Genomic DNA, 142,083 nt, shown 5'->3' on the forward strand with positions numbered 1-142,083 from the left:
CACGGGCAGGGACACTTCTCGCTAGCGCAGGTCGCTCCAGGCGCCGTTGTTACCGAAGTAGTTGCATTTATTTAAAGAAGAGTCTCTGCAGCCGTGGGGGAAATGTTGGGAAAATGTTTAATTGTAACAAACAGTGTTTGGTGATATGTAAGAACAAAAGAAAAAAAAAAAAACCCAAACCAAATAAACTTAATTAAAAAAGGATGTTCTTTAATGTTTGATCTTTGTAACTTTCAAGCCTAATCAACAAGAAGGGATATTTAATCCATGAAACAGATAGCAGCTAACAAGCAAGCTCTAAGTCATGTCCATGAGTTAGAAAAAACATGATTCAGTGATCTAAGACCTGAGGGAGGAGGTTAACATAGCTTGGGAAGAAGGATGTATCACTAATAATGGACACAAAGAGTGCAGAATTTATGGGCCACAAGGACATTTGGCAGGACTCCCAGGATAAGGAATAACTAATAAAACCAGCTCAGTGACTGTGCTGAAATCAGCTCCAAATGGGTAAAAGGTAATTCTGGCAGGGGGGATCTGTGGCCATCAACCCACAGACCACTGATGCAAGAAACTAACTAACCCAAAAGAAGAGAAAGACTAATTAGCACGAGAAGTGAGAGTATCATTAACCAACAGAAGAGAGAATACTAATTAATAAGAGAACTATGTAACTTCTAGCCAATGAACACTAATTCCATTGTTTGGTAAAATATATAAATTGTTAAAAGTTTTGATAATTGCCATACATGTTAGGTGGAACAATCCCACACGTACCCAGTGCTGAATAATGTTGACTTTCTAACCAAACAAACTGATTGGAGAATTTATTTCCCGTTTCTTGGTGTCACCGTCCAATCTGGCCTTGGGCACTGCCAGGGATCCAGGGGCAGCCACAGCTTCTCTGGGCAACCTGTGCCAGGGCCTCCCCACCCTCACAGGGAAGAATCTTCCCAATATCCCATCTAACTGTGCCCTCTGGCAGCGGGAAGCCATTCCCCCTTGTCCTGGCGCTCCAGATTCTGATAATGATCCTCCCCATCTACCTGCAGGCCCCCTGTAAGGACTGCAGGTCACTCTGAGGATTCCCCGGAGCTGTGGAAGAGCTCTGGGGGGGTGAGGTAGGAGCCAGTCCTGGGATGGAGGCAGAGATGCTTATGGTTTGTGGCTGGAGGTTCTGAGCTCTGGGGTAGGACAGTACAACCCTCTGCAGATTTCAATCTCTTTATTAAGAAAAAGGCATATTACAACAGCTTCTAAAGTACAGCTCCATACTCTAGTCTCTGGGTGTTAACACATTTTGAAAAGCACTTGGTTAAAAAGCAAAGTCAACATGAATATCACCCTGGCAAATAATGGTGACGTAGCAAAATGAACATTCAAATAAAGCAGAGCAGTGTCAAACCTTTGGCATCTGTCCCTCTGCGGCGGCGCTCCCCAGCACGAGGCACAGGCGTTTATTGTTCTCACTGAGCTTCTCACACTCAGCCAAGGACAATATTTTTGCTCCAACAAAACCGCAGCTGCTCTGGGACCAGGGGAGCTGAGACCAGAAGTGCTACCCTCCTCATCCCTCTGCCAGAGCCCTCCCAGGGGTCCCAGCACAGCTCTGGCCAGACAGAGGTGATGTTCTCAGCCCACTGGGGTGACCCTGACCTTGAAACATACAGACAGTGCTTGTCCCTGCAGGGCCAAGGGGCTGCAGCTCAGCGCCATACCCACAGCCCCTGGGCAGAAAGAGTTTGCTGCTTCAGACATGCAAAGATTTGAGGGATTCCCAGGGCCTGATAATCTAATCCCTGCGATAATTGCAACAACAGGAAAGGGGAGCTTTTTTGGAAGCTGCAAGATCACTGAAATCTATCGGGAAGAGCCAGGAGGCATAACCACACCCTGGCCAGGGAGGACCAGGCACCACTTGGGTGTGGGTTGGGTGCTCCTCTCTCACACCGGCAGCTTTGCTGCCCTGTTCCTGCCCGAAGGTGTGAGGAGAGAGAGGGTGAGATGAAGGGATCAGATGTGGTGGCAGTACGAGTGTCACCCTCCGTGTCCTCCTGCCCAGAGGCACCATCCCTTCATGGGGCTGGGACAGCAGCGTCCCTGCAGGGCCAGAGCTGGCAAGGAGGACACAAAGGCAGAAATGGGGGCCTGGGGAGCAAAGGGCAGCTCTGATGGCGAGGGGACACGGTGCTTTGATCCTTGTGCTTTAACAGGCCGCGGTGTCTGGTGGCTCCTCCACTGCCGCTGTGCTCATCGATCCTGAGCTCCTCCTGCTCACCCAGCCCGGCACTCCGGCACTGCTGATCTTATCCGCAGATCTCAGATGCCTGCATGAGGCAACCCACAGGCGTAAGGGAGTTCTCTCCCCTCCTGTTGCATTCCCTGTAGGACTTGGCAGCCAGGCGCCGACAGTGCAAGAGGGTGACAAGAACAGGCGTGCACCGAGGCGGCTGCGGCATCACTACAGCTAGACTGGCTCATCAGGGCTGCTGGGATGTGAGGGCTGGTGTTCTAGGAAAACAGCAGGGTGGTGTGGCTTCACTGGGGCAGCAGGAGCCAGTTCACAAGGCGGTGCACAAGGACTCCGAGAGGTTCACCTAAGCCCCAAAAATCAAAGTCCCTCGTTGTGCTGCTGATTTACCTTCCCGGTGTGGAGAGCTTGGGGAGAACTTGGGAAAAGCAGAGCAATCCCTTCACACTGCTGGCTCCAGCTGCTTCAGGCAGGATGTCTCGTGCTGTGTCACTGCCACCTCTCCTGGGCACCCAGGAAAGAGCACCCCTCAGTCCCTCCAGAGCACCCACCAGCTGGGCCATGAACCTGGCTTTGCTTGCTGTAAGGTGATTCACAGAAAGCTTCCCCCTGAGAAGCCAGCAGGGCCTGGCCCCAGTTCAAACTGTCTCAGCACACAGCCATGCAGCAGTGGGAGGGCTGGGAGCCTAGTGGGGATGGGAAGGACATGGCTGGGAGCATGTAGATTAGCCCCAGCAAACACATTCAGAAAATATGGCTTTTTAGTTAACAGGGTCAAGAAGAAGAACCTCCTGACCAATCTGCCCAGGGTTAAAGGAAGTCCAGGGGAGTGTGCACCCCATCGCCAGGACTGGCTCTGCTGCAGCGAGTGCAGCAGGTGCATCTTTCCCATCCACTGCTCACCCCACACCTGCTGCAAGGTGCATTTGAGACATCACTTTCTCAGACAGCATTAGGAAAAATAATAATAGTAATAGTAATATAATAATAATAATGAAAAGATTAGCAAACCAAACACATCAAATCCATAAGCCTCTGCAGAGCTACAGAGTGAAAGGGGGTGCAGAGGAGAGGAGCCCGGCTATTAGTCTGTAGACAGCTCTCAGCATGTGGGGGTTTACACACACAAGACGTTGTTTAACAACCGAGCGTTATTGCTATGCTTCCATTTCCAGTCTAATCATTAAGCTTTACAAGTCAACATCAAACACTGCCCGTTCCACACAGAGCACGTCGCTGTCGGCGGTTGCGCTCCTCAGCCTGTGCTTTCAGGTGCACGGTGCAGGTCGAAGCTGTGTGCGCCCTTTGGACCCCTGAGGAGTGCAGAGCACAGACTGAATGCACCTACAGGTCCCTGTTACACCTTACAGGCTAAGGGCTAACTTACAGTGCGATGGGGGGAGTCTGTGAGAGCTCCCCACCCGAGGAGGGGAGGACAGGCCCTGCCTGGGCCCCAGTGGCTCTCAGGCTCCTGGTGGCTCCAGCAGCCTTCTCAGTAAAAAATAGGAGTACTGTCTTTTTGATTTTTTTTTTTTTTTATCATTTTGATCTCTTTGATAATTTTATATAAATACAAAGATTAAAATAATTTATCTCATCATTATTTCTATTACAATCATACAGCGTTTTCCCTTCAAAACAAGTGCATGTATGTGTGTGTGTATATATATATATATATATATATGTAAGTGTATATATAGTATCTCTAGAGCTTCCCTCCCCCCCAAGAAAAGCAGCAGTGACTGAAGCAGGTACAGCACGCAGGAGCTGATCCTTCCTGCTCCAAGGCAAATGTGCCCAAGGAAAAGCGCAGGGCTCACCCTGACACCTCATTCCCAAGCACATTACATTGGCTTGAAGGGGGGAACTGGGGAGCTCCCTCTCCGTCCCTTTGGGAGCCCCCCTGGCTGCAGGCACTCTGCCTGCCCGGCTGCAGGGCTCCAGACCTGCCCAGCACCGGGGAGCACCGCGGGGAGGGGGAGGCATGGGGGACTAGGAATGAGATCAACTCCTTGAGCAAGCTGCTAATTACTGGTGGAGAGGAAAGGACCCTGCAGCTCCGACAGGGTTGCTTCGTTTACATACTAGGCACTACGGATGATGATTGCTAGGAAGGTATTTACACAGGAGAAGGATCATAACTCTCCCTCCACTTTTCAATGCTCCGGTCAGTCATAAACACCATGATCTCATGAAGGAGTTTGTAATAAAAATGCGACATACTGTGTCTATCAGGATTGTCTAGGAAGGATGGGAAACAGCCGTGCACACCACAGCTGCGGGAACAGCCAAGCACGCAGGGACAGGCATTGCCTCTTTCACCCTAACAGAGGAGAGACAAATCCGCAGCAGAACCTCTCAGAACCTGAGAGAAACAGCGATTTCCAGAGGCCAACAGACACTCCCGGAACTGCGCCGCTGAAGCCCTGGGGCTGCTCGTGCAACACCGGACAAAGTTTCCCTCACTGCCCCCGTGGGTGAGTGACAGCAGGGCCCCAGCACACCCAGCTCACCCCAGAGCTGGGGCCTGGCAGAGCCTGCCTGGATCACTGTGCAGGGGGAACAGGCGGGAAGCATTCTGCAGCCTTGCCGGGAGCTCAGGGCTTTTCTCCCTCATGCAGCTGTTCCCGGTGCTCAGAGCCCAGCGGGGCATTACCAGAGCCCCTCGTGCTGCCCTGCACCCATCGAACCTGCACGGGCACCCTGGGCATGTGGGGCTCTGCAGCCACGGCCTGTGAGCACCTGCCCGGGCTCCCTGCAGCCTCCCACGGCAGTGACAGTCTGGGAGGACAGCTGGGGGCTTGTGGGGGCTCTGCGCTCCTGAGGCAGCAGCTCCAGATACTTCAGAGGCTTCAAAAATTTCCCATTAGAGCTTTCGTGCCCCAGGAGCTGCACACCTCAGCCTGACTTCAAGCCAGGCTGCTGCCTGAGAGTTGTGAGGGGGCCCTGCCCAGCGTGACTTTGCTGGGCTCTTTCCCAAAACCAGGGGTGTGTTAGGGACCATGGGAGCTGCTGGGGAGTCCCAACCCTCACGGGTGCCCTGGGAGAGCAGGAGGGGTCTTGGCCTGCAAAGCCTGACTGTCACACAACAGCAAAGAAAAGATACAAAGGCTGCTAAATTCTGCCCTGCTAGTGCAGCTTGTACACTTTGGGGTTCGTTTTTACCAAAGAGCTGGCTTGGCAACTGCTGCTGTGAATCTCATAAAAGCATTTTAATAGAGTATATAAATATTGAACTACAAAAATAGACAGCTCTGACTGCACGGGCACACTGAGGGTGAGTGCGGGCAGGCCAAGCCACACTAGTCTGTGAGGATGATGTCTTTCAAGAGGTTTCAAACTGAATTGGAAGAAAATAGGGTCTGATCTCACCCTGCAGCTCCCTCCTGCCCACGCCAGCCACGAAGGCAGCGAGGGTCCTGTGGGAGGCTGCTGCCCACCAGCCTGGCAGGTGCTGGCTGCAGGCAGGGGCCGAGTCCCGGCTGGGCCACCCAGGGCTGGCAGCCCACATGCCAGGGTGGAACCGGCCCCTTGGCTTGCCCTGAGCAGCACAGGTCTGGCAGCACTGGAGCAGAGAGACCTTTGCCCTGCCTGGCGGCCAGAGCCCTCCCCTAATGGTGTCCTCTCCTAATGGTGTTTCACAACACCCAGGGAGTGGATTTTAAAGCTGACAGTTTGGTTGGAAATGGGGCAAGGCTGCCCCAGCGGGGCGAAGGCAGCTGTGTATGGCCGCTGTGCTGGGAAGGACGGGAGGTGATGGGGGAGGACCGGGGGGCTGCTCAGCCTTCAGCAGCAAACCCAGACCTGGCTGTGGATGTGACTGAGAACCAAAATGCTGGTGCCAAGGAGAGCCCTGTGCAGGGGGCACAGGGTGCTGCCCTGCTCCAGCAGCACATGGAGCCCGGCTGCAGCGGCCGAGGAGCCACAAGGTGTCCAGCAGGACTGCCAATCTCGGCTCTTGTCCAGCTGCCTTGTCTGAGTCCTGCGTGCAAACGGGACGAGGGGGAAATTCATGTTGGAGACAGCCAAACCACTGCACAGGGGAGAGTGGGGATAGGGCCTGGCCAGCACAGCAGCACTGTCCTTGTGGAAGGGGATCCCTCCGTCACCCACAGGATCGACCTTGTTCAGCTGCCTGTGTTCTGGAGAACCTTCCTGGTGATGTCCTGGGCCCTCTCCAGTGCCCGGTGCTGGTGATGGCCAGGGCTGAAGGCCTGGCTGAGCTCATCCCACGGTGCCAAGCCCTGTGCTGCACAGCCTGCTGCTGCTGCACACCCACCTCCCAACACCCCGGGCCAGGGAAAGCAACCCGGCGCCCACTTTGAGGGCCACAGCAGCAGGAAAATCTCATTCCAGAAATGCTTCTTCTTTCCTTCTCTCTTTCTTTCCTTGGAAGCTCCGGACAGGCGCTCAGACGTGTCCCCTTCACAGCCCGGGTGCTGGATGCTCCCCTGTCCCGCAGCATTGCCGGCAACATCCCTGGCTCAAACCTTTCGGGCAGAGGGGTCCTCCCTGGCTGCCGGTGTGTGGGAGGTGCGTGCAGGGCTCCACTTTCGGTTGCCCCTTCCCCTCCAAGGGGATGGGGGAAAGAACCTCGGCCGGGGCCCGCCCCGCTGCCGCCGGGCTCAGGCCTTTCCGGCCGGTCGGGCCGTGCCGTCCCCCCGCCGCCTACTCCTGGGCCCGGGGGGCACCGTGGGCACCGTGGGCACCGGACCCCTGCCTCTTGCTGGGCTCGCCCTTGGCCGACCTGGCCCTGGCCGCGGGCTCCTGCGGGGGCTGCCGGGGGAGCCTCTGCCCCCGGGGGCCCGCGGCGGCGGCGGCCGAGGCTCGGGGCGGCCCGGGGGGCTCCGGCGGCGGGCGCTGCGGGCCGTGCGGCCGCGCCGTGTACAGGAACAGAGCGGGGTCGGGCATGGCGTCGTGCTCCTCCTGCGCGGGGTCCCTGGGCCGGCCGCCGTCCCCGGGCGGGCGCCGGGCGGGCGCTCTGTGCCCGCGGCGCCGGGGCCGGCCCTCGGCCGGGGGCTGCTCGGGGGGCGGCCGCCCGCCTGCCCGGGGGCCCGGCAGCCGCTGGGCCGTGGCGTGCAGCTGCAGGGAGAGGTAGGCGGCCGCCTCCGTCTGCTTCTGCAGCTCGGTGTCGAGGATGGTGACGCGGTGGCTCCGACGCTTCAGCTCCTCCAAGAACCGGCGCTCCTTGCTGCGGAGGCTGGACCGCAGCGCAGCCACCAGAGTCTCCTTGTGCTGCAGCTCCTTGCGCAGCTCTAGGTTGTCCTTCTCCTTCTCCTGCAGCTGGGCCTCCATCGCCCGGCACTTCTCCTCCAGCTCGCGGTCCAGGACATCTGTGGGTCAAGGCACAGAGGGGTCAGGAGGGGGAGCAGGGGCTCAGCCCCACTGCTCCTGGCAGGTCCCCACGCACTCCCAACGTGAACGTGGCTGCTGACCACTCCATGGTGCCAGCATGTCCCAGCAGTGCCATTGAGGCTGCTCGGGTGCTCCTTGAAGCTGGGATCCAAAACTGCCTGTGAGCTGCCCCAGCATGGGCTCACTGCCAGCGCAGGCACAGGAACCCCAGCACAGGCTCCCGGCTCTGTGCCATGTGTAACACCCAAATGCAGGGTGAAAGCAAAAGGCAGTTTCAGTGGAGGATGTTGTTGCCATGGAACCTGCTGCCTCTACCTTGCTGCAGTTTTAAAATTTCCCTGGGTAACTCGTTTTTCACCCTATAAGTGACTTTGAATGTGTGCAGAGGGTGTGGGGGAGCACATGGGCTGGGAGAGAAAAGGAAATGGTGCAGGGAAGCCATGAGCCCAGCTTTGGATGGACTTCTGGCATCAAGCCCTGGGACTCCAAAGCCTGGTTAGTGAGGATGGAGATGCTAATCCAAGATTATGGAGGAACTGGGCTGCGCTCAGCAGGGAAGGAGCTTCCATCCTGGGAGGGGGGAGCGGGTTCTGGGGAACACTGTCCTGGGGCAGGATGGCCAGGCAGCTCAGGGAATTCGCAGCTTGGGGTTCTGGAGCCAAGCCTGGTGGGCAGCAGGAGGGCTGGGCTGGGGTCAGGAGTCCAGCCTGCTCCGGCACCCAGCCCTTGGCAGGGTGCAGGCTGGCACCTGCCTGCGCTCCCTGGCCTGCCCAGGCCTGCTCCCATCCTCTGCAATAATCTGCTTTTTATGATGTGATTGGCAGCCGCTTACAGCCTCAGCTCCTCAGTGTTTTTGCAGCTTTATAATGAGGTCTTAGGGAGGCAGTTGCAGGCACTAATTATTGCATGAGTGGCATCAGAAGAGCAATCATTTGATGGCATCGTAAATGAGGTGCTGCCCCATAAACGTGGCAAAGTGATTGTGCAGCTCTAAAAGGCTGAAGGATGGGCAGGCACCATGGATGAGACTCATTGCCCTGTGGCTGGTGACATCCCGATGGCACCTGGTGTGTTGGGCACCAGGCCCTCTGCCAGCAAAGCCCCCTGGTGCAGAGAAGGGACCCCTGGCTCCATGGGAGGGTCTGGGAGTTCGAAATTCCCGGGAACCAGCCATGGCACTGCGTGAGGGTGCCAAGGGTGAGGACCCCGCTGGCCCCAGTGAGAGCAGCCCGCACCCACCCTGGGACCGGCTGCCCTGGCACTGAGCACACAGCACAGCCTGGGGCTTGGTGCCAGGGACCGTGCCCAGGCAGCACCAGGGAGGAGTTTCAGTTTCATCTCCGGGACCGAGGAGGGAAAGGAGCCAGGCTGCTCACAGAGCATCCTCTGCCGGCCGCGGGGTTCCCGGCATCACCAGCATTTATGGGCTGCCAGCAGGCTGTGCACGCTGCCTTCCCTGTGCTACCCGCAGCCCCACTGCCCCCTCAGGCAAGGTCCATGTCCCCTCCCTGCAGCCCTGATGGGCCGCCTCTGGCCGCAGGCTCTTGGGGTGGCCTCCGCACACGCTCCCCCTTATCTCGTGCCCAAAGCTGTGCTCTTACCTTGCTGGCGGGCCTCCAGCTCTTTCATTTCCAGGTCATGGGTGAGCTCTGGAAGAGAAATCCAACAGCACTGAGGAGGAGCATCCCACCCGTTCTGTGCTCCCCATGTCTTCCCCTGCTCCCTTTGGGGCACTGGACATCACTGTGGCTGCAGTGCTATCTCTGCCCAGCCCACATGGGAGTGTGGCCATCTCGGAGCACCAGCCACAGGCTGAGCTAAAAATAGGCAATTCTGGCAATTTATATGCTATTAAGCAGCCTCATGGCTCTGCCCCTCTGACAATGCCTTTCCTTTTTCTAAGAGAGTTGCTGAACCATTTTCAGTGCTTTAAACCAGGACAAAGAGCAGAGCAATGGACTGAAAATAGACCAAAGTGTAAGCTGCCACCCAAAGCATTTCATAATTTACTGCTCCAGGCTGATCGCTGCCTCTGCACGTGACGCAAGTGGGGACGGCCTCATCCCAGCACGATGTGCCTGCAGAAGGATGCTGCCCTGCTCCAGGGCAACATGGAGCTTCCAAATCTCAGGGGCTGCAGCACCTGCCTGCCTGCTCAGCCCCAACATGCTACCTCCTCTCTGCTGCTCTTTGGCTGCTCGCTGTCTAGCCCCAGGCTACAGCACCAGCTCACAAAGGGCAGCTCAGGGACCTTCTGGAGGTCACTTTACCCTGCACTCTTACAGACAGTCCCTTTTGAATTAATTATCACAGCCCACCCAACCACTGAGAGCCCTGAGCAGAGGAAGAAAGTGGCAGCAGCAGCATTCAGCTGTTTGGGGGCTATTTTTTCACTGAAAATGAGTTCAAAGGGTTAATCTTTGCCCTACATTTTTGTTTTAATCTGCTTTCATGTTGACTCTAATCCTCATCACTGCCATCCTCCTGAAACTGAACGCTTGGCTCAGCCTGCTCTGCCTGTCTGTCTTGGAAAACAAATCTGTAGTGAGAAGGCAGAAGTACCTGAGAACGTAATGCAGTTTCTGGAAAGCGTTCAGCACTCCTGACTGGCCCGGTGGGAATCAATGGCCATTGTGCTATTTTTCTGAAGCTAAAATAATAGGTTTGGAGTCTCAGATATATTTCAAATAAAATCCAAAGCAGTTGCCTATTTCCAAAGACATCATCCTGCTGAGCAGGTGCAGGGATGACGCACAGTCTGGGGTCCCAGTTTCTGTGCTGGAGCCAGGGGGCTGGTGGGGATCTGCTTCAGTACCATCCCCATGATCCCCGAGGGGCAGCTGAGAACCATCTCTGTGGGGAGGAGAGCCTTTCCCACAGGGATACCTCAGAGAGACCAAGGGGATAGTGAAAAAGTCAGAAACAGCAGTGGCAGGGCAGTAGGCAAGGCTCCACAGGGCCACAGTGGGGAAAAACTGATTTATCGATGCCCCCCAGACAATGACATTCAAATGCCAGATAACGACATTCAAATGTCCTTAAAACTACCCAGGGGTTGCCCCCATCACTGCTGGCAGAACCACACACCTCACCCAGGAGGAAAGGACCCCTTTAGTCAGACAGGGCTGTCCTTGAGTCACACTGGAAAGGGGAGATCACTGATAGCCACCTGTGCAATGGGCTCATTTCAGCCCCTGAGGACAGACCCCCCCCCAGCTTGATTTAGGCAGGAGAACCCCACTGTCTTGCCTGTCTGAAGAGGCATAGATTAAACTGTTAAAACAATGAAACAGAACAGCAAAAGCTCAGAAGGGATGGGGGAAAATCGCCAATTTATCAGTGCAGACATTTCTTTGTTTCCCAGGAATCGGGGAGAATGAGAGGCTGGAAGACAAGGAGTAATTAGCTATGGCTGAATTATTGATGAGAGCAGCAGCACAAGTTGGAATGAGTTCAGTGGTGGCAGAAGGCTGGAGAACTGTCACTCCTGCAGGGGTGGCTCGAGGGGACCGTGACACTGCTGCAGCGGGGCTGTGGGTGGGGGGCTGGCAGCTGGGCACCCCACAGCCACAGCCACAGCCAGGCAGGGCCCCGAGCCTCGCGCTGCAGCCTGGCACTCGCCTCCTCTGCGTCCTGCCGAGCACCAGCGTGAGCACCCTGGGGTGCCAGCAGGAGCTTTCCTGCCCAAGGTGCTCCGTGAGCGGTCAGCTCCCACGCGTTGTGGCTACCCCAATGCTCACCTGAGCAGTGCTTCTGCAAGCGGAGGATCTCCAGGTGCAGGTCATGGAGCAGCTCCATCTGCTCCTTCTTCAGGAAAGCGATGTGTCGCTGCACGCTCTGGATCTGGTGCTCCAGGGACACGGTCTCCATCGCAACCAAATTCACAGTCCAGGCCTGTGGGGAGTGGAGATGGCTGGTGATGAAACGTGCAGCAGTGCGCTGGATTTGCAAGCCCCAGCCCCGGAGCCCTTGTGAGGGGCAGAGCCTGTGATGCAGGGTGGTGCCTGCTCTCCTCGATGCTGTGGGAAAAGCAGCTCTGCTCAGCTGATCCCCAGGGAATGGCCTCAGCCCTCTCACCTTCCTTCCGGCCCCAGAGGCGCTGGCTCCTGTCCTGCCTGCTCAGACACTGCACAGGCAGAAAATCCTGCTGCATGAACCCTGGCAACGTAACATCCATGTCTGTTCTGAAATTGGCCCTAGGAAATATTTTATCACTGAGTAGGATGCATCTGGGACAGGATTGCTCCCCGTTGTCCCCAGGTGGGACGATTTTAGCTCTCACTTGACAAGCTCCACATTACACAGCAGCAACTGCAGCAAGCGATCCAGCACATGAAAAATACAATATGCTCTGTCTAACCCGATCAGCACTGCATGGCAAGGAGAGTCATTTCGTCTTCCAGGAGAAGAAACATCTTCCCTGGTAATTTGCCTGGCAGACAAGAGCTGCTGGCAGGTTGTGCCAGGCAGCGGAGCTGGGCTGGGGGTCCATCACCACATCATCAATGGCCTCGGCAAAGCAGCTGCAAAAGCCACCCACCTGTACTGCACAGGGAGATAAAAATAACCCTGAAAGAACCCTTCATCCCAGGAAATACCATTTTGCAGTGTGTGGAATCTGTCCTCGCTCCCCACACACAGCCCAGAAGGAGGGAAGCTGCAGCAAATTGAGGTAACCTGGAAGTGTTGGGTGAGTGGCTGGACTCAATGACCTGAGAGGTTTTTCCAGCCAAAATGATTTTATGGGGAGATGTTGTGCCACAAGGCTGAGGGATGGAGTGCATCATCCTGTCCCCAGGCAGCTGCTTCCCATATCTGACTCCAGTTTTCTTTCTACAGAAACTGCAGAACCAAACAAGCTCTGTGGCTCACTGTTCTAGAACCCCTGGCATGGTCACAATAGAGCATTTTGCAACTCCTGCAACCAGAATGCATTTAAGCTCAATCCCACAGTAAGGGGTCTTGGCAGTGCCCCAAGGTCAAAGCTTAGTTCCTGCCAAAGGCTCTGCGGGTTTGTGACGACTCTACAGTCAGGTCTCCATGTTCCTGTATTTGATGAGAGGGGGGGTGCAGGCTAGCTGGGGACAGCTGAGCACCCAACCTGCTGGTAAAGAAATGATCCAAAGTGCATTCTCCTGTAGCTGTCCTTATGGAAGGTGTCAAACCCAGCTGTGCCAGGCGGCTGGGGCTGGCCTGGCCATCCTCCTTGGAGGGCCGTATGTCCTGGTGCCAGTGCAAGAGTTATAGGAGTTACCTGGCATCTGCCAGAGACCAGGAATGCAAACCACACCATGGGTACACCCTCCTGCCAGCCCTGGCCATGGTGGGCTGAGCTTCTTGATGGGAGTTGTGGTACCTCATCTCAGGAAACATCAGAAAGTAGGTTGGCCAAAGCTCAGGGGACACGTAGTGCTATTTTCAAGCACTTTGTTCCGTCTAGTTGAAACGTCTTTAGTAGAAATGGCTGCAAATTTTCCATTGAACTTTCCCTTCTCCCCTTAAGTGGGAAATAACTTCTTTTTTTACCAATGAAAATGTTTTCCTTCAAAAATAAATAGTTGATAGATATCAAGCTGCAAAGAAAGTCAAAGGAAAAAAATCTGGAATTGAGATCTATTTGTTGTCTCTGATTTAGAAGCAAAGAGCCTTCATAATTTACCTGTGTATGTGGGAAAAAAAGTCTGTCTCCAGAACTGCAATGGGAAATCCGTAGTGGGTTTGAATCAGCTTTGCCTGTCCAACATGACTTTCATGTTTTCCCTTGAGAAACAGCTCTCAGCTTGTGGCAGGAACATCTGAGGGCCCACATCAGGGAGCGAGCACCTTGTTTTTTTTAGCCATGAACCTCCCACCAGTACTAAGGGCATGGAGGGAGGCAAGGGCAGGACATGGGGGCAGGACACAAAGGCAGACAGGGGAACAACACAGAGGCAAGCAGGGCAGGAGCTGCCTTCATTGGAAATGAGGACAGTGCTCGAAACAGTCGTGCTGTTGCCCAAGAACAATGATGGGAAGAGCTCTCCGGGGATTCCGGGGACCCGAGGCTGCTGCTGTTCACCATTTGCAGCTCCAAGGGTGATGAGAGATCCATGTTGTGCCCTCTGCAGGTCTCACAGCTCTGCCTCACAGGTGATGATGCAAGAGCCAAAGCTGTCAAGGAAGCTGCAATCTCATCCTGAGGCTTCGGTAGCATCAGTGTTGGAGGGTCCCTAACTTGACCAGAGGGCAGCAGATAAGCATTTGTGTCACCAAGGCAGTGTCCACCTGTGACTCCAAAGGGGTTCAGAACCAAACTCAACAGCTGGTATCTTTCTTCCAGGCTTCTGAAGGCAAGTGGGATTGCAGCAGCATCCTGAGCCTTTAGTTTGATGTGTGCCTTCTGTCATTTCACACAGCTCGATCCTTGGGCAGTGTTGGGAGTTAATAAGGATTAGCTGCTGCTGCTGGCTGGTTTAACACTTACAGGGTCACACAGCTCCCAGCTGGTAACACCAAAACTCCCTGTGCCGAGGGCTTCACAACACTCGCAGTGAATCATGGCAGGAACTTTCACCCTGTGCCACAGACATGAGAGCCAAAGCTTGGTGACTGGGGCTGTCCTTCCTCCTGCCTGGCTGGGTGAGTGTGGTTCCCAAAAGGATGGTTGTACTGCAGCAAGTAGGGACAGGCTTGGGTGCCCCCACTCCGATCCCTCCCTTGCTGCTGTAGCTGTTACTTCTCCTTTCCAGACTAGTTCTAAGATGCCAAGGCAGCTGGTGGTGGAAGCTGTCACAGTGACCATGTACTCTGTGATTTTGACGAGTTACCTGTGAGGTTACAACTCTAGAAAACAATGTCATTCATAATAAAAGCCAAGAGTAAGTGATAGTCCTCTTTGGCTTGAAGGATGCTCTGTGCCTTTGTGCTTCTGAGAGTTGTCCATGTGCACACACAGCAGCAAAGGAGGCAGCAATCGGCTGAGCAGTGTGGTTTGCCCCTGTTCAAAGGTGACACCTACAGCCTGAGCTGGCCCCTGCTCCCTGAAGAGCTCTGGCTGAACAGTTCTCTCCAGCTTGGGAGACTGGACATCCACGGGGCTTTCCTCCACCACTGAGAGCTTTCCAGGCACAGGGTTCCCTTGCTGATCCTCCCAGATTTTGAGCACAGAACTGATGAGGCAGCACTGGGCTCAGCCCCTTCCAATTCCCCACATGGAGTGACCATGGGCATGGTCTTGACTGCTGAGCCTTCCTGTGTGCCTGCCTCTAAACCACATCTTTTTCCGCACTCCTTCTCATTTAACTATGCAACCATGGCCTTTGGGACAAGCATATTGGGACTCCTCATCTCAGCTGCTTCTTTCAAAGTACTGTTGGAAAACCCCAGTGAGATTTACAATTTCATCCCAATTTATCAAATTCTTATTTCACAAACCAAAATGACTGAAGCAGCTTCTTGGAGCAGCTACAATGACCAATTCAGTTGCAAGTCTACCAAGAGCTGATTTCCTTTGCATAGACAGATTGGTTGAGAATTTGCTTCCAGGGCAAAACTCTATTAAGTCTGCTGTTCAATGTAAATCAGAATCCCAAAACTTTGACCCAAGAAAAACCCTCCATCCCAGTGATGCACCTGAAAGGGAGATGCAGTATTGCATATCCACGTAGCTCTGTACACACACTGTCACACTGTGGTCCGGCCCTTATCTGTGTGATTATTATTCCCTATAAATGGCATATTAGCTGGGACAAAGAGGGTATGAGGTTTGCAGGAACAGGTCGATAATTTGTCCTGCTGTGGTTGCCAGCAGCCCCTTCTCCATCACATTAAAACATATGCAGGAATAAACACTGATACACATTAGAAATCCATAGTGCTTGGTATTTACAGCTCGAAGAATATAAAGATAAACTTTGCAGCCATGCCACTAAGCCAGTGTATCTTTAAATGTAGGGAAATCAGGCATCAGGAAGCTCAGAAACTTGCAGAAGGTCACAGAGGCAGTGGCAATGCCAGGAATAGAAACCAGAGGTGAAATCCCGGCCTTGGAAAAGTCACTGGGAAACCTTCCCTGATCTCAGCAGAGGCAGAATTACACTTGGAGTGCTGTTTGCTATTCATTATCTGTCAGTATCTATTTAAGATAAAACCAATACAGATGTTGATTGTACATTATTGTGTTTTCGCGCAATTCTCTGAGCACAACCGCCTGAGGAACAGCCCCAGTGAGGCTTGTCAGGGGGCTGCGGATGCTGAAGGCAAGGCCGTGCTTTCTCCTCCCGGCTCCGAGGGAATTCACTATGGATCCAGCTCTGCTCCGAGAGCGGAACCGGGCCCGTCACCGCCGCTCCGGGCCAGTCCTCCTCCCCGGCGGGGGAACCCGCGGTGCCGCTCGCAGGCCGGGGGCTCGGGAGCGACACTGCCCGGTCCCGGCGCCGAGCTCCGCAGCGGCCGGCGCGGGCGGCAGAGCCCGGCAGGGCTCGGGGGGGCAGGGGGACAGACCGTCGGCGGGATGGGCACCGGCGCTGCGGCGGGGGCAGCGACAGCGCCGGCGGGGTCACGTACCGGGAGAAGCAACTTCTAGAACCGGCACAGCGGGGCTGCGGGCAACTTCTGCGGGGCCGCCCCGCAGCCCGGGGACCCCGCCCGCCCCGCAGCCCGGCCCCACGGCCCCGGCCCCGCGCCGCCGGCCCGCCCCGCCCCGCGGCCGGTCCCTTACCTGGGGTGAGCGGCGGGGCCCCAAGGGGCGCCCGCTGGGCGTCATGGGGCGGCGGGGCCGGGGCCGGGGCCGGGGCCGGGGCCGCGCCGGCTCCCGCGCTGCCCGCGCTGCCTGCGGCGGCCCCGCCTCGCCCGGCCCGGCCCCGCCGCCCGTAAACAGGCGGCAACGTGACCGGAACTGGGGAGCTCCGCCGGGGCGGGCGGCGGCGGGCGCGGGGACGGACCCCCGCGCCGGGGACTCTGCCCCGGGGCCGGGCCGCGGCCAGCCGCCGCCGGGGTGGCCGCATCGGGGCCGGGGCGCCGCTCCCCGCGACCCTCGCTGAAGCGGGGGCTCAGCTCCCCGGGACTCTCGGGGTCCCGCTCCCCTAGACCTTCGGTGCGGCCGGGGCTCCGCTCCCCGGGGACCCTCGTGGTCTCGCTCTCCCTCCCCGGGGACTCTCGGGTCGCCGCTCCCCGCCGCTCCCCGCCGCTGTCCGCGGTGCTGAAGCCGCAGCCCCGGGAGGCCCGAGCGGGGGGCTCTGGGTCTGTGGGGGAAGCAGCAGCGCTGTGCTCCTGCGGGGGTTGCAGTGTCACCGCCACTCGGGGGTTTGCGAGGCAAATGCGGGCCGGTACCGGCTGCAGCCCGGGAACCAGTGGGTCAAACCAGCAAAGCTGTGGTCAGAGAGACGGTGAGAAGAATTTGTTTATTCAAGTGCTTACTGATTTTTCATGCCTTTTGTTTGTGGTACCCAGACCAGCTGGGGCCCCTCGTCCAAGGATGACTCAATCCTTTGCGCCTCTGTTCCAGCAGGGAGGCTGGGATGCGGTGGCCTGTTCCATGCTGCACGGCAGTGACGGCACAGGAGAATGGTAGCGTCCTCCCCGTCAGCTGACAGTCTGCTGATTCCCGTTCCCTTAAACCCAAATGTGCCCAGAGAGTGCAGTGTTCTTGCTCTGATGCTCACCTGAATTGTGCTGCCGTCTTCACATTAAAACTGCTGCAATCCTGCATATCCCATTGTACAACCACCACACAGAGGAGTTGTAGGGGAGCCCACAGAGTACGGCTTGTGGTATCATTCTGCCATCCCACATCCTTCCCTCCCCTTGAATGCTTCCAGGCTCTGAGTGAGTGTCTGTGCTCCACAGATCCACCGAGGGTGTGCTGTGGCCGACAGACTGCCCTGTGCCTGCAGCAAAGTGCATGCTCCAGGTGTGATACAGAAAATTTGTGACATCTCTGCACAATAATGGCAAGGACTGGACCCTCACCTGATGCACAGTGGTGGGGTCCAGCCTGGCCTGTTGTTTCCGGTAGCAGAGGAAGGCCGGGCTTGGTGTTATGGCTCATCTATGGAGACTAAGTTTAGTTCACACAAAGGGAGAAATCATTAAATCAGAAGGAAAGATTAGCAGTGTGGTCTGAAGGTCTCTACATGCACACACAAGAAATTTATTTGCAGTAAGTTATTCAGAGAGATCTGCTTGCAGCCCCAGCCAGTGCAACCGTGAGCTTCAGGGCCTCCCAATACTCACCCAGTCATGCCAACCCCTGCGTGGGCCTCCTCTCAACTTGTGTTCTCTGAAAAATAAGTTCTTCTTGAAATGACAAGTTAAGAGGTGACAGATGCCTGTGTGAAGGGGGAGCGTGCAGCCTTTCTTTTTCAGAGCAGCGCTGTCTCATGTGGAGCCCCTCTCACCCATTTGTGACCCTCAGGTCAGCACTTGCCAAGGTGTCACTTGTCCCTCTCAGCGCAGTGTGCCATGTTTGGGGCATGTGGATGTTTTTAATGTTTCCCTGTGTCTTCCCCTAACTCGTGTGCTAACTTGAATAGCAGTGAGCTACAGATGGGAGGTGGGGGGAGGAGAGAGGGCGAACGTCTGAGTGCATCATGTTTCACAAGGTTTGTACAATTTTCATTGATTTTCCACTGGATAAAAGACAAGCCTGCAAACAGTCAAGGTCAGGCACTCAGGGACAGAGAGCTGCTCTGTAAATGAGGTCATCGCTCCGGGATGCAGCCTGCCGGGCGGGACAGCAGCAGAGCGCAGAGCATCCTCTGCACCCAGCATGGCACAGGAAAATGTCGGCTGCCTCCACAGCGATCGCCTGGCAACCTGGGCTCACTCTGGTGCACTCAGGCTGCTCATGTTTCCCATCACCAGTTCCACAATTAACTGGTTTCACTGGCAGCTTTTCTGAGCAGGACATGACCTGGCAGTCCCTTGCTGATGCTTCCAGCCACTGTGATGTCCTGCACTGCAATTATGCTGCAAGTCTTCCCCACTCCCTGCTTGCTCTGAGAGACAGGAGCTGCATCTCTAACAAGTCTGAGATTGCAACATAATGAGGCAAAAATGGCAGGAGTACCAATTCAGGAAGAATTGGGGGGTCCCTGCTGCTGGCTCAGATGCGTGACTGAGCTCCAGAGGCTCTTGGGCAGAGGCAGTCAGCTCCTTGCCTGTTATACCCCATTTGGGAGACATATCAGTGCCATGTGCCTCAGTTAGAGCGCTGGCAGCCCCTGCTCACGGTGACCCTGGTGTGCAGCGGGGTGGCAGTGGGGACAGCAGACATGGGGAGACCCACCAAGTGCCTCATCTCCGGGTTCTACTGCAGCAACGGGGCTTTTCCCCTGGTCCGAGGCTGGTGGAGATTGCGGGGGTGCGGGATGTGGAATGTGGGGATGTGAGGATGTAGGGATGAAGCGTGCGGGATGGGGAGACGCGGGATGAGAGATGTGGACACTGCGGATGGGGCTGCGGGCGGCAGCTCTTCCGAGCGGGGCTGGGCTCCGGCGCTGCCGCTGCTGCTGCTCCGTGCCGGCACTGACCTCTAGTGGCACCGGCACCGGCACCGGCACCGGCAGCGGCACCGGCAGCGGCACCCGTGTGCGCAGCGGTACCGACTGCGGTAAGGATACCGGTACCGGCACCAGCACCGGTATAGGCAGCACCCGTGCGGCCGTGCGTGTCTGTGTGTGTGTGTATGTGTGTGTGCTTTTGTGTGCGTGTGCGTGCTTTTGTATGTGTGTGCATGTGTGCTTGTGTGTGTGCTTGTGTGTATATGTGTGTCTGGACAGGGGTGTGCTTTTGTGTGTGTGTGCTTTTGTGTGTGGGGTGTGTGTGTGTGTATGTATATGTGCTTGCGTGTGTGTTTGTGTGCACGTGTGAGTGTGTGTCTGGGTAGGGGGGGTGTGTGGGTGGCACTGGAGCACGGCCCTGCCAGGCTGCGTTCCCAGCCCTGCCAGGCTGCGTTCCCAGCCCTGCCAGGCGGCATTCCCGCTGTGGCCGAGCTGGACACCCCGCACCCGGTGCGGCTGAGGGAGGGCTGGGCAGGGCCAGGGCCGTGCTGCCCTGCTGCAGGGGGAAGGTGTGCTGTGCACCGCGGCCTCGTTCTGCCCTCAGAGGTCGCCGAGTCTCGCTCTGACGCTCAGGTCTGGTTGATCCCGTCTTAGCCGAGATCCCCGTCCCGGGAGGGCAGGTGAGGACATCCCACACCGTGCCACAGTCAGTGGGCAGAGACAGGCCCCGAGCAGCAGCTGGGGCTGCTTCTGCCCACGCATCCCTCCTTCCTGGGGCTGCCAGAGGAGTGAGGGATGGAGCCTCTGCCTGCAGGTCTGGATGTGGCCAAGGGTCTGTGCTCGGTAAGACCAGATCCCTTCAGTGGTGACAGATTCCTGGACCAAACAGCCGATTCCCAATGGGAGCTGCATCCCATGTGCACTGGAGTTAATCTGAATTCTGTGCCATTCCAGGGTGGCTACGGGAGTGCTTTGAGACCAGAGCTTTCCTCCCCCACCCCCGAGTTAACTATTAGGGGGATTTTTGCATTTAATTTAAAAATGAGTTTAACTTTGCCTCAGATATTATTTTTCATCCTAATTGAAATGTAGTGTATGTGTGTCTTCTAATTGCTTTGAAGAACCTAATAAGAAGCTCCTTAAAGTCTAAAGATTAAAAGCTGGAGGGTTTTAATAAATTTCACATTAGCTTAATATTTCCACTGGGATTGGAAAATATCTACTCATAGGGATATTTGTTTGAGCTAAGCAATGCAACTTGTTCCTCTGCATTAGTGTTTATGTGATATGTGAACAGTCCAATTTTTAATTTTTCTCATGGTTTTAAAACTTTTTTTCAATGAAAGTTGCTTTTTTTTTTTTTTAAATCTCCCAGGTCTGTAAAAATTGTTGTGCTGAAGCAGGAGTGGGTCAGCTCCTGGGCTCCAGGGGAAGGAGGCCGAGTTTTGGCCTCTCCCCTGCCCCCTCCTTGGCCCCTCTTTCATCCCACAAGTCCATCCCATCACTGCTTCCCTGCCCGTGACCTCCTGCAGCAGGTGCAGGGGCTGGAGAGAAGCTAAGGCTGGGGTGAGTGCCAGTGAAGGGTCAGCCACGCTCTGCTCAGGGCAGTGTGAGTGGTGGGAGCAGCGGCACCAGCTCGGCTGTCCCCGTGAGCTCTCTGTCCTTTCATTGCGGCTCTCAGGCTCTGCGGAGCGGGGCCTCTCTGAGCCCGCTGCTGCCTGACCATCCAATACAATGTACCAGGGATTTCCTGGCCACCGTTTCAGCCGACACACCCAGCTGAGGGCCAAGCTGCTGGGCCGCCGTGGGGGGGGTCCCATCTGCCAGCTGCCCACCTGGCACGTGGACAGGTTCTCTCTGGGCAGGTTGTTCTTTCCAGCCTTCAGCCCATAACTTGTAGGAGATGAGCGCTCCTCTGGAGGGCAGGTCACTGCCCAGATTTGGGAGATCCTTGTCTGAATTCCCTTTCTGTGGCCCAGGCAAGGCCCAGCCTCTCCAGCTAGCATGGCTAAGCAACCTCTGCTCCCCAGCTGCGAGGAAGCACCAAAGCCCTTCAGATGTGTTTGCACCCAACAACAGCAGGACTTCAGAATTACCAATAATAGGAATTTACTCGAGTAATTAATGCTATTTGCTTTTAAAAAGTTGTTGGATTGTGGATGCAGAACTTGGGTTTGCTGAGCTGTGAAATTAAGTTCTCAAAGATCAGAGAAGTGAGAATTTAGGGCCAGAACACCACTTTTTGAAAACAGCTTTCAGTATGGTCTAAAGCTCCTTGAAGTAACACCGGGCTGCACGTCTGGTTTGCTTCCTGTGCCCCCTGCAGTGCCCAGGGGCTCTGGGAGGGAAGCTCCGGCTCAGGCAGGTTTTACTGTGAATTTATGGGAGAACAGTTCTGCCAGGTGGGTTGGGTGGATGCTCTTAGAGCGAGCAAGGACCGTGACAGAACCGGGGGGGGGGGGGGGTCCAGCCCCCAGACTGTGCAGGTGTGGCCTCCACTTCACCTCTGTGCACTTGTGAGGAATTGGGTGAGTGGGGGCCTTGGGGGGGCCGGGATGTCAGGGCCCCGTTTCGGGGTTTCTTTCCCCCGGTGGCTGTTCCCGAGGCACTTTGGGATGCTCCGCGCGGACTCGCTCCAAGTGTTTAAAAGCCTGGAAAACGCGCATTTCCCCGGAGCCCGGGATGGGATCCAGCTGGCCGGTGGGAGACTCGGGGTCCGCAGAGGGGTACCGGGGGCGTTGTGTGCCCCTCGGGGCTGCCCCGCTGGGGGCATTGCATAACGCTTTACATAAGCGGGCAGAGCGGTGCGGCCCCCCCGCACCTGCCCGGGCCAGGCCCCCGCCGGGTCCCCCCGGGCGCCGGAGGGGGCGGGGAGCGCAGAACCGGCGCAGCCGCCCCAGCCCCGCGGCCGCAGCCGAGGAGCCGCCGCCGGCTCCGAGCGGGGTCTGCGGCCCCCCCGCCCGGCGGGACCCCCGGGATGGCCTCGGGCAAGGCGGCGGGGGAGCGGCGGTGGGAGCTGGTGCGCTGGTGAGTGCGGCAGGTCCGGCGGGTCCCGGCTTTCTCGGGAAGGGGGACCCGAGCGGGAGACCGGCAGAGGCTCGGCTTGCGAGGGGGTCTGGACTCTGGCATGGGGGATGGTCCCAGCCCGGGAGAGGAGGACAATCCGGGCTGGGGGACCCCGGGTAGGGCTGAGGGGACACGGGAGCTCGCCCTGGATCCGGGACGCTGCGGGGCGCTCCGAGGGGCGCTCCGAGGTCCGGGCTGGAGCGGGGGTTCCGGCTGGGGGCTCCCGGCGCGGCGCGGCTGCTCCAGCCGGGGGGACACACGGGGGTGCAGGAAGGGGGCGGGTCCGTGCTGGGAGGGCGCATCGCTGGCAGAGGTAGAAGAGTCGGATCCCCAAGACTTTTTGCGCTTGGGAAAGGGTCCTGCCCGCTTAGGAGGAAGCGTGGGAGCGGCAGCGTGCCGGGGATGCCGGGGTCCCCTCACTCCGGGGGAGTCCCCGCGACACGCGTGGAGTGCTGAGGCTTCTCCGATCTGTGGCGTGCGGGGACGGGGCTTGGAACAGGCCACTGTCTGTGCCCGGAGCAGCCGGGACGGGCTGACATTGGGAACAAGCTTTGTCTGTGTTCTTTTATGTTGAATTGTGCAGTTTGTGACGTCCGAAGCTTGTGACTTTTGAGCATGGCGCTGCGGCGATGCCAGGCTGTGGCTGGATGACTCCGTGGGGATGCAGATGGAAGCGCTGGGACGGGGCCCGGGCTGGCCCCGGCAGCCCCTGGGCAGGAGCAGAGCCGGAGCCAGGCCGGTGCTGGGTGCCAGAGCCCCAGCTGTGGGAGGGAACCCCACAAACCCGGGCAAGTAGGCAGAGTGGGAGTCACTGAAGCTTTTTCGTTTCCTCTTTCCCTCCCTTTCCCCCCTTCCTTGCAGCCAAGGACACTTTTTTCCCTCACACACTTAGACCCAAACTGTTATAGCTTGGCCTGAACAGCTTGGCCTGGCTGATCTGTGTCCCCACTGGCTCACTCCCCACTTCCCAAGGGTCATGCTGGCTTCCCTGCCTCTGCTCTGTGCAGGGTTATCATATACCAGAGCTGCAGGGAGCATTGGCATTGCACCATGCTTGGTTACTTTTAACTAGAAAATTGGCAGGTCACTCTGTGCTGGGGATGCTCAGGGAGCCTTTCAGGTTTCCTTTAGCTGCAGGCGGAAGTCACAGTTCCTGCACCGCCACTGCCCCCAGCTCCACAGGACCCCACAGTGCTGTGCTGGGCTGAGTGGGTTCTGGCAGGTGGCAGAGCCCAGCAGCAGCAAGCGGGGAGCTCATGGCACTGTGGTACATCCCCTTGGCCCCATCCAGGCAGTGTGGGCAGACCCCTGCAGTTCATGTTGAGAATGAACCTCCTGGAGCATCCATATGCAGAGGAAGGGACATGAGCTCTCCCCAGCCGTGGCTGAGGTTCATGGATGCTGCAGCTGTGTGTGCGTGTGTCTCCAGTACCACAGGGGCTTTAACTTATTAATTACTTGCTGATGAAATTTCATGTTCAGAGGAGTGTGTGTGAAGTGCAGCTGGCTGCTGGGATGGAAGCAGGCAGCAGGATTTTGTTCCAAAAGATGGAAACAACTGCAGTTACCAGAAATTTGCTCACTTAACAAGGAACCCATACTCTTCTAATCAAATTCATAACCATCAATTCACTTGAATATTACTTGATAAGCCTCAACCTCTGGCCTGACATTTGAAGTGATGCTAGAAAGGCATTAGCTTGGCCTTGGAGCCACTGATAGCCTGGGGACAGGGCTGGGATGGGGGTGGGGGGGTGTTGGGGGCAGGCTGTACTCCAAGATGCTGGTGCTGAGCAGGGGCTGCTGTACCTGTGTCCCCTGGGGCTTTGCAGGGAATGTCCTGTGCTGCTTTGGAAACGTTTGTTCTTTGCTTTCCTTCACATGGTGCTCACGGGTGCCCGTGGGTCTGGTCTGAGGGCCCTGCGTGGGCCGGGGGCTGTACGGGGGCTGCAGCTGGCAGTGGCCCCACAGGTACCCATCCGGAGGGTGCAGGGACTGTCTCTGGGGGTCGATCTCAAGGGATGCCCTGTCCCAGGCATGGCCGTGTGCCCGTGGGCTCAGCGGCTGGTGAGCAGTGAGGGACGGGGGTGGCACAGGGATGCAGGCAGATGGGCTGTAAAGTAATTTTCTGCTCCCAGCGAGGAACGTGGTGGTGTAGGATGTGCGGCTCTGAGCGGCACTGCCGAGCCAGCCGCTGCCTGCATCCTGCTGCTCCCTCCCCGCAATCCAGTGCTGATGAATATTTCAGTCTCTCTTGATGTTATTTTTAGGTACGTGCGAGAAGGCCGCTTTCGCATTGAGGAGAGGACACTGACGGCTTTCCAGTGGCTCTACTCGCCCCACCAGCACCGCATCGTCAGCCGTGCAGACCTGGGCTCCCCCAGCAGGTAAGGGGGGCTGCTGGGTGCAGGGCTGGGGACTGTGGGCAGCACTGGCACATCCCCTGCTGCTTGCTCTTTCACAAGCCCTCATGATTTTGACACAGGCCTCCTGAGCCCTAGCCTGTCTGGGAGCTCTGTGATACATGAACATTTTGGGCTTTGCTTTAAAATAAAGTTCCAGGCACAGTGGTTGCACCAGGGGCTGCAAACACCGCATTAAATGCTGTTTAGTTTAAAGCAGTGGAAAGGACAAATTACCGCCTGCCTGCCCAAACTTTTCTTGTAATCCCCCCCATGCTTTTGATTGAGGATCTGCTTTATGTGTGCAGCACGCTTGAGATTTACTTAAAAACCAGATGGGAGCCAGGGGCTGTGTTTCCCCCAGCCATCAGTGATCATTGGAAAATACCTGTTCTGATCCCCCGATTTTGTTCGGTGCTTAAACTCTCCCCTTGGGAGCCACATCCCAGGCATGTGCCGGGGCTCTCCCTGCTGATGCATATGCATTGCTGTCAGTTCCCATCCCGTGTTTGATGATAAAACACCATTAACATGAAAGCCCCGTGGGCCTCCAGACACACAGAGCGCAGCATCTGTTCTCCGGCCTGCGAAGAGCTCTGGAACATGCTGGGTCCCTGAGTGGCTGTGACACTAAAAGCTTTTCCCTCTCCATTTCAGGAGCAGTTTTGCTCCAAGAGCCCTTAAAGCCCCGAAGTATTTACCTGCCTGGAATTGCATGGATGAAAACAGTGGGAGGGTGGCTGCAGAGGAAGGGGGTGCCCAAAAGACTTGGATTTCCAGGGACAGGAAGGGCTGTGGGTACTCTTCATGCAGGGCAAGCAGGGTGGGGATGGAGGGAGGTGACATTCACACCTGGAAGAGATTTCTAGGATTGTGAGGGAGGTGCCAGCTGTTCTCAGCAGGAGCCATGGCATACATGCTTACTGCTGCCATCTGCTTCCTGCGATAGGAATTCCTCTGCCTGCCGCTGGAGAGGCTTTCCAGAAACTGGAATGACTGTGCTGTTTATTGATTTTAACTAATTTTTGCAAATTGCTTTCAGAGGTTGTGTTAGCCTCACCCCTGATGCACATGCTTCATTTGGCACATGCAGCTGAAATGCGTGTAACATCATTTATAATTAATGTTAAGTGCTGTTGGGGTTAATTTCACTAGATTAATTTGATTTCCCGAGGGGGTATTTTCACTGGGTTCGTTTGATTTTCCAGAGGGAAAGTTACCTGGAAGTTTCCCCCTGGGAAGTTACCTGGAGCCGTCTGGAGAGTCTGTGGGACACCAGCGGCCAGTTATGAGCAGTGTCTGTATCGCTCTTATTGGGATGAAATGTTTGTCTCCCAAGGCAGCCCAAGTGCAAACTCTGTCTCTGCAAGAGCAGCCGCGGGGCGCTGCTGAGGGCCGGGCCGCTGCTCCAGCTCCTGCTCGGTGGGACGGGAATGAGGAGAGAGCCATGGCGAGGGCGTGTTACCGCCTTTAGGCCCCTGCAGGCAGGGCACGGCTGCGGGCAGGGCAGGGCGGCAGGAGCCCCCGGGGCCGCGGGACCGGTGCGCACCGCCCCGCACCTCTTCGCACCTCCCCGCACCGCCTCGCACCTCCCCGCACCTCTTCGCACAGCCCCGCACCTCCCCGCACCGCCCCGCACCGCGCCGCACCTCCCCGCACCTCCCTGCACCTCCTCGCACCGCCCCGCACGTCTCCGCACTTTCCCACTCCGCCCCGCACCGCCCCGCGCGGGGCCGGCTCCGCCACCGCGGCGGGATCCGCAGGCGGCGAGCGGCGGGCACGGCGCGGGGCTGCGGCTCCATCCTCGGTACGTACGTGCTCCTGGCTGGGGAGCCCCGCGGGGACTCGGCCGAGCGCGGGCGGACCCGCAGCGGAGGCGCCTCCACGGCTCTCGGCTCCTCCGTCTGCGCTCGGAGCCGCGGTGCCGGGCCAGGGGCTTGGGGCCGGGACCGGGAACCGGGGGCTGTACGGGGGCTTAGGGCGAGGGACCCGTGGATCGGGACCCGTGTATGGGAGGACGGTGAAGAGGTCTCCAGCACCGCTCTTAAATATTGACCATTCACGGAGGCGATTTCCAGCAGTCCGTGCGGGGCTCTGCCTGCTGTTCCCGGGGGTCGGGGTGGTGGGGCCCGGTGGGATGCGAGGGGCTTTGTCCTGCTTGTCCCGGGCACCTCCTTGGCTGGGGAGCCCCAGGTGTTTGCACAGAAAAGGGACGTCTGAGCCTGCCCCATGCCAGTCTGCTGGGGTGATCGTCCCCACCACTGTCCCTGTGCGAGGCTGCAGCTCATCCCTGACAGGGAAGCAGCGCAATGTCTGCTCACCAGGCTGAGCATTTCCCTTCATCCTGCTCGTTCCCACAGGCAGAGCACCGGTGTGTCTGGCGTGGAGCTCCACAGAGCCTGTCAGGGCTGTGTGGAGATGTCGCCTGCATCCCTGGCGAATGCAGGGTGTGAGATGGATCCTGCCAGGTTCTGCCGTTTTCTGCATGCTCTAGGCTCTGCTGTTTTGTTTAAGACTGCTTGTTGTTTTAGTAGCAGAAGAGACATAATACCTGTCCACAAGGCATGATTTACTGAGCGTTGGAATCATGCCAAAGAGTTTAAATTCAGATCCAACACGCAGCGTGATTGCAGGCAGCAGGCTTGCGCTCGCACACACCACGTTTCACAGATACTGCGTTCTCTCTCTGCTGCTGGTTCTTCCCACTAGGGACGATAACCATAGCAGCAAAAATGTCTTTTTCTTTGCTTGCTTGTTTGTTTTATCATCCTTCCTTCCCTTCATCCCTAAGCATATCTGTATGGTAGCAGGGTGCTGAGGGCTGCTCAAAGAGGCCCTCTGCTGCTGCTGCCTGTTGTGTACCTGGTCAGATGCTCTGGTGGTTGTTAGCTGCTGCTGTGGAAACAGGAACAGGACTTCAGCAGCAACAGGAGGAGAGACATTTTTTCCAGGAGCTAAAAACAGCTCGTTCTCCACAGACAGTTTTGCAGTTTTGTGGGGGTAGATGAATCCCTGCTTGGAGTTAACATCTGCCTCCAAGTTGGATGCCAGAAAGACTGTTTCTTGACTCTGATTTGATTTTAGCCCGGCTCTTGCAAAACCCGCCCAAAATGGTTGAAAAATACAGGTGATGCTGGCAAGAGGTAGCAAGATTTGGAAAAGCTCAAGTCCAAGCCCTGTGTGCCTTGTTTGCAGCATTCAGAAGGTCCATGCACAGGTTTGGCTTCAAACCTGAGCCCTGAGGTCTGACCTTGTGCCAGCGCAGCTCAGCCTTGGGCGGCCACCGATTCCCTGTCTGCTGCTGAGGCCGGGCTGCAGGGCAAGGGGTCTGGGAGGAACCAGGGGAAGGGGCAAGGACACCTGCTGGGTCAGCGAGCCCAGCGCCCTGCTGCTGCGGGCATCACAAAATCACAGAACCACAGAATGGTATGGGTTGGAGGGACTGTAAAGGTCATCCAGTTCCAAAGTCCCTCCTATGGACAGGGACACCTTCCACTAGACTTTACCATCTTGTGTAACATCTTCACAAATGTTCTGAGCCTCAGTTAGGGGCTTGGGATTTTTTTGGTTCCTTTATTTCAGTTATTAGGAAACTGTTCCAGAGATTGATTGTATTGAAGATTAGAAACATCCTAATTTCCAGCCAAAGCATGTTCAGGTCTCTCTCATTCCCATGCTTTCATCCCGCCCCCACATTTTCCCAGCCCTGGTTTTTCAGTTTAAGCTGTTCTTTTTCTGTCTCTCCACAATTTCTTCATTGGCTGCAGTCGCCCCCCCCGTGTGTTTGTTGTGTGAATTGGGCCAAGCGCTCTCCAGTTCCTGGCGCAGCTGCCAGTGCCAGCCTGCCACTGGGAACAGGTTTCTGTGGGAGGTTTGCCCCAGTGCATCCTCCCTCCACCAGCCCCTGCATTGCCTGGGCAAACAGGCGATGAGCTCCTGCTTGTCCATGCAGCGGGGACTGGGAACCGCGGTGTGGGATGTGCAGTGGATGAGCAGGTAGCCATGGTGACAGTGCCCAGGGACCTGGTGCTGGCATGGCAGCTGCTCGCCTGCCTGCAGCAGGGATGTCACCAGGCACAGAGGGGAGCACGGTGGGGGCAGAGATGCCTGCCCTGTCTCTGGAGCATCCTGTGCAAGGCACCCACGTGGGCACTGTATGGATGCACAGAGCAACCTTCCTGCTGGATCCTGGGGAGGCAGAGTGCATGTGGATGTGAGCCTCTGCTGCTTCCCTGAAGCATCCTCCCTCAGGCTCCACTTGCACGGGAAGGGGGTGGTTGGAAAAGGTGGAGAAAACAGGCACAGAAAATCTGTGTGCTTGAACAGGCTTTTCCTAGAGAGAGCCTCTTCGGGGAATTTCATGCCCTTGCTAGCAAGGTAGGTCTCTAAAATGTGTGGACTTGAGAAGACAAGCAATTCTGTACCTTAAATTCATAGCTGGCTGAGAAGAATTCAGTGAGCCTGGAAGCCCATGTGATGAGTTTCTGCATACAGGGCTGTGATGAGACATGATCTGTGCTCCCTGCAGCAAAGAGCTGGTTTGTGTGATGGTGGGAGACCAGTGGGGCTTTGGGGGACACAGGCACCTGGCCAGCACGGGGGCCAGGTTGTCAGCCAGCCAGCACCTGTTGGTTTCCTGGGTTTCTCTCCTCTGCGCTGTGGTCTCCAGGGCGTGGGGACCTCCTCTGTGCTGGGTGCTTCCTGGGCTGTTGGGAAAGCTGGTGCTGCCAAATCTGGGTGTAAGTATCCCTCTGTACCACTGCCTGAGAGGTGATGTTTTGCAGGTCGTGTGGTGGCTTCCTCCAGGATCTGTTTTTCAGCCATTTCCACAGAAATGAGCTGGAGTGATCAGAGCACTTTGGACATAGGGATGAGTCCATGAGCCATCAGTGGTTCCTCGACAATGTGGAAGAGGAGCTGCAGCGTGGTTTGCAGCTTGAGCTGTGCATGGCCTTGGTCTCGGGAAGGTCTCTGTCATTGCTGTCCTTTGTCTGAAGCTCTCCTCTTGGGTGACACAGCCTCCCCTCCCCAGCATGGTGGCTGAGGGAGCCCTCTCAGTCCTTCTGGCCTGAGGCTGTTGAGCAGTAAAGAGCCACCCCTGAGAGCAAGCTGGGGTTTGTGGGAAGCTGCATTTAAGACATCGAGTTTCTCTCTTCACTTCAGCAGTACCATAAAGGGGAGAAAACAGTGTTTAAAATATTCCACTAACTGAGTCAGAGGTAATTTGGACACTGTTTTCCTTTGCTCTGTAGGTCAAGCTGATGATGTGCACGGCATGTTCTTCCTGCCAGGACAAAATCTAATATTTCTGTGCCCACAACCTTCTTTAGAATCATAATAGGAAGCTGAATGCCCTCAGTGTGCCGCAGGCAATATTAAAGCACTAATGATGCAATCAGTCTCTTACCCCAGTAAGAAAGGGAAGAATTATGCTGCCCTTGCTGGGCACAATCCTGCTCTGAGGTGTCACCAGCAGTGCGGCTGCTCTGTTCCCAGTAGCAGGGGCTGCTCATCAGGTTGGGTCAGAGCAATGGGATCCTGGTTCTGGCTGAGGCCCCTGGGAGATGTTAATTTAGACTGGTGCAGATGGTACTGAGGAGTCGTCCTCCCCCAGGGTGTTGTTCCCTAATTTTGGCTGCTCAGTTATGATTTGCCTGTGCCTGCTCTGGAAAGAGGAGGGGTTTTTTACCCTTTTGTTTTTGAGCCTATGTGAAATACCTCGGAGGGAAGAGGGGAAGTGAGAAAATGTCATTGCAGAGACTATTTCTGGAGGCACTCCCTTGCGGGTGAGATGGTGCTGGGCAGGCGTGGTGTGGTACGCGGGAGCGAGGGCGGCTGGTGGCCTCGGGGCAGCTGGTGTTGGTCCTTGGTGTATTTTTAACCTTTGCCTGGCTCAAATGCAGTTTGTCACCTGTATCTGTGGTGGCTGGTGTGGCCCTGGGGGGCTGCCAGATGTGTGGGGATGGGGAGCAGGAAGAGCTCCACTTCCACCACTGCCAGCCACGGGTATCCCCAGGTGCTGGTGCAGGGTGAGGTGGGCTTGTGTGGGGGCTGCCCCGCACGCTCTGGGCAGCAGGAAATGGAGATGTTTCCCTATGGCCATCCCAGGGTCCTGCCCTCTTGTGCTCTGAAATCCTGGGGCATGTGTGGGGCTACCCTGTGCTTTAGCACAGACAGGACATGAGGAAGAGCTGCGGGAGTGGTTATGACCTACTGACTGGGGTGACCGCCCAGCAAAGGGCAGTCAAGTCCTGCTGTGCTGTGCGTGTCCCCATCACCCTTCCTGCTCCCGTGTCACCTCCGGCAGCTGCGAGTTCATGCAGGGCCGAAGCAGCAGAACAAGATGCAGTAGATGGTGCTGCAAGGGGAAAGGTCCAAAGCTGGCCATTTCTCTGGGGTCTCCAAGTTTTTCCTGACATAGAACCAGCTAAGGCCAGTGCTTCCCACAGCCACTATCCCTCCCTGTCCCACAGCTCTGCAGGCAGGGCTGTGCAGGAGCAGCCGCACTGGGTCTCATTCCAAATGTGCAGCAGAGCCTGGCCATACCTGAAGCTTTTATTTTCAGACATGTTAATTGTGAGCAGCTCAGCAGAGCTGGGCAGAAATCAGCTGGGAGGAGTGTAAGGAAGACATGGCCTGGGGGAAGATGAAGCGAGAAGATAACGTCACACTGCTGTTGATGCAGAGCTTTGACATGGATCGTGCAGGCCAGAACAAATGTGCTCCAAGCAAATGTCTGCTCCAGATACTTTGTAGCACCTGAATTATGGCTTCAAAGCCTGGAGCATGTGGGGTTTTTTTTTAAATAATGTCCTTAAGAGCTCTAAAATTCAAAGAATTTCCATCGTTTCATCCCTTTAAGGCTGTGGGCAGAAAAGTAGGAGTCGAAATAGCTGGATTTCAGTCCAAGTTTTTTCCCTGGAGTTGGGTGATTTCTGTCTCCAGCTCCCTACACCCTCTCTCCCCCCACCTCTTTCTTTCATGCATCAGATAGAATTAAAATGTCTCTCAATTTAAAGCTTTTGGGTGCTTGGATGAGAACTCTGGGCTAGAGCTGCCTCTGACCCAGGAGCCAGCACTGCCTGGAGTGCCAGGGCGAGGAGATGCTGTGCGTCTGCAGCAGGCATTGGCTTGGATCCCTGGGGTAGGAGGTGAGTGTTCTGTAGCCAATCTGGTCGGACCTTGGCAGTCAGAGGCTTTTTCTGGCCTTTGAACGGCAGTGGCTCTGGGACAGGGGCTCCTGGACCCCGTGGACACGGAAAGGACGCGTGGCTGGGCAGCTCCTCCCGTCCTGGCTGCGGCGCACGGCTCCGCTCTGGTGTCGCGCTGTGGCCCCAGCACAGCACAGCTCCTCCTGCCTCCCCACTGCCGAGAGGTGCTCGGCGTTCCCACCCTTCCTCCTCACTTGGACCGGCAGAGGTGATCCCCTGGTGTAGCCCACCTCTGAGCGGGTACACGTGGGTGCAGGTGGTTGGTGTGGGGAGGTGAAAGGTGTGAGGGTACCTGGGCACCAGGTGCAGCCCCTGGGCACCACACTCAGCCTCTGGGCACCGTGCCCACTCCTGCAACCGGGCTCACCTCCCCACGGCTCTGCTGTGCCCTACAATGCCCAAAGCATGGTGCACGGAACAGCATCTGCTTTCTTGGCATTTGTGATGGATGGGAGCTCATACCCAGCTAGAGGTCAGCATTTCCATTTCCATGGGATTTCTGAAGTCTGGCTGTTAAAGGACGGGGGCGTTTGGGTGGTGGTCAGGCTGCAGATGCATTACAGAGCTTCTGGGGAACCAGAGGATGGAAAACCCGTGTGCCACAGGCAGCTGCATGGGAGCTAGTGGGAGATGCCTTGCTGGGCTCTGGGATGGTGGGATCTGTTTGCCATGAAAGATGAAGTGATGGGGTTTTTGCTTGCTGAGGGTTGATGCCTTTAGTGGGATGTCCCCTGAGGGGCACTGGAGGGGTGGGTGGAAGTTCCCCTACCAGGGGGCCAGCCTGGTGCTGTGGCTGCAGCGCTACCATTTCGGGGACAGAGAAGAAGAAGCAGAGCACCACGCTGCCACCAGTGACCCTCGGGATCGGGCCTTAGTGGCTGGGCAGCCGCAGGCCACGATGTTTGTGGGCAACACCGTGTCCATGGCTCAGCCCCGCTGCCCATGCGGCACTGCCGGTGGTCCTGCCATTAGGAGAAATACGATATTTGCAGCGTGAGGTTGCGAAAAGCCTGTGGCCACGAAAAGAAAAGGAAATGACTTTTTTAGTGGTGTTTGCGTGCACGCGTGTGCATGCGCTGCTGCGCCGGGGGCGGCTGACCGGGAGCTGCTGGGGTCCCCCCGCCCCGGCGCAGCGCCCGACGCCGGCAGGAAGCGCCGCCGTGGCCGTCCCCACACGGCTGCCGCCGTCCCACCGCCGCTGCCCCCTGGCAGCCCCGAGCCACCAACATGTTCCAGAGGAAGCGCAGCGTCTCCTTCGGCGGCTACGGCTGGTGGGTGCCTTCCCCTTCCCTCCCTCCCTCGCTGCCGTGTGAGGAGCTTTCCTTCCCTCCGCGGCTCAGAGCCGGAATCACCCCGCGCTGTGGCGCGGTGCCCTCCCGGCTGAGCCCTTCCCACCGTGCCAGCCGCAGCATGCGCGTGTCGGGAGCGACCTTCTTGCCCCTGTGCCCGCAGGAAGCCTGGCACAACTTCAGCCCAGCGAAACCTCGTGAGCCCCGCAGGTGATGGGCAGCGAGGGGACCTCCCTGGGGGCTACTGGTGGGCTCCTGTGGGCACATTACCTGCGAGAGTGTCTGTCCCTGCCCCTTTCTATCGCTGCTGAGGCCCTGCTGCCTGCTCCTCTTGCACTCAGGCAGCGATGCTTACAGCCACCTTTGGCACCTTGGGGTGCAGCAAGCTCCCTCCTGGTCCAGGGCAGGTTCCCAGCACCACTGGCACCTCCATGAGTCACCCCTGCTTTGTCCTCAGCAGAGCACCATGGCTGCTGCCTGCACCCCGAGTTCAGCGGGACTGTTTGCTCCTGTCCCTTTCCTCTGACAGGTGTTGATCTATAGGGAAACAGCTTAAGAAAACGACACCGTTCTCCCTTTGCCCTCCCCTCAGGTCTCCTCCCCGAGGTGTTTTATACCTGTTCCAAGTCTGTGCTGTAAGGTTGTGATGCCGTGCTGGTGTTGGGTGTTTGGGGCCGAAGGTTGCTCTGCCCCCTCCTCGTTCCACAGTGGCTGTGGGGGCTGGGACTGGACAATGGCAGCCCCCGGGCTTTGAGGGGAATGTGGTGCTGTGGACTTGGAGCTGCTTGAGACTGGCTGGGGGAAATGCTGAGTAACTGTGAGGGCTGTAGGAGGGCAGCTGGCGTGCCGAGGCTTTCGGCAGGGTCCCCTGGGATGGAGCGCACGCCTCGCTAAAGCCAAGAGAGCTGCCTTGGCTGGACTGCGTTCTCTTTACATAGAAAGGGGAAGGGAGCACGTGGATAGACTTCTGTACAAATAAGTTTTATGATATGTGGGCTCATTTTGTGGTGGCCAAATGGCAGCTCTTGGACAGGTCTGCCCCACAGTCGCAGTTGTGAGCAGTGGCTCTGGGGCCCTGACTGCCCGGGGGCATCCCAGGGGCTTCCCGCTGCGGTGGAGCAGAGCCGTGACCCTCCTTGGCAGGGGCACTCAGGGCCAGCTGGGCTTTGCTCTGCTTTTTTCTTGCTGTGCTTTGGCAGTTGCAGGGGAAAGAAAACCACGAGCCGGAGAGTCACTGAGGAAAATGGGGGCTGCACTGGCTGGGGGGGCTGTGCCGGCTGCTGGTGGCTCTGCTGGCTTTTGGGGGGCTGTGCCACCGTTGCAGCTGGGGCTGGGGGAACAAGACATGGGCTTTAGACACCGTGTCAGTATCTGCACGGTGAGAGCTGCGGGGGGAGCCCCGTTCTCCGTGAGCTGTGGGGGTTGCTCCCAAGGGGTCCGTGCACTTTCCCCGGGTCCCTGGGGAAGACGCTGCCTGGAAAGCCCTGCGCGCTGCCGGGAGAACCTGCCCTGGGCGTTTACTGCAAAAGAAGGGACCTGCCACAGCCCCGTACCTGCACCTGCATTTTCTCACGGTCCCGGCCGACCCACCCTTCCTGTGGGGCTGCGTGTGAGGTGCCTGGGCACACCCAGCCGCCTCCTGCTGTGGCTGCACTCGCTATTTCCAGCCTCTGCTGGGCTGGAAATTGCTATTATTTCCCTCTCTACCAGCTGCATCTGCTGCCAGCGAGGTCCCGGAGCAGTGTGTTCACCTTGGGGGCAGATGTGGTGCCCCCAGTTTGGCTGTGGGGATGCACGTGGTGAGTGCTGCCCCCGGAGCTGGTGCTGCCCAGGGCCGGAGAGCCCCAGGGCTGTGGGGTGTTTCATTTTGCCTTCTCCGGAGCAGAGCAGGGCAGGGCCGACAAACGGCTCTCGTAGTCACACTGCAACTGCGGTTTCCCAAACATGGGAGTTCCTTTCCTGTGTGGTTTTTTTCGTTTGTTTCTTTTTTTCCCCTTCTCACTCTAAGAGGCCAAATAACAACAACTGTTTTTTCTTCCCGTGGTTCTGGATGGAGCCACGTGTACAGCCTCTACTCAGGGACAGGTCCCTCGGGAGCTGCCCCAGCCACCCATTGTCCCTGAGCTGCTTTGCCTCTGTCACTGAGTTTGGAAACAACTCTGCTCCCCAGCATGCTCTGATGTTCAACGTGATTTAATGATCAACAAGGTCTGGGCAGGCTTGTAAGGTATTAAGTCACAATAGCAGGTGCCCTAGGTTTATTTTTAGGAGCAGCAGTGGGCTGACTCTCCAGAGCAGAGCATGGAAGCTGATGTTTGAGGAAATGCCTGGAACAGAGCTCCCCTGGCCTTGGGGTTCTATGAGTGTGATGTTGCTGCAAGAGCGGGACCCTGGGGAAGGTAATGGTGCCTCTGCCTCAGGGCCTGCCGGGCTCAGCCCGTGGCACGGAGCGCAGGGGCCCGGCCCCGCTGCAGCGCCCGCGGGTGCGGCCACCCCGCGCCAGCAGAGCCCAGCCGGGGAGTGGAGAAGGTAAAGCTGCAAGTGGGGGGGAAGCTGTACTTCTGTGGCCATGCCGTGTCCTCTGCGATCACAGTGCAAAACAAGAGGGCGTTGGGGGTATTATTCTGCTGTTTGGTCTTTTTTTGAGATGTGAAATTGATTCCATGTGGCAGATAACAGAGCATTTTCTGCCAAAAGATATTGTTTTGCATTTTGAGACATTACTATGATTTTCATTAATTAATATTAATATGACTGTAACCACAATGATTCTGAGGAGATGAACACTCATTATCAGTGCCAGGGAAATGAGTGAAGCAACTGGGGCTGCCGGTCCCACATGAGCCAGCTGGGGCTGGAAGCGACGGGACTGCTCTTTTTGTCTGCCTGGGGCCGGGTTGCATTTGTAGGGTTTGGTGGGATCTTCCCAGCACATCAGGGCTGTCACAGGTCCATTATCTGTAAATGTTTTGTGGAAGCTGTGCTTTGGAGAGAGCTGGGACACAGGTGATGCCCTCCTCTCCTGCCCAGCTCACCTCTGGCATTCCAGATTGGGAGGCAGCAGTTCTGCTCTGGTCACCACCAGGAAAGAACTAGGGGGATTTTTTCTTGCTTGCTGCCAGGCTTCATTTTGGGTTAAATCTTGATTGATTTTGTTTTCCGATGAAGTCTTTCTGTGGAGATTGTCGTGTCAGCTGGAGCGCTGGCACCTCCAGAGGATATACTGAGGTCGTGTTTGGCAGCAGCCCCCAGTACCCAACCCCCTCCGAGCTACATCTGGAGCCCCTGCAGTAACACCCTCCTCTGCTCTCTCCCCAGGATCGACAAGACAATGCTGGCTAGCCTGAAGATCAAGTGAGTACCTGGCTCTTCTCTCATGTAGTGATTTCCCGTGGGCTGCATGGTGCTGGGAGCTGGCTCTGTGTGGGGAGGATGCTTTCCTGGGAGCTGGGCTCCAGCTGGTGCAGTGAAGTGCAGCCATGTCCACCCACTGCAGGACGTGCGTTTGTGCGTGTCCCACAGTCTGTTCTCCTGAAAGCCTAAAGTGAATCAGGCACTGGGAGATCACAACAAACACGGTGACGCGCTCGCTGTGAGATCAGGGGGCTGAGGTGTTCATGGGGCAACTCACAGGGCACCAGCTCTGCCTTGGGGGTAACGGGGGTGGGAATCAGCAGGCCAGGCTGGCGCTGAGATTCTGGGTGTAAATCCAGTGAAGTCTGGAGGTTTTGTATTTTGTTTGTCAGTCTTGCAGTCTGGAGAGGTGGTGAGTGTCAGTGGGACAGTGGGTGCCTGTGACCCAGCTCCTCTCCTGTGCTGCTGAGGGGCCCTGGGCACTGCTCTGGAAGGGGTGAAGATGCTACTGGGGCCCCGGAGGGTCTGTGGACTGGCAGTGTTGCTCGGTGGGTCCATCTTGGATTTGCCACAGACTTGCTGGACACTGCTGGGTGGTGTGGGTTGTGTGGCTCTGGCAAGGTGGTTGCTGGGCCACGTCCCATGCTGTGATGGAGCGAGTTGTGTGAGGACACCACCCCTGCTGGGATATGTCCTTGGCTGATGGGGAAGAGAAGGTGGTGAAGGTCTGTCAGTGGTGGCACCGATGCTCTCTTGCTCCCCCAGCACTCGTGGCTGTCTGGGACCTGCCTCCTGTTCCCACCAGCTTTGTGCTCCTGGCTGGACATCCTGGGTACTGATCTCTTCTCTCCCACTGTGGTGCGTCCTCCCCTCTCCTGCATCCCAGATAAGCTCCCCGAGTCGGGGGTTCCCCATTGTGAGCACACAGCTCCAGCACCATCAGCTACCCCCTGTGCTGATACAGAAATACTCTGGCCAGGCCTTCCCTGGGCTCCAGGCAATGCACAGGGTGATGGCTCATTCGGTTTCCTTCTATAATCGCTGTGCAAATTATTCATTAATGGAAAAGTATCCGGAAAGCCTGGGGGAGCTGCTGCCTGAACGAGCCGGCAAATGCCCGCTGTAAATGGCACAGCACAATCGCCGGTGCTACGCTCATTGCTCAGGTTGTGCTGAACTAATGAGAAGTTTAAATCAATGTTTACCACTTTGGGGAGCGGAGGGAATTCTCTGCAGACTTTCCTTTTCCCGTGAAGCCGAGAAGGACTGAGCTGCTCCTTGTATTCTGCCTACACTGTGCTCTGATGTTTTTCTAAGGCTGGTGCAGCAGTAGTCCCCTGCACCCTCCTCTCTCCCCCGTGCCAGGCAGCTAACGCCGTGCTTGGAGTGCCGTGCCAGTGCTGTGGGCACGCTGCCGTGCTCCTGCCTGGGTAGGGTGAGGGTCTGGGGCCACGTTTCCCCGTCTCTCTCTATCCCCCTCCTGCACTGGCCAGAGGAGGGAGTTTCCTTGGAGCTTTTGACGAACATCCACTGCTGTTTGCAGCTAATGCTTCCCACAGCCCTGTGGTGCTTCTGGTCTGTGGGTAGGCTGCTTCATTAAGTGGTTCTATAATTGGGGCTCAGCCAGACCCACGTTTCGTGTTTGTAAAAGCTTTTAAAATTATAAAAATACGATAAACCCAAACTTTTGGGGTTTTAGCGCCCTCTTGTTACTGCTGCAGCTTCTGAGTGTCCTGGTTTAACCCGTGGCACAGAGGCACCAGGCACTGGAAGCTTTCTTTCCCTGTGTAAGTTATTACCGATAATCTGAGCTGCTCTCCGCATGTCCTGGAGCACCTCAGGGAGCCTCGTGCTGCTGCAGACATCAGCTCTGACTTGCAGAACCCTGGCAGGGGGGCAGCAGCACACGGTGGTGGATGTGGCCCCTCAGAGCTGGCGTTTGGAGGGATGGAGCGTGGCAGTGGGAGGGCTGAGTGATGCAGGGCAATCCCTGCCTGTCCTCCCCGGGGATAAACTCGCCCACACAGGGTCAGGATAAACTCACCCACGCAGGTGGCACTGGGGCATCAAAGCAGTTTTCCCTCTCCCTGTCTCTCCTTTTTCTTCTTCAGTTCGGGTTTCATTAGTTCCTATGGTAACCATGAATGTGTCTGAGGGACTGGAGAGCATGAGGAGGCACTGCAGAGTGGGAATGTTGGGAGACGTGATGGGTGGGGAGCCCTGGCATCACGGGCAGGGCTCAGCTGACCCCTCTGGTGACAGGTGCTGGCAAAGGTGCCAGGGCTGCAGGTGGGCAGGAAAGGTGTTGCACAGGACTCGAGCATTCCCGGGCAGCTGCTGTCAAACAGCCACACTTGCTGCTCGGCCTCTGTGAAGGCCCAGGAAGCTCTGGCGAGTTTGGGAAGACCTGAGCCAGATGGCAGCTAAGCCGCTTCCCAAGTGGGAAGGTCAGCCTGGAGGAAAACATCAGCCTGCAAAAGGTCTTTGCATGTCAAACGGCACACCCACCTGGGTTTATCTGCCTCTCACAGCCCAGCAAACACAGGGGTCCCCAAGAAAACAGGCAGAGACCCTTGAGCCCTCTTGGCCTTGTGAAGTCCTTGTACTGGGGATGCTGGAGGTGGAAAAGTGGGATGGGGACTTTCCTCTCATGAGGATGAATTCATGGGGCCCTTCGTCCTCCTCTCTGGAACAAACTGGTAGGGTGGTGTCCCACGGGGGGTTCACCAGCCCTTTACCTACTGACAGCTCCTCAGCCTTTGTGCTCTGGTTATTTGCTCATTGGTATTGATGGGGTGTACTGAGAAACCACAGAATATTAAACAACAACAACAAAAAAACCAGTAAAAAAAGCTCCTCCTTCAGGCAGAGTCACCTCTTCTTTTAGCCTTATGAAGCAGAAATAGCACCAAAATTATCATGTCTCTGTGGAATGGAGGAGCCATGTACAGCAATTACTGGGAGTCAGTGTGTGTGCAGCCAGAACTCACATGAAAGAGCATGTGATGCTCCTCTGCCGATGGCAGCAGGAGGATGAAGGTGGGAAAAGATGAAAGATTTACTCGACCTTTGTAAAAAGAGCTGTGTCCAGGCTTGAGGCTCTTTAATATTTGATGGGCTGGAGCTGAGTTAATGGGAAGATGTGGGAATGATTTAGTGTCTTGGAGATGGCTGCACTGACTATTGCACTAACCTTGGAGGTTTGTGCTTGGGTTCTGTGAGGACAAGGTTTGTCAAGCAGATTGCATCTAAGTAAATTCCTTTGACTTATTAGCACTTCATAAATGGATAATTGCATGCAAATGTATGTTTTGCAATTATATTTAGCCAGAGAAGCACATGCAAAGGAAGTGCTGTCAAAACTACTGCAAAGCAGCCAGCTGCAGCGCACAGGGAGGCTTCCCATCTCCCGTGCCTTGGAACTGCTCCTCTCCATAGCTGCCGAGCCTGGAGCCTGCCCAGTGTAACCCCAGCAATGACCCCCACCAGCCAACATGCCTGGGATAGTTATCCCGATTCTGGAGCCTGGCAGAATCCCTGGCAGTGATCCCTTTCCACCAATGTGCCTGGGGATGGTTATCCTGGCTCTGGTGCAGAAATGGCTGGGAAGGACTGAGTGTGCAGGGCCAGGGTGCAAGGAATGCCCTGGACTTGCAGAAAACTTTAAATTCAGTTAAAACCAGTGCTGGGCTGGAGGGTCAGAGTGAGGCCAGGCTGAGTCTCTCAGTGGGTCAGTGCTGGATGGGTGTAGTTGTGCACCCAGCGGTGCAGGGCCATGGCAGGTCAGAGAGTCATGGCTGGGCATGGCATGCCAGGCAAAACGAGTCCTTGTGTTGGCAGCGGGTCTTGTGCTGGGTTCCTGCTGGGAGGAAGCCCCTTGCAGTGCCAGGGAACTGCAGGTGTGTGCCCAGGGATGGTGACAGGTCCCTGTTGCTGCTGCGGGTGGTGGCTGCAGCCGTCCCTGCTCGCCATCAGCTGCTTGAGTTGCCTGCCAGGATGGTGGCAGGGCCATGGTCTGTCCTTCCCCAGCCAGCCTGAGGACTGGTGGGAGATTTACAAAATCCAGCCTGTCCCAACGTCTCCCTGCTATCTCTGGCAAGCAGGCAGGAGTGCTTCCCTCTTCGTGGAAGGGCAGTTATCGCCCTGGCCGCCTGCCCACACCCAGCCCTGCACCCACACAGCATCCTCCCAGCACGTCTCACAGCCTGCCTGGGACAGAGGAAGCTTTCACAGGAGGAGGAAGGTGCTGTCAGCTCTGAGGACTTGGAGTGTTTCAGCCATTTAATCTGGTAAGCCTCAGCTATATAAGATTTCAGAGTGGGGGAATGGGTACTGGCACAGCTCCGCTCATGCTCCCCCTCAGTAGTTGACTCTATGCTTTCCTCTTAGTGGCCTGCTGTAGATATTTGGGTTTATGTGAGGGTTTATTGCTGCAGAAAGCCCGGCCATGGAGCGGAAGAGGTGGGCTGGGACCTGGCGGTGACGTTGGAGGTGGCACAGCGGCGCGTCCTCGTGAGTGCCGCCCCGTCCATATGTTAAAATGTTGTTGTTGCTGTCAGACAGCCTTCCCCTATTTAAAGCTAGATTATCCACAATTACATCTGCCCAGAGGACTGAGCAGCCCCACGTGGGTCTATTTTTAGCTCTGTCTCAGAACTAATAAACTGTGCTGGTTTTTCCTCCTGCCATATTTATAGCCTGTCAGGCTGGGGGCTGTTTGCAGTCGGAGGGTGGTTGTTCGGAGAACAGCCACCTTCTGAGAGCAAATATTGTCGTGATGGGTGGAGGGAGCCATGATGGCTGCGGTGATGGAGGCACCATCTGCCTGCGGGTTCGCTCCCTGTCTGCAGGAGTCACAGGGATCACCCAGTCAGGGTCTGGAGGGACTCTTGCCCCACTCGGCATGGCTGCTGGCTTCCCTTCGGCCCTGGCCATGTGCCCACTGGCCTCCCCTCGGCCGTGGACATGTGCCCACTCGCCGCCAGGGTGGGCGTGATTTGGGGACCATGAGCAGCCCCATCTCTGCCAAGCCAAGGAGCCCGGAGCAGGGTAGGCAGTGCCGGCGTGGCAGTGCGGGCATTCTGCCAAAGCCTGTGGTTTGTTCCTGATGATAATTTTGTTAATTACTGTACCGCTCCCGCCGGCTGTTGCCTTTCCTGCGAGCTGGCAGAGTCCTGGCCTCCTGCTGCTGGCCGGCGCCGGCAAGCCCCACGGTCTGGCAGGGATGGGCGGCCACTGGCACCCAGCGGCATTCCCGTGCCATGGGAAGGCTTGATGCTCGCAGGGCCATGGTCCTAGACTGGAAATGGCCCTCTCCATCTCTGCTATTTTATTTCCATTGGGGCTTGTGATGCTGGGTTTGCACTCAGTGACCCATACAATATCCAAGGAACTCACATCTTCCAAAGCCTGTTGTGAAAACATGGCTCATCTCAGGCTCCCACCTGGAAGAGATGTGAAGAGGCTTGACAGGTAGTTGAATAGGTCAGAGCTATATTCTGAGTCTCTGTGAAGTCTCAAAGGTCAGTCCTTTCAGGCACTGTCCTGCCTCGATCCTCTCAAATGGTACTGGTGTCACACGAGGGACCGCAACATCTCCTTTCTCCTACAAGCAGTATAGTGTTAATCCTTTCCAGTTCAGAATGCAGAGTCCGCTTTCTAAAGCCCTGACAAGCTGATCTGGGTCTCTTGTTCCTGATCATTGATGAGGTTGCACAGTGTGAGGTGATTTGAAGAGGAAAATGGTGGATCTGCAACTAAAAGCTGCTTCATTTTCCATCTTTTGTTATTTGGAGCAAGAGGCAAGTTAAAAGCTGTAGAGCAACAGAAACCTCTGGATGTGATTGACTTCAGCATGTTCCCTGTAGTATGGATGTGTCAGAGATAATACCTGTGTTTTAGCTCCACAAATTATATGTCTTTTAATGCTTTCACATCAAACAAGGTGTGTGAGGGAGGTGGGTAATTGAGACGGTGTCATCTCCGGGAGAGCAGCTGGGGCCCAGGCGCTGCTGCTCTGCTGCCACCCCCTGTGGCACCGGGACCTGTTCCATGACCCCCTCGCTGCCCACCGCCGATGAGCACAGCCCTGGGGCAGCGGTCCCTCGGGGGTTTCTGGCGGTAGAAGGTGCTCCATCTGCGGTGGGCTGGGTGTGCCACTGCAGCAGCGGGGGCTCAGGGGAGGGAGCGACAGTGGAGCCACCGGGGAGGGGGCTTAGAGAGGCCCAGGCACGCGCTCCACTTGGCTGAGCTCCTCTGCACATGGGATTAGCGCTTCTCTGGAGCAGGAGCAGCCCTCTGGAGCCAGCTGTGTGTCCAGCATTGCCACCAGGACCTGCCTTTGCAGCCACCAGCTCTCCTGCTTGCTCTGCGCAGGTGAGGACCTGCTCCCAGCCTGGGGCAGCCCACCCGTGCTGGAGCCCTGCGCAGCACCCACCTGCCCCTCAGTGCCACGGCCCCTGGGGCTGGGTTAGCAAAATGCGAGCCTGGGTTTTGGCTGGGCAGTGTGGGACTGCTGCCGCTGTGCTGCATCCAGTGCTGTCACTGAGTGCTTTGGGATGTTTATTCTGAGACTGGCTGCTGCAAAGGTGGGGCTGCAGTGGTGCCTTTCCCCAGCAGTGGGGCTTGGAGACACGGGTCAGCATCTCCTGCAGCTGCTGGCCCTGCCCTGCACCTCTTCTGGCTTTCCCCTGCCCATGGCCAGTAAGAACCTGTGCAGGGTGAGGGGCAGCTCTCCCTGGAACACTGGGCTCAGCAAGCAGTACCTTCTGAGCCTCCTGCCCAGGCACACCCTGCTCCTCCCCGCCTCTGCCTAGGGTCACCCCCTTCTCCCACATCCCTTGCAGCATCCTCAGGAAGGGCATTGCTCCATTGAGGTTAAAGTTTGGGCCTAATCCTGAGCTTCCCAGCTGGATTCCAGTAGTGATTGATTGGCATAATGGCTTCAGGGATGGCCTTTGCTCTATATGGGCAGTGGAGGAAGGACCAGGGGCTGAGCAGGGTGCTGGTGGTGGTGGAAGCGTTGGGCGAGTGACACATGTTAGTGGCTGTACATTCCAAATCTGGCTTTATTAGTGATGTTACTGATGAATGGTGACATTTAGCTCACTGATTTGCTAGTGAAATTCAGAGGATCTGTTCATGCTGTAAAGACTAATTTCCTCTGTTGATTTGATCTAATTTAATTGGATGCTGAAATCTTGGAGCTCATCTCTTCAGGAGGCCTGTGTTCACAGGGAGAAATACCCCAAATTATCAGGAATACAGTTTCCATGTAATTGTGCTGCTGTCGTGGCCACAACTACCTTGTTCTGTGTCAGCCGTGCTGCGGCTGATGCTGCCCCCAATGCCACCACACAGCCACGCTGCTGGGCAGGGAGAGCCCAAAGGTGACTCACTTTGGGCTGCCAATGACAGCATAGTGTTTGGCTCATAGCCAGATGGCACACAATGGATGGGAGAGGTGTGCAAGAGACTCCTTGTACCCAGGGCTTGCTTTGTTCCTTGATAAATGAGTCTTGGAAAACCACTCTCTATTCATGTGTTGATTGCATGGTCAGCATTCCAGGCTCCTGTCACTGATGCTCTTGTGGTGGCCACCGCTCCTTGGTGGCTTTCTTGAAGTTCTTGGCCTGGCTACGGCTCAAGCCTTACCTCCTTTGGAGCTGGTCTGGTTGAGTGTGTCTGTCATGTGTGGTGCTTGGCATCACCTGCACACGCTGCAGCCACGGGCCATTTCACTGGGATGCTCCACAGGCCGTGTGCCCTCGAGCAGGGGCAGCCTGGGCTGCACAGGGAGGAGCTGCTTCCAGCACCTTCCTTAGCTGTGCTCCTCAGCATCTGCTCTGCCCAGGGGAGGGTGACAAGACCCACCTGGCCTCAGCTTCTTTCTGCAGCGAGAGTTCTTTCGTTTTTGTTCTTTCATTGTGGCTTTGACCGCTGTCCCTGCGTATTGCTGGGGAGGGCTGGAAACTGTGCTGGGGAGATGGACCATCACAGGCCCTGCTTGGCCACAGGCAGAAGGTCGATGCTTGGCTGCACTTATCACAGGGATGGGCTCTGGACAGGGCAAGCCTGCAGCCTGTGTGCTCCTGCTTGAGCTCAGCAGGTAAATTGCTCTTTTCTTGCACTTCAACCCTGTTGCTCTGTACCAGAGCCACAGTGCCGGGGCACAGGGAGCCCTCAGGGCTGGGGCACTGCTGTGCTGGGGGAGCCTTGCCAGCGTGTGGGGTGGGAGCTGGGGAGCTGGGGCTGCCCCATGCCCTGGCACACATTGATCCAGTCTCTCAGTACTGACGTGGTGTCGGGGTGGCTGGTGGTGTGTCACACCCGTCTCGCACCATTTCTGGGGAGATAATCTCACTGCGCTCTGTCTCCTACTGCCTGCATGGAATAGCTGGCTCTGTGCTTTCCTGGGATTTCCTTCATGTCTTTCTAACTGAAGCCATAAAATAAATTTTTAATCAGATTACTTGGGGCTGGATGTAATGTAATCTAAAGCCCTATTTCTTGTGATACTTCTCTAAAAGTGGATGCCCTCTTATCCTCTTCCTGCAGCACCAATTGAAATACTGTAATCGCTTTCTCCCTGGTTTGCAAGCTCCCAAATCCGTTTCTGCCATGCCAGGGAAATTGGGATGTGACTGCTCCTTTGCAGGGAAACAGTTACTATTTTTGGGTTTCGGGCCGTGTTGCATTGTCTCCTTTTGTTCCTCTCTGGCTCCCAGTTCCCGGTGCTGGCACAGCTGCCCCATCCCAGCTCTCCCTCCTGGGCAGTGCGGGTGCCTGTGCTCAGGTGGGAAGCAGTGCCCAGAGGGACTCTGGGTGAGTGCCTGGGGCAGTGGTGAAGGGTCCCAAGGTGGTGGGGACGGGCCCCGGGTGGATCTCTGGGCTCCCCGTCAGCTGCTGCAGCCCCGGCACGGTGCTGCAGGGATGGGCTGGCCATGCCTCCAGCCCGGCTGTGGCAAATGCCTGGCATAGCTCGTGTATTTCTGGCGCTGTCCCTCATGAGTGAGGGAACCAGAAATATCTCCTGCCTTGGGAGGCACTGAGGGTGACAGGGACATGTCCTGCACTGCCTGATGCGGCAGCACCACGGCTCTGGCCGGAGAGGCCCTGAGTCACTAGAGCTGGGCTCAGCTGTGCTTGCAGCTCAGGTGTGAGCATGGGGTTGGGTCCTCTGCAGGTGGAAAGGCCCCTGCAGGTGGCTGAGGAAGATTGATGGGCTCTCACCCGTGGGGGGTTTCATCCCATTGCAGCATCAATACAAAAGCCAAAGTTACTACATAAATTAATGGATTCATAATAATATTAATAGTGTCATTTATTCATGGCAGTTTCAGCACTCCTAGGGATAAAGGCTTAGTCTTGTCCCAGTCTGGTGTTTTCAGATCCTCTTTCTTAGCAGAGTGTCCAGACGGCCTCCAGGTGATGTATTGATCACAGCGTGTAATTGTCCTGACCTGTCGTGTGCTCCCTCCAGCCCCTCGGGCTTCCTAGTTCCTTGCCAACTGCTTTCTCTGAAGCAAAAATGTCAGGGCATTTTTCAAGAGATTTATTTCTTCATAAAACAGGGGCAGCCGCTTACCCTGGAGGTAATTTAGTCACTGGAGGGGTGATAGTGAGGTTTTAAAGGAAGGATGGAGACTTGGAGTCTTGAACTGCAGCGTTCTGTCTTAGGAGATGCCCTTTGGGACATCTGGAGAGCTTCTGGGGGTGCTGACCCTGACAGTGCATCCCTATTGCAAACATTCACGAAGGTGATGGGTGCTTTGGTGGCATCACTGCAAGAACAGGAGGTTGGATGGAGCTGGAGGGGGCACAGCATGGGGAAAACAGGCAGGGGCAGGAGCTTTCAGATGCACCAGCCCTGCCACCTTGTTTGCCTCCCTAGGCATCCCTGTCATCCTGCCCTGGTCCATCCTGGAGCAGATACCAGACAGCAGAACCTAAGAAATACAGGGCAGGTTCTGCAGGGCCCGTCACAGCCACAGGTGATGTCCTGTGGAGCAGGAGGTCCTGGTTTCTTTTAGCTGTGTGAGCATCCAGCCCTCCTAGGAGAACCCATAGCCCGCCAGCCCCTCACCATCTGTTATCTTGCCCTCAGCCTATAAATTACAAATCAGTTGCAATGAGTCCAGAAGCAGTTACTTCCATTGTGGGCTGGGCCATGTTTGGGTGGAGAGGGAACCTGACTGAGTTTCTGCTCAAAGTGTTGGTTTATTTCCAAATAGGAGAGAATTGAACATCTTTAAAAATCAATACAAAGCCACTTCAGCATAAACCAAGAGGAGATTAATACTTAACTTGTCTGGAAAAGGGGAGGGGAGATGTGGAAAATGTCTCCAGAGAAGGAGACTCAATGAAATTCGAATCTGCCTGTTTAATGCGAGAGGTAAAAGATTTAAAATTAACTCCCCTCCCCCTCCATTAACTGGAAACTACTGAGGTGCTGGAGAATTAGTGTAATTTGGCACAGAAACAGGATCTAATTTCTTTCTCTTTCTCCTTTTTTGTTTGTTTGTTTGTTTGTTTCCTATGCCTGAGAAATTTGCCAGACTCATAGCTTCAGCTTGAAGGAAAGCAGACAGGTATTTTCTGCAGGAAGAGATCTGTTGATCCACCAAAAACTTTATTGAAAGGCTTGGCAGTGCAGGTAGCACCCAGGTTTTGCAGGATTAGTTCCTCTTACCCACTTACATTCACTCACTACCATTCAGAGTTTGGCATCATCTGATGTTTTGAGGAGGCACAAATGCATTTCAGTATTTTTGGAGAATGAGTTGGGCTTTTTCCTGTGGGGAAGTGGGTACCTCGACACTTGTCTGCTGGAATTGCTGCTGCCTCAGTCTCCCCAGGTACCTCGAGATCTGGCGAAATACAAAAATACTGATCTTGGGTTTAAGTTTGGGTCTTGACTCTCTGGAGTGATCCATGTGCACAGTGTAGGTCGGGATGGGTGCTGTGGTGACACCAAAATGCTGTCTGGTTCATCTGGGGTGAATTCATGTGGTGTGTTGATGAAAGTAACATCACGCCTGGTTTTATCTGACTTACAGTAGGATACAGAAAGAGATTACAGCAATGATAGGGGTTTTGTTGTTGTTGAATTTAAAGAATCCATCTGATTAGAGATTCTGCTGAAACGTTTAGATAGAGAAGGCCAGAACTGAGGTTATGTTGATTTCCTTAAGGATGGTAGACAAGAGGGTGACAGGCAGTGGAAGTGGGTGAAGCAGGAGGGCGACAGGCAGGACGAGGCTGCAGGAGTGGCTGTTCCCTGCCAGATGTGGTCTGTGGCCTCTGCAAGCTGTTTCTCCTGAGCAAACACATTTATTACAGACTTTGCCAGGGGAGCCCCATGCATTGTTAATGATTGACTGCCCCAGCCGGGGGTTTCCAGGCAGCTCTTGTTCCATGCTGGGCTCTTGCTCTGTGGCTGGGGAGCAGGGGGCCTTTCTCTCCACCTTTCCCTGGGAGTTGCTCAGGTCCCACTTGAGTGCACGGTGCATGTGGTTGCCTGCAGCCTGTGTGTGCCCCCCAGCAGATTCCTGTTTGTGGCAGGGTCCCCCCAAAACCCTGACCTGGCTGTGACACTTTGTGGAGCAACTGCTCCAGGGGCCCTGCAACCCACTGCCAGAGGGGTTCTGCCCTCCCTGCTCTAAGGTCAGGCTGGTTAAACCCACCCAGGGCAGTGGGCTTGACCAGATGCAGGAGGATTGTTTCGACTGTTCCTAATGCCTACAGGGATACAGAGAACCAGTAGGCTGTGGGCAGGTGCTGGTGTCCTGTCCTGTGCTGGGTGGATGTTCTCATATATGTTCCCACACCTGCAGGCAGCATGGATGGTGCTTTCATCCCTCGGACTAGGAAGTTGCTCAAAGTGCTGTAGCTTGTCCTGTGTCTAATTCCTGTGAAAATTAAACTGGCAGAGGAGAAGGGTGAGATAAGGGGGGCACAGGGACCTGGGTGTTTTATCACCACGGCAACAAGGATTTCCAGGGAAAGGTGCTGAGGTGAGAAGTAGATAATTTACAGTTTACTTAATAAAAAAAAGTACTCTTATTTCCTGGAGGGAGCTGTGTGTCAGCTCCCGGTGTGAGGGACAGGCTCGAGGCCTCGTGCTGTCCCGCTGCTGCAGCCTGGGCTCAGGGGGGAGGGATGCTCGGGCCTGGCAGAGGGATGGCAGGGCCAGGCTGGGACCAGCTGGGAGGTCCCGCGGGGGTTTGCTGCGGGAAGGAGCCGGTCTGTGGGGCAGGAGCGAGTCCTCCCTCTGCGGGGTTGAAGGGTCTGTGCTGGCACTTCGCCCCTTAAGGAGCCCGGGCCGTGGCTGCCGGGAAAGCCTCCGTACCGGGGTGACCCGGGCTCTCTGCCGCGGACAGTCGGGTCCCCGGGGCCTTGACGTGCTCAGAGCCCCGCCCGCCCGCAGAGCCGGCCCGGGGGTGTTCGGGGGTCTGCGGACACACCCACGCCTCCCCGGCCGGAGGGGAAGGGGGGCAGAGCTGCCGCCATTCCGCGGCCGCTCCCGCGGGACTCCGTTACCGGCCCCGCGCTCGTTACCGGCCCCGCGCTCGTTACCGGCGGCGCGGGGAGCGCGCGGGGCGCGCGCGGGGCGGTGCGGGGCGGGGGCGGTCGCGGCCGTGGACGCGCCGCCGCCCCCGCCGGTGCCGGCGCTCGGTGGCGGCGGCAGCGGCGATGTCCCGGGCGGGCGGCAGGACGCGGTCCCGGCGCGCAGGGGTGCGGGCGGCCGTGGTGCTGATCGGGCTCCTGCACCGCTCCCGGCAGAGCAGCGAGAGAAGGTGACGCCGCGGGGAGCCGGGTAGCGCTCGGTACCGTCGGCCGGGCAGAGCCTGGGGGCTGCGGGGGGACTCGGGGCCAGCGGCGGGAGCGGCGGATGGAATTACTGGGCGGAGGGTGCCGGCGGCGGTAGCGGGAGCTGGAAAATAGGCACCGGGATAATCGTGACCCGCTCTCGGTGCGCGCTGTGTGCCGGCAGCGGTACCGGGGACCAGGCAGCAGGCACCGGCATAACCGTGACCCGCTTGCGCTGAGCGCTGTGCGCTGGCAGCGCTGCCGGGAGCCGGGCACCGGAGTAACCGCGACCGCTCAGAGCGCGTGTCGGTGCCCGTGTGTGCAGGGGCCGCGCTCCCCGGGCCAGGTGAGCCCCGACGCCGCGGCTGCTGCAGAGCCGGCGGGACCAGCGCGATTCTCAGGGCCCCCTCGGGCTCCCGTGCAGGCAGAACCGCTGTAACTTGGCTCCGCAGCTTTGTCTGCGCCGGGAACAGCTGACAAATGGTTTCATCTTTCATTGCCGAAACCACGGGCTGTACTTCATCTTCAACTTTGTGCCGTAGGAAATGGCCTGTTTGCAGTGCTGTGCGAGCTGGCATCTGCTCTCCGGGCGCCGCTCCCCCCGCTCCGCACGGGAGTTGCTCTTGGCTTCAGAGGTTGACCCCGCGCTGATCTATGCGGGCTGCCCCGGGCAGGGAGTTTTCTCCTCCAGAACTCTGCTGGTCTGGCAACTTCGGTGTTAAAAATATTCAGAAATATGCACCCGAACCTCACAGTGTGTGTACCTCTGGTTCAGGGTGGAAGGAATATGGGCACTGCTGCAGACTGAGGGTTTTTTTGTTTCTTTTTTCTTGGTTCAGTTTGTGACTTTGTACCAAACTCAAATGAATGAAGAATTGGTTATTTGGAATCTTTATTGTAAAATATTCTCCCACTCCCTAATCTGTAAGCATGAAAAAATCAGAGTGAGGTGACTGAGAATGAAGCTTTTTGTCCACCACCAGTTGTGGATTGTGGGTTTGTACCCCATTTTTCGGTGCTGCTGGCATAGGGACTTTGCTTTGGACAGCTGGTGCCATTGAGAGCAGGATTTCAGTGGTGCGCTAAAGACTGAACACTGGTGTTCCTGGGGAGTTCATCTGTCACTGTTGTTGTTTTGGGATATTTTCTTCTCCCTTGCTGGGGTATTAGGTAGATCATCAAAGTGGAACAGTTGGAAAAACCAACCCCCAGGTCCCGAATGAGTAACGGATGCTCACCTGAGCTCACCCATGGCTGGGTGCCCTGTACCACATTCCCTGGCTGGAATGCCGGGTGTGGGGTCGGAACTGGGGCTCCCAGGTGGGCTTGGCTGTTCCTGCCCCTGCTGTTGCTCCTTGGGTTTTGTCTTGTTTAGCCCAGGCCCATTCCAGCCATAGCTCTGCCCTTGGACCATGAGCTTCAGATACTGGCTAGCAAGTGTTGGAGGGGCTGGCTGGCTGGGGGGGTGACCTGAAGTTTCTTCTCCTGCTTTCACCTGTGGTAGAGGACCCCCCATGTGTGGGAACTATCCAAGTGCAGAGGGATGCTGGTGGGGGCCCAGGTGATCCTCTGGATGTTGTACCCACTGAAACTCATTGGCCAATCCTGCATTTGCCTCAAGGGCAGGGAGTGCTTTACTAGTCACACCAAGCAAGACTTTGCCAAAGAGTTTTCTTTCCCCCAGGTACCAGGTTTCTATAAGTGAGCCCAGCATGACACTGGAGTGCTTAGAAAAAAACTGGCTCTGAACTTGCACAGGAATCTGCCCCGTGATGTGTGAGTCTGGTTTTATTTTTTTCCCCAGCATCTTGTTGTGCACAAAATGTCTCAGCGTGCCTCTTGCTGCGGGGTTTACTGAGTACAACAAGAGTCACACAGACAGCTCAAGGGGAGAACAAGACCCTGAGGAGGTTTTTTTCTGTCTGCCGTGGACTGAGGAGCCTCCATGGGAGTGATTGCAAGAATTCAAGCAGTGCTTTACGGTGGTTGTTTCATCTTATGCAAGCTGCCAGGGCCATCAAAGTGACATAATCTGCAGGAAAAGGAAGGGACTGCTAGCGGCATCGTCAAAAGGGACTCTGTTCCTCCACCTGCTCCTATTTGCTTTTTTCCCTCCTACATTCGGTCTTTGTTCTGCATTTGCAATTGAATTTTGCTTTCCATGAGCCATATGCAAGCCTGGCAAGATCAGTGGCAGCTGCAGAGTCTGTGGTGGCCCATGTCCCTTCCTTGTTAGCAACGCAGCAAAGTGCAGTGCAACACAGCAGGCTCCCTTGCAGAGCTGGGTGATGCTTACCTGCCCCTCCACCTGCAGCCTTCTCACCTGTGCCTCCCCTGCGCACCTGAGCTGGAGGGGAGGAGCGGGGAGGCCTGGGGGGTGGCTGCTGCTGGGGGCTCCTCCTTGCTCCTGTTTTGCTCTGAAAGCCTGGCATTTGGAGCTGTATTTCTATCTAAATGAATTTTCCTGAATGTCCCACGTGCAAGTGAGGTGATGTGGTGGTGGCTCTCCTCTCACAGGGGAGAGCTGGTGGGTGGGTGCCTTGGTGTGGGGCACCTCTCCACTCACAGCCTCCCCTTGCCCTTTGGCATCAGTCCCGTGGCCTTTGGGGATGCAGGTTTCTGGGAGCTGTTCTCTGCAATTTGCAAATTACTGAATCAGCTCAGAAACGGCTGCCCGAGGCTCCTGGCTCGGGTTTGGCAGGAATAGGATCAGACAAGCCTTCTGGTCTGAAAATGTCTGCAAGTGCCTTGGCTGATTTACCCAGATCTGCAGGAAATTACCACTTTCTCTGTTCCTGCAAGGGAGAGCAGGCAGCACATTTTGTAAAAGATAAAAACTTCTTCTCACCATTACTTGCATATTGAGCCTCACTGTCCCAGCCTGGCCCAGTGGAAAGCCCTTGGCCAGTTGGAAAGATTCCAGCATCTGTAGAGGTGTAGGCAAAGCAGGAGTCAGCTTCTCGCTGGCCTCCCCTCCCCAGGCAGGATGGGCAATGTGTGGCACAGCAGGGACCCCAGGGCCAGCGCAGGCAGCTGGGATCCTGCCTGCTCAAGTGCGGGACGCTCTGAACTGTTCAACAATGGTTATTCCCTGTTCAGAGGGGGAATTAGAGCCAGCCCCACTGGCAGTTAAATGTCACCTTGCTCTGAGCAGGGCTGCGGTCCCGCTCCGAGGACAGTGCGCCGGGGACGCTGTGTGTGTGCAGGTGCAGGCTGGCAGTTTGCAAATACGTAATTTATTGCAAGAAATGTAGATGAGAAAATGCTGCACTTTCTTTTTTGCTGTCTCAGGCAATGTGAGATGTGAGAAGGGTAACATTGCTGGGTAGGGCTAGGCTGAGCCAGGACATAACAAGGTAAATCAGTTTTTAGGGAAGATGTTCCATGGCAGGGGCTCTGCCCAGGGGTCTGGAAGCTCTGCAGTGTTGAATACCTGGGCTGGACCCCATGTCTGGAGGGGATTCTGGAGCCCCACGGCTGTCTGACATCAGTGGGAGCCTGCAGCAGTGCGTGTCCTCTGCTGATGTCCTCCCTGGGATGAGTGATGATGCAGCGAGATCTTGCTTGCCTGGCATCCTGGGATTGGGTGGAGAGCTGCTCAAAGTCAGGGCAAGGTGCTTCATTCAGGCACTCACTGCAGATTTCCAGGTGTAAACTCACAGCAAGGTACCCTTGTCTGTGTTGCAAAAAACCCACACTTTTGGTTGAGGTTTTTTTTTGCAACTTGTGAGCAGCTGCCAAGGGCTCCTGGCCACTGCTGCTCTGCCTGGTGTGTCAGCAGTGCTTGTGTCCCTGGAGCCAGCGGTCAGACCCAGCTGTGTGGGGGATGGAGAGGAGCCCCCCCAGAGGGAGGACGAGCAGCCTGTGCCCCGCTCCCACCACCCGCCATGGCCAGGGCTGAGCCTGGGCAGGGGGAGGATGGAAAGTGATATGAAAGCACAGTCCCCTCTGAAAACTTACGAGACTGGGCATGGCATATTAAACTAAAAAGGAAGCAGCTGGCAAGGTGATGCCCATCACGGATAAAAAATGATGAGTCCAAAAATAGAGGCTGTTAATTTACAGGAGAGTCATTGCTGACCTTCTCAGGGATGCAGCATCTGACAGGCAGAACTTGTTGCTGCAGGAGTTTGGTGCCTCCTTAGGCCAGGTTTGATCTGTGGAGTTAAGCATAGGCATATGGGTAACCTGGGATGCTCCTATCTCATTTGCACATGGTGACAGATGTAGAGCCAACCACGTGTTGTGGAGCACTTCACCGTTTCAGGTAATATGTTGACATCTCCCCTCCCCAGCTGTGATTTATCTGAATGTACTGTGTTGACTTAGAGCCTGTCTGGGAAATAAATCAGATGGAGAAAATGAGGAGGTGCGATGCATTAGGGGTTTTTCTTTAGGCTTTGGGTTGAGAGAGCATGAGAGAAGTGTGCATTCGGAGTCAGGGTCCAGATGGGAACAATTGGGGGGTCCATGCAGCCTTGGCTCTGTGCTGAACAGGACTTTTTAATCAGAATTTCAGTATGTTGGTGGGGTTTACCGAATGCAGGATATGTATTTGAAGGTGCTTTAGGACTGTGATCAGGGACTCTTTAAAGAGAAAGACCTCACCTGCCCTTGCTGTGTTGGGAGCTCACCAGTGCCCATGTACCCAAAATGGGGGGAAAAAAATCCCTATTTTCTCCTCCTTTGGAAGGAGCCACGAGAGCAGCCCTTACTTGGTGGGCTCTGCCTCCCTGGGAGCTGGCAACAGGTGCCCCCGAGCACAGTCCCAGGAGGGAGCTGGGATGGCAGGGGTGATCTCAGTCTCCATTCAGAAACGCTGCAGTCGGCCCTGCCATAACCACATTAAGGTATTTCCTTAATTAGATTTACTAAGTATGCAGGATTCTAATTCTCTCTTTTCTTTCTCTCTTAATTTGCCTAATGAGAAAAACAACAAAATAAAATTACAAAACTGATGCCCGTGTTTCCTTCTGGAGAGGCTGGTGTCTGGCCGCGCAGCTCCGGAGGATGCTCTGGCCCATTCTGTGCGCTGGTGCTTGGCTGTAGCTGTGGCCAGGGTGGGCACACAGGCATTGGGGGCAGACAGACCCCCCTGGCACCTGCCAGGTGCCCCCTCAGGGAGCTAACACAGCACTGGGACCTTTGGTTACGTTGTTGGTGCTGGAGCTGCGCGACTCCTGTGGTGCCAGGGAGAGGCGAGTGCGTGGGGAGCTGCCCAGCATCCCCAGCGCCCATCCTCGCTGGTGTGGGCACTGCCACCTCTGCCGTGCTTTAGGCTCTGCAGAGACTTGTACCCTCAGTGTCAGCTGGGGACTGGGTCACGGTGTTGGGCTGCTGTGAGCCCCCGCAGGCTCTGGGGTCGCTTCAGGGGAATCCCTGAGGGCTGCACCCCAGTGCACAGACAAAGATGTGCTAATCTGCCTCATGGTTCATTTATCATCCCTTGAGGGTCATCAGTTTGGGAAATGGGCCGCTGGCCCTTGACCCCAGCGCTGATGGCGAACTGAATCATTGGCATCTGTGGCTGGACTTCAGCATAACAGATTCCCAACGCAGAGACCCGTTCCAAGCAGTCGTTGGGGATGGGCTTGTTTTGCTCTCCCGGAACTGCAGGAGCAGTTCCAGCAGTTTGGCCCCAAAGAAGCAGCCAGCATGTGACAGAGGAACATGTTGTTAAGTTGGGTGATTTTATAATACTTAGAATATGATGCTATGGCAACCCACTACAAATCCCAGATCAAATCAAATTATTTGTGCGCATCCCTGTAACTTTAATCTTTTCAAAGTCGTATCTGTTTTATGCCTTTGAGGCCACTGTGCAGCTGAGTGCAATCAGGCAGAGCTCAGGGTTCAAAGCAAGGAGAGCAGAGGATGAGTAGTTTGCTCCAGATCAGGCTGTGCTTTAGTGTCCTAGAAAGTCAAAGAGCAAACAAGGAAAATCTGTCATCCTCGGCATTTTTGAGCAGTAGAGACATGGTGAGGTTGTGGAGAGCAGAGAGGGAAGGAGCTTGATAAACAGTATGGGTGGGCAGGACAGGAATTCTGCTATTGCCCCACATTGCTCCAATTCATTTCTTGCATTGAAAAACTGGAAGATACCAGGAGCTCAAATGAGGTGTAACAATGTAAATTTAACCTTGCTCTGATGTGAAAAAGAGAGATTTATTTTGGTTTAATGTAATGTGAAATGTCAGTTCTTGGTCTGGATTAATTTTTGGACACAATGCAATGGGTATTTCCCCCAGTGCCTCTGGCTATGTCCGTGTTGCTGGCACAGCTCAGGTGGTGCCGTGCCTCCCCTGGCTGTGAGTGGGATGATGCTGCTGGTCCCACTTTGCCTTCCCAGCCTCCCTGCTGCCCCCCCGCTGTCTCCTTGGTGCCTCCCACTTCATCCCCTCAGCATCTCCATGGCGCAGGTCCTGCTGAGGAGGGGCTGCAGGCACCGAGCTTTCCCGTGACCGGCAAGTGATTGTCACCTGCTGTCACAAATACTGGGGCTTGGGAGGAGGGGGCAGCGTGGGTGGGAGAGCAGGGCCTGGGGTGGTGGGGCTGTGGTGAGGGCAGGTGTTTCCAGAGGTCAGTGTGCCCCTTCTAGCAGGAGCTGTGTTCTGGAGAGGGCCCCGGCGGCATCGGTGCCCGTTGCCTGCACGCTGCGCTGTGTGGAGCCATCCCGGGGCGCGCTGCCATGGGAACCAAACCTCGTTACGGCGAGATAAACAGTTGGACATTTTGGCCCGGTTTCTGCAGGACTAACCTGGCAGGGACAAGAGGAAACTAAATTAAATCTCAGATTTTCTGACTCCCGGAGGAGCATCTGGCAGTGCTGCTGTGTGACGGCATGGCTGCCTGCCCGGGAACCACCGGGCGAGAGGGATGGGAATTTTGTTCAGTGGAGGGGTGAGGCCGTACTTTTCCAAAGCTTAGGGGACTTTTGTGGGGGGCTGTCTTGGCAGCTCCGTGGTACAGGGGCTGCTTTCTGCTTTCCTGGGGCCCTGCATCTTCATGATGGCTCTTGGTACTTCTAAATCCAGTGCCTGTGCCAGGTGCTGTGTTGGCAAAGGGGCCCTCGGCTGGGTCACTCCAGACCCATGCTGGGGTGTCCCTGGGTGTTCCCGAGCCTCCTTTGCTGCCAGAAGGCTGCTCAGCCGCAGGTCCTGCTCTGGTGAGGAGGATGCCAGAGGGAGGGCACCCATGGGGATGGGCTGTCATAGGAACCCAGCTTTGCTGTCCCTGCAGCACCAACACCACACATGAGGACTCGCAGCCCACACTGGGCACGGGCTCCTCTGATGACTTTTATCACCTACTCACACTGTCTGTTGGGTTTTTTCTCAGATTCCAGATGTTACTGTACAGGCAGCTGCACGCCACGGCTTTGCCTAGGGAGATAACCCTCATCTCCTGCCTCGTGTGCTGGCTCGGGTGGGGGGAGCTGACATGCCTGTGTTTGGTTTTCCAGGAAGCAGGAGCTGCTGAACAGCACGGATGTGACCGTCCCGGAGCGGCCCCTGTCACCCCCCCTCACGGCCCCGCCGACCATGAAGGTGAGTGTGCGGGCACTGGGCCGGGCCAAGGGCCCGGGTTTGGAAAGCCAAGTTGGTGGGAGCGGCACTTCCAACACAGCGGCTGCACGGATCAGGGCTGTTCCCACAGGAGCAGCAGGAGGTGGTTTCTGGAATTCAGCTGGCAGCCTGTTCCAACGCCATCCGTCTCTCCATCCGTGGTGGCGGGGCCTGCGTGCCGGCGGCCTGTCCCGCTCTGGCACTCACATTATGCAATCACGAGCAGTGATGCCAAGCAGGGTGCTGAGTCCCGGTGCTGCTTTCCTTCCAGTAACCCTCCCCCAGCACCGTGGTGGCTCTGTGTCAGCATGAGGCAGACACCGTGTCCCTGGCAGGTGGGCACTGATGCAGGGGCCGACCCACTGTTCCCTCATGCCAGGGAAACTTGGCCACTGCCAGGCTGTGCCAGGCATGGGCAATTCCAGAGGTATCAAACAAAACTAAATCCATGCATCTTCCAGGCTGAAATTTGCCTGTGAGCCTCTGGATTTGTTTGTGTTTCCTTGTTTGGAGGTTCCCAGTGGCCCCACTGCCACTTTGATATTGCTGCCATCGGCTTGGGACAGGTAGAGGCTGGGATGTATCTGCTGACATTGAAGAGATGAACTTCGAACTGCCTGGGACAGGGGATGTCAGGGATCAGGCACGGGCATTGGAACAGACACGGGAGCAAGTCCCTGGCCTGTGCTTCGTCAGAGCTGTGCAGGTGTTCTGGCCAAGGGAGGCGTGTCCTGCCTCCCCCTGGCACTGCTGGGACAGGAAGGCCCTCTTGGTGCTCGTGCCCATTCTGCAGCTCCTGAGCCAGCAGCTTGGGTTGTCCTGAGCATGACTCCAAGAGGATTTACAATTGGGATTTGTTCAGCTTCTTTGGAAGGGCTGTGGCTTTTTTGTGCATACAGATTTCCAGCTGGAGAGGGATTTTCTATCTCCTCCCCAGCACCCAGTTTCTGCTGCAGCTCTCTCAGGAGAATGCCCACCTGAGGGGCACAGTGCACCCCACTGCAGGGGCATGAGTCCTGCCATGGGGCTGGACATCCTGTCGTGAGGCTTTACATCTTGCCCGTGAAGCTGTGCATCCCAGCAGGCGCCTGCCTGTCCCCTGCAAACCCTCACCTGCTTCCTGCCCAACCTGTTCCGGACACTTTGCCTCCCAGGGGAGCCACCCTTTGAAATAACAAGACAGCTGTCCTGCTGTGCCTCTGGCTTGAGGAAACATTGACCAAGGGAGGTGTGGGGCTGGGCAGGGATGGCTGGGCTGGTGCTCAGCTGCTCTTGGTGGGTGCCTGTGAGGAGGTCTGGCTGTGTGGCTGATGCAGGTGGGGGGTGATGCCAAGCAAGTAATGGATTTCTTCTGGGGCTTGCTGGTGAGTGCTGTGACATGTGGGGAAGAGTGCTGGGGAGGGGCGCTGGCACAGCTCTGCTTGCTGCCCTCCATTTGTGGTAGCTCCCGCCTGGTGCAGGGTTTTCTTTCTGGTCAATTCCTTTGTAAACCTCTGAAGCAGGCACTTACTGGCCATGCTGAAACTTCTCCAAGTGCTCCCTGTCCATGGAGACCAGCCACCAAACATACTGCCCAGGACAAGGTTTGTCCTGCAGAGATGGCAGGGCAGTGCTGCCCGCTCTGGGCTGCCTTTGGTGGCGTACCCTGATGCAGATGCCAGTGCAAGTTTGGCTTGGAGCAAAAGCCTGAGCACCCATGAAGTGACTGTCACCCCTCTTGCTGGCCGTGCCCTTGGTGGGTGACACGACTTTCTGCCAGTGTCACGAAGGTGTCATTATACACATACTGTAATTACCAGAATGTTTGTGGCCCAGTAAAGCTGTCTCTGAGTGTGCACAACCCTCTGAAGGGCTCAGGCTGCTGCATGCTTTGTTCGGTACATGTGGGCATTTTCTGTGGGACTCGCTGTATCAGGTGGGTCCCATGCCATGGTGGGGTCAGGTCTTGGCTCTGGCTGCTGGTAGAGCAGGACCTGAAACTATCCAAGAACATTTGTATCTGGAGATAAACAGAATCCAAACCAATCTCAAACTGAGGAAAAGACTTTTTAATGAGTGTCCAGCTGTGGGCATAGAGCTGTCTGAGCCTGGGGTTCTTTTTGACTCCTGCAGGGGTGGTGGGTAAGGACCAGGCATAGTCTAAAGCTGGAAACACAGCCAGGGCTGTGTCCAAGCCACAGCTGCCCCACCTGTGCTGGCAGCCGTAGACTGCTCGTGCTGTAAACCCGACCTTTGAACACCACAGGTATTAAAGGAAAAAAAAAATCTCTCTCAGATTTTCCTTTGTCCTTTGATTTTCATTTCTTCATCCCCTCCTCTGTTTTTTCCTCTATTTTTTTTGTGTTTTGAGAAATTCAGTCTGTTCTAAGAGCTCACTAAAAATCATCCCCCGTGCCCTTCCCCTTGTTACCATGACCCCTTTTTTTGCCCCAAATCACGCATGTCTCTCCCGCAAGCCGTTTCCGACAGGCGGTAGGATGGGAGCTGCTGATCCCGCTTTTCACTCTCCAGCCGGGCTGGCAGCATCTGCCGTGGCCCAGCCGCTCCTCGGTGTGCGCTGGGAGCTGCGGCTGGAGCAAACCTGGGCTCGAGGAAAGGAGGGCTGGGAGAAGGGACGGGGCGGGTGCGCCACGCCTCCAGAAAAGCCACTTACTGGGAGTGCCGCATTTACAGCCGTAGTTTGGCTGGGTAATTTATTTGTGTGTGCCTGACAGCAGGAAAAGCTGGGAGAGGGATCAGGACTGTCCAGCAAGTCCAGCTTCTGCGGGTGCTGTGCTAAAGGGAGCAGCTTCAGAGCAGCTCCACGGAGCACAGGCTGCCACCAGGACCGGGGCTCTGCCGGGCAGCGCAGGTAGATCAGGGTGGGAACAGGGTTACCTGGAGTTCCCGTCGCCGAGGGAGAGCGATCAGCGTGGTCTTGGCAGCTCTCCCGGTGAGGTGATGGTGGCCTGTGCCCGCTCTGGTGGGGGTCTTGTCCCTGAGCCCTCTCACTCTGTGTCGCCGAGGGTGCAGGGCCCCTGTGTGTGCGATGGCTGCAGGTCCTGTCCCGGCACGGGCTGGGCAGGGCGCCCTGGCCCTTGAGCCAGGCAGCAGAAACAGGGTTTCTAATTGGAGCAGCTCAGTAATCTCTTCAGTTCCTTTGGCAAGTGGGGATTAACCCTGCGCTGGGCAGTCCAGCACCACTGGCAGCAGCTTCACCAATGCTGCTGTGGTTAAGAAAAGAAATTACTCAAGACCCCTGATCAAACTCCACACAACGCTGGGCATTTGTGGGGGTCGAGGGCTTCTGGCAAGGAGAGCTGCAGCAGTGATGCTGAGCTCCGAGTTGGGCTGGATGGCAGCTCCTGGTGTCACAGCTGCCTGCTCATATTCAGGGAGCGGGACAAGTGCTCCAGGGTGGGGGTCCAGTGTCCCTGCCATGATGTGGCTTGGACTGGCTTGCCTTGTGTCTGCTTTTATCGAACAGGAGATTTCCTTCTTTTCTTTTCAGTCGGCAGAATTCTTCGAAATGCTGGAAAAAATGCAGGTGAGCAGCAGTGTGCATGCTAGTAACGCGGGATGTTTCCCCCAGCAGAGCCCCTGAGGGCAGAGGCCCCACAGCACCTCCTTCGTTACTGTGCTGGGAAGCCTGTCCCAGGAACAGACCCCACCTTCCAGCCGCTTGGGTTGGAGTGATCTCCATGTAGCAAAATACCCTGGTGTTGGTGGACCGACCCCCTGTGTTGGTGAAAGCATCTACATAATTTGATGCATTCATTTTGTTCCAAACAGGCACCAAAGCTGGAAGAACAGAAGTCTGGAAGCCAAAAGCACAAGGTTGGTTGATTTTTGTTTCTTGAGGGGATCTCTTCAAGTGTCCCACCCTCATCTCAGAGGTTTAATGTGATCGTCATAGTCACTCAAAGGGCTGGAAAGGATTTAGATCTAAAAACAAGGCACTGATTGAATTGCAGAGATGGGAGCATGGTGCCTGTAAATCCCTAATCCAGCTTTATGTCCAGACTGGTGCATTTCAGCTTCCAGCTGTGCAAAAGGGTTGGGGTTTGCCACGGTACTGGGAAGTTGCACCAATAGAGGAACTCCCTTTAGGCAGGACTTAGCCTGCATTGATGCCTTCCTGCAAGGGACCAGCAGGTGTTGGAGGCACTCCCTGGGTTGGGTGTGCAGGGCTGGGGTGTTAAGGGACAGCTGGTGGGGAACAGATGGTCATAGATGGTGTTTTGGTTCCTTTTTCCAGGAAGACTACATCCCATACCCCAGCATCGATGAGGTGGGTGCCCTGAACTCCCCTGAACACCCTCCGGTGAACACGTTTCCAGAATTGCTGATGGCGGGGGAATTGGTGGAGATTCTGAGAGGAGCTGCATAAAGCATGTTCCCCCTCCCTACCTTTGTGGTTTTTGGCTTTTCCTCAGTACCATGTGCCCTCTTATGTGACAGAAGTTTCAGAGAGGGGCTGGACTCATCCTCCCCGGCACCAGGACTGGGGTCTGCTGCAGTAGGGAGGGCAAATCATGGGGCAATGAGCTCTGCATCCCACATCCACACCCCTGGCCTGCCTGACCCCTCATGGCACGTGTCTCTGCAGATCCTAGAGAAGGGTAGCCCATACCCGCTGATCATCCTGCCCCAATTTGGGGGGTACTGGATAGAAGACCCAGAAAACCTTGGCACGCCCACCTCATCTGACAGCAGCATCTGCGAAGAGGAGGAGGAAAACCTCAGCCCCAGCACCTACGGCTACAAGCTGGAGTGCAAGGGAGAGGCCAGAGCCTACCGCAAGCATTTCCTGGGGAAGGTGGGTTCCTCCGCCCCATGGGGCTCAAAGTTGCACACCCTTGCCCAAGAAAAACTCTCCAATTGTGAGCAAAGTGGGCAAATTTTACAATTTCCCTCTTTGCAAGGAATGGAGGCGCTGGTGGGTTCCCAGTGTAGCAGTGAAGGCCACACGTGCAGCCTTTGCCCCAGTCCCACAGCCACAGGTCTCCTGTGGCACCGATGGGGACATCGGCTCTGAGCCTTCTGTCCCTGGGGACCCAGGGCTCATGCCAGGCATGGGGGCCTGCGTGGCAGCCCCTGCCCTCTTGCTCACAGCCCTGTAATCCTCTTTGGCCCTCTGAACACACCGAGACCTGGGTGCTAAAGTCCATGGGCAGAGGGTTTACAGCCCTGGTCCTGGCAAGGGGGTGCAAGTGTGTGAGTAATGGGAGGGTGTTGGGGTGGCAGGTGAGTGTCCAGGCAGTGTCCTTGCCATCGGCAAGTGGCTTCCCGGCTGCTAATGTGCTGTTTTCTATTTTTAGGATCATTTAAATTTTTACTGTACAGCCAGCAGCCTTGGAAATCTGATCCTTTCTGTTAAATGTGAGGAGACAGATGGCACAGAATATTTAAGGGTTATACTCAGGTATGGAAGAAAAAAAGCTTTGTTTAACAAAATATTCTCTCTTTGCGAGTCCCTGGTTCTGTTTCTACAGCAAGTGCTCAAGCTGGACTGGCAGCACGTGGAGGGGGTCTGGGTGGGATGGGAGGCAGTGGCAGCATCCTTGTGTTTCTGTGCTGGGACTGCCTAAACCTGATAATGAATGTGAGACTTTGATCTGTTGCTAAACCCGCTGGAACTGAATGTAAACCTCTGCGTGTTTAATCCTCCCTGGGATAACACCAGTCACTTCTCTCGCCATCCCTCCATAAGCTGACAGGACCCAGCATGTCTGAACCATTGTGTCATCTCCCTCCAAACTATGAATATTTTAAGAGCTGCAGAGATGAGAAGACAAATCGAGCCTTTGCTTGCTAACCAGGCCCAACAAATGCAGCACAACAGTGTTTCCCAACAGAGGGTGCCTCTTTGCTGTAGACACTCTCTGACGTCTGTCTGCTCACTGTTGTTTCTTTGCTAGGTCCAAAGTGAAGACATTGCATGAAAGGATTCCATTGGCAGGATTCAGCAAGCTCCCAAGCATCCCCCAGATTGCAAAGGTGAATTGCCTGGCTTGGCTGGAACACATGCAGCAAAGCCTGTGCCAGTGCACATCAGGCAGTGCTGGGAAGTGTTGGGTGGTGTCAGAATGTGTTGGGCAGTGTTTGGCAGTGCTGGGTGGCATTGGGCATCACTGGGATGTGTTGGGCAGCATTGGACAGTGTTGGGCAGCAGTTTCAATTTTACAATGAGTGCCTGGGCTCTCAGGTCAAGGGGCACTTAGATGGTGCTGTGTGCTGGCCCTGCTTTTGGTTCCCTGCTGATCCCAGGCAGGGAGAGAAAATGGCACTCATTTGACATGGAGAGACCTGGGACTTGGCTTGCTGCATCCTCAGTCGGGTGCCAGCCCGGCCATGGGGCATCCCAATGAGAGGATGCGAAGTGGGAGCTCCTGCAATCAGACGCTGTATTTGGCTTCTTTATAAGACATTCACAAGACATTGAAGTTTTGGCCAAGGACCTGGCACTGACTGCTCTTTCCCCTTGCCCACAGGCCTTCTGTGACGATGCCTCCGGGCTAAAGTTTAACCCGGTTCTCTACCCCAAGGTGAGGTAACCTGCCCAAGTTGGTTGTGTGTTCTGCAGCGATGCTGAGAACCACGCCCAGGGCCACTGTTGAAAACTTTTAGCCTAATTATGTGGAAATTTGGCTTCTTTCCCCCTTCCGCTCCCTTGGTGCTGCCCAGTTGCTGTTACACCCTGCTGCAGCTCCGGTGGGCTCTCCTCACCCCTCACCATGGATCTTTTGGCCATCACATTTTGAACTACCAGATGAAACAATTGGCATTTTGCTTTCCTGCAGGCATCCCAGATGATAGTGTCTTATGATGAACATGAGGTCAACAACACGTTCAAGTTTGGTGTGATCTATCAGAAGTTCAGGCAGGTGAGTTGTCCCCATGCTGCTTTCATGGAGCATGACCCTGTGCACCAGAGATCCACGTTTCATGAGCACAGACTCAACTCTGATGTTAATTTTGCCATGTGCAGCACCTCGTGTCACTGGGTGTCCTCACTGACTGTGTTTCTCATTGCTCAGATGTTTTCCCCACTCATTAAAAAATGATATGACTGAAAAATCTCAGTATGGAAATCAGCCCACAAGCTGCTGTAGGGAAAAGCGGATGTGAAAATGGATTTTAGCAGGCGTGGTATTTTAATCAGATATATGTTTAGACAGCAAAACAGCTACGTTTGTCTGGAGGGACTGTGGGCTCTGAAGACAGGCACTTGCTGAAAATGCTGTCATTAGCCGGGGACTCCGGATGGGGAGTGCAGAGCTCAGCCTCAGAACTCACTGAGAATTATTTTGACAGGCACTTTAATTATCTTACATATTGCATTTTGAGTTGGATTGAGTGACTCATGCAAGGCCGTAATTAGGGTCTCATTGTTTTGAAATACAGAAAGCAGGGGATGATTAGGGCTTGGATTTTCCAATATAGGATTCACTTCTGATTTGGTATTTCCTGGATAATATCCTTAGGCCCTTGCTGGGGCTCAGAAGTGGCTCTCAGCAGCTTTACCCTGGGCTGTCCTGCGGGCTGAGCGGGCTGTGACAGCCCATGGATGGTGCTGGTGGTGGGTGTGGTGGTGCCAGCTGGGGAACAGAGGTGGGGAGCAGCCTGAGGCTGTGCAGGACACCATGGAACAAGGTGCTGGTCAGACCCCAGGGACTCCATGGATGGAGCTGGGGGTGGCAGGGGATTGGACAGGCAGGGAAAATTGGGGCTGTCAGCAGATGCACCCTGTGTTTTGCAGACCCAAGAGGAGGAGCTGTTTGGCAATAATGAAGAGAGCACTGCCTTCAAGAACTTCCTAAGTTTTCTGGGAGACACCATAACTCTCCAGGACTTCAAAGGGTAAGTTAGATAAAAAGGATGATTTTACAAATACATTAACAAGAGACCATGTCATATGTAAAAATATCTACGTGCGAGAACAGAAGTCATCTCGCTCATGAGCGGGATGTGCAGAGCAGAAGCAAATATAGCTTTGGCTTGTTTTTCAAGGCTGGGGGAGTTAAAAAAAAAAAGCAGAGCTGCCAAGAGAGAAAAACTTCTTTTTCTGAAGATTTGAGGTTGTGATAAAATCTGGCTATATTCATCCATAGATGGAAGGAAGTCTGTGGAAATGTGCTGTGCCCGGTGTCGTGGCTCAGCCGCGGGTGCCTCCGGGGTGGTCGCTGCAGTGGCCACAGTGTGGGGGGAGACCCCCACTGCTGGTGAGGGACGATGAGGCCATGGCTAGTGCCCACGGCTGTGGTCAGCCCTGGCTGACCAGCTCTGCTTTATGTGCACCCTATATTTCAGGCTGGTGGCAGCAATGGTTGGTTGCAACACATGACGCATGGTTTGTTCTTTCCCATTTGCTTGCTTCTAGATAAGGATAAATGAACTGGGCTGTTCCATCAGCCTGTCCTCTGACAGCTGCTGGTGCTCTCTGTGAAGCTTTCAATTAATATCTCTTCGTTTCTCTCCGCCTTTCCCTTGATCTCCAGTTTTCGAGGAGGCCTGGATGTCAGCCATGGGCAGACGGGAGCGGAGTCTGTGTACACGGTGTTCAGGGACAGGGAGATAATGTTTCATGTCTCTACAAAGCTGCCTTTTACTGAAGGAGACACACAACAAGTAAGAGAGATGAAGTTGCTTGCACAGAAGGGTCTGAGTGGGGATGCACTGACACTGCCCTGCCTGATGCCATGGGCACTGCCAAGTCCTGGCACCGTGGGAAGTGGCTGCTTGGCTCCCCAGCCTGGGACTGACGCTTGCTGCAGGAGCAGAACTGCCTGGTTTTACTGACCAGTGTTCTCCCTTTCCGCTTAGCTCCAGAGGAAGAGGCACATTGGCAATGACATTGTGGCAATTATCTTCCAAGAGGAGAACACACCATTTGTCCCTGACATGATTGCCTCCAACTTCCTGCATGCCTACATTGTGGTGCAGGTGGAAAACCCCAAGGCAGATAATACAGCGTACAAGGTGAGGGCAGCCCCAATGTGCACGTACCCATTTTTGCTTCAGCATCTTTTGACAAGGGCATGGAGTGGCAGGACAAGGGGAAATGACTTCCCACCAGGAAGGGTTAGAATTAGAGACTAGGAGGAAGTTCTTCCCTGTGAGGGTGGTGAGGCCCTGGCACAGGTTGCCCAGAGAAGCTGTGGCTGCCCCTGGATCCCTGGAAGTGTTCAAGGCCAGGTTGGGCAGGGCTTGGAGCAGTTTGGGATAGTTGGAGGTGTCCCTGCCTATGGCAAGAGTGGTGTGACTGAATGATCCTTAATGTCCCATCCAACCCAAACCATTCCATAATTTGACGATCCCAGACCGAGGTCTGGAGGCAGCTGCCCAGCACCCACCCTGTGCTCAGTGATGCAGTCAGTGTTAGGCCTCGTGGGGACTTGTATCTGAGTGCTGAACACACACACGTGTGCACACAGGTGTATTACGTGTGCACTGTTACATACCTTGTGTGCATACAGACATCAGTGCATAAAGTACATGTTTGTACAACAGCTCATTTGTTAATGAGTTTTGGTGGTCCTCAGTGTTTGAATGTGCCTTGGAACAGTTCACGCCTGTCTGATGTATCACCTGGGTAGCATAAACCCTGTTATCCTGCTGCACCCGTGGGAATAACGTGTCTCTTGACTCCTCAGGTATCAGTCACAGCCCGGGAAGACGTTCCCTCCTTTGGCCCACCCCTGCCGAGCCCACCGGTGTTCCAGAAGGTAGGAGCTGAAGAGGGAGGCATGTTCCAAACTGTAAAAAAAGTAGATGTGCATGTCCGAGATGTTTCCAAGCACACCAGCTTGGGGAAAACAGGACTTCTGGGATTGATCTGCATTGATTTTGGTTTCCAGTGAGGCCCCTGGTGTTTATGGTAGGGTGAGTGGCCATACACCACTGCATGGTATTACTTGTGCCAGGCGGCAGCAGTGGCTCTGGTGCTGAGGCACCTGTGTTGGTGCAGGAGGGCGCCTCAAACCCATCTGGGGTTTTCCACCAATGCTTCCACACCTGTAGGGGCTGCCGGGTGCTGTGAGCTTGGGTTTTGGATTGGTACAGCTGTGGTACCAGAGATACAGCGAGTCTTACAAAAATGGTGTGTTTTCCACCTTGGTTGTCTCCCTGCAGAGCCCTGAGTTCCGGGAGTTCCTGCTGACCAAGCTCATCAATGCTGAGAACGCCTGCTGCAAGTCCGACAAGTTTGCGAAGCTGGAGGTAACGCTGCCCACGTGTCCCTGCCTGGAGCAGCGGCAGGTTTGGGGAGCTCTCCTATTCCTCCTCAAAGCCACCTTTCCCCAGTGCTGGCAGGGACGAGAGAGCATGGTGACCATGGGGCAAGCACTGCCCTCGAGGATGGATGAGCTGGCTGTCACGTGGATCGGTGCCACTGCTCCTCCCTTGGAGCCCCTGGTTGAGTGCCTTGTCTCTCCTGCAGGACCGGACACGGGCAGCCTTGTTGGACAACCTTCATGATGAGCTCCATGGGCACACACAGACCATGCTGGGGCTGGGGCCTGAGGAGGACAAGCTGGAGAATGGGGGTCATGGAGGCTTTCTGGAGTCTTTCAAGGTAAAGCCCTGCCCTTGCCAACAGCAGAGCTAAAATGCACCTGGGGCTGGCAAAGAACATGTTGGGGGACAAGAGGAGTCCCCTGAGGGTAGGGTGGCAAGAGGAGGTGGGGGCTGCTGCCACCACTGCCTGCTCAGCCTGCGACTGTACTGGGACAGCTCCTGCAGTTATTTCAGGCACGGTTATTCCTATAGCATGGAGAAGTGAGCACTGGTGGATGAGTCACCTCATCCTGTACCTGGAGGATGGGGCCATGGAGGAGGGGTGCACAGCTCCCCAGGCCCCGCTGCAGAAGCTCAGATGTGTCCTGTTCCAGTGTGAGACGTGTAGGAATGGAACTGCTGTGCAGTCAGTCATACATCACAGCATTCACCTCAGGGTCTCGACAATGAGGTTAAACAGTCACGTTTTGGCACACTTTGTGTGTGCCAGGAGACAGACTGTGCTCTCTTGGCATTGCAGGCAGTGCTGGGGTGGGAGGTGAGGCCCGTGGTCGGTGTGAGGCTGCGCCTGCCCGGACGCCTGGGGCCCGCGCTGCTGGGCTGCCTGCTGGCTTACATCCTGCACCGTGTGCTGTTGGAGTGACCGGGGGGACAGACAGTAAAGGAGGGCTGGAAGGGCTGAGACCTGGTCCCCATGGTATCTTTTTGCCTGCTGCCTTGCACCTGCGACCCGGCCTACAGACCCAGCCCCTTGGCCAGGTAACCGGGGGACCAGTTCTCAGAGGCGAGCAGAGCTCAGTTCTGCTGGGCTCTGAGTGAGTGACAAACAAAGGCACCTCTCTCTGGGAGGTGGGCTGGGGTGTTGGGGAACCTTTCAGAGTTCCACAGCCCAGGGCAGGAGCCTGCAGAGTGTGAGTGCCTGTGGGTGCTGCTTTGCAGCAAAGCAACTGGTCACTTTTACCTACGAACAACGTCAAATTGTGTATGAATTGCTGCTGACCCCAATAAATCCAGTCTGATGGACTCTTGCTTGATGTTTGTTATTGGATGGGCAGGAGGGGCTGTTGGGGCTGTGGTCTTCAGCACTGGAGGCTTGGTGAGAGCTCAGGGCTGCAGCTTCCTCGTACCCTGGTGTGGGTCCACTTGTGGCTCCATGACCCCGCAGCCAGCAGCAAACAGCCTGTATGCTGCAGATGCAGTGCTGGCACCTCCAGGAATTTGGCCTGCCATGGCTCATTTACTCTTTAGCCTGGGCTGGGATTCAGGGGCTGTAGGAGCAGCAGCCATGGCTGAGGGAATAGCTGAGAAGAGAATGGGGAATGTAGCTGATGTGAGGAGTGAGAGAAGGAGGCTGCTTGACAGGGAGAAATGAAGATTGAAGGGAGCAAGGAGAGTCCGCGCCTGTCATGGGGCCGGTGCTGCACAGCTCACTTCCAGTCCCTTCCAGAAGTGGATTGACCAAACCAGAAGCAGCAGTTCAGGCTAAATGTATTCTCAAGCAGTAGTTTGCTGAAGAACAGAAGCACTTTTATGTGGCTGTGAAGCCTCCAGCTCAGGGGCTGTTTTGGGGCAGGCTGGAGAGGTGCAGTAGAGGTGCAAGAAAGGCAGGAGGCTGCACATGATCTGTCCTCCCTGAGTCCAGGGAGAATTATGGAAGGTGTGCCATGTCTTATGGCATGGCTGTGGTCCCCACTCCTGCCGAGGGGTCTGTGAGGTTGGCCAGGGAGGAGGCAGGGCTTGGGGCTCGTGTCTGTATCTCCTGGTCCTGTAGCTGTAGTCCTCGATATCACAGACCAGTGGGGGGAAAATCTGATCCTGTGGTGGCTGTGGGGCTCCCCAAGGACAGCCCATGCTCAGCTACACCTGCCAGGGCTGATGTCACCAGTCGTGCTGTTATTGGGGTGTGCTTGCTCTTGGGGAGGCATAGGCAGGTTGCTCTCCCATGTGCCTGGGAAAGACCTGAAGCTGGGGAGAAGTTCTGGGGACAGCACCCCGCCGGGTGGTGATGACCTGCTGTCCCCTGTCCCCTCTGCCACAGAGAGCCATCCGGGTGCGCAGCCACTCCATGGAGACGATGGTGGGCAGCCAGAAGAAGCACCACGGCAGTGGCATCCCAGGCAGCCTCAGTGGGGGCATTGCACACAACAGTGGTGAGGTGACCAAGACCACCTTCTCGGTGAGCATGTCCACATGTCCCTCTGTCCCACTGTCCCTCTGTCCCACTGTTCCTTCCTCTGCCCACCCCTCTGCAGCCCGGTGGGGCACTGTGTTCCACTGATGCAGCCTGGCAGTCCCCTGCATGGGGAGCAAGGGTAAGGGCGAGGTGGAGACTTGAGCAGGCTGTGAGTTCGGGTGCTTTGTTCAAGCTGGGCTCGTTTTTTTGGAAGAACCGAAAATAAGCTTCCTGGGGTTTTGGCCCCAAAATAAAAGGAGATAGAAAAGAAGTTCTGGCATTATGTGGTTTTCAGATGCACAGGCAGCACAGTTCCTTGCAGGATGTTTAGCATCTGAACTCCCAGGAGAGAGCTGTGCTCTCGAACCCAGATTGTTTTCTGCTTTCAGCCCCCTGTCCCAGCTGCTGCTGCCAAGAACCAGTCCAGGAGCCCCATCAAGCGCCGGTCAGGGCTGTTCCCTCGCCTGCACACGACATCGGAGAGCCAGGCCGAGAGCAGGACAAGGTGGTAAGTTTGTCATCAAAGTGGTGGTACCCGTAGAGCATCTGCCTCTCGCACAGTTTATATTTGGTGTTAGGTAGTACAGTTTGACCATCCTTTTAAGACTCTTGTATAACTCATGCAACCTGTCTCTTTGTGCCCTCAGCGACAGTGTTTCTGGAGCCCAGAAGACACCAGATTTGGGACATTCTTCCCAAGAGATGAAATCTGAAACCTCATCCAACCCCAGCTCCCCTGAAATATGCCCCAACAAAGACAGGTGAGCCAGAAGGAGCCCGTCCTCCTTCCACCACAGCTCAACAGACATCAAGGAATTTGTCAAACAAAACCATATCTAAATTGTACTGTACATAAGTTTGATATTAAGGGAGAAAAGAGTCTGGTGATTCATGAGCACAGCTCCTTTTTGGTCTTCACAAAGAAGAGCAAAAAGCAGCTTTTGACCGAGGTTGCCCACATCCCCAGGGCATAGAAGGCTGCTGTGCCTGTTCCTCCCTGCCAAGGTGAAGTCAGCTGGATCTAGGGCTCCCTGCTGGGGCACCCACCCAGTGCCTTATCCCACGCCTTTGGAAGTGGTCATGTACTGCAGCACCCCAAAAGGTTCATTCCTACGGCAGCACTTTGCGCCGGGGGTGTGCAGGAGGGTCTGTCCCACTGTCACAGTCCAAGGGACACAGTTCCCTGGTGACAGCCACGCGCCCTTCCTTCCGTTCCGCCTCTCCCTAGGCCTTTTATCAAGCTGAAAGAGAACGGGCGGTCGAACATCTCCCGTTCCTCCTCCAGCACCAGCAGCTTCAGCAGCACAGCGGGGGAGAGCGAGACCCTGGAGGAGTACGACAGCGTGGTAGGCACCGAACGCTCCCCGCGGGACATCCCACACGCCCCTCAGCTCCCTGCTGCCTCCGGACCCCTGGGCTCCGTGGGGGGAAGTGCCCACCAGCCCCCAGGTGCCTCCTCACTGCTGACAGGGAGAGGCTTAAGCCCATCTCTGGGTGTGGGGAGGAGGAGGGTTGGAGTGCCTGGTGGGACACGGAGGTGTTGTGGCTGCCCCAGCCCTGGAGGTGTCTAAGGCCAGGTTGGACAGGGCTTGGAGCAGCCTGGTCTAGTGGAAGGCATCACTGCCCATGGCAGGGAGGGTCTGGTTTGGTGGTCTTTAAGGTCTGTTCCAACCCAAACCATTCTGTCATTCTGTGACACCCCAGCGAGCCTTGGGATGCCCTGGGCACTGCTCGTCCTGCCCTGGCCAGTAGGGTGCTCCGTCAGGACAAGCTCTCCTACCAGCAACTGGTGGTAGGGCTCCAGTGGGCACGGGTGCAGTGGGGCATCAGCAGGGCGTGGGGGAAGACCTGACTGCAGGAAAGGCCATGTCCTGTCTCTGTGAGCAGGGAAGCCAGCCCTCCACCGCATCGCCGTTCAAGCAGGACGTGTTTGTCTACAGTGCTTCGCCCGGCAGTGAGAGCCCCAGCGTGGGGGCCACGGCCACCCCTGTCATCATGAGCAGGAGCCCCACAGGTGGGTGGCAGGCAGACTGGCAGAGGGCACCGGCTCTACCTTCACTCCTGGAGCCACCCAAAGCCCCTGGGTTCCCGTAATGGTGGGTTGGAATGGGGTCTGTGGCTCTGGGATGGAGGAGCCCCTTCCCAGCCTTGTCCAGGTCCCAGGGTGAAGCAGCAGCTGTGCTCGCCCTGGCAGGACAGGCACCCGCGGGGTGCGGGGCAGCCCCATCCTGACAGGGCTGCTCTGGAGGGATGGCCCCATGTGCTGTAGTTCTGTACTTCCATGGGGAATTTGTTTCCTTTCTCAATTAGAGCGCAGAGGTGGCTCTTGCTGTGGCTTTGTTCCCTCTGTCTCCCCTGACAGGCATGTGCAGTAGTTGTGGAAACTCTGTCTCCAGAGGCCGAGCCATGACTCACAATTATTTAATCAACAAGCAGCTTCCCGTGGTCTTGGCTCCATTCCTCTCCTGCCAACCCGCTCACCAACTCCATCCATTTCAGTCGGATGATTTGCACAGTGAGGTGCAATTCAAAAGGGCAAAACAGGCAAGAAAAGCTCTTTGCTGGTGCATCCTGTGGTGACGGTGCAGTGAGATGGGGATGGCCGCAGCCACTCCTCTCCCACAAATCCCCATGGCTCTGATTCCTTGAGCCACAGAGAGCCTGCCACAAGGCACCACCATCCACGTGGAAACACACTGTCAGCTGAGGAGCTGTTTTTGAAACAGCCAGGAAGCACAAACAGACCCAAACGGCTCTGTAACTGGGAATGTTGCTGGCAAAGTGGGACCATGGAGTGTAGGCAGGCTTTTTGTGTCTCAGCACCCCACAGGCCCTCCTCCTTATTTCATTAGTGATTTTCTGAACCCTTAAACCAACCCCTTTTAATGCTTGAAGTGTTTGTTTTGTATTTTTCCTGCCAAGAACATGAAAATCCACCCATACATTATATGGATCAGTCATTCCTTGTAGCCTTTTCAGTGGCATTTCCAGGAGAAAGACTGTGAAATGTAATTAAGCCTCAATTTGTTCCATCGCAAACACTTAATGTACAGCTTTTGCCAAACATTCAGCCAAGGCAGACTAAACATTGGTAGCACTCCTGACAGTCTATTAAAGTGCCTAGCTGGGCGAGTGCAGCCGGCACTACAGCAAATATTTTTGTTCACAGTTTATTATTTTTGTTCTTTGTTTGTCCTTCCCTCCAGCAGATCTAAAGAACAGAAACTCTCCAAGGTCCAACCTGAAGTTTCGCTTCGACAAGCTCAGCCATGGCAGCTCCAGCATGGTAGGTGCCACGGCTCTCGCTGGTGGGTTGCTGTGCAGCCGTGCCTGGCATGGGGGGTCTGGGCTCTAGGGGTGGCTCTGAGGACCACGAGGGAGAGAAGGGAAGGGATTTTGTGACTTCTTGCCCCTTTGTTTGCAACCCACTCCATGTTCTGTTCTTCCACATAGAGCCACTAGCAGGAGGAAGTCATGAACTTGTCACAGGTGAGTGTTGGTATGTTTGTTTTGTGCAAAAAGGCTGTTTGGGGGCCAGCTGTGCTCAGCCAACCACAGCTGCTCACACTGCTTGTTACTGCTTATGGGATCCATACTGCACCTTAGAGCATCGTAAACACTGCTGTAGGTGAGGGAGGGAAAGGGCAGGGGTAAATGACAGGTCTGCACCCACCAGTGCTGCTGTGTAGCTTTACCTGTTCCTTTCTGGAGCACCATATTCCTGCACCTGCTCCCAGGGTGAGGGGCCCCTGCCCAGCAGGTTGCATTTTCCCCAGTTAATCTTTGTCAAACACTGGTGCCCATCTCCAGGTTTACTGCGTTGTGCTCTGGGCACAGGGGTGGAAAGGCAGTGCAGGCCCTTACCCATTCCAAAAACCCAAGGGGAAACGGAAGATTCAGGAGGTGGATTTCATGGGCACAGGTGAAGGGAACTCAGTGGGATTTGCCTGGGTTCCTTCTGTTCCATGAAATTAAGGGCGTCATTAGGAAGATCCAAGCTGAGCAGAAGAGCCCACAGAACTTGAAATGAGAGAAATTTACATTTCTGAAAGCATGGATCTCAAAAAGCTGGGATTTTCACCCCATCACTGAGTTTCCTTCTCCCACCCTGGCCTGGTGCTTTGGGGAAGGGCACTGCTGTGGCTTCAGTTCCCTCCCTGGGACAGGTGCTTCATAGCATATTCTCCTTCCACTCTCCTGACACTTTTATCCTTTTCTTCTTTGCAGAGAATTCTTGTTTTGACAAAGGGAAAAATCTTCAACACCCCATGGGACCACGCACGCCCCAGCCGTGGGCAGCGAGGTGCCCTCACCTGCCGGCTGCCCGCTACACCGGAAAAGAGCTCTCACCTTGCTACCGTCCTGTCCTGACAGGGACCAGCCACCTTCTCACCTGGTGTCCCCCTGTCCAGCACACACCCTGCGTCCCTGCTCTGTGTGCAGGGGGGGACGTGTCTCTGACTCTGCTGCACACACCTGTGGCCAGGGTCATGTCCCCTTGTGGTGCTGTGCTGGCTCACCCTGTGGTTGCCCACACGTGCTGCAGCTGGTGGGCACCGTCCATTCCCCCCATCCCTGGGTTGCCTGCCAGCTCTGTTTGGGCAGAGGGGCAGCAGGAGAGACCCCTGCACAGTTTAGGTCCCTCCATGCTTTATTTGCAGTTATCAGTGGGGAAACAGGGGTTTATGTTTGTTTTCTGAAGGGTGGGGGGTCAGGCCAAAGTTAGGTGTTAGTGGCTCTGGGGCAGTTTGCCCTCCACCTTCGTTTGTTGTTGCTCTTCTCTGGGGGCAGTGGGGCAAAACCTCCCTGGGGGGGTCCTGGGCAGCTCTCCCTGGAGTGGGGTCTGCAGTGTCTCTCCAGCCATCCCCCAGCTCCTACCCACACTCCAAAACTCTTGGGGCAGAGGCAGCCCCTTACTCCAAACTTGTTCAGTTTCTTGCACAAGAGGCAGGTCAGTGACTTGGCCCAGCGGGTGGAGCTGGGGACCGCAGCCAGCTCATCCTCCCTTGGCAGCTTCCCTGCTTTGTCCCTGCCTGACACTGAGCACAGGCCTGGGAAAGGCGACCCAAAGCTAAAGCTGTGGTGTATCACAGCTTTAGTTTTTCTGAGTACTAGGACTGGAACTAGAGGGGATTTACCCGGTGGGCTCTGCTTTGCCCTATGGCTTGGATCACCAGGCAAGCAAATGCATAAAACTCCAGTGATTTGGGAGGCATTAGGCTGCTCCAGCCCTTGCAGAGTCTGTCCTGCTGCTTTTGAGCAAGCTTTTGTTATTCTGAAAGGATTATAGATTCTGCAAGGTAACTTTTCCATAATGCCCTTTCCCAGAAAATACCTCTCTCAACATGCCAAGAAATCCTTTTGCTCTTTTATGGAACTTTGTGTGAAGTTTCCTGAAGCCTGTCCACAAATTTCACATTGCTCATAGATTTCCCTTACCCATTTTCTGGAAGACAGGCTGTGATGCTGCAGAGATATTCCCCCTGCCCGCCCCCCTCAGCCTGTGACCTTTGGAAACCCTCATGAAATCAGGTTCTCAGTCTCAAGTGAACACAGTTCTTCGAGTTTGTGATTCCTACTGAAAACAGGACTTTGAGTGCCAAAGTCACCTTCACACAGCAGGTGCTCCAAGAGGCACAAAGTACCTGACAGCCTGTTTCGGCAGGTGGGTGCAGAACTGTGCTCCTGGAGCAGCCCTGGGCAGCCGCCGTGGCTGTGGCTGCTCCTGCTCCCCTCTCTCTGGGGCAAGTGCTTATAGGATTCAACCATCACCTCCCTTTCTCCCTGTCATCTCCCCAGGCCAGAGACGAGCCAAGCCAAGCAGAACTTGCTCTGCTCACCTTGGTCCTGCAGGGAGGTGCTCTCCGAGAGCCTTACAATCTGGTTCACATAGGTGCTCCGCTCGTGCTGTAATTAATCCATGTGGAAAGGCTGTAGCTCTGATGGGAGGGGAACCAGGTTAAATAAGGAGAACACATTGTGAAAAGGCAGGGAACAGTTTCACTGGCCCTAAGTGCTGTGTAGGACTAGTAAATACCAGTAACTCCCATGGGGACAATCCCTCCTGCTCCCAGCCAGTTGCATTTCAATAGAGTTTAAGCCTTGAGTTTCCTTTGGAAGAGGAGCCTGCAGTGTGCTCAGCCCAGCCTGTAGCTGTAGGTGTCTCAGGATCACACAGTTTGCCGTTCAGCACTTGTCTGATGATGCTTCAGTAGCACTTTCAAACCCACCCCCAATCCTCCTCTTAGAAGCTTTGGTCTGATTTCCTGAGGCTGCACAGTGAAACGCTGACTGGTGCAATGACTTGCTCCCAGGGTCTGCTCTGGGTTTTCTTTTTCCTCTGAGAAGTCACTCGGTTCTGTAGATGTTGTCATTCCCGTGGGTGTTGATCTCCGTGAGATCTTTCAGCAGACGATGCAGTGGCTACTGTCAGCTGGTTTGCCATTTTTGGTTGTTTTGTTGCTTTTTTTTTCACTTGAAACTGTGACTTTCCTGTTTTGACCTAGATTGATTTGGGAATTATTCAAATGGGACTAACAGAGCAGTGTGAAGCCTCAGGGAGAGTTGCAGTGCGCTGGACTTGTCTCTCCTGCGCCAGCCCGCTGGAGCGGCGGTGGGGCCGGGACCCCCTCGGGTCTGGCTTCGGGGGGACAAATCCAGCAGCACTCACTCCTCACCAAAGGCCTAAAACCCGCTGTACATCCTTACCAGCAGCTGCGGTTTGGGTGCCCCGGTCCCGGCCGGGCTCCAGCGCCGCCCCTGCAGCTGCCGGTGCTGGCCCGCGCCTCCCATCCCGCAGGGTCCCGATTGTCCCGTGCCGGTTCTGGGACTGAGCAGTGCTTGTGTTACAGCCCGGGCACTTCTGCACTTCCAGCAGTGGGTGAAGGTGTTCCTGTATATATTTTGCAAAGTGTTTTGTGCTTATAAGTGACACTTACACATTTATACATACATAAAAGGGAGATATATATGGATATATATATATATATAAAACATATATATATTTATATATATAAAAGAAAGGATCCTTAACTGACACTAGAATTATTGGGCAGTGCATTTTCCTTTCTGATTCCGCTGTTTCCATACACACAACTTCTGCCATACTCAGAAGTGACATTGCAGAGGGAGCAGAAGGGGCTCAGAAACACCTTGGGGAGATGATGGGGAAGCCCCCGCTGTGTGGGAAGGTCTCTCTTGCAAGGGGCTGCTCCCCTTCCTGCCAGGGTTTCGGTCCCCCACTTGTTCCTGCTGCACCCCAGCTGCCCCTTGGCTCAGACCAGCCCATGGGCTTGGTGAGAGGCAGTGGCAGGTCGGGTGCAGGTCCACATCTCCAGCACTGGTGCCGCTGGCTCTGAGTCGTTGTGCAGAGCGGACTGGGACCCTTTCCCCTCCACCAGCATCCCCTCCACCAGCATCCCCTCCATCAGGGGCTGGTGTGCAGCTGCCAAGGGCTGGCAGTGAGCTGCTGCTCTGGCTGGGCTTCCATTCAGGAAAGCACTTGGCACGTACTTGCATCTTCTTGAAACCCCACAGAACCAAGCACAGGGTGGTTACACCTAAGCACAACACAGAAGTGCTTTTTTCTGAGGGAAGCAGGGGATCCTAAGCACAAGCTCAGTTTCTTTCCAGAGTTTTGAGGGTCTTCAGGAATGGCAGGTAAGGGGCCAAGAGATGTTGCTGCCACAAATGGGCTGTGCCTCGGGCTGGGATCTCTTGGCTGCGGGAGGTGCTCAGTGCCGGCACCACTCCCAAAGCCAGGGCAGAGCCCGGCCCCTCTGCAGGTCCCACCTGCGCTCTCGCTGCTCCGCTGACGCTCCAGCCCCTGCCCCCTGCCCCCAGCCCCCAGCATGCTTTCATCGTGTTCAATGAATGTAGCACTGCGTATGTCCTGCAAAGGGAAATGCTGGATTTATATCAGAGAATGTGAAGAGAGTTTATAGAGTGAAAATAAATCTTGAAGAAATGTATCTGACAAAGTTTATTTTTGATGTAGAGAGGCGGTGCTTTGTAGTTTCTGGTGACCTATGTCTGTTGTAAATAATGTATATTTAATTTATTGCTATGGTAGCAGATTGTTATGTATAAAACTAAAGGTTCACAAATGTATATTTTGTTGCTTAAATGTGTCTTTGCAAAATTCACAATAAATAACATATTTTGTGTCCATATATGTACTCTCTGTGTGTGGCCATGTAGTGACAGCTTTAGAGGAGCTTTTTGGGAACATTCCTTTGAAAACCAGGTGAGAACCAGGCTGAGCCATGGCAGTGGGAGCCTGGGAGAGCTCACATGAAGTCAAACTCTGCGGCAGTGGAAGCAGAGGAATATTGGAGCACAGTTCCATCAACAATTCCTTCTGTCCACACCAGCTGACCTTCCCTCAGGCCATCAGGCTCCGGCATCGCCACTGCCTCTGGACATCCCGGGTAAGCTAACAAGGAAACTGGGTTTTTATCTCTCCAGCTCCTCAGTTCCAGCTTTCCACAGCCTTCAGAGCAGAGTCCCTGGCTGATTCTGCCAGCAAATTGCAGGTGTGACCAGAGCCAGAGCTGAGGACGCAGGGGTGCTGCCCAGTGCTCACCTGCCAGTGGTCAGGAGGATGACTTTGCTGTCTGAGCACCTTCTCTGTCTCCTGCAGGGATGCTCACTGTGCCACGGACTGCTCATCCTGATCCCACAAGAGAGTAATTTGATCATTCAGTCACAGGAGCATCTGCAGATGTGAAGACACTGACCCCAATTAAAAGTGGTTGGAGGTTCTAAGGCTATTCCAAATCATCTTCAGAGCTTATCAGATCTGGCAGGGCAGCATGGGGCAGCTATTAGAGAAGATGATAAGACCTTGTCTGTCTCTTTAATGAAAGTCTGGAGGTACCAGATAATCATGCTGAATAGTGCTTAGTGGAAAACCTCCTGAATGAAATTAATCAAGTAATCAAGTTATTTTCTAGGCACAGTAGGAAAGAAGGAAGAATGAAATCACAGAATACTTTGGGTTAGGAGGGAAGTTTAAAGATCACCTACTCACCCCCTGATAGGGCAGGGACATCTTCCACTAGACTCGGGTGCTCAAAGCCTTATCCAGTCTGGCCTTGAACACTTCCAGGGATGCAGCTCTGCAAAGCTACTGGTCTGGACCCAGCTTTGACAATGGCTCTGTGTGGCTTACCCAAGCAAGGCATCAACTGATAAAAACCAGGTTTGGTCTTAGTATTTGAAATTGGACTTAGGGACAAGAAAATCCAACTTGGTTTTGGCTTTGGTTTTGGTTTTTTTTCAGGCCTGCAAGCGCTTGATACAATATAAAAAAACTATTCAGAGTAGATGTTTACTGCAGTTATTTGTGGTTGGATGCAGTGTAGTCTTCAAGGATGAGGTGAGTGTTCCATGGCACAGCCGGGATGCTGCAACCCCACAGCAGTCTCAGACTGAAAATCTCTGGGAAAGGCTCAGGATGACTCAGAGAAGAAAAACAACTGTCCCTGATCACATACTTTAATCATGGCCCTGTGAATTTATTTGACATGAGGTTTTGATATTTATAGCCAGACTTACGCTTTACTTTTTTTTATAATAGTGGATGTTTATTTCTCTAACCCACTACATCCCATCCCAGAAACTGCACGAATTTATGACAAAGTGAGGCTGATGTACTTTCTTTGTAAAATTAGAAGGGTTTGGCACCTGTGGGTGTCTCGAGCACACAACTCAGTGTTCTGTTGAGCTACTGAAAATGTAAATCCTTCAGTGTTTAATTTCAATAGTGACTGAGTCTCCACGTGGGTGGGGGAAGAATTTTCCAGTTTCATTCCTCAGAGCTGCTGAGCTCAGAGGTTTCCTCTTTTGTACAGAAGGTGGCACTGGAAATACAGGAATGAAATGTAATCATCTGCTTGCCTTTACAAACAGGCTTGTGTCTGGGTAACACCTTGTTAGAACACCTGGCAACAGGAGTGCTCCCTCTCTCGCAGTCCATGAGGTCCCGTTCTGCCTCTTGCTGTGGGCTGATTTACCAGGTGACGCAGTTACCGCAGAACACACTTAAAATGTCTGAGCCCCACAGATGAAATGGGGTCTGATGTGAATTGTCAGGATAGTGAGACACAGTCCTTGACACTGAGAGCTGACCAGCGCTGTCTCCTTTCCGAGGAGCGAGCTGCTGGGTGCACTCGTGTCCCTGGCCAAGCCACCAAGAGCCGTCTCCTCACTGTGCAGGTCCCTCGATGCATGATCGTCTCAGCCCCTCCGGCGAAAGTGCGGGACCTGAGTCCAGCTCACCAGTAGCAGGAGGAAGGGCTCTTTCGGCTGATCTGAGCTCTGTGGGCAGCAGGCGAGATGCAAAGGGGTTGAACGGGACGTGCTTCGCCGGACGCGGCCCCGGAGCCCCGGGATGTGTCGGCTCCGCGCGGGACCGCAGAGCGGCGGCATCGCCTCGGCGGAGACACAAACCCGAGCCTACGGAGCACCGGCGCTGAAGGTAGCCTAAAAATAAACACACAGTCGTAGGAGCTTAGAGCTTACAAGCTTGACTAAATGGGAAAAAAAATCTTTCTTTCTTTGCAATGTCGGAGATGCTGCGGGAGACCTCAAATTCATGTCCCACAGTAGCTGCTGCTTTGGGCTGGAGCAGCTGCTGCAAAAGGCGTTTGTGTTCATAGTGCCACCAGTGTTTCCTTTACAACTTCGCCAAATGCTGCCATTTTAAAGAGCTGCTACAGGAAATTCTTCCTTTACCCTCAAGGCCACTTCCCCTCTGTTACCTGAAGTCAGAAGCTGGCTGAAATTTGGAGCGTAGGAATGGCCACCTCGGGACACTCTCATCACGCCTCCAATTGTCCGACAGGGACCGCGATGCTTTGCTTTGCTCTGGTGCTTTGTCTGAATTTTGGGTGCAGAAGTAGGGACTGGGCTGTATCTGCTGTGCTCTATTGTCTCTCTGCTTGTTTTCCTTGAAGCTTTCCTAGAGGAATTATTTGTTCAACAAATTAAATGTGTTGGGAATAGCACACGATTGTTCACAATTCTCTGTCATGTACCACTGACACCAGTGGGGATTTCTGCCACATCACTGGCACACTGCTGGGGCTGAAGAAAGCACTCTGGGAGGTGGTTCTGCTGCTGAAGACACGACCATATTCATTGAAAAGCAGAATTAATTTGTTGGGTTTTGTTTGCATGGATTTTGCAGGAGTAAAATCCCACTTATTTTCCATTTCTGTGCCATGAAAAGTGTATTGATTTTCCTTCACTTCTGATTGTTCACATTACTGGATTGCTTTTAAATAGTTGACAGAGATCATTCATTTTCCAGCTCCAACGTATTTTACAGCCCGTTCCCTGTTTTATTTGTGTGTGCTTTGGGGGAGTTCCACAGTTATACATCATACTGATCACCTTCTGCAAACTGCAGCCCTGGCAGGAGGGAGGAAACTGTGGGGCTTTTGCTCCTTCCTGCCTTCTCCCTAGCAGCTTCAGCACCTGTGTTTCACCTTCCTGACTTAGAAGTCGGAGCTGAGGCTCAAAAAACCTCTGAGCCAAAGATCAGAACAGGCCCAAGAAATGACATGGCCACAGAAAAATCAGTAGTGTTGCAAGAGGTGCTAGTTAATGACAGGAGAGTAAGAGGGTTGGTGTTTGTCGTCACAGGAATGTGAGGGTGAGCTCACCAGGAGAGTGGGAAGCATCCTTCCAACCCAACACACAAAGGAAATGAGGGAACCTCTGGGCATTTCAGGGCAGAATCCACCGGGCTTTGAAGTGCTGCCTCAGCCCAACACACATCTCTTTACCCTTTCCCCTGAGCTGTGTCACCTCTCCAGGCTGAGCCCTTTGGGAGCAAGAACTGTATTTGTTAGTACATTACCTAAAGCAATGGGGTCCTGATTTCACAGAGACCCACAGGGCGACAGTGCTAACAATGATAATTAATTATTCATTTATCACTTCACTCTCAGTGAATAATCTCCAATAATGTATAGTTTGCTGCTTCAGTGAATTCTCTGATAGTAAACGGAGCTGGTAAAAATAAAGTCATGGGAGTTAAAACCTCAGGCAAAAGGAGTGAGAAAATGGTCAAGACTCAAAAAAAAAAAAAAAAAAAAAAGAAATGTTTGTGCATAATCATTTGCCCAGATCTAGTAATGTCCTGGATAAACACATGGAAGGCAGATAGAGACACATTGTTCACCCTCTTACCCAGCTCTTGTTAGAGAGTCAGAGATCACTGTACGATACCAAACAGAAGCCTGTGTTCTGTGGCCAGAGGATGATCCAGGAGACCATTTTTTCCTTCTTTAACTTCATTCTGGGGTGAAGGAAGTGCAGTAAGGGAAAGCTGCTTGCCACTGAAGCAATTAAGTGGGGAATTAAGTATTCATAAGGCCCAAATGATTGGGGCATCCAGACTACAGGTCAAAACCAAGCCTGCCCTGGAGAGTCAGGGAAAGCTGCCTCCAGTGCTGCTCTGGGTGAGTTTGCATAGTTTGTGATAGTTAAATGACACTGACTTCCCCATTTGCCTTTTCCCTTCCCACGGCCACTGACTGCTTGACCCACAGGGCTGTGCCCATCCACACCACGTGCATTTATTGCAAAGCTGTTTGTGACAAAGGCAGATTCCAGCACGAGGAGCTGTGTCAGGCCATGGTGTTGTTATGGGAAACTGCTGAAACCTTGTCTGTTCCCACATGGAAATCTCTTTCAGAAGCCGATTCCACTGTTGTATTTTAGTCTGTGGTGCCTGCTCACATTATCCCTTGCTGACATACAGTGATGATGCATATGTTGGATCTCACAATGCTGAGAGAATTAACGCTTCAGAAGTGTTTACATCCCCCATTATTGACGTTCTGTCAGTAGCAGTGTGCTAATATTCTCTGCAGAGAAACGAAAGGCACTGACAAAAATCACTGAACTTCTCATCTAATTCTCCAGGTAAGAAATGGCATTTCTGTATGTGAACAGCACTGTTTGGTGACACAAATCCTTACCTGTTTCCCCTTTGAGTTACAGGATATTTGTTCAGTTTTTCTTTTTTTTTTTTGGACAACTTTCTGAAGCATCACCTGGCAGATATTATTTACTCATATACTCTCTTAAAGCTACTTCCACAGAAGTATTAAAGCATTTAACTTCCATTTATACATTCATAAGTGAGTGACTAAAGTCCTGTTGATGGATGGTGGGATGAACAGCTAGAGCTCTCCTGTGCACTGAAAGATGGGCATTTTCAGAGAGAAAACAGAGTCTAACATCCCAAAGCTATAAGGAATTCAGATATCTCATGTTTTGGACAGCTGGTTTGAATGTAAAAATCCAGGAAGGGATTTACTCATTTTCTCATTAAGCCACCTGATCCCAATGTCTGTGTGAGATGCTTTCAGTGAGGGACACGGGTGTTTGCCAGTGCTCATCAAAACAGTGCAGGCTTGGGAATGCCACGCTGGCAGCTGTGGCTGAGCAGCAGGGCAGCCATCCCGAGCTGGCACTCCCGAGCAGAGCATCCCCACCTGGGAACACACCTTCCTCTGCAAGGCCAGCCTGGCCCCACGAGCGGGTCAGGGCAGGAGCTGCAGCTTGGGAACTCTCCTTCCCCTTGTGCTGGCACCAGCTGATGCTCTGAGATTCACAGTACCTGATCCAGACTTCCACAGTCCTGGAGCATCCCCAGCCTGCAGCCCCAGTGTTGCTCACTGCTGAGTAAACGCTAAACTTCCATCTTATAGGCATGTCCTGAGACTTAATTAATGCTTCTGAAGTATTTTAAAGCCCTCAGATGGCAAGCAGGCTAAAATAGTGCCAGTCCCTGAGGAGCCTCCCCCTTCAGGGAGGAATCTGGGTGTTTTATTTAATGAGCAGCAGTGTCTGAGGACTGTCTTGACTGATTATTTTTGAGGCAAAGCAGCAACACATTCACACGATGCTGCTGAATTTTAAATAGACTCCAGTTTATCGTGGAAATACAGCACTGGAGCAAGTACTTCCTTTTGCACTCCTACAGCCAGCCTGGCCTGAGACTCTCCCTCCAGGAACTGCCCTACAGGGGCAGAAAAGGCACCCATGGAAACTACTGCACCCTGAACAAGCTGGGGAGGTCCTACCTCTTCTCCCTCAGGGAAAAATGTATGGAGCCAGGTGATTCACCTTTTCTGCAGGAAAAGGTCTTGCTCACCTTTTCAGTATCTCCAAGTTAGACAGCATTGGCTGCATTGGGCAGCACCTCTTCTGACACCCTGGGAGTGCTGGACAGCTCAGCGATGCTGATAAACAACTTTATGATAATGCAGATTATGTAAATGTACCAGTTTTCCTATCATTTCTTGTGCTACCCATGGGAACAAGTATTTTCTGGTGTGTGAGCAGGCTGCAGCATTCAACCTGCTGCCTTTTAAAAAAGTGTTTTACAGGACCAGAACTGTCTTCAGAGGTTCTTTCCCCTGATACCTGAACTAGTGGCTGTGAACACGACGTGCACCGTGTGAAGCCAAATAACCCTCCAGGAATTCTTTCTATTAAAATAATTGCTAGGGCAGAGGAGTACTGCAAACAGTTGTGGTTCATCCCATAAACAGATTCCCCCTCCTTTTGTAGCCTCAGCCTCCAATTGATGCCAGAGCCTGTCAGCTGCAGGAACAGTGGAACATATTTCCTTTGCAGAAATGAAACGATTACTGTTGAATAAATCTGTTGTGCACAGACCTGAACTCCCCAGTGCGTGCTGCATATGCAAAAGGGAAAAGTGACAGTGTTTCACCCTGGAATGAGCTGAAGGGACAGTTCATCTGCCGAACATGCTGGCTGTGGAGCTGCCGTGTGTCAGCAGCCTAGCAACACTGAATGATGAAAAAAATCCCCCGAAATCAGTCCAGCACTGAATGGCATCATCTTGCCATGCAGTGCCCTTGCTCTGGCAGGGAAGCAGCTGTGCCATGTCATGGGGAGGTGCCGAGAGGAGGTTCCCTGCAAGCCCAGCATCCTCCTTCTGGCAGCCTGAGGGACTGGTGGCAAAGGGCTGAGGTGGGGAGGACAGGAGGGTGGGGGGCCCTGCGACCAGGGGGTCTCAATGCCCCTGGGCTGGGGCAATGGGTGCTTCTGGGCTGTTGTCTGCTCTTACAGCAACCCAGGCAAGAGATGTGTCCCTGGCTCCACCGATCTCCCGAGGTGGCTGCCTGGACTGGAGGGGGAGATGAGATGGACCAGAGCAAACCCCACTCTGCAGCTGTGAGGGGACATGAAGGAAGAATCACAGAGGTCACTGCAACCTATATGTGCCCCAGTTTCACGGGCTTGGTATTGCCTGACAAAGTCAAACCCTCTGACAGGCCCATTTATTTCTGTAAATCACATCTGAGTGGAGGAGATGAGCAATGGACACGGTCACTGATGACCCTGAGGTACTGGTGAGCTGTCACCAGCCCTTCCTGGCACAGTGGTGCTTCTCCTGCCTGGCCTGCAGGAAGGTGAGGGCTCTGCAGGGAGTGGGAGCAGTGCTCGCCCAGCCCCACGATCGCCTGTCAGGTTGCTCAAACAGTCTGCACTGTATTTGCAAAATATTGTTAATCAAGAGACACAGTTCAAGGCATTTGACTGGCATATCCCGTTAAGTGGTAGCAAACACGCTGTAAAACCACTGCGCTGAGGCCACCTTCCTAATGAATGCAAAGTGGAAGCAATCAATCAGGGCCGGAGCGCAGCCAGCGCTGGCACCGCCTCTGCAAATGCAAATTGAATGAACAATAATGAGTGTTATCTAATTAGTCCACACAGCTGCAGTGTTACAGCCCTGGATAGGACACACCTTGTTAAATTTCATGGTATATATCCCAGAGTGTCCGAGAAAATGATGGAGGCTTGCCATGTGCACACCTTGCACAGCACAGACGGGTATTTTCTTAGTGATAAATGCATTATCCTCAGCAGGTGAGCTCTGGATTGAGTGGTGCAAGGATCTCCTAAAAAGCCAGCTAGTTAATGGGCAAATTAGCCAGCACAGTGCAGGTTTTTGGTGTGTGGGTGCTTTGGCCAGGATGGTCAAGAGACTGGGAATGGGACCTTGCTGTCGAAGGGTCAGCCCTCAGCTGGGCGAGGACAGGGAAGAGCTTTATGGCATGGTGTTGTGGAAGCTGTCGAGCAGGTCATGTCCATGGCTGGCTTTTTGGAGCTGGCAGTTTTAAGCAGGGGATTTCAGTCCTCTGCCAGCCAGAGATGTCTGTCTTTGCAAGCAAACCTTTGCAAATGCGTCTCCCTCACCCTAAATCACAGGTGGGAGTGCTGCCCACGCAGCAGCAACACCTGCTCCCTGTGGGGCTGCTCTGTGTTAGAATCAGCTCTGCGTTCGTCCGGCTTCACCTGCTCGGGGACTGGAAACCTCTTTGGCAGCCGTTCTTAGCACCAAGAGGAAGGACACCTGGGGCCAGATTTTTCCATGAGACACTTTTATTCAAATCCACATCTGGAATTTGGTGAAAGAAATATTTCAGGCAATTCTTGTGCCTTTGTTGCTTTTATGTTCAGCAATATCTGTTCTTCCTGTAGGATCCCTGGTCACACTGCAGGGGATGGTGGGATGGTGTTTAAAAATTGATGTTTTAGCAGCTTATGGTTTTAATACAATTTAAATTATGCACATTTTTATTGGACTCATAGGTTCATCAGCAGTTAGTCTCTCCCAGCTGCACAGGAGGGTGTTCAGCAGCTCTGTATTGATTTCTGCCTCAGCCTCTGAATTTTAGTGACTGGCTGCATCTTAGTGCCTTGGCAAGGTAAACAACTCCACAGGCCCTTATTCGAGAGCTGCTGGTTAGCAGCCATAAATGTGTAATCAACAACTTGGTATCCTTGGAATTAGATTTTCTTAACAATCATTAGTTTCATCCCTTGCCACTCCAATAAACCTCTTGGTAGCAGGCCAGAGCCAATTATACTTCTGCTTGGAAAATTATAAAAGAAGGAGAAAAAGTCTGTGTTGCCACAAATAAGTGAAAATTTTAACTGTCCCAAACCTGTGACACGTGCGTGACTCATCTCTTGTTTATCTGAGGTTGAGTGTTGATTACTGGAGACAATATTACAGAAACCTATATTTATTTTGCACATTATGGATTCTTCCACCTGATGCCAAGCTGGCATCAGTGCACAAGTCCTGCAGCCCCTTTCACATTCCTCACGTGGGATCTGTGAACCAGAGCCACCTGCCCAGCATGACCTGAGGTCACATTGTGAGAGCTGCAGTGAATTAACATTGATTCAAAAGTGTTTTATGGAAGGATCCCTGGCTGATGATGCACTGCAATGCTCAGGGGGAGGATGCTGTCATGATACAGTGACCAAATTGCTGTTATCTTTTGAGTGTGACAGGGAGCTGCTCAGCCTGGGGGTCCAGAGGCTGGCTTTTCATTGCCCCCTCCCTTCTGCAGCCATGGGCAGCTCATGGAACATCCCTGGGGACCAGCTTTCTGCTCCAGCCCAACCCTGCCTTTTGGGATAAGCCTTGGGGAGGAGCTTGGAGCCCTGGAGTGCTCACTCTGTTCCTGCTTTGTTCCCAGTGCAGTGGGATCTAACAGATGAACCCCCCTGTATCGCTAAGTTTTTGTTTACATTTGGTCTCTGTTCATTCAGGGGGACTTTTGCAAGGTGCAGTGAGAAGAGAACATGTACCTGCACCAAGTACAGTGGTTTTGTGGGCTCTTGCTGAGGAAAATCAGTAATAGCTCCACCTATCCTTCTCCAGGTGCTTCTTATGCCATCCTGCACAAGACACGTTTTTTTGAGAGAGGTGATAAGTTTCAGGATGTGACATCAGCTTTACAGGCAAGCTGCCGGCATTAGGAGAGGAGAATGGGAATGTAAACCATAAAAATAACAGATGGGATGCAGATGTGATAAAATGGAAGCACAGGCAAATTATAAAACCATTCAAACTGCTCATGCAGATAAAATCAGGGAACAAAATCACATCTGAAATCACAAGGACTGGGTGTCTGCTTGAGAAAAAAATATTTGACTTTGCTGTTTGTTAGTGCTGCTGGTGGTGGAGGTGTTCAAAGTCCTGGAGGAGCAGTAGGGATTTCTGCTGTAGGGAAACTTGGGCTGTGGCAAATTCATTTGTTGCTGAGGAGCATTTTTGCTGTGGAGACTTAAAGATGGTGTTTTTTTCTCAACCCACACTGCAAATGTTAATGTTCATCTTGTGCCAGTGCAATTACTTTATTGCAGTAATAAAATATCATCCAAATAACTGAAGAAACACGAAGGGAAAAATACTGCTCAAAAACCTAAAGGGCAGATGGACATGAAATGGAAACAAAATAATGCTGGGATCTTCTGGAGCCTTCCTGGGTCTGTGACAGGGTACTGAGGGACAGGGCTGAGGTAGCACAGCGACAGAGCCTGGGGGGAGCGGACACAAGAAGGGCACCATGAAGGTTCTGGTAAGATGATTTTAAAAGACCCAAACAAAAGACCTGTTACATTGGAGCATCCAAAATCCCCCAGCCAGTACCTTGTTTCCAGCAGAAGCTGGACAGATCTGTGCCTACAAATCAGGCTCTCAGTTTCTAGTAATTAGCAGATTACAGCCTTCCTGAGCCATGAGTTGTGTTGGGAACAAGGGGCTTAATAGCCACAGATCGGTTTCTCCTCTGAATTAATTGGATCTCTTTTTGAACCCATTTATCCTTCTGGCCGTCACACATCTCACCATTTAATTACACAGTGCCTGGGGACTTCGGAGGCGCCCCTTCCCATTGTACTGAGCATAAGGAACAGACATCCAGAGTCTCACCTTCTTCACACCACTTATACAAATCTCACTGCGGGTTTCCACAACATCTGACGCTTATTAAAGCCTCATTTTCTGAGGAGACAGGATGGGGAGTTTGGTTTCCTTTTCTTAATGAGTTTTAAATTTTTTCTTCTTTTATATGCCCAAATAAGAGGGATGAGGTCTGAGTATGTTCTGAAACCTCTGTTTAGAAGGTAAACAAAAACCCTCTCTGTTCTCAAAGATTGGCTTTATTACTCTAAATTTACTAACTCTTCCTGATACAGGGCTCACCTCAGGATCACAGCATTTGGAATATGCTCTGAAACACTCGGATCATGGCAGTGAAGTGGGTGCTGTAGCCAGGCAGTGTGTCTTACTCTACACTGGATGTGATTAGAAATGCAGCTTCAAACAGAAATGAGGGAAAATACAATAATGGGGAGGGGGAAGGAAGGAGGAGGAAGGTTAGAGGAGTGAACCTTTCAAACTGCTCATGACCTCTTATTGGCTTTATGCAATGATATTCCTATTTATAACAGCCTCAGGTCAGAATCAGGCTTTTTCTACCAGTTTTTATGATGATGCTGGCAATTTGATGAGTCTTTGTACTACAGAGCAAACGAGTGATTAAAGTTTTCAGTGACCTTGTGTCTAAAGAGTTCTGCTTTTCCCTCTGGGAAGTCTTAGCAAGAGAAGCCCTTGGCCTCTTTGCAGCCCCAGGGGGCTGAATTTGTTTGTTGGTTGGTATGGGGCTTTTTCTTTGGCTGGGATTACAAAGCTAATACTTAGCCTTTTATCAGAAATCCATAGTTTTCTGTGGTTCTTAAAACATTTCAATGTATTTTACATTTAAATAGAAACGAGGCCTCCTTGAAACAAATTCATTCTGGTTGGCTTTGCACATTGATGATTAAAGAATGTGGTTCAATTTTTTTGTCTCATTCTGAGCAATGTCTCATTAGATTTGCATTTTATTTCTTTTCATATCCATCATGATTTGTGTCAGCAGAATGGTTACATGGATGGACAGCTTATTATCAGCTTCAAGTGAGGAAACAGAACACAAGAATGGTTACTAAAAAAAGGGAAAGGTAATTAACACTGGGTGCCAGAATATAAATGAAGCTTGACATTTCCATTTTGTTAATCCAAATTAACCCTCGTCTTAATGTTACGGAGTGCAGGAGGGGATTCTGGGCCTCTGCTCTTGTCTCTGCATCCCCAGTGCTGTGTGTCCTGGTGTGGCCCAGCAGTGCCCAGCAGTGCCCAGCAGTGCCCAGCAGCGCCAGCGTGGCTTCAGCTGCTGCTGTGGTGGGACCCGAGAAAGACGTGGAACTGCTGCAGAGCTCCTACACCCAAATCCAAACCTGAGCTGCTGAGCCTGAGCAGTGCTTCGCCCACAGTGAAAGCTGCTGGTCACTTGAGAATTCACAGCCGTATTTGCAGTGCACTTTGCTGTCCCCGCCTTCATTCTCTCATCCGAATGTGGTATGTCTGCAAAGTAATTTGGCTCCACTATTTGATATATAAAGTGGGAGTGCAAGGAAGGGTCAGGGAGGACAAATTAAAATGAATTGAGAATCTTTATGTGAAGAGAAAAGAGGACTGGAGGGAACCATGATAACTCTTTACAAATACTTAGGGGGACATTATGAAGAGGACAGAGACCAATTACTCTCATTAGTCAGTGCGAGCGGAACAAGAAGTAAAGCTGTGTGCTGTGGAAGGGAAACCTGGATTGTGGTGGGAAAGTTCTGAGGGTAACACCACAGAAGGAATCATCAGGGGAAGGTGTTTGTGCTGGCCTTGACCGAAGAACCTGGTAGAGTTCAGACAACTGACATGCAGACTCCAGGTAATTCACCAGTACATTAGGGATAATTTTTGGCTGTTTTCATGTCTTCCTGGCATATATTCCTATTCAACCATGGACATTTTTCCTGTTCTTGTATCAACCCTCAATATTTGAGGTGACACCTTAGGTACCCACCTACAGTTTGTTGCTCCTTCTGATCATGCACTTCTCATGGAAATGGGAGGGAAAAGGAGAAAACCTGCGAGGAGCCTGAGTGGGAATCAGGGGGAATGTATTAGCATTTGCTGAGCTGGGCACAAGGACCACTCAGGAAATTAAACAGAGGATGATATTTTGAGGTGATAAAACATTAAAATATGAAACTTGCATTTGACTCAGATCCAGCCTCAATTTTTCCTTTCTAAGCTGCAGTTTAGGAAAGCTGAACCCTTGCCAGCGACAAGTGCAGGCACTGGACTATATTGCAAAAGGGAGAAGGAATTAAATGATGTTACTTGGTGGTGAAAAGACATGAGAAATGCAGAAAGAGGACAAAGGAAAAAGGTAACCATGGAGTTGAAACAAAAAGGCACAAGACCTTCCTTACACGATGTGTTAATAAAGGCAATGTAGTGATTTTCACTCAAAGGCTGGCTGTAGAGGTCAGGCAAGGTCCATGCCCTGGGGCCTTGGACACAATGGGGTGGTGGTGGTGGATACCGGTGCCCTGCTCTTGGATGAAGCCTCAGCTTTCCATTGTTAAAGTTACAAACCTTTTGCTCTGTTGGTTTTTTGTTTGGCTGTTATTCTTTTCCTGTGGCCTGTTGGAAATACACCCAAAGAGGGTGTAAAGCCTGCTGCAAAGGCAGGGATGGATCAAATATCCTACATGCAATGTAATGTAAAAGCCTCGGGTGCTTGGTTGGTGCCGATTTTCCTGTTCTCTGTGTGTGTATGTGGTTCAGTGGTAAGAAGCAGCGTAAGCCCTTGTTGCACAGACTGGCACCCAGCGCTCCCCCACGCCCAAGCCCAAGCTCTGCGGTCCCTGTTCTGCAGAGGCTGATCCCTCCCTGCTGGGACGTCATCCCTGTCCTGTTTTCATTCATTGAGCCCCCTGAGCAGAATCAGCCCCTGAGTAGGCAATGATTCAATCACCGTTTTTCTCCCATTCCCTTTTGCAGCTTTTATTGGAGGTACAGATGTCACTACATCCATTCAGGGGAAAGAGATGATCAGAAGAGGAAAGACAGGAAAACACCATTTAAAAAATAAACACAAAGTTATGATGCCTCTGTCTGAGAAAGAGAGATTTTTATGCAGCTTTTGGCATTTACAAATCCTTTGTGGAAAGGTCACCCTGTAGTTGGAATCTTATTAATACAGAAGAACAGCCCAGAAAATGTCATGTCTTTTTACCCTGATATTTACCCAGAAAGGAGTGACTCAGCACCCGGAGCTCCTCTGCCAGGATGGCATTAACGAGCTGGAGCCTGGGGCTGTGCTGCCAGGAGCAGCGGGTTTGGCAGCTGGTGATGGTGCCATGGCAGCTGGTGACAGTGCCATCCCTGCCCATGACCCCAGGAGCAGAGGGTCCGTGCGTGCACATCCTGCACCTCCTCTGACTGCAGAGAGGCACCACTGTATGCAATGTGCATATATATAGCCAAAAATGTATATGCATATCTATATAGATGCATATAACTGTTCTAGAGACATGCACACGTTTGACATGGTTCTGGGTACAGTTTTATGGATACAATCAGCCCAAGTCCCCGCAAGCAGAGGGCTCTGTTCTTCCAACTCCCCTTGTTATCAGGGAAATCTCATGATTATATTTTGAAGCCCAACTTGTGTTTTTTAAACATTTGGGATCAGCACTGCCAAGGAGTAAATATTATGGGAAAGGCACTGATTCCTCAGAGATTTACTTCCTTTTATTTTAAATGCCCCCCCTGGCTGCCCTTTGCCTGGGCAGAGTGTGGGGCTCCTGCAGGAACAGGTTCTTGCTAATTGTACTGGAGTCATTTTGCTGCATATATCGTAACAATGTGAGCGGTGCAGTGTGATGAACATCTACCTGGGGAAATTGAAGTCGTCAATTGCTATGGGCAGCACATTTTAGAATGAGTACAGAAAAACCCCCAATAGATAAGGGCTTTTAAGCCACAGAGTTGTAAATACACACATAATTCTTTGAGCAGTATTAAAATACAAACAGAAGTAATTTCTTCATTAGCTATGGAAATTAAACGGTGGCTGTGTGGAGTGGGGGTTTCCACCCCCTGCCGAAACTAATGATTACAGGAAAACACAAAAGCCATTTCTGGTAGCAATACTGGCCACACTAAGCCATGGGACACTGCCCAACACCGGCCACTCCCTGCTCCCAGCTTCAGACTTGCCTTAAATAGCAAGGAAATCATCCCGCAGGAGGGAATGCTGCTGCTTGCTCTTCTGAGAGGTTTAATTAATGTTTGCAAAACGCTGACAAGATACAAACGTACTCCAAAGCACAAAGCACGACACAGCTGCCACCGCACCCTGCAGGACGTGAGGATTGAGTGTGGGCAAATAATGGCTCAGAGCTCTCAGGGTTCAGGCTGCCAGGGCAGTGTGTGGTGCTGCAAGGGGAAGGCAGAGTGCACAGTGAAAAAAGGCAGGAAAAATGCTTTTCCTCTGGAAAATCACTAAGAGAAAGTTTGTCTGTCATCTGTAGTTGAACTTTATATTTCAATCTTTAAACTACTGCTTTTAGTTATGTTTATGTTTGCTTCCTTCAAGGGGATTTTCTTTCAGTTTGCCTTAGTGGTGCTTCACTTTACCTTTAATATGTTTTGGCAGAACTGAGGTATTTATTTTAGCAGAGGAGTGAAAACAGTTTTGAGCGTGTTAGCGATGGCCGCGGTTCCTGCCGTGTCACCGCGTGTTCAATGCCGTGGCTCGGGCTGGCCCAGCGGAGCTCTGAGCACACACAATCAATCCCCATCACACCTTACACTGTACACAATTTCTTCATTTCTAATACCTTGCACAGTGAAATATTTTGCCAGTTCTGACATGTTGCAGACTCACTCTGGATGGAGCTGGCTTGTTCAACGTTTTCTAACCCATTACAGTGTCTTCATTTTACTTTTCTCTTTACTGGGCATGCAAGAGCTCAAAGTGGTGTTTGTGACACAGAACAACTGTGATACACCACCTCTGACTGGGGAAGTTCTCAATACTCACTGCTTCTTTCATTTTTATTTCCTGTGGGATTTGAGGTTCCTGCTGCCCTGTCCTGTCCTGTGACCCAAACACTGATTTCCTATCAGGACACAGGTCGAGCATGAACACTCATCAAAGAACACACCATCTTGCGTGGTTATTCACTCACAAGCTGTCCAAATTTTGCAAAGGGCAGAAGGTCTCTGGTGCTCACCTCCACAGCCAGCATCATGCCAGTGAAAGATTTTATGGGAATGCAATTGCATTTCAGGCTAAAATACCCCCAGTCTGGGTTTTTAGAACCACACCCAGTTCTTTAACAGATACAGTTCCCTTCCACTGGAGCTATACAGCCCGAGTACCACATTACTTCTCAAACCTGTTTTGAATCAAAGCTGGGTTTGTAGTGCAGCTACAAGTAGGCTGTTTCACAAACATGATTTGCAGCAAATACCCTTAAGCCAACTCTTTAAAGATTGATTTTTATAAATGTGCTTCATAAATAGCAATATTTTCTAATTTCACAGCACAGGAACAAATCACCACCTTATTTCTGAAGACAGATTGAGACTCCCCAGCTACAGGGGATTTCCATTCCAATCTCTGCCACTGCCACCTGCTGCCGGAGCAGCCCCTCCCTGGCTGCCCACAGGAGCTGCAAACCACCTCCAGGACACGAGGTTTGCTGGGTGCTTCACCAGGGAAATATCAGTATCTGTCCTCTGCCAGGGAGCAGCAGTCTGACACTGCTGCTGGCCACAATTTGTGCTGAGCTCTGGCAGACCTCAGGGTGACATGGAGTTTTACTACAAAGCATGAGGCATTGTGTAAAGCTTCCTTGCCCCTTGTGCTGTAAAGGCAGGACTGACCTCAGTGGTGCCAGTGGCTCAGCACAGTGATGTCCCTCTGCCTTGTCTCCCAGAATGACAAAAAGACAAGAGTAGTATTAAATTTACCCCCTTCTTCCCTTTGCCCCCAGCCCACCTCAGGTCTATCTCACCATTACCCTCCTGGTCCTCAGGCTCTGCTGCTCAGTGGGGCCCTGCTATTGCTGCCACTGATGATTGTACCTGAAACCACAAAGGAAAATTGACAGACAGCAAGCAAACCAATGGCTTCTGGATCCAGCTCCAGAGCCCCACGTGAAGGTCACCCACACTTCTGTGTGGGAGCTATTAGTGTTCATATTTGTATAGTTTTTTTATGAGTGTTATAACGATGAACGGTGACATGTCCACGTGTCTGTGTACACACACGCACAGACCCCCTGACGTTAGAACTCTGTGCCAAAGAAATTGTTTCACATAATTTCTAGTGTCATCTTTGACTAATTTGCATTTCTTTTCTCATTATGGCTCATACCTAATTTCAAAGGTGTCCTTCAAACCAGAACATGGGAAGAAGACCAAGAAGTGACAGACAGCAAGGAATAATCTTAAGGCAAAGCCCAGGAAAGCCATTGCCACTGTCACATCTCTGGTTTAGCACCCACATCCCACATCCCACATCCCACATCCCACATTGCCCCTTCCCACAGCCAGTTTCCTCTTTGGAGAATTTGTTTTCCCAGAACTGATTCATTGTGTCCCAATGGGCACAGATTCCCCTATCACCCTTCTCAATCAAGGAACAAAGAAATGCCTAAATCTGTGAGATTAACTGTGGGTCATCTGACAGCTACACAGAGCCACAATATGCAGAAATACAAACACCCAAGTGCCATTTATCCACCTTCTCAGCACCCCCTGCCCCGGTGTGATGTGTCTGGGCCACTCTGTGTTGAAGGTGAAGTGAGTCCCTTACTGCCCACAGGTCAGACATCAGAACCAAAGTGGCCATAAACTGGCTGCAGGACATGTCCCCAGTGCTGTGACCCCTTGCTCTCCCCCTGCAGAGGGTGACCAGCCTGCAGGGGCACCGAGGACACTTCTGCCATTGTGGAGTAAATCACAGCTCCACTGGTACAATCTCGTTGTTAAAATAGCCTGAGAACATCATAAACAGAACTCATCTGGGGAGATATTTCATCTCAGGCTTTGATGACGAGGTCAGCTCTGCTCAAACACATCCTTCAGCTACAGGTCAGCCCTTTCTGCACATCTGTTTTGAGATCTCCATACCCCATTTGCTCATCCCTGAAACACTGTCACAAGACCCTTTGGGCTCCTGTCTCCCCCTAAAATCCTCCTGAAAACTGTTGTCTCTGGTGGAAAAATGGAGGTGGGTGCTCAGAAAACGTGCACTCACCTTTCTGCTCACATGTGAATTGTACAACACAGACACAGTTTGATCTTTGCCTAATACAGAATTAAACATTATGCAACTCACTGAGTGATATGTTTTGTCCCATGAGAGATTTGCTTCAGAAATACGAAGACAGAAAAATACTCATCTTTCATTATCATACCAGTTTTTAATCAGCTGGGAAATACTGCTTCTTCCCCCAGATGAGTAGGCTGGATGGAAACAATGTTCTACCTCTGCCTCCCCCAACACCTTTTCCTTTTCCCATGGAAATTTTCCATTTTAATTAGATTCTCTTATTACCGCCCTCTTTTCTAGCACATCTTTTCTTGCTATTAAACTTTTTTCCCTCTACACATCTATTTTTCATTTTCTTCAATTGCCAAGAGCCCACAGCGTGTGTCCATGTGCATGTGCTGTGGGAAGGAGAAGAAAGAGATAAGAAAAGAATAAAAAGAGAGAAAAGATGGGGAAAATTCATCTGACAATTGTTGGAAAGACCAGCAAAAGTGCTGACAAGGCACTTTCATGAAACCAGAAAGTTTTCCTACTTTGCCAGGATGGAGGTTACACCCATAGTACCTTCTCCACCCTGGCTGCACCCCAAAAGTCTAAGGGGGAGTTAAGCCCTCGCTGCCTGTTATAGCCACTGCTCTGCCTTAAGGACTTTATACAGAGAACAAACCAAGCAGAAACAACTAATTCCTGGTTTCTAAGCCACTCTCAGCTCACTGAAAGCTCTGGCCCATGATGCTGAGGAGGGGGATGCTCATGAACAGCGTGGGGCTGCCAGCCCCAGATCCTGTGATTCGCTGTGGGAAATGCTGATTTGTGTCTTTCGTTGATGCATGTTAATGCTTTCATTTGCATTCCAACTCCAATGAAAAATTTATGACTGTTAAACTTCTGTATGTCATAATTAAACACAAACAATAATTTCCAAATAACTGTTTACCATGCTGCATATTCAATTGTGCAATCAATCTCAGTGACTCTTTTTCCTTGCAAATGAAGGGAGGCGGGCCCGTACCCGCCACGGTGCACTCGCACCGCAGCCCGTGGAAGATGAAGAGTCAATCTGACATTTCAGGAGAGAGCGGTTACCTGTGGAATAAATAGATTGAAGCCCTGTCATTCTCAAATAGATGCCACCTCCTCCTGCTATTTGTTTGGAGGAAAGCTCCCAGAGAGATGGATGGGACAAGTGCTGTTCAAACATTAATCTTAATGCAGAGAGAGAGGGAAGCAGCTGCTTGCAGAGCTCTGCCAAGGGACCTCAGACCTGCAAGGAATGCGTGTGAGCTGGTCCCAGCCCTGCCACTGGCAGTGGTCCCACAGCCAGGACCTGCTCTGGGAGGAGACAGGGACCAAGTGACCAACTGAGACGCCCGTGCTTGTGTCAAGCTCTAACAACAAGCGGGCAAGGGGGTGTGCAGGGAAAGCTCCACTGAGAACTGGCAGAGGAAAAAGACCTTGGCATGAGGATAAAGTCCTGCCAATGGCCCCATCCTTGGGCATTCCTGTCCTTGCCTGCTCAGGTGGCTTTGCTGGCAGTGCCCAGGGTGGCCAGCCAGGAGCCAGGGGTGCTGTGGGAGCTGAGGATTTGGTTCCTGCTGAGTCAGTGGCTCTGTAAGCCACGTATTGTCAGGATACAGCAGCATCTGTTTCCTTCATGGCACAAAACCTGAACTGGTGACCTGCCAATAGGTGCCGATTGGTGATGGCTTCACAGGGAACTGCATTTGTCCTGCAAACAAGGTGAATAAAAGACATAATGGAGTTCAGTGATGCAATACAGATAACAGTGTCCTTTTACATTACTAACAACACACACTCTGCTGTCTGGATCCCTGGTCTCCTGAGGACACCGCTAGGAAGCTCTTTGTAAATAGGATGTCTCAGTTAATGTCCTCTCCCAAGCAGCACATTAATCACCCTTTGTGAGTGCACAGTCTTGGGGAGTAAGGACTGCACTGGGTGTGAGGAAGACGTCGCTCCCAATCTGAGCTGTGTGGGGACTGTCCACAAGCCCACATCTTCTCCATGGCTGAAGCCAAGGCTGTGGCACCCTCCGCTGCCACGTCTGAGGGGATGCCACCTGTGCCAGGTACCAAACGGGCAGGAGAGCCGGTGTCTCAGCAGCACGGGGGCTGCAGACGGGCCACGAGCCCCCTGGAGGGCTTGCAGAGGGTCTGTGAAGAGCAGGAGGGGATGGAGAAGACCTTTTTGTGCAGCCCCTGAGCTCTGCTGCCTCTATGAGCAGGTGTCAAGGAGTCTGAAGTGCACTTGTTAGCTCAAGAGACCTCTAATTGGCTGTGAAGGATTTCTTCTCTCGATTGTGGGTTTATATTGTCCTCAGGTTGGTTCTAGTGACTGGAAGCTATTTCCACCCAGAGATTTTGTGAAGTGAAGTTGAATATTGTCTCAGACTGGGTCCTTAAAGATGGTTCCTGTAACTCTGGTCCCTACTCATGCAGATAAGGACACAGCTGGCAGCACAGGAACCCTGCTCTGTCCCACTGCCAGCAGGACCAGGTGTGCCCCGTGCAGCAGCCAACAGGGGATGCTCCCAGCGAGATCGTGTGTGCTCAGCTCTTGCCACAGCCAGAAGATTTCAGCTCTCTGGGCCATCGGCTTGCTGGCTTTCATAAGGACTGATTCCCTAATTAAATTAAATTATTTAGCAATATTTAATGTTGCATATGCAACATTAATTTTTGTGCTAACATGATCGGTGCCATATTCACACTTGTTTATTTTCAGGGTGTTAACACAAACTCTGTTGTAAACACATTTTCACAGGTCAAAAGCAAAGCATAAAAATCAACAAAAATATTTGTATAATGAAGATTCCCAGTTCTACAGTAAATGTGATGAGAGAAAGAATGTCTTGAGAGCAAGAGAGGCTGTTGGAGGGCCCTGCTGCTCCGAGACTCTTGTCGTTCCACAGGGGAGCTTCTCTCACAGCGACATCCAGCAGCAAACCCCACCTGGGACTTTAACTAACCCCAGAACATTTTGTCTTCCCTTCTGGCTGAGCCCCGTGTCCTGCCTGGGCAGGAGGTTATACACGGGGTGGAAAGTTTAAGGTGAAAAAAAGGCTCTGAAAGGCACAGGAAGCCTCGCTTTGGACTGCATAGATTCAAAGTGCTCCCACTGGGACCTCAAAACTGTGTCAAACAAATGTAACTTATTGTCTCTTTCCCTGTCCTCAGTCCCTAACAAAGTTGTTTTCATTATCGGGGAAACCCCTGGAGAAGCGTTAGCATTGTAAGTAGCCCTTGTAAGTGGAACCAAATTAGGGAAGCGAGCAGACAACAGAGCAGAGAAAACAGATTTCATTTTCTATCTATCAGGTTCCATTAGCTTCACAGACAGGTCTCTATCCCGGCGTGGCCTGTCTGTGGTCAGAGTGCACCCAGCAGACTGAGATGGAAACACCTGCTGCTGAGCCTGACACTGCTCTTGGATTTAACTCTCAATCACCAGCTGAGTGAGGGACAGTGCAATCCACTGGGCACCAGTCAGACACATTCCTACTACATCCTGCAAGCAAAGCTCTCTGCAGTGGTCACCTGGCTTACAAATAGCTCAAAGCACATACCTCTGATGTGCATCCAGGTGAGATCAACTGCTGCTGAAAAGGTTCTTTGCACCCTGCTCCTCCACACACTGCTGCAAACCCCTTTTACCCACCAAACTCCTTCCAGCACCTGCAACACATCACGGGCAAACTGCTTAAACGCCACAGCAGGAATTCACCCAGCCCTGGCAATGGGGGGATCCTGACAGACTCCAGTCACCCTGAACAGCCCTCACAGCTACAGGGGAAGCACCATCAGGAAGGGAGGGGAAGAAAATTTACCTTCTAATTGCTAACAAGCTCCATTTTTCCTTGCTAGCATATAAACAAGGGAATTTGGCTCTCTTGCTGCATTAATGCCACTTGTGAAAACTAACTTGGGAGGCTGGATGTTTTTTCCAGGGTAAGGAGATGTTCCAATTACCAGTAAATTGCCTGCGCTTGTAACAACGCTGCATATTAATTCAAAGCAAGTGAATGTTCATTGAATTACCCAGAAGAGTAAACAGCTTTTTGTGGGGTGTGTAAATAATCCCAGGGTAGCAAAAAAATTGAGAAAAGAGATTTTAAAAACTAATTTGCCTGGGCAGATAAAAAAATTCAAACAAAGTGAGTAAAAGAAAAGGGTTATCAATGAAATGGTTATTTTGGTTGTTACGAGCTGGGTCATGTATTCGTGATTGGAAGGAGCAGTCCCAGGTTGCCACCAGCACTGCACAGAGACTTTCCCAGGAGAACACGAGCAGCCCCATCCCTGCCTTACAGCCCCTGTGGCTCTCCCAGGCTCCCCATGGCAGGAGGAACACGGACCAGATGCTGTGGGGAGGAAGAAGGGGGTTCAGGGGTTGCTGTACTTTCCACCTGAACCAAACTCCGACATCTCTCCAGCTCAGTGTCCATTACCATCACTAACGAACAGGCTTAATAAATGCACATGGCTTCAGGGGGTTTTCCACCATTTTCTTTTTTTTCCAACTCAGCTCCCTCATCACTGAGCTAATGCACTAATGGACACTTACCATTACCTAACTTCCGACCTAATGGGTACAGCAAATAAGTGAAAGGCTCATAAAATCAAATTTACTGAGCATCATTCCTTTTGCTGTCCATTAACTGAAACTATTTATCAGGTTAAACAGATCCAGGGTATGGAGCTATATTCATCTTGTTTTAATGCTGTTACGTGGACATTTCAGGATCCTGGGCTCTCCAGAAATTGCAGGGAAGTGCTGTGAGACCAAGCTGTCACTCCTGGCAGCAGTTTCGGAAGCATGAGGGGTGCACCAGCCTGGAAGATGGGTGGGTTTCTCTTCCTTGAGGCATGAAGGAGCTGCAGTCAACTGACTGCTGTAACATTCCTGGGAACAGGAAGGTGCTGTTAACCTTAATGACAGTGTCTGGTTTATAAATACCCAAAGTAGAGACAGGTTAGATGAACTTTAAAAACTTTCATGTATATATATTTAAAGGGTTTTCACTTGCTAAGTTACTTTTTTCCTTTCTAAACTCCCAAGACCCCAGTAAAGCCAGTCAATACACCATTACAATCATTTGGGGACCAGTAAAGCTTTGAAAAATAGCATCTGCACTGTGGATTTCAAGAAACCATTTGAACCACAGTAAGCCTTGAAGATAACTTTGAAATGTATTTTGATTTCTCAATAATTTCTTGAGAACCATTAAAAGAAATGAAAAATCTGCACCCTGGACAGACACAGGCTGGGAAAGCACTGTGAGGGGGGAAAAACATGTTGTCAGTACTTAGGAAAGGATCTAAGGAGTGTCCCCAAAGCACTGTTTTGCTAGCAGACAGCTGGAGCTCTCCTCTTCCCCTGTCACGAACACCATCGCCACCCCCGAGCCTCGCCCTGCGCCCTTCGGGTGCTGCCGGTCCCTGCTGCTGGACCCTCAGAGCTGCTGCAGCCACAGCTGGGGCTGCTGCCACCTCAAAACACAAGGAACTGCTTGTGGGGGTGGTTTCCTGCTTGAAATGGTGTTTGGTCCCCAGAAACCCAGTCCTTCCTCTCTCCTTTCTCTTACTAGCTGTCCATTTGACTATTTTCTAAAACAAAACAGCAGCTTCAATGCATCCAAGTAATGGTATTTCAGGCTTAAAAGCCGTGCTGTGCACATGGTTCACAATTAATCAAACAGCCTCTAATGTCTCCTGACCTACTTCTCAGATCCTTCCTCGTATCTGCTTAAGATAAAACCCTTGCTGGGATTAAAGCATTCATGGCATATGTCCAAAGGTCAGAAAAGGCCATGCTGGAACCACAAACCAAGAAAACTGCTCCTGGCAGTTTCAGTGTTGTATTTTACCTTCAGGACAGGAAAAAACTTATTAAAACTGTGAATTATCACACCCATGGGAAGAGCTGGAGCCTCTCATTGCAGGGTGGTGCCTTCCAAGCCAAAACCAGCCTCTGAATGTACCTTTCTTCCTGTGAGGTGAGAACAAGACATCAAACAGAAATTAGGATCTGTTTTTGCTCTTAAATCACTTAATTTCCTTCAGTATTTATGCCACAAATGGGAATTAAGTACTTGAAGCCATTAAAAAACTAAATGCCTGGTTTTCCACGTTGTCAGGTGTGGGTTAATTTGGTCTCCAGCACAGGCGGCACTCTGCAGTCGAGCACCAAATGCATTTGGAACATTTCTCAGTTGGCAGCAGAGCGAGCTTGGTTCTGAAGGCCACCAGCTGGTACCAGAGGTACCAGCTGTGAGCAGGAACCAGACCCTGGAGAAGTGACAGGGATGCACAGGCTCACCCGTGAGATGCTCTGTGCCACACATGGGAATGAATTCTGAGTGGAATTTTCCCCTTCTTTGTGAGTCCCTCTCTGTGCCCTAAGAGTGGCTGGGGACAAACTGAAGCCAAGCCCGGTGTGCCACTGAAATGAGGGGGGGTCACCCTGTGCCACAGCAGTGCTCAGGGCGATGTCCAAGCAGAGCCCGGCCATGCCAGCCCAGCTCACTGGCCCCCACCAGCTGCCCAAGGCTCCGTGTCGATTCGGGCACTGCCGAGCTGCAGCTGTCACTGGGGTTAAGGACAGCCAAGCGAGGAGCAGGAGTACAGCGTGCCTTGGTTTTCAGTTAATTTAGCAGATGATGTCAGCTGTCCAGGCTCAGGCTATTTCCATTCCCCCCCATTAACCCCAGCTCTGACAGATGGTACCGCTGCACTTTGGGGACCATCCATCAGTCCCTGTGACTCCCAGTGACACCACTTCCTGTACACTCAGGGTGACTGAAGAAAAATTCCGTTGTTTTTGTGGCTTCCCAGTCATTCCTGAAGCAGGATCAGGCCTCCAGGAACCCATGGTGCTGCCGGAAATGGGGATTCATACATTGGTGCTTGGCCCTTTCTGCTGGGTCAATACCTGAACCAACTCCTGCTGCAAGTGGACACCAGGCACTTGGGAAGGCTTCCTGCAGATGAGCTGAAAAACTGCTGTCTCAGGTCCTCAGGGTCTGTGAGAATTTGACTATTTGTGTTTAATCATTTTTATCAGAGATGGGCAACTCTAAGTCTTAGAGTTCTACTTAAAATCTTGCCACCTTCTTGCATATCGAATTTCTGTTCTAGCAGGAACAGGACTTTCAGTCTGAAGCCCCTGCAGTGTCAGTGAAAGATGACATGAGATGTGTGATGTGGGAAAAATCTTTCTGATTTTTCAGAGGAAGTTTCATGATTTCAATTTTCTCATGTTCTGGAGATGAAAAAGAATTCCCATACAAGGAGTCCTTTGGAAGAGGGAAAATTTTGGTTACTTCAAAGGCTCTGTTTGAACAAAATATAGTTTTCCTTGAGCCTGACTTGTGGAAAGTGTCAGAAAACTGAAACATTAAATTCTGAAAACACAAACAGGCATTCCTCCTTGAGCACCCTGGAATGAGGCTGGAATGCTGCCCCCTTCCCAAAGCGTTTTTTTCCTTCCAGGTTCTCCCTAGAATACATGTTTTGTTGGAACTCTGCGGCCTCAAACACCTGCAGTTACAATGATGCCACGGTTAAGGGCTGTGTTCCACAGGAAGTCAGCCCATCCAGATCTGGGCAAATCAGCCCTTATTACTTATTTATGAGAGTTAATTTCATGTGCTGGCATTTCACATGCCATATGGAGGAGCGGCTGCCTGAGCCAAGCTGCAGGCAGCTCTCAGCTGCCTTTTTTTTTTTTTTTTGGTTGTTTTAAATACTGCTGCTCGTGACTGAAGCAAGGTTAATCACTGCCTTTACTAAGAAAAATGACTTCTTGAGAAACCCCAAATCCTCACCTCCCAGGCAGGATTATGCCACAGAGAGCTGGTGTGCCCCAGCCAGGGCACCGGCTGCCTGGTGCCCCAGGATTCACAAACAGATCAGGGTGGTAGGTACAGTTACAGATAACAGAGCTTGGGTATGTGCAGCCACATCTGTTAATTTTCACAAGCACCAGTTCCTCCTGTTATTTGCTCATCTGATGGCGACAGGGGAAGAGTCTGGAGTGATTTGCCATCAAAGCCCGTGTGCTGCACACCCAGCAGCTCAGTCCCTGCTGCTGTGTTCTGTGCTGCCACTATCGCTGAGAAACCTTTCCTCATCAGTATTTTCTGCTAGACTAGGAGTCTTTGTCACTTTTGGGAAGCTTTTTGTAAGGGTATCAAGGCCCAGGTTTGACCAAAAACTCTTATTGTGTAACAAAACTAGAACTGTGCACACTGGGGATTTGCATTGCTTCAGCTGCCCGATAAGCTGATCCCTGACATCCATCCAGACAAAAATATACACCCAAAAATATACAGCTTTTTTCAGTATTTCTCCTTTTCAGATGAGGTATGTCTCCAAAGATAGCACTGAGACAGATTCACAGGAAGGTTGTGGCACTTCTGGTATTTGCTGTATGAGAATGACATTTGTGATAAGAAAAATGGAAGACGTGGAGCAGTAACGATGGCAATAACACTCCACTGGGGACAAAGAAATTATATAAGGTAATGAAAGCTGAAATGGTGGGATGGCAGGAAGGGGACCATGGCAGCTGGGAAGCAGAGGAGCAGCAGTGCCGAGGTGGGCTCAGGGAGCAGCTTTTGTCTGGGATGGAATGAGCAAGAGAACAGCCCCAGCTGTCTGGCACTGGGGGGGACCTGGAGGAGCCCCTGAGTGAGCCCCCAGGGTCTGAGCACGTGGGTACAATAATCACAGCTGCCTGGTTCCCCCCCCTGCATCCTTCCTCATCACAGCACCAGTTCCCTCTCATTTTCCCCACGTTTTATTAACATCCCTTTTCTCCCGGAGATTTCCATGACTAGTGGATCCTACACAAACCTGTTTGTTTCCTTCATTTATGAGGTATCTTTGATCTATCTGTGAAGTGCTTCAAACACTGTAATATAAAACTGTTCTCATTACAGTCTGAAATCAAAATTTAGTAGAAGATGCACAAAGCAGAATAAACTTTCAATTAAAATCTAAACACTGTACTGAGAAAGAAAACTGGAGGGAGCTCCAAGGCTTCTTTGCATTAAAAATGCCTGAGATTTAATTTCACTGTGACATCTCCTTGGAATTACACTGCTAATTGATCAAATTTTGTCTGTCTGTTATTTAAACTTTCAATAAAACTTAGATTAATGGAAGGTGTAATCCTCACAGGCAGAACAAATATTCCCATTGTTCGTGTCAGGTATGGAATAGCAATGCCCCTAATAACAGTTTCTGCATTCAACCTGGGAACAAGAAGTTAATCATAAAAGTGTGGTGATTCCTTAATTGCTTGAATGAAAATTTCTCTGTGTGCCATTCTCCTCTCCCGTGCTTCCCCACCCCCACTCTCCACAACTGCTGCTACAGATCTTTAAAACCACACAAGGCAGCATTTCCAGGCCTGATTTGCTTTGTTCCTGATGCAAATGAAACCCCAACTTGCTCTACGCATGGTCTCCCAGAAGCACCTTCAAAGCAAGCAAGCAAGCAACAGCTTTATGGAATCACAGAATCAATGAGGCTGGAAAGACACTTAAGACCCCCGAGCCCAACTGCTCCCCAGCACTGCCAAGGCCACCGCTGAACCCCCTCCCGAAGTACCACACCTGCAGGTCTTTTAAATCCATCCAGGAATGGGGACTCCACCACTGCTCTGGGCAGCCTGTTCCAGGGCTGGACACCCTTTCCATGAAGAAATTTTCCCCAGTATTCAATCTAAACCTCCCCTGACACAGCTTGGGGCTACTTCCTCTCATCCCTTGTGACCATCTAGAGAGGATCCCCACTGCAGTAAAAATTAGCTCCCATCTCTGGCACCACGGAGGAAGGAGCCTGAGTCAGGGGACAGGAGCACCCCACACTCCTGGAATGCCCAAGGAACCTCTGTGCATCCCTACAGCTTCTGGACTGGCTGAGGGGGACCCCGAGATTCATTTCTGGCTGTGTGGACATTACTCTTGAAGAGCCTTTTGGTCACACACCAGCTGGACCCCAGTGCTTGCCGAGCCTGTGTCTTCCACAGGCACCCACAGGAGCTGCAGCTGTGAGTGAGCCCTTTGATAGCACAGGGGACCTTGTTCCCCAGCTTTTGAAGATTTGGTGATTTTCCTACACAATGCACATGCTGACACAACGTATTTTTGGATGCTTCTGGGGGTAAAACCATTTCTCTATTTCAAGCTGAGTTTGAATAAATTATAGAAAGCCTCTCCAAGATACCGAATGCTTTCCAAATTGCTTATTTTAGTTTTCCATCTCAGTGAGGACTAAAATCTCTTGCATTTTTAGAGAAAGTGATCGACAGCCAAAGTGCCACCTGTGGGCTGAAATGGTGCTTGCTCCAGAAAACTGGGATCACTCTTGGATGAAGGACATGCTACATAGACATGACAACACACTGTTCACAGATACTAATATTAACATACTACAAAAAATTAGAGCCCTTTTTTACCGTTCTTTTCCACTGTGAGAGCAATGTATCTGTGCCAAACTGTTAATATTCACAAGAGGAGGAAATCATGCATTATTTTTTCCTGATTTCTGCTTTCCCAGCAAATTTACTCTCTGCCAGACTAAGACCTTTTGTACTACATCTAATAATAGTCAGAGGGGCTCTAACAAGAGAGAGGAAGAATTCAGGAAGCAACACCTAGTTTGTATTCCTGCAGTGGTCCTGTTTATTGTGAGGTGCTAAATTAACTCCCATTAATTCATTGTGAAAACAAGCTGTAGAGAATAGCAAGGAACTTACAGTTTCTTCTGAATTAATGCTGCATGGTAGCACTTTATTTTAAGAATAATTAATAACTCAGTGGTGGAAAAACCAGTCTTTTGACGCCTCTGAAGCACGTCAGTGGTAGATGGCTACGGTTGTACCTGCTGGGAGTCCTGCTTAAAATATAGTCAAATATTTTCATAGCTGTGATTCATCTTTTCATCCTCCCAGGCCTGTGATATATTTATTACACATACACTTCGGGAGGAGAAAAAGGAAAAATCTGGTGTACTTGAAATAGGAATAAAAGGGTCAGTTTCAGGCACTCTGCTCACACCAAGCCAGGTGTCATTACTGGGACATTACATAGGCACTAGCAGGAGGGATGCTGATCCACAGGGCAGATTGCAGGTCCTCGGACATCGCACTGACCTGACAAAGGTGGCAGCCCTTGGAGCCTGAGCCCTCGATGCCTGGCCAGGGCTGCAGCTGTGCTCCCTGCAGAGGTTTGGTATCGCTCAGCTGAAGCATGGCACTGTCTTCTCTGCCTGGTTGAGACAGGGCCTGTGGTGGGGGCTTGGCAGGAATCTGCATAAATGATTGATCCAGGTGAGCAGCACACACCATCCTCATTAAAGTATCAGTGGGGCTGGAAATGAAAAAGATTCATGTCTGCTGCAGGAGGCTTTCGGGGATCAATATGCTCCAACATATGTTTTAATACTTCCTCAGTTCTCACACATGTCTCATGGGATTTCTTTATTTATCTTTTTTTCCCAGGGTTATGAAGCCAACTGTTGTTGATGTGTTCTGAGGCAGAGACCTGCTTTTCATAATAAATCTCTTTCCTAGAAGGTGAAAAGCATGAAGCCGTGTTTCTTATCCAAACAGGGCATGATCAGATTACACTGTGCATAGAGCCCTGGCAGCTCCCGCTGCGTGTTGCTGGAGTGCTCAGCACACCTTCGGGGAGATTATTGTTCCAGAAAGGGGCTAAACACAACTTTTGCTTGTCGGTGCTTCTGGAATATTTTCTCCTCCCTTTATCTCTCCTTTTCCCAGAGGATGCTGTGCTTTGATGTCTCTATAATACAGATTGTACTGACACTGAGGTGAATGCAGATCCATACTGGAAGTGGGAAAAGCTGTCCTCTGCAGCACTGGAGGAGGAGGGAGAGCAGCCCATGGAATGGGATTTGATAGGAATGAAAGGGAAAAGGGCATGAGGCTGTGTTGAAGCATGTGGGAGATGCAGAGCAGCCCTATTTGTGCTGGCCTAGGAGCACAAACCAGTTCACAGCTGCTCTGTAACTTGGCTTCTGAGGTTCATGTGCTTGGTAACTAACCCAGCTCCTCATCAAACTAATTAATTGAGAGAGCTCAAGGGGCCACTCGAAGCCAGTTCATGGCAGGATGCTGTGAACAGCCCCCCTTGCTCACTGCAGAGCACAGGGCGGGTTCTCACAAACCCAGCTGAGCTGTGAGCTGGTGGGCACTCTTGGAGCTGTGCCAGGAGCGGGGTGGCTGCGACCCCTGGCCCCTCGTGGGGCTCTGATGGTCCTGGGCTGCCCCAGGGGGCTGTGATGCTCCTGGCTTCCCCAGCCCTGCTGGCTGGCCCCAGAGGCACAGTGGCCACTGCTCCAGCCCAGGGTCACCAAGGCTGCACAAATCCTCTATCCGAGGTCAACTTGTCCTTCTCTTTTGTTCCAGGGAGATGTGATCAGCTGTTTCTGCCGTAAATGGGGTGATGAATAAACCATGTGTGGCACCTCCCACGTTTCACCGTGCTGCAGTTCACTGTGGAGTCCATCACTGCTGGGTGGGAAGGAGAGACAGGACGTTTTCACACCCTGCTCTCATTAGCTGTGTGTGTGCGTGTGTTGCTCTTTTCTCCAGCAGTTCTTCCCCCTCTCACAGCAAAACCATAGGAAGGAAAGGAGCACTGCTGGATTCAAACCTGGGATGAAAGGCTGTTATACAAGAAATCATTGTGTTCCAAAAATCCTATCCCAGGGGCTAAATAATAGGATAGAGATAATGATTGCATGAAATCCAAAACCAACATAAGAAAGGAAGTCTTTGCAATTGCAGTACCCTACCCAAAAGAGCCCAGACTATCCCAGTATTGCACTGGAAATGCACTTACTTGTATTCACACCACCATATAGCTGCCTTCACTCAGCATTAGACCTGTCATTTTCTAAGTATATAATGTTTGGTAAATACATGCCTCTGACAGCACAGAAAGGTACAAAAGCCAAGGGGCAGGAGGAAGCACATGCTGCTCTGGTCCCATTTCACATGCCAGGAGGAGGGATTTGGAAGAATCTTTGCTGTTCTTGCTACAGCACATCCCTGATGTGACATCCATGATACCTGTGCTTGGATACCATGCTGTGGTGGGGAGAACTTGAATTTGCACCTCCCAGCTTTCCTACACAGAGTGCAGAATTATCATTTGTAGCCTAAAATTCCTGCTGAAATCTTCCCTGGATAATAATTTCTGTGCCCTCTGCCCCTCTGCCCTCGCTGAAGTCAGTGCTTTCATCGAGCCCCGGAGCAGGTCACACCTCCCTGCTGAATGAGTGAATGTGTCTGGGAAGTACAGGGAGCTGGTGGGAGTTGAACAGGGAGCTTTGGACACTCAGCTGCTGGGCTGACTGGTTTGATTTCCCTTTACAGCAGAAAGTGCTTGTGAGAACAAAAACATCCAGCAGGTGCTGAAACCTTATTCCTAAAGTGTGAGATTGGGAGCTCGAGACACTGACAAGCTGCAAGGCCAGCTTGGCCAGGCATGTCCCAAGCACTGCTCCTGCCCACCGGCTGGGGAGGATGTGCAGCTCCCCAGTCTGACCCTGGTCACAAGAGCGCTGATAAGTCATCACCAATTCCTCATTTTCATCCTGAACAAGGGGACTGTCCCGGGCTTTGCCTTTCTCTCGTTTGGACAGCAAGTGATAACTGAATCTGACATGATGACACAATTTCACAGCTCATGGGCCCTGGGAACAGGGACTTCTTTTTGGCCGTCCTGCCTGAGAGACCATTTGAAAATAATTAAAAGATGGAACCTTTTATGTCATTTGTGATGCTTTGATCAAGGTTTTTAATTAACCTATCTTGCTTTCAGCTACTGCAAATTCATTTCACCCTCATTGACAATATCATACTGGGATTGATTATAGCACAGTGGAGACCGTGAGCCACACGGCTGCAGGCCCTGGCTGAGGAGCTCCTTTAACCCCTCGGCCACTGGTGCCTCCTGACAAGGTCCCTAGAGGGATGTGGGACTGCTCTGAGCGTGGTGAGGTGGCCGGGGAGCAGCTGGCAGCAGCAGGCAGAGCATGCTGTGCCAGATCCTGGCCAGGCACAGCCGGAGGGCCGGGGAGTGCATCCATCACCACTCCTGCCAGTGCCAAGGCCAGGCCATTCATCAACCAGTCAACTGGGAAGCAGCAATGGGGGCATGGCCAGGACACGTCTCAGTGCTGCTGCCATTGGCAAGGGAAGTGTCAGGCTGAAATTAGTCAGCCCGATCCCTACAGTCAGAGAGACACAGGTCCTTCGGAAGGGTAATTTGCTCCATCAATCTGTGTGGAGACATTGAACCACTCGCACGAGGCCAAGTCAGTGGGGAGGGAGGTATAAATGTCACCTGACATTAATGCTGCTGCCTCTGCACTGCGAGGGAAGCTGCTCTGAATCAGCTCAGGGCAGACCTGCAGTGGCAGGGAGTTGGGGAAGATGGAAGACAAGTTATGGTGGTCCTGCCAAGAGAGGCCTGTCAGAAGGACCAGAGCAGGGCAGGAGTTACAGATCTCCTGTCTTCCAGTGCTGGTTCCTCTACCAAAGCTGCCATCAGAATGAACTTCTGTTCAAACTGCTAAACGTAGGGTTATCTCCATCAACATCCCTGTGCTGAGCTCTGCACCCCTCAGACTGGTCACAGAGTGTGGACTCTCTGTATCTGATCAAGGAGGACCAGGATGCCATGAGACCAGGAGCTGTGGCTGACTCATGACTGACCTCCCCCCAAAAAATTGCCTTATCTATTTGGTACTGCCTGGTTGAAGCAGCACCACCATGCCTCCTGGTGCTTCCACTTGTGGAGATACTCACAGCTTTTTACCAGCTAGGCTCGTAGTTCAATGCCTTAGAAAGCCTCGGGCAGCCTAGAGAGGTAGCACGGGCAATCTGGCATTTCAGTAGCTCTAAAAGAGGCCAATAGTAGCTGCAAAGCTGATACCACCAGCAGAAGCAAAGTAGGAGAAATACAGCCTTGAGCTTGCCTAATTCCCGCAATTAGAAGCTTTCAAACAGAAACAGGAACACACGGATGTTCGCAGAAGGATTGCAAAGCCAAAGAGGGCGGGCCCCCTCTTGGGCCCTTTTTTAATTCGGAGAAGGGGAAAGGGGAGGCCTGGGGGCGGACCCGGGGTGAGCGGCCGGTCACACACTGCTAAAGAGTTTGGGTTACATTTGGTTTTGCCCGCGCGTGGAATAAAGGGGTCAGAACACATGGCAGAGGCAAGAGTCTTGGGGAGGGGAAGCTCGGAACAGGCAGCAAGATCCACTCAAGGTCACAATATGAACTTGATATTGAACAAGAGCCTAAAACAATTTTTGGCAAGTGAAGAGACTTATGGTGTGCTGTGCCAACAGCTTTCCAAGAGGCACTGGAATAGGCTGTGCCAATAAACCCTGCGGAGAGCCATCGCGTGGGGGAAATGCTGAATCATTGCAGCTTCCTCTGAACAGCCACTGAGGCTGGATAAATCCATTCTCAGCAACTTCTTTAAGAAGTGTTTCTTAGAAAAATGTTTTTAAACAAACTTGAAATTTCTATTCCATACCATTAGCTTAAGGAAAGGCTAATTAAGCCCAAGCTCCTGGAATAGAAAGATTTTCTGAGTCTGTTTCCAAAACTGTCACAAAAATTTGCATTTTCGTGATGCTGTTGTTTCCTTAAAAAAACCAAAAATCTTCTACACCCCAGTTCCACTGCCCTGAGACATTCCTACAGACAAGTGGCTTCATCTGCTTTTTTCCCCCCTAGTTGGATTTGCCAGAAAAATCCCAGAAGGGTCTGGGACTCCTGCCCTACTGCATTTTCATAAAACCTGAGCCACATCTTAGTAACAGCAATTCTAAAGAAAGTAACATGCTGGTGATGGGAAAGCACCTCGACTCTTTATTGAGGAAGGGAAAAAAGAGAAAAGCAAAAGATCCAGGGAAAGAAAAAATGGGGTTGTTTATAGCAGGAACTTTCCTTAAAGACTTGAATACCTGTGGAAAATGTGAGAATGAAACAAGAAAAAGATTTATTGAGTCTCAAAGCCTCCAGTTAAAAATAAATGTGGTGAGAAAAGTGGCTTTCCACTTTTAATTGTCTTTATCACAGTAACTGTGTGTCAGTCTCTTCTAAAAGCCTATTAATTCTGTAATTTAGTGCTAGGAAGAGCTGGGAGACAGACAGAACCACCACTGCTCTTTTTTTCTTAATTCATTGACTAAATGTCATCAGGCATCAATACTAGGGGGGGTTTCTCCTTCAAGGCTTTGAATACTAAAAATTAAAAACTTTTTATAGTTTACTGAATAAAGAGGTGCTGGCACATCAGTTAACAGAAGGGGTGCTATGGCATTGGATGTTGGTGTGTTAATTGTGGCTAAAAATAACCTGACACGTCCGAAGAACTGTCGAGTGAACAATTTTCCAAACAGGAAGGGGAATTAGCTTGTTTAACTGCTGCAGCTAGATGCAATGTATGTGTTTAGCCATAGTTTTAGAGTCTATTCTGAAACTAGCCGGAGCTGGTAATAGAGCTATTAAGGCAGAGACAGGCTGGTAGGTGGTTTTCTTGACATTTGAGGTTGTATAACAAGGTAACTGCCAAAAAACCCCCATTACCTCAGAGCCAGCAGCAAAGCGGTGTCCATATTTGAGTCTTTACAAATCAGTAGGAAAGATACTCAAAAAAATAAGTAAATCAAAGACATGTGTCCATGAGGAGCATGGGGACCTGCAGGAGACCATCAGCTGGTCTGGGGCACCTCAGCCTGATTCACAACTAAACTTCCTTTTTTGTAACATAACTTTCAGTGTAACTGAAGTGGAATTTCCCACTCACCTGTTGTCGGGGTTCTGCAGTCCCATGGGCAGGACGGTGCCTCCTCCCGCTGAGCTCCTGGTCCCGTGCTGCACCTGGGATGGTCCCTGTGCAGACCCTCAGAGAGGGGCACGGGATACAGGGCATCCCATTGCTGGGCACAGACACTGCTCTCATCACTGCACTGGTGGCACCAATGTCACTTTGTCCTCCAGTGCCAGGTAAGCAAGCAGAATGCCTTAGCCCGTCTGGCAATTGATTCCCCACCGACTCTGTCAGAAGAGACAAAAAAAAGAAGCAAAAAGTCCTTAGATTCAAGGTTTCAGAGCTCAGGACTGCTTTTTGTGCATACACTTTGTTCCTCACTTTAGAACCATCAGGTTTTCTTTCTCCAGAGAACATAAACAACTGAATTTTAAACCAGACTCAGCAACTAACATGACATTGTGAAGGACACACCAGCACTTATCATCTCTCCAGATGAGTTGGTAAGTATTTATAGAAGCATTTTCTCCCTGGCACAGCTTTAACTAAGCAATGTATCTAATTTCCTCTGGAGAAATGTGCTGGAGAAATCAGTAAAGTAAGTCTCATCATAAATAGTAATAAATAACTACTCTGGCATAGTTGCTTATTTAGTGAAGTTATTGAAATATTAATGGTTTTACAGGTACACTCACAGGGTAAAAATGCATGACAGCAATACCCCAAAACGAAATCCAGGATTCCATGTTCTGAATTACAAGGCAGGATGTGGACGAGGTTACTGGAGACAACGATATATGGAATAGCCCAAACCTTCCCTTAAATATCAGAGATTTCATGGAGAGTTGCTCCTCGAGAGCACTGAAGCCCAGATCACTCAGAGCAAACAATTAGCTCCCATGGCCACAGCCAGGCTGAGGGGCAGGGGCACAGTGTCAGGCACGGTGGGGGACAGAGCCAGGTCCTGCTGGGACAAGCCCAGGACTAGAGTGTGGCTGTCTGGAAGGCAGCAGTCTCGGCTCAGAGCACAGGAGCCGCAGGGCCGTGACCCAGCTGCGGTGGCAGCGGGACAGGAGGGACCAGCCCCTGCCAGTGGTGGCCCTGGTGGTGCTCCCTGCTCTCCCTGGTGTCGGGGTCCTCGTCCCTATGGTGAGATGGAACTCCATGGAATGCACCCTGTCCTCTGCACACAGCAGTGATGCCTTTGGTTGCTTTGATGTTAGCAGCAGGAGACATCACAGCAGTGCTGAGATGCTTATTATCCCCTTGGGTTCTTTTCTTTTATTCGTCATGGGTTTCAGCCTGTTGTATAATATACATTTTTCAAGTTAAGCATCAAAACAATGAATACAAATGAGCGAGGAAGTGTTCACTTGCTGAAGGAGGAGAATTACTAAGAGCAACACTGCGCAGTATTATAATGCATTTCCACTACTACACCATTTGTATTAATGTATTAGAGACATCTACAAAGACAAATTGCAGCTTAGTTCAAAGGGAAGAACACTCAAATGCCTGTAAAACACTGCAGGCTGCTCTCGGAGATGCTCTTCCTGAAACAACATTTGGATTTCAGATCTCTCCTGGCATCAAGGACAATGTGCTCCCGCTCCCTCTTCCCAACCACATCAGCTTGTGATGGCACGTGGGCATTCCCATCACTGGCCGGGATGCACGGACAGCGACGGGCGGAACTGATGGCATTGGCTTATCCGAGTGAAGACTTTGTTGCTGAATATAAAGAAGTATCAAAAGCCTCAGGAAGGTCTCCCTGGAATCTTCTCTGCCCTTCAGCATTTAGAGATTCTGAATTTCCCAGCAGGAATGGAAAAACAGCCCCTCAGACCGTGGGACACATGACTCTCCCCGGTACCACAGCCCTGCTGTGGCTCAGGAGCAAATGCATCGTTTTGGAAATGCCATTTCTCACCAGCACCAGGGAGCTTGCAGATAAAGAGCAGTAAAGCCAGGCTGGGAACATAGAGGTCACTCAGTGCAATGAGATCTCTTGGTGAGATGAATCAGATGAGCCATTTTCAGGACATTAGGATTGTTTACAAATCCAGTCAATTTTTATTTAGTTTAGAATGAATTTGTGTACGTATTTTCTTTTGCCCTCTATAAGCACAGTCATCCTTTCTGATCTCCTTCCATCTCTCCCTGGCATATGGTATTTTCATCTTGCTAACAGGATTACGTTTACCCTGCCAGGCTATAGCAGGCACAAAGTTTCGTTCAGACTTTCACTGCTTCTCTCACGAACGTGCTGCTATTATCAAATGTCAGCCCTGGAGCAGGGAGGTGTGAGAGAAGGAAAGAATAAAACAAGAAATGGGAGAAAAAATTGAAAGAAAAGGAAGAAAAGTGTTAATAGCAGCTGTTGGGAGCACAGAGTCGCTGGTGAGTTCCTGGGGCTGGAGTCTCCGGCAGCACCGTGGTGCGAGGGGCAGAGCCCCGTGGCCACAGGGAGTGGGGACACTCTGCCACAGCCCCCTTCACATCCTGCTGTGCCCTCCGGGGGTGAGCTGGGGGTGAGCATCACCCACAGCAGCTTGGGGACAGCAGAGAGGGGACAGTGGGATCTAGAGGACCAGTCAGTGCTGCACATCCTCACACGGTGCTGGCTGGGAGCGACCAACCAAATAAACTGTTTATTTTTCCTGGATATCTCATGTTCATGAAAAAAACAGAAAACCAGCTTTGTTATTCCTTCAGGTATCATCTCTGTCAGCGTATGTGCCTGTTAAAAGGGACAGGACAAATTCAGCCAATCTACAGGTACATGTATCCGGGTTCTGTTTGCTGGGTGCCAGGTCCCCTCCTCAGCTGGTGCCATGTACTGCCACCTGGAGATGCATCTCATTTACATGCCCATCCCTTCCCTGTACATCTTGCAAGAAGAATTAATTAGTTCAGATGATAAAGCTCTTTGGGGAAGGAGAATCAAGGTTAATAACATATATTAATAAAATATCAGCAAGGAAAAATGACTAGCTGTGTCCCAACTAAGCCATCTCCATGACCATAATCTGTCCCTGTCTTTGAAAGTGGTTATATCTCAATAGATCAGGAGGGAAAAATAATGGAGATGAAATAACACTGCAAGGTTTCAGCCCCGAATGAATGCTCTGCTTGCTGCTCCACTGGCAACAACCTGGTGAGCAAAAGAGCAAACTGGGTTCCTGGCAGTACCCTGGGAGTTGTTCTCAAAATTAGTTCTGAGGGAGATTCCAGCCTTGCAATATTGGGCACAAATGAGGGATAAGAACAGCCCCCTCCCTGCTGTTGCCAAGGTCCAGCCCTCGGCACGGTGATGTGCACACCAGCCTTCAGTTCCAGGTTTGGGTTTGCAGAGTGGGAAATATTGAGCTGCCAGAGAGCTGTGGTTTTCATGCTGCCTCAAAACATCACCCAAATTCTCCTTTCAGCTTGTTTAAATACATCACTTTATCATTCCCAGTAAGTTTCCCATTAAGTGTTCCCATCAGCAGAGAAGCCATGGAAGCACACCATTTATCTGGGGTTTCATCACCGCCCCAGCTAATTACCTGTCCTCAAGCCATGAAGCAGCCAGAGAAGCACTACAGGCACCTTCTGTGACAGGCAGGTGGGAAAAAACACTTTATCTTCACCGCTGCCCCTCATTCTTGCCCGGGAGAGGAGACAAAGGGCAGGAACACAACAACAACAGGAAATGCAAAGTCCGTTGAGAGGTGTCTGCAAACTGCATTTTTCCATTAAATTGCATCATCAGAAGGCAAATTGAAATTGAATATCACCAAAATAAGAGGAAAGCCTCAATCCAGAACTTACTTTCTAGAGCCAGACCCCAGACCCCAATCTCCAGCAGCTGGTAGGAGCAGGGTTTGGACGCATTGCCAGCCTAAGGGGATTGATTTGGACATTTTAGGAATGGCAGCTCCTCCCCTGTGCAAGCAAAGCAGGAACCTGCTCTGTTCTCTAGCTGCTATTGATTTATAACACTTCAGAAACCTCTCACCACATAGTCTTTTAATGCTGAGCTGTGAAATGAAAAGACATTTTCACACCATTAAAGGGAGGTTAATGTAAGAGGAAAAAGAGAGTATTTGCATTTAATGAGTGAATTTGAAGAGCTCGGCTGGATTCTTGCAGGCTGTCCCTGGAAAGCTGATCCCTGTATGGAGAAAAGTTTCTTCTTAAAAACAAGTGTGCTCCTCCCCTCTCCAATCCCAAAGCAAAGGACACTTATTTAAGTATCACACTGAAATACCTCTGGTCTGGTTTCAGAATAAGAAATAGTGGCTCTGGAGAGTGGGAGGGTGGGAAAGCACAAGGAACCTGGCAGGGAGATGACACACATGTGGCTTCTATGTTTCTTTTCACAGTTTTCCATTCTTTTCAATTCCGAGTGCTGCAGCAATACATTAACTCTACGTGTAACTGGATAACCGTGAATTTTTACTTTCCCTCTGCTCTTCCATGGGAATGCTGCTGGAGCCAAGCTGTGCCAGGGACAGATGAGCCCAGCTGGCTGCCTGGACCCTGCAGCCCCAGGCCACCCCCTCAGGGAGCAAAGGAGGGTCCTGGAGCCCCTACCCCAGCCCTGGAAGCTGCACCATCATCTGACACACACACTTCAGCCTTTAACCAACAACAGCTCCTGACTAGCATGCAACAGCTGGGAGTTAAGATTCCCACAGTGATCTATGCTCCCATTCGTATCTTTTGATATCTGGAAGTAGAGAATTTCAGCGAAAAAGGGCTTTCCACTGAGATGACCATAAATCTCAATGTGTTTACAACAGAAGACTGACCAGAAGAGTTTATTAAATCTCTAAGGGATTTGATGTATATCAAACTGTTACATAAAGTCAATACTTTGAAAAGAACTAGACAATAAATACCCTACAAGAGGCAATATTTCTATCACAGAGAAAGCAATCACATAAAGATTAGGAGACCAATTTCAATACTGAATGTCAGTCTGCTGTAAGAAGACATTTATTGTTTTTCTGAGTTATCACACAAGAGCAAGATAAGCCATAACAATATTCTGAGCCCAGCTAATCATGCTATCAAAGTCAGGAATACTCTTTCACCTTTTAAAAATCACTTTTCTATTTCACAAATAAAAAGGACAACCTCTTGCAGGTGCAAGGGGAGGGAGGGAAGGAGATTTGTCACGGTGGGTGGTGAAAAATCTGGAGCTGCTGCCCCTCAGCCATGAACACAACTGAAGGTCCCTCTGTGGGTGCACGGGGCAGGTGCTGAAGGGGGGAGCCCACCCCAGAGACCCTGGTTCTGCCTCAGTTGCTACAGTTGGTTCAAGGACAAAAGCATCACCTGGGACAAAGTTGTCCTGCCTTCCAACACTCTGGAAAGGGTGTCAGAGTAAGGACTAGGAGGTACTGGGATGCCATGGGAACATGGGTTATTCGAGCACCATAAAAACCAACAAATATGGACTGTGGCATGGAAACTGCCGGGAGCTCCAGCTATGCTGGTGGGATGAGTTTGAGAGTTTGGGTTTGTCTGGCTGAAGCAAAAATTTCAAATTTGAATAACCAAATGGGAGCTTAAGAATTTATGTCATTTGTGCACAGCACACGTTTCCCCTGGACACTCCAACACCCAGCAGAGAGCGCAGCAAGCAGCGCGTGCTCTGCACACGGGCATGAAGATAAGCCCTTCGCAGCAGAGATTAGCTGACAGCCAAAGTGAGCACAGCTATTAATAATGACCCCGGTCCAGAAGGGAATCATCAATTATCCTTATCATCTTCAGCTTGTATTTCTGGAAAGATGAATCCAGCAGATTGGTGTGTACTGGGAAGAAAGGAAATGTCACGGAGCTGTTGCTCATTGTTATCGAGAACTGAAACACAATGAGATGGAGGTAATTATCGGCAATTTTAACACAACTGTACCAGATGCATCAATGCTGTAACATTGAGCATCAGTGGGTAGGAGGTACAGGAGGTACCAAACATGATTTGTAATCCAAATCAAACTTTTTATCTCTCACAGGATCCATACAGCAGTGCTTGAAGGCCAGTGTTTTGGAGAAGTGATGCACATAGCTGCTAGAAACTCCTGGATACAGATAAAAGGTGACCAGACAAGTCAATTTTAGAATAAAAAGCAGTTTTTGCTTAAGAATCCAGGAGATCCATGTGTTTAAGCATAATTCTGGGGGGAAAAGGAAAGCACCCACAAAGAACAAGCTCTAGAGCAGAGGGGATTTAGAAAGCAGGGTGGGGAGTTATACAGCAAAATTCTAGGAGCCCTCAGTTGTAACTCCTACTTGTGCTGATTAATCTAACAGGGAATGTCAAGTCTGAGTCAGCACATGAATTATATCCCAAAATATTTTGTAAATCCTTCTTTTGACATTGAGATGGACCATAAGACAGGATGGCACCAGAACATGATGTACAGCACCATTGTCTCCTTGATGGATCGGGAGGTTGTGTGACATCCTGTGACAAATGATCTCCATTTTTGGGCTGCAGATTAACTTTCTGGGTCATTTGATAGATTATAGGAAATGAAGTTATTTGAGAGGCAAACTAAAATGGAGTTCCAGTGACACGATACCTCTCACTGACACTTTTTGGGGGGGATTAATGAGAGAAAATGGCCCCTTCTCTACCTCTTTTTGCAAGGTGATTGTAATTCCAAGAAAGAGAGTACTTACAGTTTGCCTTGTTTATTGTGGGGAAATAGTGTTTGATGCAGAAGAATCAAAGCCCCTGAGGAGGGATGTGACCATGGCATGAATTCACTTTGAGGACTCAGAGCACTGATTAATTCCACAATAATGATGTAAAAACACATCATTATACCAGCATTGTATTTAGATTTGAGCTACACATAAGCAGCAAAGCCCTGCAGCTGTGGGCAGATGCAGCTTCCCAGTTCCTTGGGGTGTGGACAGAGGGATGGACACCTGGCCAAGCCCCAGCAGAGAACTCTGCTGCTGACATCCTTTGGCTCCCTGCCAGAGCTACCCACCACAGTTCCAGGACCATGTTTTGCAGTTATTTGGGAACTCAGAATCACAAAAGGTGTCTAAATGGGACTTGAGATGTTTGGATAAGAGACTTGCATCCCTCCAACAACCCTGACAGAAAGGCACAACTGCTCTCTTCTGTTTCTAATGGAACAATAATCTGCACTCTTATGGGGCTGGAGAAGTTGGGTTTCCGAGGGAATTTGACAGCATCTTTACTAGTTTATGGCAGAAAAGAAAAGGCACTTAAGGGGATTTTGTTTGTCACTTGAAAATTAGCCTAGAGGAAAAAGAATCTTCAATTCAAATTTAATTAAAAACTGATGAACTGAAAGCCTTGTAGTGGCTCTGTGAAGTCCCATTCTTACAGCACAAGAACATAGCCCTGATGAGCAGCAAGAAGAAAATAAATGCAACAGATGTAAAGCTAAAACCCAAACAGAAATGGCCCAAACTGCAATCCAGTGGCACCAGACTGTTGCCAGAACAGAAGTTGTCCTGCTGCACTTAAACAGGGGCTTTAAGGGAACTGCTGAGCCACTCATGTACTACTAGCAACATCCCATTAAACTTACTGTCATTATTTCTTCCATCTCTTTTGGTCAAGACCTCCTGCCCCCGAGGGGAGGGGACATGTCCCTGAGGTGCACACATCCCTCTGCACTGTCACGCACAGCACTGAGCCAGGGTAATCGCACATAGCCAAGGTCAGCTTTGTTCCCTAAAACATTAGAGCAGGTTCATAAACAGCTAATAAACCCACAAATGAGTGATGAATTGGCACAGGAGGGGGAGAGGTCAGTGATGCTCAGCTGCTCCAGAAAGGGAAAGCAGCAAGTTGCCAGGGTGGTCTGGAGGATGTCACTGGTGTTACTGGAGCTGCTGTGGCAAGGGCTGAGCAGGGCACCTCACGCACGACCTGAGCACTCACACAGCCCTCAGAGGCATGTGGGTGGACATGACCCACAGCAGCAAATCTCTGAGGCCAGAGTGTATGGCTTCACTTTACCAGCTGGACCAATTTAATTAACTATGGGAACATTAATTATTGGCTATTGCTGTTTTTATTTCAGAAAAACCAACTGGCATTTTACCAGGTCAATATAATGCAAAATAGCCACTAACCCCAGCCTGAGCTTGGGCCCCAGATGCTTTAGATTGATGGTAATTTCTTTGCAGCTCTTACTGGAAAAGAACAATTTTTAAAATGGTCCCAAATACCAGCCAGAGGAATGAAATTTCCTCAGATACTTAAGACCTCCTGTTTATCACCCTCTGTAGCATGTGATACACATTGTTGTACATTTTATGTCACCAGTGATTTATGAACAAAGCACATTGTTCAAATAAGCTTAATACATAAAGAACTGAAGCATTCTGTGACATGGTCTTGAGGCAGCAATTGCCTCCCCCACCTCTGGACCTCTTGTTCCATTCTGAAAGACTAGAGGGGCTGCAGGAGGCCAGTGGCCAGCAGCCACCTGTGCCACCATCACTGGGACAGGGCTGCTCAGGACAGGGAGGAATTTCAGCCCACTCTGCCTGTGGCACTGCCATGAAGTCATGTCTCTGTCACAAATGGAGGCCAAGAACTACCCTGATTCCACAGAGGGTTTGGGCACCACAATGTATTGGAATGAAAATAATGATGAGAGTAATTCCATGCCTCTTTGCGATTCTGATATTATGGTTTAAAACTCTTGGCCTGGTTTGAACAACTTCTAACTTGCACTAAAAAATCTTTTATGGAGAAAGGAAAAGTTAAAAGAAACGTGTGGTATTTAAAGCAGGGGGAGGATGGAGCCTCCTGCTTGGGCGGCTCCTGGCAGCATTCAGACCTGGAAATTAACTGCCCCTGGTTCTCTGTTCCTTTTCCTGCTGATGCCCTCCACGGCTCACACAGACCTGGAACAACTGGAGTGTCACAGACAATCACCTGCAGCCCCCACACTCTGCCTCCACCGTCCCTTCCAGTTCTGAGGCTGCAGAGACCCACGTGGGGTTTGCAGAGGATCCAGCCAGCTCTCACCACCTCCTGCCCACCTCTCCCACTAATGGACACAGCACAGCCATTTCCCCAAACTCCTGCATTTTTCTTTGTGTGATTATCTCCTTTAAAAAGGCACGAATTGAAAATGAGATGCAGAGCCAGCGGGCTCTTTTGAGCTATGGTTATTAGCTGTGTGGAGGATGAAAGTGGTACGACTCCCCAGATAAATATATAGTTCATTAAAAGTGTTCGGGATCACTCTATTCTGCTGATCAAAAGCCTAAATCACACAGTTAGCAACATTAAGGAGCTGTTTTATGATTTGAGTTATATCTGGATAAACCCACTCGAGAACCGAGGGAAGCCCAGCGGCGCTGGCAGGGCCTTGCCAGGAGCCCAGCAACCACACTGCGGCTCCAGCTCTGATCCCAGCACACGCAGCCCAAGGCAGGATTTTATCTGGTTTTCAACAACTGAAACCATTCAGGCTGTTTGGGAGCAGCAGACTGCACACATGAGAATTGAGCTTTCTTCCTCAAACTGCAGCTGTCAGGTTCCTCTCACTCAGGTTTTAACAAAACCTGTTGTTGGGGCAACAAACCCAACCAGCACTGTCCAACTCCAGAGGTATTTTTAAAACCACACCAGAGCTCTGTTTTCAGTAGAGTCTCAGTAGAATGCAGTGAGTTTGGGGAATGAGCACATCCTTGTGTCTGAGCCTCCAACACTTAAAATGGGTTTATGCTAAGGAATGTGTGGGTCTGGAGGGAGCAGGGAGGTTGCAGGCTGCAGAGGAATACTCTGGTGACAGGTCCTGTCACATGTCACAGAACTGCCCGCCCTGGATGGAAGCCGTTGTGTCCAGAACGTGCCTTGCAATCGAGCCCTGGTAGCAGCGCCTGGTGGAGGGGCTGGTCTCTTCCACCTGGGATGCCTGTGAGCACCGTGGGCTCTCTGCCCTGCTCCTGCCTCAGTGCAAGGAGCGGGAACCACGGATCTTGTCTGGAACCACCAATACAGACTCTGCCCTCATGCACAGCAGAGACACATTGGCTCCGTAGTCACGAGACAAGGGGGTGCTTTGTGCCACGGTTCTGGGCTTACTGCAACCAGAGATATTTAAATCACGCCTGATGAAATACTGATTCTGGAGAAAAACCGCACACTTTACTCAGAGTTACCAACACTGGCCAAAGGTGATCGTCCCATCCCTTTTGTACAACTGCTTCTTCTTTCATTAACCACATAGCTTAATAAAAACCCACAAACCCACAAATCCTCTGCATGGCCAGGCTCTGGCTCTCTTGGGCAGAGACCTCTGCAAAGTCCAGCCTGACCTCCTAGGTCTTGGCTCAAAACCTGCCGCTTTCCGATTTCCGATCATTTCAAATCTGGCTCAGTAAAAGCTATCTGAGACTGAGGACATGAATACTGATGACAAATTTTGCATCCAAATGATGTCTCAATCAGTCAATTTTAAAGAGAGCACAAGTCTCTTGTTCAGCTTCAGCCTTTGTCAAGGACACCACAGAGTCCAGGCAAGCTGCTCCTTGGGAGGTGGTGAAGGAGTGCTGGGTCTGGAGCAGCTCCTGTCCCACACCTCTGCCGCCTGAATTCACCACTGTGCTCACCCTGCTCAAACAGGGCTTGCTCCTCTTTCCTGGCTGCCCTCACAGCACAAGCCCAGCCCTTTGACAACTGGATATTCCTGCTTACCCCACTGCTCGTCCCATGGAAGCAGGACAGCTCACAGCTGCTGGAAACCCTGCAAACAACAGGCACGCTAATCCACAGCAGGAGAGCACCAGTGGGACGCTGCTATTCCCCCCTTCCCACTCTGGGAGTTCTTGGCCAGGCACTGATAAATTAAACTCGGCACCTCCTCTGACTAAGATGGATGGCAAGTTTAAATGATATCCACTGAACAAATGGCTGATTTGTGTATTCTTCCATTCAGGATTAGGCTAGTAAGATGTTCATTTATGGATCTATTACTCAGTCATTTAACTGCTTAGAAGAAGAGGACTAGGCAAATTTCACTATCCAGGAATTGATTTCCATGTTTTTAGACCAAATTTTAGTGGAGGGTTTGCAAAGGTAATTTAGTGGCACATATCAAAACATCATTAAGGTGACAGAGTGTTTTAAAATACATGAGAAAAAGTCGGGGTGCTTGAAGCCTCCAGGTTTAAGGCAGCCCTGCTCTTCCCCACCTGCCTTTTGGTGTGGTTCCTGGCAGGACACACAATCAGGGTATTTTAGACTGAGACGTGAAAAGGGGCTCCCAGTGACCCTGGGGACCTTTGTGGAACCCTGAGCTACAGCAGCCTGGTGCAGGGCTGTCCCCAGGCCGAGCAGGTCTCTGCAGGGCTGCTCGTAATTGCTGCGGGTGCAACCTGTAACTGCAGTGTCACCTCGGGGACACATCTGCACCTGCTCCAGCCCTGGAGAGCACACTGTCAGTCACATTGGACTGTCCTGGCAGCATCAGCATTCGTCTCCTTTATGCCTGTCATCAGCATGAGGGAGAAAGTTTGTACATCCCCGCTCACACTGCTGGGGCAGTGCTCAGCTCAGTGCCCAGTGGAGCATGTGCTGGCGGGCAGAAGTGCTGTCCACTCTGGTCCTCGACTCAGAGACTTCTGGGGACAACAGGAAACTACACAGCAGATTTTTCAGAACAAAGATTTGCAGTCACTAATCATCCACACCCAGTCTGTGGAGGCTTTGTGTCCAGATAAACAAACCAGCACTCCAGCATCTGTGCGACCAGCCGCTGGGCTGGCATTAATTCAGGCATGGGGGAAGGATTTCTGCTTGAATTAAAATAAAAATCATCAGCTGTCTGGTTCTGCTAAATTAAACCAGGAAATGACTAAAGACTGGTATTTAGGCTGCTGTCATTAGGATCCAGCATGACCAGACATTTCTGCATGAAGCAGCTCTCTGCTGCTCTTTCCTCCCCGGCCCCATGCCTGTGTTCCTAACTCACGGCCGAGGTGCTCGCCCACCTGCCAGGGCTGGGGTTAATGGCTTTACCCAGTGCTGCTGCAAGCTGACAGAATCCTCCTCACTGAGCCCTTTAGGGCACCAAAGACCGAGCTGTAACACTCTCCACACCGGTCACTCAAGGAACAGCTCATTACCCAGGATTTTGATAACACTGCTGAGCATTGGAGACAGGAACACAATTATCTTCCAACCCGGATTTACCAGCGCTCTCGTCCTCTTGCCTTGCTGAAGCACAACAAGCTCTAATGGAGCACTTCTCTGTGTGAGATCACTGGTGCCTTCTCAGAGACAGAGAACAGGAGGGCACATAAGAGTTTTTAATTTATACTTCATCTACTGGGTCTTAGTTAATTTAACAGGTCCTCACATTCATACAACAAATTATGCCTCCAGAAAACTGAACTGGTGCCGGGATGTAACTGTTTCATTTAATAGACCCACCCATGAAAATCCATCTATGTGTGTGCTGTCGTGCGCTCCACAGTAACAGAAATTCTCATGTTCTGTCCCTCTCTGTGATGTGTCTTCATACAGACAGTTAAGAAGAAAATACAAGTGTACTATCCAGAAGTCCACTTTCACCCAGTGACATGCTTTCTCTCCTGCCTGCCAAGGACAGCAGTGGTGATGGGATTTAGCACAGGGTCAGATGCAGAGGGCAGAGGGCAATGCTCTGGCTCTCCACAGAGAGGAGAGCTGCTGGCAGCCACTGGCATAAGGACTCGCAGTGCCCTGTTCTTCTGGCTCAGCTTCCCTCAGCAGGCCCCCCACAGACTCATGGGCTCCACAGGACACAGGTGAGCCTCTCTCATTCCCAGGGCCTGCAGAGCCCAGAGGTGCCAGGGCAGGGCCACTCCTTGCCTGGAGCACAGGTCATGAGAGAGGAGCACAAGCACAGGACACCCAGTCCAGGTGGTCTGTCTGTCCACCCACCAGCCCTCTCTCCCCACCAGCCCTCTGTGCCCTGACAGTGGCTTTCAGGGATACCCTGGTGTGCCTCCCCAGGGCAGCAGCCCCTCCCCAAAATAGCTCTGGGAAAAACCCTTGCTGGGCTGGTTTCTCTGTTGGTTCCACACACTTTCAGAAACCAGGGCAGAGCACTGGGCTGTGACCAAGTGAACAGTTCAATCCTACATTCATTTCTCTCTTTTGCATAATGCATGTAGAAGTGGATCTATTTTTTATTGCAGAATAACTTGTCTGGTTTATATATTGGCATCTTTGTGATGTACTGACATTTTGTGCACATTCACTGCTCACCCCAGGGAAAGCTGGTAACTGAATACCACCATGGCCCTGTTTCACAGCACCAATTATGATCTTTCCCAGGTACTACTTGCTTCATTATCTGAGCAATGAGTTTTATCTTACCTCCCAGGCAAACCTTCCAAATTCACAGCTGGGTAGATAAAACCTTGAATATTCAGCTCAGCCATAATGGCAGCTAATACTCCTCTTAACTGCTGCTCTTAAACAGTTGCATCCTATCGTTGTTAATCACATTAAAAGGTATTGGATATATAATTTCCTTTAATTATGTGAAAATATTGGTTGCTTCCTTTCTTTGGAGTGTTATGCACAGAGCAGCAGTGATTAATGCCAGGAGTTTCAAAAGGCAGTCAGAGAAAGCTCCTAATTGTTGATTTATGCCCTAATGGGAAGACACCTGTTTTTTTCCCATCCTTTTGATCTTTACTTTCTGTTTGAGTCCAAAATTATTCTGCATGTGTCATCATTACATTAATCGATACAAGTTTTGTCCTTCACAAATCTGCCTAATTGCTTTTCTCATTTAGACAGTCACTTGCTAACAAACACCGTTTGTTAACTAACACCAAGGGGAGGATTTACATGGTGCACTGAGCAGATTTAGAAGGGGAAAGACATCATTGTTATGGGCAGTGAGCTTTTTCAGATAGCGAGCAGGGAAAGGGAAAACCAAGTGGTTCAAAATGAAGTAATTTTGTGTACAGAGCTCAGATCTTCTACTCCCCCACATACCCAAATATGGGCTTGGGTTTTCTGACTATGATTCCCGAGTTCTTATTTTTTTGGAGGCCACAAATGACACTGAGCCTTCTGTGACAGTGTAATAGGAAGTGCCTAAAATGACAAATTAGGAGGAAGAGTGTTTGTGACAGTGATAAAGGGAAAGTTTAAGGCTTGTATTTAGATAAATTGGCTGGAAAATTTGATCCACACAGTCTTTCAAATACGATTATACAAACATAATTTGCATAAATATTATAATTAAAATTCTGCCTATGGCATAATAAAGAAGGGAAAATAGTATTAAATGATCAAGGCATCTGAATGTTTGAAATATCACTGTGTGATGTTTCATGCTATCCATTAAATAAGTAATTTATTGCAAGATCTATCAAAGCAAAAGGAAATTAAGTCAGATAAGGCTGGCTTTTTACTTTGCATGGGGTTTTTTTCTGAGGATATCGTTTCTTTCACAGCACAGTTGAGTTTTCCAAGGTACTAACTCAGAGTAATTATAATACTGGATCTGCTGCAGAGCTGTGACTCTCCAGATGCTGTGACTGCAGCATGTGCTGATGCGCAGCTCATGGCAGCAGGTGACAGGACTTGTCATTCTGGGCTGGGAGTCCCATGCTGTGTCCTGCTCTGTGCCACCTCCTGCCGCCTGGAGCTGCGGCACAGAGCGGTGTCCTGTCCCCGAGGACTGACCCGGCCGGGCTGCCAGGCGCAGACCGAGGAGCCCCTGCCAGGTGCCGGCCCCGCTCCTCTGCAGGCGTCTCGGCGGTGCTGGAGCACTGCTGTTTTCAGCCGCCTTTGCCAGGCTCTCCCGCCCTGCCTCGCACTGACACGATGCAAACACCAGAGAGCCACGCGGCTGAGCCGGGCTGGGTCTGGAGCACGGTCACGGCTGCTGCGACTTCAGTCGCTGTTTGCTTCTGCATTCGCTGACTCCCACAGCCCCTGGCAGCCTGCTGTTGTCTTCTCTGCGCCCCTCCTTCCCATCTCTGGGCACAGCCCTCCCTGTGCCCCTGGCAGTGGGCCACCACAGCATCACCTTCACTCTGCCACGCCTCACGCAGCCTTCTCGTCAAGAAAGGTTAACGAGGGATGCAGGCAGTGTGACGGACACGGGAGGGCGGGCAGGATCAGCAGCTGCTGATCACACATGGGAAGCATTAAACATGGTTCTCAACACCAGACGAAGCTGGCGGACGGCAGCAGCTGAGGGACTGTGTCACTGGCTGGACGGGGGGCTCCCCATCCGCTCGTAGGACAGGACAGACACCGCGCTCTGCCACGCCCGCCTCAGCCCCGTGTGCCCGCAGCCACCCCGCGGCTCCTGCCAGGGCAGGGACCGCCTGTACTCACAGCATCAACACCCCGCTCAGAGAGCAGATCGGGCTGGTTATTTATTCTGTCTGTTGGCTCAACCTGGTAGAGACCGAAGGATGAAAGGGCAAGTAGGAAATGAGCTTTGAAATGCACGGGGAAACAGCCTTCCTTATCAGCAGCTGCTTCATCCCTGCCACTGCAAAGATCTCTTTAAGTAAACGGGAAAGAAAAATAGGATAATAAAGGAAAGAAAACTTAAGAACAGTTTACTGAAGCGTTTAGACTAAACTGCTGCAAGGTACGTTGACCCTTTGATATAAATCCTCCGCCTTGTCCACCTCCAGGCCTGCAAACAAGGCAGTCTCGCTCCTAATGTCACTTCCACTGCTGAAAATTTGTGACATCAATAAAATCCTGGTTTGTCAGTACAAATGGAATTTTAAATTGAATTCTTATCAAATTAGCCTTTCATCAAGGTCACACAATATTGTGTGAATAACCTTTTGCGAGGCTGTGTACATGGCTGCTGCCGGAGGTGAGAATGAGACAAATTCTAATGAGATTACCCAGCTGGAGCACTCAATAACAGGCAATGGAGGAGATGGGGTGACATTAGGTTTAGCGATAATTTAAGTAAATGGCTACACCAGTGCTCGAAGCACAATGCTTCACCCCCCGTCTTGCCTGTGAACCCACACATGCAGTACCTCTCTCACAGGTCTCAGTAGCCCCAGAGCGGTCACAGCTCTGACACGCCAGAGCCAAATAGAATTTCCTGGAGGAACCAGGATGAATTGTAAATGCATCCCCTCTGCTGGCTCTGTGGTGCAATAAAACTTCCCTTCATTTCAGGGGAATGGTGTTTTGCAATAGCAGCTGGAGGGATTTTCCATCAGCCTTGCACATCATGACCAAATTTGTGGGAAAAACCTGTTTTTCAGCATGAGGAGCTCAGTGCACCAGGAGCTGGGTAGGAGCTCAGGGAGTCTGAGATGTGCACATGCACTGTGAAGCAAGGACACAGCTTTGCTCCCTCATTCCGGGCTTGGCTCCAAGCAGAGCCCAGATCCGTGTTGGACCCGCCTGTGGCGTCACCAGCCAGGGAGGTTGAGCAGGGTGCCAGGGAGGGGTAACACTGCCCTGACCCCCCAGCACCCGGCCTGCCAGCCCTGGGAACTGCAGGACCCCTCTGAGGAAGCTGTTCCTGCCGTGGTGGAACAATCCTAATAAATGAGTACGAGCTGCTGCTGCTATCCTTTTAGATAACATCTTCTTGAAATGAAATATGTAGCTCAAATTACACAATCAAGAAATAAACTATCCAGCTGCTAAAGCCTCCTTCCCAAATAACAAAATAGCTGCATATTTGACAACTCCAAAAAATATTTCAGCAAACATAATAGAGAAGATAATGATAATTAGGCCGGTATTTTATGCCATAACACTCTTGAATGCCTACAAAAATACAATATTTTCAGCAAAAGATAATTGAAAAGATTATTTGGCTTATCTAAAATAAGTTTTTCCAAGCCTCAGCACATCTGTTACAAGAATTCCTGCAGACACATGGTGCAAAGCTGTTGGCTCAATGGGCTGTTCATTACTTTGAGAAAGAGGTGGATAAAGACACGGAGGATTTTGTTCATGACGGGTCCTTTTGACAGGAAATGGACATAATCACTTTTTATTTGACCCGTGGAAAAGTGGAAGTGACCGAATAAGCCCAGGAAAACAGCAGCCAGCTAAGTCGGAGCCCTGCACAGGGCAGCCTCTGGCACGGGGCAGATGCGGGGATGCTGTGGCAGAGCGAGGGATCTCCTCCCACAGGTGTGAGTTGATGTAAACCCTGTGCTCTGACATTTCCCTGCTAAACCGCACAGTTTGCTCCTTGTTGCTAAGTTACGTGTTTATCCAGCCCCACACAGATCCCTCCAGCACCGAACGAATGCAGGGTGCCTCTTGCAGATGCAGCTGCAGTGTTTGCTTTCAGTGATGACTCAAGCTGAGCATTTGTTTTCAGTTCATGTTCTTGCTGTTAGGGTCTGCAGGCTGAACCTCTGAAGTACAGACAGGTGTAATTGAGAGCTACTTTCTGTCTTTGGGGGCCCGGGGGGGGAAAATCAAGGCTCAGCTGCAACAGCACAATCAATGCCAAGGGAGCCCGCGATACCAAAGGGCTGTGGTTGCAGCCATGGCATCACTCATAAGAATACTTTGATACTTCAAAATTGAGCATTTCAAGTCTGAGGGGCCACAAATTCCTTGCCTTTATTCTTCCCTGCTTGTCCCTTTCCCCAGACACTCTTGCTCCAGGCAGACTGAGCAGGACCTTTTGCTTTCAACCATGTCTGTACAGTGCTATGGTGTCTGTAGTGGCGGCCCCTCCAGCTGACAAGGGAGGGGGAAATGTCTTCATGCCTTGTTTTGGGATCCCTTGGTGCTCTTTCTCACGTGGGTGTGTTCTACCACCCCATCCACCTTGGCTGCACTCACCTCCCATGCTTCTGTGGCCATAAGAAAGTCTTCCCAGTGATCCCTGGGTGATTTTGTGACACAGGATTTTTATAAGTCTTAGCACTTCTAAAAATATATACTCCTGTTCAACCAGTAATTGTGACTGACTGAGCAGAATCTGGAAAACAAAAGGGTTTTACATGGGCCCTGGTAGGTTTAATCTTCAGTGGTGCTGTGACCCAGCCCTGTAACACCAGAAGAGCCGTCGCTATCTGCTTTATGAGCTGAGCACAGAGCAAGAGAGAAGCAAAGGGGCCAGTGCTCAACTCTTCTCATGCAAGTGAGTGAGCATCTCACTGTTCTGGGGCAGAAGCCCAGAGCTGGTCCTCAGCAGCCTCTCACCCAGAAGCTGCTCTGCTGGTCCTAACTGGACTCCTGGCATGAACCAGGTTTATCCATGGGCTGAAGTCCTGTCCTCCACATTCAATATTCAGAATACACTAAGCACAACGTTTATGAAAAGTGTCAAATGCAATAATATATTCCTGTGTTTAACTTCAGGCTACCCCCTCACCAACCACACCAAAAAGTGCTAGAATTGGACAAGATTTCCCAGGAGTAAAAGAAATTCATGTTCATATGCTTATAAAGGCTGACAGGTGAACAAACTCTTCTACAGGGCAATTGCAGATGCTCTAAGTGACATTTTAAATTCTTAAGAATTTTCCATTTGCAAATAGAAGTTGCCTTGAAAAATGACAAGCAAACCAAGCAGGCTTCCCAGAAACGGATCCTTTCCACTGCCTTTTAGTGGTTTTATTTTCCATAAGAGAGAAAAATGATCAGTGTGATCAGTGGGTTGGGGGGGGGGGGGAAGGCCCCTCAGAAATAGACTTTTGCATCTATCTTTTTTTAATCTTTTATAGAAGAAGAGTAATAGGCCAGATACAGCACTAATTTTTATTGTACACTACTCTGGGAACATATTTTACTCAGAGCCCTTAGCACAGAAAGCAGATTAAGTGGAAAAGCTAATGGTGTAGAGCAGTATAAATATTTACACAAACGTTTAGCTAAATCCTTTATTAACAGGTCAAATTTTCTCTGAATTTTTCACCTTTTGTTATGAGATTTTTAATGGGTTGATACCTTTCCAGGCTTTAAAAACACCTCAAGCGAGGAGGAGACAGCCCTCCAAGCACCCCAGCTCTCACTGCTGTGCTGTTTTCATCCCAATGGCTCTCACAAAGCAGAATTATGGCCAAATTCCTGTGCCCCTACATGGGACATGATTCCTCAGAGAGTGAAGGGCAGCCAAGGGGACTCACAGCAGAAGCCCCATGGCTGTGTCACTGTCCCTGTACCCTCTGGCCCCACACCCACACATGATGGGGTAGCAGATGACAGGAGTCTCTTCCCAGAACAGTCTTCTCATTCAGCAGTGCAAACTTTCTCTGTCTCTCCCTCCTTCCTTCTGTTTCTCATTTTACCATACATAATTGTGAGGTTAATAATGATCATTAAGCACACTAAAGATCAATACCTTCCAAAAATCTCTAAAACATCTTTTACTTCGAGGAACTGGAGGTTGCTGTGGGGTCCTATTATAGTTTTACGGCCTTGAATTTATTGGAGATGGTTTCAAGTCAAACCAGACACTCTGACAGCAGAGAATGAAGGTCTGGGCAAACTCAATACATCAACTCTATGATCAAGTGGATTCAGCAGTCTGCTCAGAAGCAGGATAAAAGTGTGGTTTGCACTCATCAATTTTCCTTTCTGTCTATCCAGTAAAAAGGAAAAAAAAAAGAGGAAGGTTATGAGAAATCATCACCTTGGGTCACTCAGGAATTTCCCATTTAGCACAGCTGTGAGGAACACCTCAGACTCTCCTGGTGTCCCATTTCATCCAGCTTAACCTGCCAGTCCTGCCTGTGCCCAAATGAATCCCATGAACATGGAGAGCTGCTGGAGGCAGGGGAGAGCTGGGCCATCTCCAGGCTGCCTGCCCCCATCCCCCAGCAGCCCTGCAGCACCCACCCATCCACCAGTGGGGTTTTTTGGGGGGATTTCTTCCTTCAAAAATTTTGCCTTGAAGAATGGGAGCAAGGGAAGAGCTCATCTTGGACTGGAAGAGGTCTCTGGGAAGGCATCTGTACCAGCATTGTTAGCAATGCCCAACAGTCAGCTCAGAGCCAAGGAAGACGTGGGATTGTCTTCCCCTCTCCTGCTACTCCAATCTGTCCCTAGTCAGTAGAAGGTGCTCTTTTTCCATGGACCTGAAATGGAGCTGATTTACCCCAGCAACAACTCCCACCCTGTAAATGTTCAAAAATCTGTCTCATGTCTCAAGGTTCTCCAGTCATGTAGATAATTTTGTTCTTAATTACACAAATGCTGCAAGGATAGCTGGGAATTAGCAGCTGTAGTTTGACCAAGGAAGTATGATACCTCCTTTAATTAAAAGAAAAACCCTCAAAAGTTCCCTAATGGAATCTCCACTCTGATAAGATAGAGCAGCTATGAACTCAGAAAGCAAGACATAACAGGGAAGCACAGTGATTCAGTCAATGCAATTTTCTTGCAGGAAAATACTTCAACTACCAAGAAAAGAAAAGAAGCTGTGGAAGTTGCAAGAAGTCAGCTCTCCAATTGATTTTCAGCTTGACTTTGTAGAGCATCATTCCCAAGTAATGACTAGGAAAATGTACAGCATCCCAGTTACACCCAGGAGCACTAGACAGTGGAGGTATTGAACTTAATTGTGACAGCTCAGAGTGTGTTAAACAAAATCTTTTATTTCCTAAGGAGGCAGGCATCTGCAGCAGAGGATATGAGGCAGCCAGAGATTCAAATCTGTTTTTTTTTTTAAATATTGGCTCTTTTGCCAGCCTCAGAGCTACCCAACATATTTACATATTCTGACACACCAGATTTGCTCACTTGATAGATAAAATATGCAACTCTATTTAAAGATAGAGAATCTCTCTGCATTTTTTTCTAAATAACATCAGATACATAAGAGACTCCCACTGGTGTAAAATCTCCTTTTACTCATTTGACTCTTAACATCGCCCCTGTGGACCCAGCCCTTAAAACTCTCTTCACGTTGGGCAAGGCAGCACCAAGGGCTCTGTGTCACCTCTCCTAGAAGACCTCTCTGTGGCCATGGGGCAGGGACAAAGCTGGAGCATCACACAGTACCTGCCAAAGCTGCAACTATTAGCCAATGGTTCAGAAAAACAAAGGCAGCAGAAACCATCGGGAGCTTACGCAGAGCGGCCAAAGACAGCAATTACTGCAGAGCTGGGGCTGCTGCCATCTGAAACAGGGCTTTTCTCAATCTTTTGCAGTCTTAGGAAATTATCATTTGCCTCCAGACAATCATTTCACAACAGATTTGGAAGAGGATACGTACCATCTTTGATGTCTTGGGGACTCTGGGGTTTGCCATCGGGAGTAAATACACGAGAGTGGAAACTGGGTCAGGTTACTAAGGACAAGTGCAAAAATAAGACAAATGTACAAGGACAAACCCAGAAATGCAGTGGGCGCTAAATTAAGTAGAAATCCAGGGCCCATCGTCCATGACCAAGAGAAAGCCTGGGTGGTATGGGAAGGGGGTAAGTGCTCTGTCTGATAAAGGGACAGCAGCTCTGGGGCTGACCAAAGCGGTACCAGAAGGGAAGAAATGATGGATTTTATTGAAATAGTTGTTTTGCAAAAACCAGTCTCTGCTGAAAATCATCTGTAAAAGATGATATTCAGCTGATACAAACTGATTTAGATCCAGGAACTTTGATGGAGCAGCGAAAATCATTGCAAAAGCAACTCCCAGCCCCTTTGGGGTGGCAGATAAATCCACGTGACAAACCAGGCAGTGACTGTCAGTAACATAATTGACTTTATAGGTGCTTCCAAGAAAAGAGACTACACAAGTTTCCAAAAGCAGGGACATAGAGTCCTCTGTGTTTATTGCATATAACCATGTACTAACAATCCCCAGGTTGTGCCTGGAAGAACCACTGTGTTTTGTAAAACACGTTCCTGGCTATGCAGAAGGCATTCTCGTACATTTGCAGTAAAGACACCCTCAGTGCCCATCCTGCCTCAGGTCTGCACAGTGACTTCCCACACCAACCAGCTCCCTGAACCCATGCCATAAGCATCACACATCTTCCTGTCCTCTTTAAAAAGCATTTGGAGACCTGGAGCAGCAAAGTGCTGTTTGATATTGGAACTGCCTTTTGATCATCAAAGCACACGCTTAAGAACAGATCAGCAGGATTAGGGCAGGGGCCAAACCAGAACTCCCCAGTGCTCAGCATCCTGGCTTTGGCACAGAACCCTCCATCCTTTTGTATCCTCACCAATGGAAAGGGGAGGAAAAAAAAAAATCTGCCAGCAAGGCTGCTCTGCTACAGCAAGGTCAGCCTTCCCCTCTGCTACGATAAGAGGCTCCAGCTGTGCCCCCAGCCCTACCGTGTTACACAAAGCAGAACAGTGCCATTTATCGAGGTGTTTTTTTTCCTAAAGCAAACCATCAGCCTTTTCCAACAAATACCAAAGTTTGCACAGCAATGGCAACCACCAGGGTAGAGGACTGGGCTGCACTTAATTGACTGGGGTTTTCTGGCAAGTAATCACTCAGATGAGGACTTCCAGGGATGCCCAGGATTCAGCTGTGAGCCCCTGAAATTCCATTGGGAACAGCCAGTTTTCTCCAGAATTTCCTAGCTGGGCACACATAGCTGCTCACTGGGGAGAGTGGGGCTGGTCCCTCTCCCAGCACAGGGACAGTGCCAAATGCACTGCAGAGCTCTCCCAGAATTGGTATCACTGTTCAGCTGGAATTTGATAAACCACTCTCTGTCCAAATCCCATCTCTTTTTCTCCTTCTTTTGTTTGTTCATTTTATGTTTCTGCTGTTTGTTGCTTCAAAATAACCTACTTTTCCCAGTGGAGGAGCTGCTGATGCCCTCACCTCTTAATGTTGTTTCCCTCCTTCCCTCCCGTCAGAGCTGACTGAACCTGGGCCCAGGGGCTCTCCCAGGGCTCAGCTTTTATCTTGTTTACTCATGCTGCAGTTGGCACAATGGGGCTGCGAGATCTGGGGAGAATCTTCCCATTTTGCTGGGCAAAAAGGTACTGACGTGAAAAACTCGAGTTGTTCAGAGAAGCAGTAGTTGTTAGCACCATGCTTCCAGCCCTGGCTCCCCTGTGCCAGCAGGGCATGGCACTACTGAGGCACCAGGACGGCAGCACCCAGCTCATGCCTGTGCAAGTGACAGAACTCCATCCCTGGTGTCCCTGCAGCCTGGCACCAGCCACCTGCAGCTGATGTAGTGAGCTGCTGCCACGTTCCCTCCTGGCTGGCTCTAGCTGGGGCAGAGGAAAGAGTTTTTCCTCCTAAAGCAGGCAGCAGCAGGGCTCAGACACCAGCAGGATCTGCTTGGCTGCGTTGGAACCCAGAACTAGGTGGGCAGGGCTGCTTATGTGAGGGCAGGAGCCAGATGGAGCAGCTTTACCACCACATTCATTACCTTTGCATATTCCTGCACTGTTTGCAACGGCACACACAAAATCGCAGTGATCTGTTATTTATGAGAAACAAATATTAATCAGCATCAATAAATATATATGTGTGCATAAAGAGAGAACAGCAGTAGATGATGGCCAAGGAGTGGTGGTGAACGTCCTTGCACACAGGGACTTGGCAAACAGTAGAAATATATCACCCAGATACACAAATATACTCCCTCCCTCCCTGGGGCCCAAATACCAGGTGAAAACACTCAGCTTTAATATCAGATACACAACAGTGGTTTTTTAAAGCTGAAGTAGAATAAAGCCTTGTGACTCAGGGGACTGGGCAGGTAAGTGGGACTTTAAACTGCCCATTCCCCAGCAGGGATGGGGCTTAGGGCACGCTATTGAATGGACACCAGCAAACTGTCCCTGCAGCAGGACAGTCCATCAGCCAGGCCACACTTGTCCATGGCACAGGGCAGAGCTTCCCTGTCAGAGCAGATTTACCAAAGGAAGGGGAATAACCAACCAAGCTGAGAATCCTTAGAAAAACTGGAAGTCAAAGAGAAATGAGGGCTCACAGCCACAGCAGGAGCTGTCAGTATTCAGTATGTGCCACCATATGTTTTAATGATTTCAGATTTCTCACATGTCTCTAGGGAGCCTCAGAGGGGTTTTCATGCTCTTCACTCAGTTTTCAAACTTATGGCTCTTCTCATCAATAAAAGATTTGGTTTACACACTGTATAATGAAAACCAGGTGCAGCTATGTAATATTTCTCTTTAATTACTATTTGTGGCATGAAAAAGAAGAATTAATCATTCTGTATTGTTAGACCAGGATGAACCACCTACTAATCACAAACTTGATTTTCATTCAGGTGATGTTGCACAGCATTCTATTAGTGCAAGTAAATATCAACACCAGTTTTAATTTTTTTTGTGGTCTTTCTCCCTGCATGAAACATCTACCTGATGGGAACAGATACACAAGCTAAAGAGCTATGGCTCTTTGCTCTCACACACCTGGTCCAGAGGCATAAAACACTTTCCCTCCACACCCTTAGAATGAAAGACGTGTCCTTGTCTCCCCCTTCCAGCTATTTTCTCTAGCATCGAATTCATTTTTATGACTTATGGATGAAAAGTGTGAATTCAAGGAAAATGTAGTCTTCCATCATTTATTCATACTATTCTTCAAAGCCAACCCACCCAAGAATCCACAATCATTTCTTTATTTGTACTGTGGGTACACATGAACAAATGTCTCAGTTAAGTGTTAGCCCTGCTTACAGTACTTCCTGATGGTCAATTTTTAATTCCTGGCAGGTGTCTGATGTCCAAATCCTACTGAAAAACAAGAAATTCACAGAAACGCCTATCCACAAAGGAGTTGTGTTAGCACTTACTGAATGCCATTTTGTGATGAGATGCGCAGAAGGCTCCAGCAATCCTAAATTATGCATGGCTGTGCATTCGGCGGATCCTTTGCTTTATTTGCAAGAGTCTCACTTGCCAGAGCACTCCAGAGAAAGAGGAGAGGCTCCTGTCAGAAGGCACACAGTAAACCAGAGAAAGAGGATTTCACCAATTAACTGATCGTGTTTCTTTATTCTGGTATTTGTCCTCTCTGCCTCTCCCCAGCTCTCCAGGACAGCAGGGCGGGGAGCGCAGGCTCCGCTTGCGTCCCGAGTGGGAGCGCTGGCACCGGGACATGTGGGGCTGTGCTTTTCCTCCTCCCCAGCCTGGCAGCCGGCCCTGACAGCGTGTGAATCCATCACACCTCGTGTGTGCATCCCCAGACCCCCCTGGTGCTGCTGCTGCCAAGTGCGAGGGCCACGAGCCACCCAGCAGCACTCCCGATAGTGCTGGTTAAAACACACCTGTCCAGAAAAAACCCCTCAAAATACAGTACCTGGAACCTGTCAAATGGTTCTGTTTGGATTACATTGGAGAGGAGATTCAGAGGGGGCTGGCTTTGAAGCATTTCTTATTTTGAAGGTAACTGTGCTGTTAGTTATCACTCAAACCACCAGAGAACACAAGGTTCAAGCCAGACCCCTGTGCTGGGCAGATATCAATATTCATGTAAAATACAAATGACTGAAGCATTGATTTAGCTGAACAGAAATTATTTTTCTGCAGCAAAGCAAAATAATTTTAAAACATTAATAGCCCAGTAAATCTGAGGGTTTTGTTGTTTTGTTCCAGGATGGAGAAAAAAATCTCAAGGCTGCTGAAGCCCCATAAAACCAACTCAGGTTAAGCTGTTTGTTTCATCATTTTTTAAGAGATAATTGAACTCCCAGTCACATCCTGAAATTACTATCAATCAATCCTGTCACTCCAGTATATTCATCAGCTATATGGGATACTAATCCAGACTGTTTAAAGAAATAACTAGCTATTGAAAACCTCTCCACAGTCCTGCACCAATCTTCCTAATTATCAAAGATAGAGCTATAACCTGGCTGCCTCTTCCTGACATCATTAGACTTGAAAGAGGAAATAAAATCCATTTGATAAAATTGGAAGCGCTGCAGAGGGCAGTTAGAAAACCAAGCTTGGTCTTCCTTTCCAGTCCAACACAGTGGACACACCTGGCTGTGCCCCCAGCCCAGTTCTCAGCAGCAGTGGCCGAAATGGTTCCTGCTGGGCACTAGCATGGCCCAGGTACAGGCACAGGACTTTCTCATGCTCCTTTGAGATTTCACTTCCCCATCTGTTGCCATTCCCATTTCCCAGCTGCTCGGCCTCCCTTGAAGCCACAGCCCCTTCAAAGCAGGGGTTGTCCATACAAGCTGTGTGCTCCCTGGGACGATCCTGCTCCGGGTTCACATCTTGCAGCAGGATTCACAGGCTTTCTCTCCCAGTCCCATCTCCTGGGTGATCCTACATGACTTGCTGTGCCCAGTCTCCTACCCACACACAAGTATCAGGGCCCCAGCTCCTCAGCAGCCATCAGCAGTTCCTAATGCGCTGCTTCTTTGATCTGAACTTGATAAACCACAAATGGACATTCCTGGGGTTCCCAGCATCCCACAAGGCTACTAAGACTCCCAAGCTCATCTCATGTTGAGTGCAGCAATTCACAGCCCTGAATTCCTTCCCCAAAGTCATACTCCTGCCTGTCAGCCCAGTGTCCCACTCAGACCCCTCCATCCCAGCCCACAGGGCAGGCAGCCAACAGACGGAGCCAATTTGGATCCACTGCAGCTGTCCTCTCCCCCCAGCAGCCGTGGCTCATTACAGCTGACTAAGATGAATGCCCGTATCTGTGGCAGCCTCCTCAGCACAGTACCCACGGCAGCTCCGGGCAGATAAGATGCTTGTACACGACGTGTTACAGCCTGTCCTGGCAGCTCTGCCAGCCCCACGCTGGCAGTCAGGAGACTGAGCTGAAAACAATTAAAAATGGAATGGCATAGCTCTCTTACCTGGGAATTGACCCAGAAAGAAGATTAGAATAAGGCTGTGGGAAAAAGCATGAGGTAGTTTACAGCTCTAGTGTTCTCCATCTGAGCCAAGCATGCAAGGAATGATAATCCTCAGCCCGATGTTTCTCCTGCTGTCATAAGCACTGTTTTCTTCTGGGGACTTGGGGGTTTTAGTTTTTCTTTTTCTTGTCTTTCCTTTAAAACCAAGCACACCAAGGTCTGCTCTGCACGGAAGCAGCAAATCCATAGCATCCATCCTACCAGCCCTCCACACTCCACCATGCCTATGCCTGAAACGACTGATCCAGCTTCAGACTGTGAGTGGCTGCTCCTGAACAACACAACTGCGTGGAGATAGATGGAAGAAGGGAAAGCCCTTGGCTGTTTCTTTGCCATTGCTGCTTTTTTTTTCGCCTCAATTCCTAATACAGATCTTACGTACAAGGAACTCTAAGAAATACCAATAGAGCAAGGGAAACACAAGCACTCACGTTGATGGTCTGCAGCATGGTATAGATTAATTGTGTCTCTCTAGTACTGGGAACCACAACCCATGAATTCATAATCATCACAGACAACTGCTGAACACAACAGCTGCTCAGGCTCCCCATTACATGTATTTATAGTGGTGGCAATCCAGAAAACAGACACTGCTTTACGGAGAGAGTTAAAAAGTGATGCCATTTGCAACACACACGCACATTAAACAACCATAAAGCTCCCCCCTGCACTGCACAGCATTGTAATAGATGTTGGCATTATGTCAGGAAAAGCAGTTTCCTGGATTCAGCCACATTAATGTTCACCCTAATGAACTCTCTGGAGGAGCTGTCATAAATGACAGAATATCATAAAAGAGCTTTGCTGCCAATAGAGGCCAATGAGAGCACAGACACTGATTGCATGCACGGGATGAGCTTGGAGCTGTGATGTTCTGAGGCAAGGCAGTGATATTTCTGGTTTATCAGTTATTCATTGGGTTAAGTTTGCTGCTTTTATCTCTGCAGGTGCATTTGAAGTAGGATTCATGGAAAAGAACTTAAAAGATTTCCTCCAAAGTTATTAAAGATAATAATTGAAATAGTTCTTTTACCTGATGATAAAGCCAATGGCTAAAATTATTCAAGCTTTTAAAAATCAGATAATAAACTAAGTTTCTCCCTACTGGCAATCAGCTCATTTCATTGCAAAGATCTTCTTTAAAAATTCAGCTTTGTTAACTCCAGTCTTGTCAGAGGCTATTCAGTGGTGTGTAGGTGTTTTGTTTGTTTGGGGTTTTTTTGGTTGTTTGTTTAGGGCTTTTTTAATTGTATAGACACTAGGGAAGAGGAAGGGAGATTGAACCACATGTAATATTTCTTTCAGTTCAGCTGCCACTTTTAACCCACACTGAGACGTTCACTCGTCAGAAAGCATTTACCCTAAAACACTCAGGGGTCTCGGGAGCTGGGAGCATTTCTGAGTGAATGGTCTGTATGGCCAGTCCCACCTGGCAAGGAGAAGTTTCTCTCCTCCAGCACACTTCTTCAGTGTAGAGCGGAGCAACCACGTCTTGGACATCCACAGTCCAATGGCAGCTCTCACCACTACCCTTTCTGTGGTGACATCCAACCAACAGAGAACTTAATTCAGCAAGCAGCCAACTAATGTAACAATTCACTGACCACTCACAGACTACTGCCTGCTTCACTTTGGGAATGCAGGTACATCCTTCCCATCCATAGTGAGTGTCATCTGAGGATAGCAGCATTTCTGCATTGGTTGCACCTCAAACAGACCTTTTCCCTTCTTCTGTTTGGCTTCATTCCTTTATCAGTGCCTTCCTGCCTAATTTGGGCTCCCTTTGCTATTTTGTGCCTCTTTCCCTCTTCACCCTACAGGTGATCACAAACGGAGCACACAGGATTTCACGTCGCTGTCACAGCAACGATAGTGGAACAGCTCTGTGATTAGTCCAAACCAGCTCCATCATCCCTTCTGGCAAAGAGTGGTTTTATACAAATTGCAACTGCAGCCTTGTTTCCAGAGAAACAGCTACTCAAGCTTTGGATACAAACTCCAGCCCCTATGCCACAGCCCTCTCCTCCCTTGGAGCAGGGTGGAGCCCCCACAACCGGGTACAGGGAAGAGCAGCCCGATACAGAATAATTTCTCCATCATTTCCAAGACCAGCGAGGGACAAGACACCAAAAGTGCTGTGCTTCACAACCCCCCAAAGCCAATAACCCAATACCTGCTGGGATAAATTAAATCAATCCTCTGCCCAGCATGGTACCAGTAACACAGACAAAGCCAGGTGCAATTCCCACTTTTCTTCCTGGGCTCTGCCATAACTTTTCTGGAGAACAAACACTGCTGCAGTTTTGCAGCCTGCCTCCTTTGCTTTCTTCTCTAACCCCTTCAAAGGGGGGCCAGTAGGAGCTAATAGAGCCTCCTGCAAGATTAAAGTAATTCTGCAAGTCGAAGGTGTCCTCATTTAATAATCTCTGGGTCTCTATCACCCTGACAGCATGTCTTCATCAAGCCATTACAGTCTGAAAAGAAGCGGGGACAGGAGATAGGGAGGCCTGTCACAGTTACTGGTGAGCTGGCTCCACAGTTTACCTGTCGGCTGCAATCAGGCATCCAGAGATTGCTCTGCTGCAGATCTAAAAAAAAAAAAAACAACAAAACAATCACCATCATCCTGATGTGATAAAATCCTCAGTGCTCCAGACATGCCAGGTAATTGATCACTTCCTCATAACATACATCACTCCCTTGCTCTTCATCAAAAATAAACCCACCCAAAACTGAAATACAGAAGGCAGCCCTGCCTGTATGGAGCAATCTCCATCCCTTTCCCCCCACACTCCTTAACAATAACTATTACAAAGCTACCCACTCCAAAGAGTCAAATGTGCTTCAGTCATGAAAAGAACATAAACTGGGGTGATGATATAGTCATTAAAGCAAGACTTCTCCCAGGGTTAGGAGCAAGAAAGCTCTGGAGACAGTTTAGAGGTGAGTTTTTTAAGAGT

At 51.7% G+C, this 142,083-nt stretch overlaps 2 protein-coding genes across 2 annotated transcripts; one reads left to right on the top strand and one right to left on the bottom strand.

Moving 5' to 3' along the window:
- Positions 1–6,919: 6,919 nt before the first annotated feature.
- CCDC92B (coiled-coil domain containing 92B) lies at positions 6,920–16,339 on the bottom strand (the record flags this gene model as incomplete). The annotated part of the gene is made up of 4 exons (XM_082294697.1): positions 16,305–16,339; positions 11,347–11,500; positions 9,208–9,255; positions 6,920–7,584 (listed from the first exon to the last, which is right to left on the bottom strand). Exons 2-4 carry the CDS (start codon positions 11,474–11,476, stop codon positions 6,920–6,922), a joined length of 843 nt encoding a protein of 280 aa, XP_082150823.1. The 5' UTR covers positions 11,477–11,500; positions 16,305–16,339.
- Positions 16,340–22,063: 5,724 nt separating this feature from the next.
- On the top strand, positions 22,064–72,915 carry RAP1GAP2 (RAP1 GTPase activating protein 2; the record flags this gene model as incomplete). The annotated part of the gene is made up of 25 exons (XM_082294901.1): positions 22,064–22,113; positions 24,423–24,539; positions 36,373–36,408; positions 56,681–56,765; positions 60,274–60,309; positions 60,555–60,599; positions 61,021–61,053; positions 61,372–61,581; positions 62,084–62,187; positions 62,684–62,762; positions 63,257–63,310; positions 63,566–63,649; positions 64,525–64,625; positions 65,264–65,393; positions 65,589–65,744; positions 66,419–66,490; positions 66,897–66,983; positions 67,204–67,338; positions 69,319–69,456; positions 69,843–69,961; positions 70,101–70,214; positions 70,682–70,799; positions 71,341–71,467; positions 72,660–72,739; positions 72,907–72,915. 25 exons carry the CDS (start codon positions 22,064–22,066, stop codon positions 72,913–72,915), a joined length of 2,319 nt encoding a protein of 772 aa, XP_082151027.1.
- Between the last annotated feature and the right edge of the window lie 69,168 nt (positions 72,916–142,083).

Source organism: Coloeus monedula, assembly GCF_965178545.1.
Source record: "Coloeus monedula genome assembly, chromosome: 20".
Taxonomy (NCBI): Eukaryota; Metazoa; Chordata; class Aves; order Passeriformes; family Corvidae; genus Coloeus; species Coloeus monedula.